The 144179-nt window shown below is 44.0% G+C and overlaps 1 protein-coding gene across 1 annotated transcript; it reads right to left on the reverse strand.

Annotated features, from left to right (window-relative positions):
* Positions 1–5785: 5785 nt before the first annotated feature.
* Positions 5786–92700, reverse strand: SLC12A3 (solute carrier family 12 member 3). Its single transcript, XM_078784456.1, has 25 exons — positions 92584–92700; positions 92330–92405; positions 91173–91268; positions 80210–80349; positions 79934–80044; positions 79718–79829; positions 75040–75170; positions 60898–60982; positions 60336–60487; positions 53919–54026; positions 53393–53516; positions 53206–53307; positions 40690–40845; positions 40378–40477; positions 36774–36885; positions 36560–36673; positions 34038–34144; positions 33738–33820; positions 20673–20750; positions 20283–20372; positions 16198–16309; positions 15890–15976; positions 13222–13357; positions 12993–13060; positions 5786–6361 (listed from the first exon to the last, which is right to left on the reverse strand). Exons 1-25 carry the CDS (start codon positions 92650–92652, stop codon positions 6220–6222), a joined length of 2691 nt encoding a protein of 896 aa, XP_078640582.1. The 5' UTR covers positions 92653–92700; the 3' UTR covers positions 5786–6219.
* Between the last annotated feature and the right edge of the window lie 51479 nt (positions 92701–144179).

Below are 144179 nucleotides of genomic sequence, written 5' to 3' on the forward strand. Positions count from 1 at the left end.
AGATAATACAAATGATACATTAAACCAAGATGGCAGACACCAGTCCATATACAGTGGAAGAAAGGCTGGTAGCAGTGGTGTCATCCCCCAAGAAGAGAAACACAAACAAGACGATAAAACAGGTGCAATAAGAATTTGAGGAGTGTTTTTGAATTTGAGCGTTCAAAATCAAATCTCCATCTTTGGGAAAAAAAACTTCCAAAAAAAATCAAATCTTCATCATTTTTAGACTGGAAGTGTACTCGATAGCAAGCGTCGTAGCGGACGACCAAAAATTCGAGATTTGGGAATTCAAAACATTAAAACATCCGTTCTCAGATTTCTGAAATGTTCTGCAGAGTTGGATGTTTTGTATTCGTCGTTACATCGTACAGTGAAAAAAGACCTTCACCTGAAACCATATAAACATTTGTGGTTTGTGAATTGTCAGATGCAGATCATGAAAACGGGTCGACAGCCTGTGACAGTCTTCTGCGGCATTTCAATACAATTCCTGAAAGATCAAATGTTATGTTTAGTGACGAGTGTGCCGTTTACGAGTTGGTCTCGATCCTTCGTCTGGCTCCCACTACTTATGACTAACCACGTAGTTCTTCACACTTCCAAATCCACATTATTTGATCTACAAGTTTATCATGAGAAGTAAGGATAAGGGAAAGTGTTATAGTTACTATGATAGGCTTCCTATTGAAAAAAAGATCACACAAAAGGTGAACAAATGCGACCGTCTCTTGCTTTAAATAACGCGCAAACGCATGCCGGAAATCGCTTTTGCCTCACTTCCTGTGATAACCAACATGGCGGCCAAGTGACGACACCGCGGGTATGTGCGTTGTAAATGGACATGCTCAATCGATATCTTTTCAAATTCGGTGGATACACCACAATTTACGTTTAAATGATTTTATTTCATACAAGGAGTCAAAGAGGGTTATTCACAAAAGACTTCACAAAAAGACAAAAGACAAAAGACAAAAGAAAAAAGATTTTCCGTTCTCAGGACAGAACTCTCTTATCTGTCTCCTTCTTCCAAATCCTGGTGGCGTCTGGTCAAATCTGTTTCTGGTGTTTGTTCCCCCTCCATCCCCTCCCTCACCTCAAACGGCCACATGGCTGACTCCGCACGTGAAAAAGCTGAATGCCTCAACTCTGTGTTTGCCTCTAAATCTTGTGTCCCAAACCCATCCCTCTCTGTACCCACCGTACCCAGTCGTGCCCAGCTGCTCCTGGACTCTGTGTCCTTTCCTCCTGACAAGGTGGAAAAGTTTCTGTCAGCCCTCGACTCTGATTCTGCAACTGGACCTGACGGCATCAGCCCACCGGTCCTAAAATCCTGTTCTTCCGCTCTTTCACTCCCTCTCTCTGTTCTCTTCACCCTCTCTTTTGCTCAAGGTCATCTGCCATCTGCTTGGAAATCTGCCAACATCACCGCTTTGCACAAAAAAGGTGCAAAAACAGATCCCAGCAACTACAGACCAATCAGCCTTCTCCCAATTATCAGCAAAGTCATGGAATCCATCATTGCTTCAGATATGAAATATTTCCTCTTCTCCAATGGCTTGATCTCTGATCATCAATTTGGTTTCAGACCTGGTCACTCTACTCTGGACATGCTGCTTCTGCTTTCTCAACAATGGATGGAGGTCCTCAATGCCAAACAGGAAATTAGAGCTGTCTCCCTTGACATTTCACGTGCTTTGATATGGTCTGGCACCCCGCTCTGCTCACCAAACTCTCCTCCTTTGGTATCCATGGAATTCTCCACGCATGGCTGGCGGACTTCCTCTCTAGTCGTAGTCGACGTGTGGCCCTGAATGGGTTTCTCTCATCTCCTCCTCCTGTTCAGGCTGGAGTTCCCCACGGCAGTGTTCTGGGCCCTGTGCTTTTTCTGGTCTTCATCAATGATCTCTCTGACTCTCTTGAAAATCCTCTCTATCTCTTTGCTGATGACTCTACTCTCTGTCGCTCCATTCTTCATCCCTCAGATCGGCAGTCTGCAGCCTCCTCACTCTCTGCAGACCTGAAAAAAATCACAGACTGGGCAAACAAGTGAAACATGTCTTTCAATCCTGACAAATCTCACACTCTTACGATGTCTCTCCGAAAAGACCGACTGGACAACCCTCCCATCCACTTTCTGAATAATCCTCTCCAATAAGTTCTGTCACTCAAGCTTTTGGGTCTCACTATCTGCCATGATCTTTCCTGGGAAAACCACATTTCAAATCTGGCCTCCAAAGCCAGTCGCCGACTGGGCATCCTCCGTCGTGCGAAGTCCTTCCTTGGCACACCTGAGCTCCTCACCACATACAAGGCTTTCATCCGCAGCTCAATGGAATACTGCTCTCCCCTCTGGGCTGGTGCTCCTGCCTCACACCTAGCTCGTCTTCACGCTGTTGAAACCAAAGCATTCAGAATCATTGGAATCTCCCGCGATGAAGCTAACTCCAAGGGCCTCTCACTCACTCACCGCAGGCAGGTTGGTGGTCTTTCCGTCTTCTACCGACTCCTCTCTGGCCTTGCCCCCCCCCCCCAGCTCTCTCTGGGCTCTGTCCCGCAAATATTCCTACAGGTCGCACAAGATCTGCCTGCAACCCTCTTATGGTTAAACTGCCAAAATCAAGACTCTCTGCTCACCTTCACTCCTCTTTTCTCCCGCCTCTGGAACAAACTCCCTCACTCTCTTCAATCCCACTCCACCCTCCAGGTCTTTAAAACAGCTGTTCACCACCATCTCTTATCTTCCCCCATCCAAAACCTTGATCTTTTCTATCCCCGCTAATTTCACCCCAATTCCACTTTTTTGAATTACCAACTTCTGTCCTGGAAGTCCGTGGTGTCCTTGTGTTTTATATTTCTCCCACCCCCACCCCCCTTCCCACGCCTCCTCCCCCCAAGCCCTCTCCCTCCCACACATCTCCCTGCTCTTAAATGTTGTGTGCTCTCAAGTGTTTGTGTGCTTCCCCTTCTCTTGTCTTCCGCTCCCTCTTTTTATATATTTTGTTTGTCTGGTTGATTTGTTTGTGGAGTAAATGTCAGCTCTTTCACGAGCCTCGAATCAGTATACAAAAAAAAAAGAAGAAATAAAAGACGCATTATGATCATTTACACAGACAGACTGACAAGAAACAAAGGTGGGTCCAGGAGGAGTACCTAACCCTCCTCGTTCACATTTTAGTATTTCTTATTTTCTTCCTGTGCTTCAACTTACCTGCATTCTCAGGTGTGACAATTCTTTTTATTCCTGTTATTTTGCAACTGAGCCTTAAAAGTATGGGATATAAATCTACTTAATTTTATTACCTGTGTGGTGCTTTAATTGTGCTGGTTGATAATGATGGTGTTTACACCAAGTGAAGATGTTTAAACCAGTACAAAAGAAATCTCACTTACATTTAGAGTGCAATGGTGTGTTGTAAATGAAGTCCGGTTGATGATTAATCCTTCACGTCTCCAGGTGTTGATGAAGTAAGAAGGATTTATTGGCGTCAAAGCCACCGCGGCCTCAAAATAATAGCCCCCTTGGGGCCTGACTGTCATTTCCCCATAGTTTCTCAGATTTTAAAATAAATTGCCTGAATTTGATGAGAAACTCCCCTTCCAGTCTCTTATGGGGGACACATCTGGATTGGGAGCACACCCCCATTTGTCCTTAATATTCTAATGTATCTTACCAAATTTGGGCCATATTGTTCAGGTAGTTGTGGAGAATATGTTTTAGTGAAAATGAAGGATTTGAGGAGGGGTCCTGTGTCCGCATTTCCATGGGAGATACGACCATGAGGAGCACAACTTAATGTTTGGGCATTGTCTCGATGCTTTGTGGCGAGTTTGGTTTGGATCTGTCTGGTGGTTTTTTAGAAGATTTTTAAATGAAATATCTATACTTGTGGCAAAATCCGCCTTTGCACCCATTATAGGGGCACATCCAGATGGATAGCACAACCCCATGAGATATTGCTGTCCTGATGCATCGTACCAAATTTGGTCCTTATTGGTCAGGTAATTTGTGAGAAGATGTTTTAGTCACATGTTGACGGACGTACACTGAGACCCACTCTGAGGTTATTTCAGAAGAAATGGTCTTGGTAGTGCAGAACAAAAGTCACTATTACACGTTGACGTGCTGAGTGACTCGTGAATAAAATGAGAAAGTCTTGAACTGAAAAGCACGCTTCGAGCTCCTAATCGTATAGTGGTGACGAGCTATCCGCGTGCCCCCTGGACCATGCCGTATCCGCCATGTCTATTGGCTCTCTGAAAGGACTCGACTGATTGGCTTATAATGTGCATGCGTTTGCTTTCTTACTGCTATTAGCAAAATGAAAAGGCAAAATATCAGAAATTGAAGGCCTTTTTGATTTTAAACGATTTATATAAACATCCGTTTAAATCATATCACACATAAATCATCAAAATCTAAACAGTATTTTTAGAATTTCAATAAAAGCCACTTCACTGTTCATATCGGTAAATATTATTCCATCATGTTTCAAATTTGGGCAATGGGCTCTCCAATATTCGATGTGTTCATGGTTTGAATTATGTAACGTAACGTTTGTGACGATGTTTTCATTGTGACGATGTTGTGACGATGTTTGTGTTCATGGTAGTGTTTGATGTGACGGTGTGAACGTAATTTCGCAGTTTTTCGTTTTTATTTTCGTAATCGTTTAATGAACATTTAATGTTTAATGAATGTTTAATGAGCGTAAGAATGAGCGTAATGATCATTAAATGAATGAATGAATAATTCGATGTGAAGCGAAAGACGCCTCAGAACTGTCACATTCACAATCGCTATGTCGTATGTACTCCCAATACGTGTTTCCTTCATTGTAAAAACTACCAAGTCAACAGTTAAAATGATTTTGAGCCGATAGGTGTTACGGCCTTGGCAAGATCGATGGAGACAGCGATCTGTTAGCGTATACACCGCCCAAATAGCTATGTGGAATTCTCTCATGTCGAGATTAAACTCACGTCGTTTGAACTTTGGCCGAGGTCATTATTTGCTTTTAATGATTATATACAAATAAAAAAAGAAGATAACTGGTTTTGGGTCGTCCTTTCCGCATATCTCGTGGGATTGTGAGTTGGAGAGACGACAGTGATGGTGGGGAGGGGGTTGGCATTCTCTCAAGCCGGGATTCAACCTATGTCCTTATAAAAGGTCTTTGTCCGAGGTCACCGAGTCCGATCGATGCAGCTGATCGGTGCAGCCATGCAGTGCAGCCGTGCAACGATCGGTGCAGCCGTTTGTGCGGTACCCGGGAAAATAACGTTATGTGGGAGTCCAAACCAGAAAATGCTGGAGGCCAAAGCTGAAATTGGAAAAACAATATATCCAATTTTACTCTAGGGGGTCCCAGGATTACCCACCCAAAATATTGTTGCGATCGGTTCAGCCGTTTTTGCGGTACCTTTGAACGGACGGACAGACAAACAGACAGACAGACAGACACAGATGGACGGACATTTGGTGAATTATAGTAGGATAAGTGCACCGGTTATCGTCACCACTACCCCAACCAAATTCCAAATTCTCACCCTACAAGTTCCATCAGAAGGTTTGTCAAAGACTTGGGCCAATCTTGCTTGCTTTAGGTAGGAGCTATGAACTCCTACTATGTGTGGGAGATGGTGTAAGAATGTTACCCCTATGGGTGTTTATGTATGGAAGATTTGGTACCCCATTATTAATAGGACTACGGTATTCCCTTAGATCTCTATTCTGCTGTTTTTTTTTAAAGAGATATGTATAAAGCTCAAAGGAGTAAAAGAATAAAGTTGTCACCATGTTTGTTTTAATGAAAGAAGGGAAATTTCTCAATTTACACATCTGCATGACAGTACAACATATATTATGGCAAAGCACGATATAATAATTGCAAAATTATCATCTTCTTTCTCTTGTCTAATCACAATCAATATGTACACTGTGTAAGAGAAATCAGGAATGTGAATTCGTTTTGTCTACATTTCAACAGGAGTATTGTTTAAGGCTCATTTTAACATTGTACAGGTCACTTTTCCCTGCAATCTTTGTAGAAGTAGTCATATGTTACTTACAACAATTACTGGTTTTGTAATCGGGTAGCACACTTCAACACTCTACCCCCTTATGAATGCTAAAGAATTGGGAGCACAAACCCCTAAATGAACAATATGGCTCCATCGGTTTGTTTTTCGCTGAACATTAGAGTAGGTGTGCGTATATCATTGACAGTAAAACGTGATCACGTTCTCTTGGTTTCCTCTCATAAGAAGCACAGGTGGCCGCAGGTCTCTAGAAAGCGTATCGAGCAGGGCCATGTACAGGCTGCTGGGGCAGGCACCACGCCGCGGTAGGGGCAGGCTCCTGCAGAGAGCACGCACGATCATCCGCATAGTACACCACAGGTTATGATGACATACAGATGTACGTCCTCCGTCGCACCTGCCATTTTTAATGTGCCTGTCACGTGTTATGTGCTGGTCACGTTTGCACCTGTCATTTGTGTTGTGCTGGTAATGTGGGATGCGCTGGTAACGTGTGAGGTGCTGGTCACATTTGTAACTGTCACCTGTAATGTGCTGGTTATGTGTGAGGCACTGGTTACGTGTGATGTGCTGGTAACGTGTGATGTGCTCGTCACGTTTGTATCTGTCACTTGTGTTGTGCTGGTAATGTGGGATACACTGCAAAGGTGTGAGGTGCTGGTCACGTTTGCACCTGTCACGTGGAATGTGCTGCTCACATTTGCACCTGCCACCTGTGATATATGCTGGTTACGTGTGATGTGCTGGTCACATTTGCACCTGTCACATGTGATGTGCTGGTCAAGTTTGCACCTGTCACGTGTGATATATGCTGGTCACGTGTGAGACGTTGGTCACGTGTGATGTCCTGGTCACATTTGCACCTGTCACATGTGATGTGCTGGTCACGTTTGCACCTGTCACGTGTAATGTGCTGCTCACATTTGCGCCTGCCACGTGTGATATGTGCTGGTTACGTGTGATGTGCTGGTCACATTTACACCTGTCACGTGTGATATGTGCTGGTTACGTGTGATGTGCTGGTCACATTTACACCTGTCACGTGTAATGTGCTGCTCACATTTGCACCTGCCACGTGTGACATGTGCTGGTCACGTGTGATGCGCTGGTCACGTTTGCGCCTGTCACGTGTGGTATGTGCTGGTCACGTGTGAGACGTTGGTCACGTGTGATGTCCTGGTCACGTGTGATGTCCTGGTCACGTGCGATGCTAAATGTAAACTCTGTACAAGAGACTGTTCTTTGTTCCAATCTAATTGACTTTCTACCAGTTAACTCCACATTGTACTCGAGTCGTGTAGTGAGTGCTTCAGTGTTTTTTACTGAGTGCCAGTTTGCACTTGATGAAAAAAGTCAACTAAATACAGTTTGTGTAAAAACATGGAGGAACATCAAGGTAAAGTCTCTTAGCTGGTAAAGCTGTAATTTTTATTAGATGGCCCATTGTCGATTTTATGTTTATTAGATGGCCCATTGTCGATTTTATGTATTTATTAGATGGCCCATTGTCGATTTTATGTGTTTATTAGATGGCCCATTGTCGATTTTATGTATTTATTAGATGGCCCATTGTCGATTTTATGTATTTATTAGATGGGCCCATTGTCGATTTTATGTATTTATTAGATGGCCCATTGTCGATTTTATGTGTTTATTAGATGGCCCATTGTCGATTTTATGTATTTATAAGATGGCCCATTGTCGATTTTATGTATTTATTAGATGGACACATTGTCGATTTTATGTGTTTATTAGATGGCCCATTGTCGATTTTATGTGTTTATTAGATGGCCCATTGTCGATTTTATGTGTTTATTAGATGGCCCAGACAAACAGGGTTGGCGGCAGGAAGGGCATCCGGCCGTAAAACATTGCTTCAAAAAGGGGACCAAAAAAACAACAACAACCACGGTCCCCGAAAAGGCCAACCCCCGCCTTGCGGGGGAAAATGGCCTCTAAACGGTGGTTTTTATTAGATGGCCCATTGTCGATTTTATGTATTTATTAGATGGGCACATTGTCGATTTTTTGTATTTATTAGATGGCCCATTGTCGATTTTATGTGTTTATTCGATGGCCCATTGTCCATTTTATGTATTTATTAGATGGCCCATTGTCGATTTTATGTATTTATTAGGTGATCCATTGTCGATTTTATGTATTTATTAGATGGCCCATTGTCGATTTTATGTGTTTATTAGATGACCCATTGTCGATTTTATGTGTTTATTAGATGGCCCATTGTCGATTTTATGTATTTATTAGATGGCCCATTGTCGATTTTATGTATTTATTAAATGGCCCATTGTCGATTTTATGTATTTATTAGATGGCCCATTGTCGATTTTATGTATTTATTAGATGGCCCATTGTCGATTTTATGTATTTATTAGATGGCCCATTGTCGATTTTATGTATTTATTAGATGGCCCATTGTCGATTTTATGTATTTATTAGATGGCCCATTGTCGATTTTATGTATTTATTAGATGGTCCATTGTCGATTTTATGTATTTATTAGATGGCCCATTGTCGATTTTATGTATTTATTAGATGGCCCATTGTCGATTTTATGTATTTATTAGATGGCCCATTGTCGATTTTATGTATTTATTAGATGGCCCATTGTCGATTTTATGTATTTATTAGATGGCCCATTGTCGATTTTATGTATTTATTAGATGGCCCATTGTCGATTTTATGTATTTATTAGATGGCCCATTGTCGATTTTATGTATTTATTAGATGGTCCATTGTCGATTTTATGTATTTATTAGATGGGCACATTGTCGATTTTATGTATGTGTCAAACACTCTATCTGTACACTACAATCATGCAGTGAGTGGCATCATTAACTGAGGGCATAGTTGTACCGCTGATGCAATGCCCTCTGTAGGTGAGGGCAGGAATTTGGAATTTGTTACAGGGTGCGGCGATAGCTCGCCTAATCTTTGCGGAGGAAGGACACCGTGGGATCTTTAACGTCCACTAATAGCAGAGCAGTTAAGAGGAAGCATCGTTCATTTTTTCAGGAAAGCACCAAATTTGGCACAGATGTAGTGTGGACCTATACAATTGTTTTCCTGAGGGGCGCTCAAAAATTCAGAACCCCTGGTGGCCGCCATATTGAATTTCAACATGACCGCCCTCTGTGACCTATTTCCCTCAATAACTTCTATACTATGAGTGGTCTTGGTCTTGTATTGTGGTCTTGGCAATAGCATACTACTTTACCTACCAGTCACACGGTGTGGAGGAACTCTGGATTGCCATTGGCACTGGTAAAAGCTACCGCTACCTTGCCATCCATAAAATTGCCACCGGCCTTGGCCGCAGGAAGTCCGAGTCTTTGCCATTATTTCATGCCTTCACTGGCTGCGACACAGTGTCATTTTTTGCCCAAATTGGGAAAAAGACAGCCTGGAAGGCTTGGGAGGCATACCCCAGCATCACGCAGACCTTTCATGCTCTCGCGTATAGGCCATCTGTGGACGCTATTACTATGGAACTACAGAGCATAGAAAGATATGTTGCCATCCTCTATGACCGGACTACCGAGATAAAGACAGTGAATGACATGCGCCGAACACTTGTTTACGAAGAAGGCAAGAACAATTGATCACATTCCCCCAACAGCAGACTCCTTCGAACAACACCTAAAACGTGCATGTTTTCAGGCTGGACACGTATGGAGTGAGGCACTTGTGCCCTACCCAGAACTTCCATCACCAGCTGATTGGGGCTGGATGAAAACAGGGACTTCTTGGACATCAATTTGGACCACAATACCACTGATACAGGAGGCATGTTCAGAGCTTACAAGCTGCCATTGTAAGGCGGCCTGTAAAGGCAACTGTAAATGCTCCAGGGGAAATCTGCCCTGCACATCACTGTGTGACTGCGATGGACAGTGCTTGTAGTACTACGCGTCTGTGCGAGAGCCTCCACCTTTCAAGTGCCCACAATATTTTAAGTTAAAACTGCAACTGTGTGTAACTTTGATTAATTAATACCATTCCATTGTTATCAGAGACCAATAAAACAATGTGTATCACTAGGAATTGAAATTTTACCTAAAATACTATGAGAGATTCAAGGAAAATGGAAACACCATGGCGGCCATCTTGAAATTAAAGATGATGGATGCCAATCTTTATGCAATTGATCCCATTGGATTCAGAGACCATGAAAACATGGGGTAAGACACTGGAACTGTGGTGTTATCGCTCATAGTATAGAAGTTATTGAGGGAAATAGGTCACAGAGGGCGGTCATGTTGAAATTCAATATGGCGGCCACCAGGGGTTCTGAATTTTTGGGCGCCCCTCAGGAAAACAATTGTATAGGTCCACACTACATCTGTGCCAAATTTGGTGCTTTCCTGAAAAAATGAACGATAGGCCCTATTTTTCGGTCTTAACTGCCTAAGTACAACGAATGTCAGTAGACGGAATGCCCAGTTTAACGTCCATCCGATGGATGGCATACACATTGACGAAGCACCTGTGAAACACGTGGATGACAGTTTATAGCTGGGCCGAGATTGGAACTCAGGATGGATAGCTTTGAGGCGAGTTTGCATACCTCTAAGCTATCCTGCCAGCCCACAGGTATACATAATTATCAGTAAAAATAGACAGCATCTACATTATTACCCTCGCCTGAGGAGAGGGTATTGCATTTGAGTCTGTTTGTTACTTGCCGGAATAGATTCGGGCAAGTATGTTGGTTGGTTGGTTTGTCTGTGCGCAATACTACGTCTACATCGTTGCACATAGTGTCGCCATACTTTACACACATATTTGCCTTGCCCTGGAATAGACTGTGTCCAATTTTTAACGCTCTAGGCCCAAGGTCAAGCTCAAGGTCACCCAAAAACGTGAAAATCGTTAGCTTTTAATTTTACAGCCGCCATGTTGTTGCTCGCCGTCACTGCGATGCGTAGCGAAAGATGCCTCAGAGCTGTCACATTCACAATCGCTATGTCGTATGTACTCCCGATACGTATTTCCTTCATTGTAAAAACTACCAACTCAACAGTTAAAAGGATTTTGAGCCGATAGGTGTTATGGCCTTGGCAAGATCGATGGAGACAGCGATCTGTTAGTTTATACACCGCCCAAATAGCTTTGCTGGCTATGCTGCTAGTTATACACCGCCGGCAAGAGTATACATGTATAGATTTCAAGAGTATACATGTATAGATTTCAAGAGTATACATTTATAGATTTCAAGAGTATACATGTATAGATATAGATTTCCCACCATTTTGATCCAAAATGGCCGATAAAAAAGTACATTCCGGGAAGTCCTCGGTCTCTGACCGATTTTTAATTTGCTTGTCTGTCTGTTTGTTTGTCCCCACAGAATAAATATGATTTTCTCTGCAACCGTTGGTCTGATTGACAGGAAATTTGCACCATAGGGGCAACTCCACCTGTAGAATTTTGTAATGATAATTATGACATCATAGATCACGTGGATGTTGGTTGTTGGCTTAGGTTTGTAGGCTTAGGTTGTTGGCTTATAGCCTGGTGTTGGCTTAGCGGTTAGGGTGCTGGCTTGGGATCTTAGGATCCTGGCTTTGAATTCTGGTCGATCGCTGAATTAACACCAGGGGGGTTGACTCAGCCTGTCATCCTTCCGAGGTCGGCAAATTGAGTACCAGCTTGCTGGGATGAATGATCCCAGTGTGTACCCTGGTTTAGAATAGGTACTCCGTATCCCTGCGCATCGTAAGAGGCGACGAAGGGTTGGCGCCAGGAAGGGCATCCGGCCATAAAAACATTGCCTCAAACAGGGAACCATGATTGTCAGGGGGCTCGCAAGGCTAACCCCTGCTCGAGCGGGGAAAATGGCCTTAAAACGATCATTCATTCATTCATATTCATAGGTCACGTTGGGTCGGCCACGATCTTGGAAAAACCGAAAAATTTTGCACCGCTATATCTCCGAAAGCGCCGAATAGAAAAAATTGAGACATGGCTCATTGTAAAGAACTCTCAATGGGAAATAACATCTGTTAATGATGATGTCATAGGTGCCTCCATTATGACGTCATAATTTGACAAGTACAAAACTTCATCCGATAAAGATGAAATTTCTTGAGCATAATCTCGGGCTAAATTGGTGGAGAAAAAATAATAATGATGACGTCATCGGTCACATGGTTCGGCCGCCATATTTGTTTTAACACAAAAGCCTTAAAAACCACCGACACCACATCCTGGCGAGGGTCTGCAATATCTGATTGCTCTTTCTTGTTTGTATTTGCATACAGTATATTCCTCGTTATACTATTTGTGTCTTGGAATATTGTGAGTACCGGTACTTGGATATCATAATCGTCACGTTTTTTGAATTGCCCAGCCCCATGCTGGTGCAAGGATGTCGATATTTGTTATAAATGACCTCTCTGAATGAAACATGTCAATCCAAATGAAAGTTCTGATTGTGCAAAAATGCTATTATTTATGTCACTAATATACAGTATTAAAAGCAATCAATTTATGAAATATGCACACTGCACATGGGTGTGGAAGGAGTTGGGAGAGGATGAGAAGAAAGGTTGGGAATCAGTAATATGCATCACAACTGGGAGCGTCTTACGTGCTGTTTCCTTACTTGACGCTCAGCATTTAAAAAGGATAGAGCATGTACAAACAACCATCAGTTGGCAAACATTGTGTAGGCTTGATGGGCCTAATGGCCTCCACCTGCATTGAAGTTCCTCATAAGGGACCTCAAATTTTTACCTGTGCACCATCTTGTCAGTACTCTCTGATAACTAACCAAATGTCTCAGGTGCACATGGATTTGATATCATGGATTTGATAGATGTATGGTTGTGATAGTTATGGATCAGGTGAATGCATTTCGTCAGGTTTTAATTTGACACAACATTCACTACTTTAATTGTAGTCTAGCACTACAGGCCTTGCGTCCTCACATGACAATCAGTGCTGCATCCGCTGACAATTCACGCATGATCTCATTCAACCGGACCTGACGCATGATCTGAAAGGCAATATGACAGCAGTGTGAGGAATGAATGCAAATTAATTAATGCGGACATCTGTCATGACGTTTACATAAAGCCCACAATGCTCAATACTCATCATGTACTACATTATATAGTGTATCGAGAGGGTGTGTGCTTCCTGTATTTTAACCATCACCTTGGCTCGGTGGCTTTCCAGATCTTTGTCAGAAATCTTCCAAGGAAGATGGTTCCACGACTCATCCGCAAAGTCTGCGGTCTGAGTGGCATCACCGAGTTGGAACTCTGAGATCAAATCTTCAAAATATTTTGCACTGCAAATAGAGACAAGATAGAGAGGCATCCATGATGGAAAACATTTTGAGCATGGTATACAACGACATCGGTCCTGAGAGCCTGGACTATAAATTTGAATCACCATTAAGTCCCAGTTTGCTAAAAACCTGTCATTTCAAAATCTTACCGAAAATGTGTACTCAAAGCTGGGTCAGGAAAACAAAGCGATGGCGAAGGTTTTCAGCGGAATAGACAATGACAAGTCCAGGGGCCACAATTACATCATCAATTAGAACGGCACTCAGTAGAGAGCATACCTCGACCTGGTTGGCCATATCACTCAATGAATCACTTTAAAAAATCATACTAGCTGGATCCGGATCTGGATCTTCACCGAAATTGAATAGATTCTTCCTCATCACACACACAAGCTGTCCAACAAGTTTCGTCCAAATCCATCCATAACTTTTTGAGATATCCTGCTATGTATCGTTTTTGGCCCTATCTCCCAATGGTGAAGAATCACTTAGAATATTAAATAATTCTCATATCCGAATCCATATTCAGATTTTCACCAAAATCGAATCGAATCGTCCTTGTCAGACACTCAACCAGTCCGCCAAGTTTCGTCCAAATCCGTCCACAACCTTTTGAGATATCCTGCTATGTATCGTTTTTGGCCCTATCTCCCAATGGTGAAGAATCACTTGAAAAATTATAGCAGCCGGTGGCAATCCGGATCTTCACCAAAATCTAATCATTTCGTCCTCGTCACATACGCTACATCTCTGCCAAAGTTCGTCCGAATCCGTCCACAACTTTTTGAGATATCTTGTTCACAACCAGACAGACAGACAAACGGACAAACAGCCAGGGGTGAAAACATAACCTCCATCCACCTTTGGTGGCGGAGGTAACTAGAAAGATATCCCGCTAATCAAAGATTGCATACCCTCACTCACACTTGTTTTGCGTGATTTTAAAGTACGTATTTTGTAGACGTACTCCCATTGTAATTGTAGCGTACATAAGTTATAGAAGTACTTGTATTCTAATTGTACATACTTTAAAGAGTAACTCGGTTGAAAAAAAAATGGTAGAAATTTTAGTCGACGTTGGCAAATGATGTGTGGACAGTCAGACAAAGACCGACAGACAAATGGACCCAAATGCAATACCCTCTCCTCTGGCAAGGGTAACTGTCACGACACTCAGTAGAGCGCATACCTCCGCCAGGTTGAACCGTTTACGTTTTTATATCCCACTGATAGGCCGGATCTGGATTCGGACCTGAACCAAAATCTAATCGACTTGTTCTTGTCACCGAACCAACTCGTCCACCAAGTTTTGTCATAATCCGTCCATGATGTTTTTGAGATATCGTGCTATTGCTATATATCGTTTTTGACACTATCCCTGAATAGTGAAGAATCATTTCAAAAAATTCTCAGATCAGGATCTTCACCAAAATGGAATCATTTTGGCCTTGTCACACACCCAACCTGTCCACCAAAATTTGTCGGAATCACCCATCTACCATATGAAACACAATGTCAGTTTGTGTGCTTGTCCAGATGTCTGTACCTTTTCATAAGGGTAGGTTTTAAAAGCCAATCTTTAAACACAATGGTCTATTTTTGAGGATAAAACAAACTCGAAAAACGTTTTCCATAAAAGAGTAATTATGTCTCTTCTATTGGAATTGCAGAGGGTGACTTGCAAACTGAGCCTCAAGTTCGGTGTACAGTTTTTTTAAATACCAATAAATGGAAGGTGCAGGGAGGTGAATTTCGCTGCACATGATGTGCAATGCCCGCAGAGTAAAAGGAGCGTTCCTTTAGATCCATAAGATATCTCATAAATAAAGAAGATAGAAGCACACCTGACACGAGGCAGAGACTTCAAACGCTCACGAGGCGATACCGTCGAATAAACTGCTCCGCCCGTGATTTTTGACGGGCTTTTTACGAGTTAGTTATAAACCGTCATCCCAGTGTTTCACAGGTGGGGTGATTCATCAATGTGTGTGCCATCCCTCAGATGGACTTTAAACTGGTGTTCCATCTGCCGGCAGTATTTGGTGGACTTTAAGCATCCCACGGTGTCCTTGGTGAAGAGTAGGCAATCTATCGCCGGCACCATGAACAAATTACAAATTCCCACCCCAACTACTTAGTCGCGCGTCAAACCTGGCCAGCCGGTTCGTGAAATACATGGTTCCAAAAACGTGCCCCGACTGACCCCACAAGAACATGTGAAAAATTGTGGCCATTAAAGAAGATATTATTCCTTCTTCCATTCATAGATACAAAATTATTGTTCTACATTTAAACAAGCCCCCCCACCTTTAACCATTCGTTTATGTACCTACTACTGTATATACGTATAGATAGGATAGTCCCTATATAAACAGGCAGTTGTGAGGCTTCAACCAAGAAGATCACATTCATTTTGATAGCAATATCCATTTCGAAAATTGTGAATAAATAAATAGTGGAAAAAATATATATTTAAGAAAAATTTGTTTACAAAATTTAGGAAATATAGTGAATGTAACCTGAAAGCCTTACTTCTGTGGTTGTGGTGGTTGATTGTAGTCTGGAAGAATGTGAATATCTGTAAATCCCAAACGAAATTTTTGCAGAAGAGAACCTATTCTGCAGACAGAGCAAGTAATTTGAACAGAACCATTTCAATGTGCCTCCAAAACCAAGGTTATTTTAACATCTATCATCATTAAAATTGCATTTGACACGTAGGTAGACATGTTCGAAAGTAGAAGTAAACAAGATTTAACAAATTCATTTTCTTTACAGTTGTCGCTCTAAATGAGAAATACTGTGCACAAGGAGCAACGCTTCCCACTTTGTTTACTTACGCGTCCCCTTCATTGGCTGATATATCACCATGTCCACCAATGAACACACGCACTTTGCAGTTTCTCCAGCATTTCTTCCTTGCCAGCAGATACGGGATGAGCAGTGTGAGACCTACAATGAGAAAACTTTCTCATCTCTTGCCAAAGATAACCTCATTCCTGAGCCACTGACGTTAATTCCCTAAATGGGAAGTGACAGGATTGATTCATGATGATTTCACGTACAACTCTTCAGGCGACAATTGAAAAGTTTACCTCCCGACTTTGCGTATGTGTACAAAATGCAGGAGGACAATTTTTCTCTCCTCTACAAGAGCGAGGCTTACGGAAGAGCAAGGCTTGTGCTTCGGCCTCACCATGGGAGATTCCAAATATTTTGAGAACTTTATATGCCACAGAATCCAGGAGAGACATATTTAATGCTGGGGTGCCAGCTCGTAGCAGAGAGCAGTACTCCATTGAGCTACAGACAAAGTAGTTCTAATTTTCTAAGGAAAGACTTGGATTTCTGTTTGGATGCTTAGTCTGGGGCTGGCTTGGGGGTAGTGGACTAGAGTCCCTGTATAAAGAGAGTTGCGCCATGCGCTGACCCGAGATTTCTGGTCACGTGATTTCATGGCGCCATTTTGTGTCTAACTTCACCGTGCGTGAACGTCAGCTTGGTACGGGAATGTTGTTTATTGCCAAACAAAATGATTGGTTGTTCTGCTTTTGGTTGTTCAAACCAATCTGGGAAATATAAGATGTATAGATTTCTAAGTGATAAAGTCAGAAGACAAATTTGGGAAGCGAAAGTCAGACGAAAGAGCTGGAAAGCGATCGACTCCTCGAGACTCTGCCAGGTAGGCCCACGCCGCTTGATGATCGATGTTCAAAAGCAATTCTATCTGCTCGGTTTTTTTTTGGTTGTCTGTCCGTTGAAAACCCTTTTAAAGGGAAGTGATTTGTGTTTGTTTATAATCTTCAAGGAGCTGACCAAAAATGCATTTCCGTGGGAAGAACCCTGCTCAATTTTTTTCGGGTAGTCCTAGCGGACCGCATATTGTCATTCATTGATGAAATGTCCCGGTACAGTGACATTGCCTGGTCTGCGGTTGGGTAGTCTGCGGGCAATGTCACTGTACTTTTTCAGAGGGAATTAATTTTGATTTTATAGGGGTGGGAAACCCATGGTCCGTTTTGTTTTCAGTTGTCTGTCCGTCCATTCAAAACTTATTCCGAGGCAAGTTATTTTTTTGGTTTAAAATCTTTAGCCTAATCGGCCTGCATAAAAGCAATTTTAGGGGGGGACCTGCTCAATTTTTTTGCGGGTTGTGCAGCCATCCATACGTCCAAAATTTGACGAGTTATTGTTTGCTTTGTACAGTGCTCATGCGTCTTGTGAGGGGGATGCTCACTTGTGAGGAGTGAACGGAGTAGTGATGAGTCTCACTTGTGAGGAGTGAACGGAGTAGTGATGAGTTTCACTTGTGAGGAGTGAACGTAGTGGGATGAAGTGTTGGTCTGGTCGGAGTGTTGTATTACGGGCAGAGTTTTCTTACGGTCTGAATGTATGAATCATGTTCTGTACTGAATGTATGAACCAAGTTTTGTACTGAATGTTTACTGTGTTGGGGTGTTGGCCTCATCGTGTTCCTGGTGAAATTAAACAAGTTATGGTGAATACGACGTCTTATCTGTGCTTTTCCATATCTGTTCGACTCGACGAACCGTGAACACTGCAGGTATTTTTTAAAGTTTTTTCTCTGTTTAATTACGGCTTGGCGCAGTCGAAAATTAAGTGTTAATTAAGTCGCCAGCTATGAAACATATTAATCGATCAGGCAATATCCATCAGAGTTCTGGGCAAGGGTGTAGTAATAAATGAACGTTTCAATCTTACTAGATGCCGATGACGTTTTCCTTATGTCAGAGACAGAAGCTGACTTGCAGCTTGTTAAATCATTACAATGGAAATTGAATATAAATGTCGATAAAACTAAAGTTGTACACTATAGAAATATGGCAATACAACGTACAGAATTTGTATTTTAAGTGTGTTAGACTATATGTCGGCTGGAAGTCCTACACCGGAATTGCTCTCGGCACCCTTTAAAAAATATTGGATATGCCCACACTCCTTTCTAAAAGTTATTAAAATTCAGAGAACGACAGCATTGGTTTGTCTTACTTATAATGTTAGCTCTTATATGCAGTGTTGGCTTGTAATATGCATTGCCATACCACTTTTAATATCACCACACAGCTCTTTTTCACGGCAATAGCTGAGTTTTTGACAAAACAAATATCACCTGTATGTAATAATAAGACTAAATATGTGTAGTAAAATTTTTTTTAGCAGGTTTAGAATATATCACCCCATATCGCGAATGTACATGTATATCTAATCCGACACACTTAGACACAAAATGGCGTCCAAATTTGAGTTGACACAACTCTCTATATACAGGGACTCTATAGTGGACGTCACGGAGAGGGCAGAGGTTGCAAGACCAGAAATGATGTGGAAGAGGACAGAGAGACCACCAATGTGACAGCGATGGCAAAGTGATAGGCCCATCGAATCAGCTTCATCGCAAGAGATTCCAATAATCTTGAAAGACTTGGTTTGGCAGGGAAGCTGTCACGTTGACAAAGACATGAGGCAGGAGAGCCAGCCCAGAGGGGAGAGCAGTACTCTATCAAGCTGCAGATGAAAGCCTCGTAGGTGGATAGGAGCTCAGGTGTGCCAAGGAAGGACTTTGCATGATGGAGGATGCCGAGTCGGCGTTTGGCTTTGGAGGCCAAATTTGAAATGTGGCTTGCCTAAGAGAGATAATGGCTGAGGGTGAGACCCAAGAGTATGAGAGACTGCACTTCTTCGAGAGGATTGTTGAGAAAGTAGATGGAAGGATTTGCGGTATGTTGTTTTCGAAGAGAGGGAGTGTGTGGGATTTCTCAGGATTGAAAGACATATTCCAAGTGTTTGACCAGTTTGTGATTTTGTCAAGGTATGAAGAGAGGGAAGAGGCTGCTACCTGTCTGTCAGAAGGATGAGGAATGACATGGCAGAGAGTTGAGTCATCAGCAAAGAGATAAAGAGGATTTTTCAGGGAGACAGTGAGATCATTGATGAATATTAGGAATAAGATAGGGCCCAGAACACTGTCTTGGCAGGGAGAGGAGAAAAAAGGGTTCCGTTGAGAGCCACATGTTGGCTACGAAGTCAGTCATCCAAGAGGGGAGTTGGCCTTGGATTCGATAGGCAGACAGTTTGGAGAGCAAGGCAGGATGATCTGAGATGAGGCAATACAAACTGTAATGAAAGCTCGAGATATGTTCAGAGAGACGGCTCTGATCTCATGTCTGATTTTGAGGGCCTCCATCCATTATTGGGAGAGTACAAACAGTATGGCAGATTTGTATCCAAATTGCTGATCTGAGATGAGGTCATTGGAGAAAAGGAATGATTTCATATCAACTGTGATGAAGGATTCCATGACCTTGCTGATGATTGGAAGTAAGCAAATTGATCTTTAGTTAAGGGGATCCGTTTTTACACCTTTTTATGTAGTGCTGTGATGTTGGCTGATTTCCATGCAAATGGAAGATGACCTGTGTTAAATGGCTTGTGGAAAGTGCATAGAGAGGCCGTGCAAGAGCAGCAGAGCAGGATTTTAGGACACATAAGCTGATGCTGTCCGGTCCAGTTGCAGAGTCAGATGCGAAGATTGTCAGTAATTAATTTTACTGCACAAGGTTTGAACCAACTTCTCTAGTCCAATCATAACTTGATAATAACATTTGTTTCCGTTTTGCAATAAAAGACTGAAAAGGTCCAACTCCCCTCCTCGCCCAATCTTCTTTTCCTTTTCTCTCCCTTATTCTTTACCTCCCTTCATCTCCCTTTTCCTCCTACCACTCACCTTCCCCCTTTTGCTTTTTTTATTTTTCCCATCAATTCCTACAACCCCCACATGCAAATGCAAATGTAATCCGAGCATGTTTTTCATGATAAGGTGGCATTCGTTGTGATTCCAAGTTTAAGGTTTAACATTCGTTCTGAAGTCTGAAGAATCGTAATACTGTACATAGAATTTGCGTACCACCATCATCAAAGAGCCAGTATATGTCGATTGTTTTATTATGTTGCTTGCCCAGGAAGACATCGGTTGCTGGGTTGCTGGCCATGCTCCCTGCAAAGTTGACAACAGGAAGAAAAAAACGTCACATCATACCGCGTTACATATTGATGTGGCCTCATGATGCGCGAATATGTAAGGTTTCTACAGTATATAACGAATATGTAAACGTCACTGAGATATTTTGTATTGAACTGCATTTGGTGCGCAGTGGGTAAAACACAAAGCCAGAGCAATGGAAAGGAGGGTCACCTCTTCCACTCAGAAATGATAGAATAGAACAATGTAAAGAGATGGAGTCGATGATTTGGGGAAGTCAATCACTCGTGAAATAAACAATAGAGTAATACTTACGTGTGCCCTGTACAGATTCCTTCTTCTTCTTCTTCTTCTTCTTCTTATTGCAGATTTCACTGTCTGAAAGTCCGTTACCTGCAACGTACATATATGTATGATGTAACGGACCGATTTGGTTCATACTTGGCACAAAGACAATGCATGACGGTATACATATGCACATCATTTTGTTTCGCGATGCGATCAAAGATGGCTGACTGGCGGCCATTTTAGTTGTAAAAACCCCGATATTGAACACGTTCTCGACCATTTCTTGGACATGCAATTACCGATCTTGTTCAAACTTTGCAAACAGATAATGAATGATGGCATACACATGCCCGTCATTTCTTTTCGAGATCAGATCCAAGATGGCTGACTGGCGGCCATTTGGTTACTTAAGCGTGTCCCCATCCATTTCTTGAACATACATGGTCCGATTTTGTTAAAATTTGGCACAAGCAGAGTACATGATGGCATACGCATGCACCTTACTTTATTTTGCTATCTCATCAAAGATGGCCCACTGGTAGACTGGCAGCCATTTTAGTTGTTAAAAAAAAACCTGATATTGACCATGTCCTCAACCATTTCTCGGACATGCATTTACCGATCCTGTTCAAACTTGGCAGACAGAAAAGGAATGGTGGGTTACATATTCACGTCACTTTTTTTCCCGAGATCAGATCCAAGATGGCCGACTTAAACGTGTCCCATCCATTTCTCGACATGCAAGGACCGATTTTGTTCAAACTTGGCACAAAGACAATACATGAGAGTATACATATGCAGCAGATTTTGTTTTGTAATCTGACCAAAGATGGCTGATTGACAGCCTTTAACTCTATACAGCACAATTACTAAAATCATTGGGCTCTGACATTTTATGTCTTTTTCCTCTTGGTATAAAGGACATGCAAACACTTGATGATACATAAATGGTTAGGTATGTAGAAGGGAACCTCTGGTCATTGGGACACAGGTTGAATTGGAACACCCCTTTTTGGTCAATGAGTTGAATTGCTAATGTGTTGTTTAAATTCAACCTGCTGCTGGGATTAAGCCACCTGAAGAAAACCTAATGGCTGCTGTTGAAGTCAGTCTCTGGTGTTTATACGCCCATCCTCTTTGCGGGCTCCACGGCAGACTCTGCACGTGACAAGGTAGAATGTTTGAACTATTTGCTTACAAAGCATCAACACATCTTGCCCTCTGCCACTTGGACGCGGTGGGTGTTGCGTCAGAGGAGGTCGATATATTTCTGGCTGGCCGGGAAATGCACTTAGATGCAGGAGATGAAGATATCGGTGCCTGTTTTTTCAAAACATGTTCCGCAGAACTGGCACCTCACCTGCCTGCACTTTTCCAGCAAGTCGTTCACCTTGGGCCACCTCTCATCTCATTGAAAGGTGGCAAACATTACCCCCATCCACAAGAACGGTTCAAACACAGATATACTTGACTTGTAGACAGGTCAGCCTGCTTTCCATAGTATATGCTGGACATGCTGGATAAGCAAAGAAACGCAATCCATAATTGCTGCTAACATAACTCATTATTTTTCTCCATGGTCTAATCACTGATCACCAGTTTTGTTTTCACGCAACACCAGACATGCTTTTCGTCAATTTTTTTAAAATTGAGAACACAAATCAAACAGGATGTCAGAGCTCTCGATATATGCCTTGAACGCAGTCTTGCACCTGGCCCTGATTGTTAAGCTCAGTACCCTTGTAATTCAAAATTGTTTTCATGCCTGGCCAGCTTGACTACGTCCATATACACAAACAACATTAGGTCTTGATGGCTAATTAACAACTGCTATTCCCATGGGGACTGGCATGCCCAAAGACAGCAACCCTGTTCTCTTTCTTTAGTGCTACTTCTTCAACATCTTCAATTAATCGCATCTCCTGTGGGGTCAGCCAAAGGGGAGGTTTGGCTCAAGTCTTTCACAAACCGAATGGTGACACCTGACGTTCGCCTGGAGCTGATTTGGCCAGGAATTTGGAATTTAGCCAGGGTGCCAGCAATCCATAACCGCTGTCAGCCATAACCCTCTCCTAAGGAGACCACATGTTACAGCTTGTCATTTAAACCAGAGGCCGACTGGACAGTCTACTGAGCAAAGCCCTTCCTTGGTTATGTCTAATCTATCATGGCCTATAAAACATTTGTGTGATGCATAAATAAAGATGATTGCTCTCGCTTATAGATGAGCCATCACATCAAGACTAGAATCAAGAGTCTATCACACATGGCAAATATGTTTTCACCCGATGGAATGACATTGGTTGGTGCTCTTTCGTTCTTATAATATTATGAGTTCCCCTACAAGCAACTACAGCACAGGAGAAGGCCACTAGTCCCATCAAGCCTGCACCAATGGTTGCTTGTCCATGCTCTATCTTTGTTAAATGCTGAGCACAAAACAAGGAAGTAGCACATACCATTTATAAAATGTTTGGTATTTATAAAATGTATGATCTCCTAGTGTCCAACCCCAACAGGTCTATGATCAATTATGTAAACTTGAATTACAAAAAGCAAGCATTTCTGGAGACCTACCTGTGTGAGTAATCCGTGAATTTGCTTATGAATTAAGTTTTCCCATGGCTAATGTTCTAAATGCATCATTTGAACAAGCGAAACTTCCGGATCGTTGGAAGTATGCAGAAGTGACGCCCATTCCAAAGTCACAACCACCGACTTTGTAGGAATTGAGAGCAATAGCACTGACAAGCTACTTCGCAAAAGTTGCGGAATAATATATTCCAAAATGGCTCCTCGAGGACATTGAAAAAAAATTGATCCTAATCAGTACCGCAATCAAAGAAAGCTATCAACTTGTCATTATCCAATCGGAATGCTTCATCAGCTATATGAAAATGCTGAAAATCCAAAATCAATATCCGAACTGGATAGTTCCCACAGATTTTTCAAAAGCCTTTTTTTTTTTTTTTTTTTTTTTTTAAATACTGAATCGAGGCTCGTGAAAGAGCTGACAACCGCGAGGGAAAGACAGTACAGGGGGACCGCGAGGGAAAGACAGCACAGGGGGCCCCGCGAGGGACGGACTTTGATCAAATTGATCATAATGTTCTGGTTTGTAAATTGAATCACCTTGGAGTATGCCCATATATTATCACCTGGATTATTGGCTTTTTGGAATCCTATCAGCAGTGCGTGAAATATAAGGGAACCATATCAGGTATGAAAAATGGTCATGCTGGAGTACCACAGGGTACAAAATTAGTTCCAATTTTGTTTTTGGTAATGATCAAGGATGCATTTGAGAAAAGTCCCATCCCGTATTCTAAATATGTGGATGATCTTACCCTTGTTGAAAGTTGTAAAGAGACTCAACAGTCACAGATGCAGCAATCCTTACTTTCTTTACAGAATTGGACATCTGATAATAACATGAAACTGAATGCATTAAAATGTTACACGATGACAGTTTCCTTCACAAAGCAGCGAGTGCAACACCTAACACTCTTTATAAATAACACTCAGTTACCCAGTGGGCAATCAATCAAAGTGCTTGGTGTGACAATACAGGAAAACTTGAAATGGGATGCTCATATAGGAGAAATTTAATACGAAACAATAGAAAGTAATAGAAAGTTATACGTAATTAAAAAAATAACGTAATAACGTAATAAAATTAACATAACGTAATAATAACGTAATAAAATAATTAAAAAAGGAATAGAAAGTTGTACATTTTACGTAATCTTAAATCGTATAATTTACCCCATCTGTGACCTTGTGACAATTTATATTGGCTACATAAGACCAGTGTTGGAGCATTGTGTACCTGTTTTCAATGCAGCCTTAACTAAAGCACAGGTGAACAATTTAGAATTGGTTCAAAAAAGAGCCTGAAAAATAATGTTAGGACAACGTTACACATCCTATCATCTTGCTTAGGAAACTTGTAAATTACAAACCCTGGAGGACGACGATATAAGTTGTGTAAAGATTTTGCAGTCGCTATTGAAACCCATCATTTGCGTACAAGTGGTTACCTGCTATGAGAGATATACCTTTTAATCTCAGGTAAGCACCTAAAGTACTCACAGTACAAATGCAGAACAAAAAGATTTCAAACAAGCACTTGACATTTTTAATTGGTATTCTTAATAGTTTGTAATACTTAGTCACAATTTTTTTTATTTTTTTTTCTGTTTTAAACATGCTTTTTTTATTTATAATTTTACATTTTTTTGTTAATTCACAATTAGAATTTTATATATTTTTTATCTTGTAATCTTTGCAAATTATGAATACCAGCAACCCACCCTACAGGAAGGGCTTCAATTGGGAGGCCCAAATGAAAAGGTAAATATCAGAAATTTAAGGCTTTTTTTTATTTTAAACGATTTGCATGAACATCTGTTAAATCATATCACACGCAAATCATCAAAATCTAAACTATTTGTAGCATTTCAATAAAAGCCACATCACTGTTCATATTGGTAAATATTATTCCATCGTGTTTGGAAAAACTGGAAAATTGGAAAAAAATTGGAAAACAATATACTGTTACGGATTCATCACTTCCGTTGTGGTGGTTTGCATCCACTGTAAATATTTCTGATTCCATGTACTATTATTGTTTTCAAAAGGTTTATTGTCCATGAACTGTTTTCAAAAGGTAAAAAAGTTAATGTTAAAAGAAACAGGAAACCGTATCGGGAACCGGCCGACGAAGAGGAAGAAGAGGGAAAAAGAGGGCAGAGCGAGGGAGTCGGACAAGAAGGAGCCGAGCTACTTGTGGTCTGGAGCGAACGTTGGCGAGCAAGAGTCACTAGTGAACTTTCGGGTTTCCGGGAAAGGGATTCCTGCGACAGAGTTGTCATCGCTGTGACCGATCAACCTGCGTGTCAGGTTTTTGGACGTGGATTCCGAGGAGAATTATCGCTGGGCCGTTACATCTCAAGAGCAGGTCGTCGGCCATTTTGACTCGTGCATGCCTTGTGCTTCGCTCGCGGTTTTGTCTCTTTTCGACCATTTTCACCGCATTCAGACGTCGATCTGGGGCGTGTGTGTGACGTGGCTTTTTGAAGGTTAATTCGTCCATACCTAAGGGTGTAATCTCTCAGTTGCCTGTAGGGCGCCTTTGGATTTCCCAGGCGCCTTTGTACAGCTTCGGCTGTCTGACTGTACTTGCCATCCGCACCGGATTCTGGTCTCGATTGGACATCGTTCTGGCGATCGCTGGAGCGAATCAACTTCGTCTTGAAGCCGGGAATAAGAGACATTGGGGAATGTTCTTGTTTCACTCACTTGGAGCACAGTGAGTTATATATTACAAAACTGATGGTACCATCATAGGACATATTGATTGTACTTTTGAATACTATTGTTGTTGTACTGTTATTCTTGTGTGATCTTAATACAATATTGGTTTGTGAGTAACAATTGGGGTGGCTTCTCCATTGATCTTTGACACACAGAATAACACATTTTTCTGCCGTGACTCCTCTCGGGGCCCGGAGGTACACCGTGACCAGGGGGTCGGGGAGGAGCACGTAACAATACCCTATTTTACTCCAGGGGGTCCCAGGATTACCCACCCAAAATATCGTTGCGATCGGTTTGGCCGTTTTTGCGGTACCTGGGAACGAACGGATGGACAGACGGACATTTGGTGAATTATAGTAAGATGTATGCATGTGTAATTCAGCCATTCGCTGCCAGACATGCTTTCAATAAACCATTTTGATTGATTGATTGGCATGACTAGGCCGGGGTTCGAACCTCCGACCTCCCAGACTCTGAGCAGATGCTCAACTATCACACCACCAAGGCTGTCATCTGCACTTGCTTCTCCTGCCATTTCAGCCTGTACCCCTCTACAGCTGTATCAGGATAAACATGTATGTGCAGCCAGCAATCCCTGTTCTGTCAACTTTTCAAAGTCCAGGTTCCTTGCTTACCTGCATTCCTTTGTCTTTTTCTCTCCCAACCTGTGGAATTGCCTACCTGTATCTGTAAAATCATGTTGCTCCCTACGCTGCTTCATTGTTGCAGCGCTTTTCGCAATCTCATTACGTGTCCCATTTCATGACCTTTTATAGTCATGATTCCTGCGAAACCCCTGCCATGTCCTATCTTTTCTTAAAGACCTCGACTTCGTACATGATGATTTCATAATATCATTAAATGGTTTATAAAATGAAATTGTCACTGGTTTTTGGATTAAAATGTTTACGCGAACTACCAATAATTAATTTTATTGGCAGTCTGGATTCTGATATGCCATATATAAAGCTAGATTTCTCAGCACACAAAGACACATTTGATTAATTTGCTTTGCTTCTTGATAACATCTATTTATTTTTGATTGATTTCATGACAAAAACATCATTAGAGTTGGTATGTGCCGAAGAAGATTCGGAGACGTAGACTATAAAGCTGCACCGCAAGTGCTACAGAGACATCTATTTTCCATTGAGAAATTATGCATCGTCTATCGAAGAAATACTCATCAGAAAGAAACCGTTGTTTCCTCATTGCAACTTGACACGTTGGAGGTTCTTGGTTCGTGCTAAACCCCCATGTGGGGCCCTCAAAATGAATTGACTATCTGTGCCTTGACAAAAATGGTATGCTGCACTACAAGGAAGTGAAAATTTGATTCACGTTATCATATTCAGAAATGTCAAGGTAGTATCCAATTAGTTACTACCTCCATCACCAAAGGTGGATGGAGGTCACGTCTTCACCACTGTCTGCTTGTCTGTGAGAAGGATATCTCAAAGAGGTGTGGACAGATTTGAACGAAATTTGGTGGACAAGGCTGTGCGACAAGGACGAATTGATTCGATCTTGGTGAAGATTCGGATCTGAGAATTAAAAGCTTTTAACGTGATTCTTCACCATTGAGAGATATGGTCAAAAACAACACAGTATGGACGAGATATGACAAAACATGGTGGATGAGTTGGGTAGATGATAAGAACAAGTCGATTAGATTTTGGTTCAGGTCCAAGTCCAGATCCACCTATCAGTGGATACAAAACGTAAACTGTTCACCATAGCGGAGGTATGCTCTCTACCGAGTACCGTTCTAGTTTCATGATGTGCCAACAACAATATTATGGTATGTCATGAACCTCAACTGTTATACGAGGAGCCCAAAAGGGATGACTACCCAAAAGGATTTTTCGCAGTACGAAAGGCATCATAATACTGGGATAAATGTATCCATTCAGGAGGAAAGTAGTTCAATTGGGACTGCTGCTAATCAGTAAATGGTGTAACTACTACTACCGGTACTTCGTTAATGGCACATATTATTGCAATAGCTGGCCATATCTAACGTTCGACTGAAAGTGGCAGGAATTTGTAATTTGTTCTGTTGATATATCAAAAATGAATTATTGGGAGGTTACTGCAACATAATTTGTCAAAAACTGTACAACAATTAGGATGCACATGACCAGTGAAAGCTGCCTTTCATCAACCAATGAAATTTATTATTTGTTTAAATCTATATGGCGGCTCACCCTTTGTACCTCAATTTTACCTTTGCCAGAGGAGAGGACATTTGGGTGTTTGTCCACACAGAACATGAGAAAGTGTATTGATTACACAAGACCCCTATATAACTTAAGACCCCTAAGATCTTTTAAACCCCCAAAACCCTTTATAACCCCAATACCCTTTAGAACCCTAAGACCTTTAAGACCCCTAGGACTCCTCAGAACCTTAAGATGCCTTATACCGCTAAGACCCAAAGAACCCAAATAAAGAACCCAAAGACCCTTGAAAACCCTAAGACCCTTTAGAACCCTAAGAACCTTTAGAACCTTAAGACCCTTTAGAACCGGCGAGGTCACGGCGAGGTCACGTCTTTTCGAAGTTGTTCCATGCGCTCACGCTTTCGAAGCTAAGTAATCTTTCACAATTGTGTTTTTGTCGAGACTGCATCTATCTTTCGGTGTGTGTACCTATAGCGTATCTTTAGGAAAATTTTCGGTGCTAATTTTTCGTACATGTATACACAATCGTCGGTTAATGCGTATCGAGTATTCTGAGGCCTAGTACTCGAAGGCTTAGGCTACCGTACCATCTCCGACCTTGTGGTTTTGGTTTTCTCTCAGCGGTTCGTCGAATGCGCTGCAATTATTTTCGTTCTCTGTTTCGTCCCAGTCGTTCACCCCATACCTCCTTGTTTAATATCTCTACTCAAAAAAAAAAAAACCCCAAAAAATATTTCCTGCTCAGGTCTTATTCGTTTATTTGTTGTTCTTATTTGTTCGTTCGTTCTTCGTTCACGTTGTTCGCGATCAGGTGGTTAGAAATGTATAATCTCTCCCCTGACCAACTATTTTCTCTCATATATTATAACACCTTTTTCTTCTTCTCCTACAAAAGGATGCTTTCGTCTTGCTCACCAAATCTATTCCTTCCAAAAAATAATAATAATACCATCTCTTACAGTTCCTCTTTTCTACATTCCCTAAACTCTCCAGAACTCCACCCCTCCTTCAGCGTCCTCAAACGTATTTTTGACTCGAAGGTCTCAAACTCATTTTGCAAAAAATGTTCCTTTCCCATGAATCGTACACTTTTCAAAATCCAATCTCACCCTTCCCCTCCAAATCTTCCCCATCCCCCCTTCCCTCCAAAACTTCCCCATCCCCCCTCCCCTCCAAAACTTCCCCATCACCCCTCCCCTCCAAATCCTCCCCATCACCCATCCCTTTCAAATCTCCCCCTTTGCCCCTTCCCTCCCCTCCCTCCTAAACTCCCCCCACACCCCTCCCCTCCGAGACTCTCCCTCGCTCCTCCCCTCCTAGACTCCCCTCTCACCCCTCCTCCTCAAAGCATCCTCCCTGCTTCTTCCCCCTTCCAACTTTCACCTTCATCTCCCCCAACCTTCTGCCTCGCTCTTCCCCCTCCTCAAATAACACCTCACTGTGCCTCACCCAATCTCCATCAAACCTTTTGTCCGCCCCATTCTTCCCATTCTTCCCTTTCTCCAAGCTATTCTGAAATCTCTGAAATCTCTGACACACCTTCAACAGCTCTCCCTACCTCTTCCTCCTCTTCCACATCTTACCCTACCCCTCCCCCCCCTGTTCTGTACCCGATGCTCCCCCTTCCTCTTCATTAACGGTATGGACCTCAAACATCCGGGGCCTTCGCTCAAACTTGACTGATCTCTCCATACAGGTTGCTTCTGACAAACCAGATGTGATCTGCTTAACAGAAACTTTCCTCCTTCATGATGTCTCTGATGCCTTGGTATCTCTCCCAGGTTACACCCTCCTCCGGTATGATAGACCTGAGCCTTGTCCTGGAGGTGGAGTTGCTATCTTTATTAAAAAAACTCTCTTCCTCACTCGCCCTCCACTGCCCTCTCTCCACCTCACCCCCAGGAATACCTTTGGCTACGGCTTCCCCTTCGCTCCCACCTTTTGTTCATATGTGTGTTGTACCGTCCACCAAACAGTGATGACTCCATCTACATCTCGCTGTCTGATAATATGGACCAACTTCTATCTACCCATCCCAACTCTCTCTTCCTCATATGTGGTGATTTCAATTGTCACCATGCCAGTTGGCTGGGTGTTGGTACCTATCTCACCAGCCATGGCTCTTCAGCAAAGGACTTCTGCGACTCACTGGGACTGACACAATCTGTCAATTTCCCGACCCAGATCTCAGTCAACGGAGCATCTTCTCTTCTGGACTTGGTTATGACTAACTTCCCTGAAAATGTCTGCTGCTCTTCTTCTGCTCCAATCGGCTCATCTGATCATGTGCTTGTCAAAGTGGACATCTCTCTGACCATTCTCAGAGAGCCTCCTCAGCGTCGACGAGTCTGGCATTTCACTCAGGCCAACTGGCACGGTCTTCAAGCAGCCATCAATCATCTGGACTGGTCTCCCATCTCTACTGCCTCTGACATCAACTCATCCTGGGAATTCTTTCAAAGTAAATTGCTCTCTCTCATGCACAGATTTATCCCATCTCGTCTTCAGTTGTTATACCCTTCCTCCCATCCATGGTACACGGAATCTTGTGGTGAGGCTGTTGCCCTGAAACAACTTGCTTTCGTCTCCTGGAAAGCAAATCCAATGGAAGGAAATCTCATTTCCTTTCACAAAGCCCGAAACAAGTGTGTCCACCCTCAGGAGAGCCAGGAAACAATATCTCACCGTTCTCAAGACCGAACTCTCTTATCTGTCTCCCTCTTCCAAATCCTGGTGGCATCTGGTCAAATCTGTTTCTGGTGTTTGTTCCCCCTCCATCCCCTCCCTCACCTCAAATGGCTTAACGGCTGACTCCGCACGTGAAAAAGCTGAATGCCTCAACTCTGTGTTTGCCTCTAAATCTTGTGTCCCAAACCCATCCCTCTCTGTACCCACCGTACCCAGTCGTACCCAGCTGCTCCTGGACTCTGTGTCCTTTCCTCCTGACAAGGTGGAAAAGTTTCTGTCAACCCTCGACTCTGATTCTGCAACTGGTCCTGACGGCATCAGCCCACGGGTCGTAAAATCATGTTCTTCCGCTCTTTCACTCCCTCTTTCTGTTCTCTTCACCCTCTCTTTTGCTCAAGGTCATCTGCCGTCTGCTTGGAAATCAGCCAACATCACCGCTTTGCACAAAAAGGTGTAAAAACAGATCCTGGCAACTACAGACCAATCAGCCTTCTCCCAATTATCAGCAAAGTCATGGAATCCATCATTGCTTCAGATATGAAATCTTTCCTCTTCTCCAATGGCTTGATCTCTGATCATCAATTTGGTTTCAGACCTGGTCACTCTACTCTGGACATGCTGCTTCTGCTTTCTCAACAATGGATGGAGGTCCTCAACGCCAAACAGGAAATTAGAGCCGTCTCCCTTGACATTTCACGTGCCTTCGATACGGTCTGGCACCCTGCTCTGCTCACCAAAATCTCCTCCTTTGGTATCCATGGAAATCTACACGCATGGCTGGCGGACTTCCTCTCTGGTCGTAGTCAACGTGTGGCCCTGAATGGGTTTCTCTCCTCTCCTCTTCCTGTTCAGGCTGGAGTTCCCCAAGGTAGTGTTCTGGGGCCTGTGCTTTTTCTGGTCTTCATCAATGATCTCTCTGACTCTCTTGAAAATCCTCTCTATCTCTTTGCTGACGAATCTACTCTCTGTCGCTCCATTCCTCATGCCTCAGATCGGCAGTCTGCAGCCTCCTCACTCTCTGCAGACCTGGACAAAATCACAGACTGGGCAAACAAATGGAACATGTCTTTCAATCCTGATAAATCTCACACTCTTACGATGTCTCTCCGAAAAGACCGACTGGACAACCCTCCCATCCACTTTCTGAATAATCCTCTCCAAGAAGTTCTGTCACTCAAGCTTTTGGGTCTCACTATTTGCCATGATCTTTCCTGGGAAAACCACATTTCAAATCTGGCCTCCAAAGCCAGTCGCCGACTGGGCATCCTCCGTCGTGCGAAGTCCTTCCTTGGCACACCTGAGCTCCTCACCACATACAAGGCTTTCATCCGCAGCTCTATGGAATACTGCTCTCCCCTCTGGGCTGGTGCTCCTGCCTCACACCTAGCTCGTCTTCACGCTGTTGAAACCAAAGCGTTCAGAATCATTGGAATCTCCCGCGATGAAGCTAACTCCAAGGGCCTTTCACTCACTCACCGCAGGCAGGTTGGTGGTCTTTCCGTCTTCTACCGACTCCTCTCTGGCCTTGCCCCCCCCCCCAGCTCTCTCTGGCCTTGCCCCCCCCCCCCCAGCTCTCTCTGGCCTCCGTCCCCCAAATATTCCTACAGGTCACACAAGATCTGCCTGCAACCCTCTTATGGTTAAACTGCCAAAATCCAGACTTTCTGCTCACCTTCACTCCTTCATCCCTCTTTTCTCCCACCTCTGGAACAAATTCCCTCACTCTCTTCAATCCCACTTCACCCTCCAGGTCTTTAAAACAGCTGTTCACCACCATCTCTTATCCTCCCCCCATCCAAAACCTTGATCTTTTCTACCCCCGCTAATTTCGGTCCCCTTGTGTTTTACACCTCTCCCCCCCCCCCCCTTCCCACGCCTCCTCCCCCCAGCCCTCTCCCTCCCACACTTCTCCCTGCTCTCGAATGTTGTGGTTGTGTGCTTCCCCTTCTCTCCCAATCTTGTCTTCCGCTCCCTCTTTTTGTATATTTTGTTTGTCTGGTTGATTTGTTTGTGAAATAAATGTTAGCTCTTTCACGAGCCTCGATTCAGTATACAAAAAACAAAACAAAAAAAAAACCCTAAGACCCTTTAGAACTCTAAGACCCTTTAAAACCCTAAGAGCCTTTAGAATCCTAAGACCCTGTAGAACCCGAAAACCCTTAAGACTCGTTTCTACCCTTTATATCCTGTTAACCTTTTGGCCTTCACACCTTTCAGACCTTTTAATAACCTTTAGACCTCTTTTAGACGTTTTAAGACCCTGTAGACCAGCGGTTCCCAAAATATATTGCCCACGACCCTAAATTTGAAATCACATTTGCCTCACGACCCAAATGGTTGGTACCGGTACCTACGCTTTCAATGTGAAACCGCCCCTCCCCCTCCCAAGCCCCCTCAAAAACCGGGGTTTCACGTTCTGGTTTTGGGAACCCCTGCTTCAGGCAATTTCGACCCTTTACACATTAATTTACACCCTTTAGACCCCTCAGACCTTTTAACCTTCAGACAATTACAACCCTTTCAAACCTTTTCACCTTTCGACCTTCAGACCATTTGATCATTCCAACTTTTCAGACCTTTGACCTTTACAACTTTACAACTTAGACTATTTTGACATTTCATTTGCAATCCATGACCTTTAATTTAATACATCTTTCCATTTATTTGCAGGAAAATGGCCTTAAAATGCATGTTGTTTCCATTTATTTGCCCCAAAAATACACCACACAAAACAAGTCCTCGTGAGGGTCTGCAATCTCTGATTGCTCTTCCTAGTTGAGTTTGTGATATGTGCTTGTGATGACCAAGTTATGGCCAAAAACATCATTCCAAGAACATTTTGATTGTACCTCGTAAAATAATGAAAAGGAACACTTTTGAACAAATGCACCTGCATACTCACCAAGATCCTCGGTCAGGTAGGATCGGTCAAGCCCATCTCTCATGCGCAAAATGCAAAGGCCAAAGTTCAAATCCAGTGCATCGCTGTAAAACAATAATATATTTTTTGCAGCTGGTATGATGATAGGTAGATATGTGCACAGCATTTTGTGAAATATAGGAAATGTTGTTACCATTGTAGAAAGCCTGTGTCACCATCAGCGACATACATCACTGTTAGTTTTGTCCTTGTCACAATCCAACCATTATGGTGGACCCATTGCAGTACTAAGGGAAAGTGTTGAAAAATGTAAGCACTTACTAAAGGACTCCAACGTAGGCTTCAAGATTTCCTGGAGTGTCCAGGGTCCAGTTCTGCTTGAAACCAATTACCAGCGTATTTGGCTGAAGTTTTCCCAGCCCACTTGCCTGCAGCAGCAAGAAAGGGTAGGCAACCGGTCAGCTCAACATCAATATCATGGCAGCACAAGCAAGAAGAAGAAGACATAAAATGTCGAGGCCCATGTGGTTTTAGTAATTTTGCTGTATGGAGTTGAAGGCAGTCAGTCGGCCATCTTTGATCAGATTACAAAACAAAATCTTCAGCATATGTACACCCTCATGTATTGTCTGTATGCCAAGTTTGAACAAAATCGGCCCATACGTCTCCGAGATATGGTTGTGGATGCATAGATGGATGGACAGACGAGACCCAATCCATAAGCCCCCGTTTCAAACTAAGCCCAACGAGGGCTAATAATGGACTCTTATACATGCAAGAAAGCACAAAAGTTCAATCACCCTGCTGCCCCACTGTCAGTGCATAACCTCCACCACCTTGATTTTCCATGAGCCTCGATCTTTTGGAGGAATGAAAAAGGTCACATGATCAGATGTTTCATGAACCAGGTGTTCAAAACATGAGATGTAAGAAAGGTGCTGTGAAAGCAAAACAAACAATTGAATACGAGGAAGTCTACCAGTTCTAATCGAGGGAAATTATTAGGATTAGCCCGAGGAAAGTTGGGAAAAGAAAGGATGAGTGTTGGGTACTTCCAAATACTTTCAATTTCATTTAGATGAGCTGTGTAGTCAAATTTACAACACGCTTTACCTGTTGAGTAACTCTTTTACAGAAATGTTTTTACGTCCTATTGTACAAGTTCAAACAGGGGAAGAAAGGGTTTACTGTCCATTTTTAATTGCTCAGGTTGGGCTGCAAGGATATAACTTCTGACAAGTTGCATACACACCTATGAGATGACTAGTCTAGTTTTGCTTTTGAACCCTGTAATAAACCGTCATTATGATGCTTCCCACACAGGGCGGTGCATCAATGAGTCTGCTGTCCTTGGGAAAAAATGTAGCTGGCTGTCCCATCCACTAGCAATTTTTGTGGAAATTAAAGATCTCTGCATTCTACTATTAAAAAAATAAGGGCAATGCCCCGTGGCGCTGACCTGGTAGAATAAAGCAGTATACTACACCGACTAAAGGTATTTTAAACAGTATAACGGTATTTTAAACCAATTTCAATGAAATGATGAAGATTGTAGTCTAGGAGACATGGCAGCATGGTGAATCATAATAACGTAATCATAAGACGAAACAAACAAACAAAAAAACTACCCAACACATTTTGGCCCGCCTTAGACCTCCTTACATCCCGATTTTTCTAATGCCGTGAACAAGCTTTGGTACATCAAGGGTGATGAAGGTTGTGGTCAAGTTTTATCCAAACCTTTTTCTGTAGTTTCTGAGAAGAGAGCAAATACCTATTTTAGGCCCCTCCCCTCCCCTAAAACACCTTAGACCTTATTTTCTTAATGCCGTGAACAAACGTTGGTACATTACGGGTGAAGAATGAAGGTTGTGGTCAAGTTTCATCGAAATAGTGTGTACAGTTTCAGAGAAGAGAGCAAACACATATTTTTGGGGTGGGGAGGGGAGGGAGGTAGGGGAGGGTGAAACATGAATCCACTTTGACCCCCGGTAAACCCCCTTAATCCCCAATTTTTGTCATGCCGTGAACAAACTTGAGTTGCAACATACCAAATATAATTTGTACCAAGTTCGGTCACAATCCCATCAGCAGTTTCGGAGAAGAGGTTCCAAGAGTTTACGGACTGAGAGACGGACGACACGCCATCGCATTAGCTCCCCAGAACTACGTTCCAGGTGTGCTTAAAAAAAAGTAGCCATTGTTTGCTGATAGCCTGGCCAACTCCAAATTCCTGTCTTAATTTATTGGGTTGGGAGAGGAGATGTAATTGCATCAATGGAATAGCCAAGCAACGAGAAAGGCTGTAAACCTAAGGCTGTGTGCTGCACAAGTGATGATAATAAGTAGAAGTGTAATAAGTAAATAAATTAATGTGTTCCCTTACAAGAAACTTTAATGCAAGAGGAGGCCATTCGACTCATCAAAGCCTGCACTTGTGTTTTGCTATTTCACGGTTGTTTGTTCTTTGCTTTGAAATGCTGAGATTCAAGCAAGGAAGCAGCAAATACCATTTTTACGGTCTTTCGTATGACTCGGCCTGGGGTTCGAACCACCGACCTCCCAGACTCAGAGCGGATACTCTATCACCGAGTCTGGTAACCCCCTCCTCCTAATTAAGTAAAATAAGAAAAGGTAAAACAAAGACAAGAAAATTTGTCAGATTAAACAGAGTGCTGAGCATGTTCCTCCAATCAAGATTTGGGAAAGTAAAATCAACCCTGCCTTTTGATTGAAGGAAATTATCTTGGGATAATCACGAGAAATGCAGCTCATCAATAGTTATAATTGTGCAATAGTGCGACAGCAGTTATGCCTGTCCTAAATGCAATGGATAGACAAACCTCCATGAGCATTTTGGCGCCGGTTCGTAGATCTTTGGTCGTGACTTCTGAGTAAAAGCTGTGCACCTGCTGTTGATTAATCCACTGAGAGTAGTCTCGTGTGTCATCTTCACCCTGCGTGAAAATTCAGTGAGAAATTGCACTTTCCTAAGAGTAAAAATGTTCATAATTATAGTTCTAGAACTCCAGTAAAGCTCAGTGGTGGCTGTCTTACCATGAGCACGTGACCACATATCATGAGGCTCTGCTTCTTCGTGAACGTGGCCACAAATGCCACAAGCTCAGGGCGACTGCTCGGAATTCCTGTCAGTACGAGGCACTGTGGTCTACACACAGATCAAACATAAAAAGCCATCACTTTCATTACTTCATGCTTATTATATCCCAGTGCTTTGTCAAATTTATTTGACGCAAATTATTTGAAATTACCAGCATCCTGACATCAAACTCTGCCACAACAACCCTCACCCCCCCCCCCCCCCACCCCCCTCTCCCCACCTAGCTCACCTCTTTCCAAATTTCCAATTTTTCTTCCAGAGTTTGCTTCTGTGCCCATCTTGTCCACCGCGTGTGTCCAACCCCACCCCTCATTCTTCCCTTTTTACTCCAAATCTCCCTCTACTTTTTCCCTCAACCCTGATGTGATGCCGCCCCCTCACCCCCATCCCCACTTTGTGCTGTTCTTTTTGTTCTGCTTCATCCTGATCAGTTAACGTACCGCTCTTCCACAAGCATTGACTTATGTATACAAAAATAGGGGCAATATCCCTGGCGCTCACCTGGGAGAATAAACAGTATACTGCACTGGCTAAAGGTATTTTAAACCAATTTCAATGGTTACTAGAAGACAGGGCAGCACGTAGAATCATACTAACATAATCATAAGACTTTAAACAAACAAAAAAAAATACCTATTTTGGGGGGCAACCAAACCCCCCACCACGTATACATCCTCAGACACCAATTTTTATAATGCTTTCAACAAACATTGGTACATCACGGGTGATTAAGGTGGTGGTGAAGTTTCATTGAAATTGTGTATGTAGTTTCAGAGAAAAGAGCAAATAACTACTTGGGGGAGGGGAGGCGGGGGGGGTAAGGCCCCCCTCCGCCCCCGTAGACCACCTTAGACACCGATTTTTTTTTAATGCCGGCAACGAACGTTGGTACATCACGGCTGATGAACGGAACGTTGTGGTCAAGTTTCATTGGAATTGTATGTGCAGTTTCTTAGAAGAAAGCAAATACCTATTTTGGGGGGAAACCCCCCAGTAGACCCATCACGGCCCGATTTTTTTAAATGCCGTGAACAAACTTTGGTACAACATGGGTGATGAAGGTTGTACTCAAGTTTCATTAGAATTGCTTGTGTAAATTTGGAGAAAAAAGCAAATACCTATTTTGGGGGGCAACACTCTCCCCCCCCCCCACCCCCCACCCTTTTTTTAATGCCGTGAAAAATCTTTGGTACATCACGGGTGATGAAGGTTGTGATGAAGTTTCATCGAAATTGTGTGTGTAGTTTCAGAGAAGAAAGCAAATACCTATTTTGGGGTGTCAAACCTGGACCCACTTTGACCCCCCCATAGATCCCCTTAAACCCGACTTTTTTAATGACGTGAACAAACTTTAGTCACAACATAAGAAATATAATGTGTGCCAAATTTGGTCGCAATTCAATCAGCGGTTTCGGAGAAGAGGTTTCAAGTGTTTACGGACGGACAACGCGCCATCGCGCTCCGCCACAATGGATAGACAACAATCTTTTTCCTTCCTGAGAGTTTGCTTCTGTACCCATCTTGTCCACCGCCCACTTTGGTACAACATGGGTGATGAAGGTTGTGATCAAGTTTCGTTTCGTGACTCCTAAAAAAGCAAGGTTTTCCTATACCAAAAACTGAGATACAACCCCAGACAGTCACAGAACAGCCCCGTGTTTAACAGTAGGCTGCAAAAACATTGTATGTCATAACGTTCTCAAGGCCTTCGGCGTACAAACTGGCATCTCTTGGATCCCTAAAGTTCAAACTTTGACTCATCAGACCAGAGTATCCGATTCCACTGTTCCTTCAGCCTGTCTTGGTGTTGCCTTGTGCATCTCAGTCCTTATTCTGTGGTCTCAGCAGTGGTTTATTTGCTGCAAGTCTGCCATGGAGATCTGCAGCAATCAGCCGACTGCACACAGTGCTAGATGATATGTTAATGTTATATCGAGGCCTGCTCTCATTTCATTTGTCAGCTGCTGACTTGATTTCTGTCTATCGTGTAAGCTGAGCAACTTTGTGCTTGTCTTGCCTTGAGGAGGTTCTTCTGGATCTTCCTGGCCTTTTCTCGTCTTGTATCAAGCCGGTTTCTTGCAGGTGTCCCAACATGTACCTCACACCATTGTAGGAGATCTTCAGCTTTTCTGCTATTTTTCTTCATAGTGTGCCCTTCTTCTCGCAGAGTTTGTATCTTCACACGTTCTGTTGAAAGTTGCTTCCTTGGCGCCATTCTGAACCAACCCGTATACTTTCAATCAAGCAACAAACTGATGAAAACTAATTTCACATATTCACTATTTATCCTCGCCAGAGGAGAGGGTATTGCATTTGAGCCCGTTTGTTTGTCTGTCTGTCCGTACAGAATAAATATGATTCTCACTGCAGCTGTTGGTCTGATTGACAGGAAATTTTCACCATAGTATAAATTTTCACCTCCTCCACCTGTAGAATTTTTAATGATAATTATGACGTCATAAGTCACGTGGTATGGGCGCCATCTTGGAAAAACCGAAAAACGTTGCACCACTATATCTCCAAAAACGCTGCATAGAAAAAATTGAGACATGGCTCATTGTAAAGAAAACCCATGGGGAATAACATATGTTAATGATGATGTCATAGGTGCCTTCATTATGACGTCATAATTCGACAAGTACCAAACTTCATCCGATCAAGATGAAATTTTTTGAGCGTCATCTACGGATAAATTGGTGGAGAAACAAAAATGATGCCCCTGTCAGCCGTTTGTTTGGTCATTTTTTGCACAAACTGTGCAAAAGTTTGGGTTATTTTCACTTTTGTGGGCCAATTAAACATTTGTGGGAAGTTAGAAGTGTGCAATATAGGTAGATAATAATTTAGATGTCTGTGAAAGTCAATTTAATATCACAGTTACCTTTAAGTACAATAAATAAATTAGGATATTGAAAAAGTTTAATTTATATTATAATGTGCTAGTAATATCCACTAACCACAAATAAATATATAGGAAACAGTTTGTGGATTTTTGTACGGTAAATAATTTAAAATGATTGAATTATCAACACCAGTTACATTAATGCGATTTTTAAGACACCACAAAAAAGGTTGCAAACAAGAAAGAGCAATCAGAGATTGCAGACCCTCACCAGGACATGTTTTTAAGGTTTTTGTGTTAAAACAAATATGGCGGCCGAACCACATGACTGATGACATCATCATTATTTTTTTTCTTCACCAATTTATTCCGAGATGACGCTCAACAAATTTCATCTTGATCGGATGAAGTTTTGTACTTGTCTAATTATGACATCATAATGGAGGAACCTATGACATCATCATTAACATGTTATTCCCCATGGTGAGTTCTTTACAATGAGCCATGTCTCCATTTTTTCTGTGCAGCACTTTCAGAGATATAGAGGTGCAAAGTTTTTCGGTTTTTCCTAGATGGCGGCCGAACCACGTGCCAGAATGTTTAATTGGAGAATAGCCCACAAAAGCGAAAATAACCCAAACTTTTGCACAGTAATGTAGTAAATGAGGTTGTAATTTACTTTTGGAGTTTGACTTCACCTAAAGTTCTTGATGTGGTCCTCCGTTGAGTCCAAACTGATGAGCTGGCTCAAAGCCATGTTGTAAGAAGCAGCCTGAATCGAAGATCCCCAGTTCACAGCTGGTGGTGGAAAATAAGAAAGAAACATTCCGTCCTTTCACTCAGCAATGAATAAAGATGATGAAATTCCAAATTCCTGTTTTAAATTTAGTCCTGCTTTGCTTTGTTAATACTAATGGTGCACTTTTTCATGTAAAAGATGGAAATAGAAAAATTCATATATGATCAGATTCACTACTTCTCCTTTTTGGAAACGACATATTAGTTCTCACAAGGCTTTTTGTAGTTGACGTAGGCGAGAAGAAACACAATAATTCCCACAGCAATTAGTGCTGCCCACCACATGAGCATGAACATGATGGCGATGGACACAATAGCACCAAAGAGTGAAGCCCACTTGTTGTAGTAGTGGAATGACGGGCGCCATCCTGTGGATAAAAGAATTGTCCAAATTAACAATTTTATCTTTTCCTGTACTCTTATTGCTTCAAGGCAAATACGGTACAAACGTTTTCCATGATGGCACAGATCCATTTTATCCTATTTGAGGAAACATGTTGTGGAATAATAAAATATTCACATATATTGACAGCTGTTATAGTTATTACAGAATGTGATATTGTGTGAAGAAGTATTTTTACCGTGCAACTGAGCAAAAGCCTTGGGGCTGGAGCCAAGATGATAAAGGAGCCTCTGTTAGAATAATCTTTGCCGATAAAAGGATAGCACCATGGCTAGAGTGTTTACTTGAGCCCTGGAAATAGGACAGGAATGCCTATCTGTAGGATGGCTTTTGTCATCTCTCTTCAAATCCAGGCAGCTGTCCCAAAGAGCCAAATAAGGCTCTGGACAGGAATCAGATGCCTCGGGGCGCGTCTCGATGTCTGGGAACTATGAGCCTCGTGCTGACCTCTGCATGCCAATGCTCTTAAGATCAAAGGAGTTTTTGCTTTATAACCAAGACGCTCTGAACTGAAAATTCAATTCAACTGATCGAGGAACTGAGAGAAGAACTGGACGGGGAATCCTCGGAGGAAGCAAGAGAGAGAGAGAGAGAGCTGAACGTCGTGTCATGTGGTTATTTGATTGTAATATATAACTATATATTCGTGAAACTGTTCATTGCAAGAGATTAATAAATTTATATTTAACTTGAGTGAGTCTTATAGAGTTTTTGGCTGAGTTGTGTCCAAGAGGTCAAACAAAGTTCTTTAACAATATGGAGGCACCGCTGACTGCAACAACTCGAAGAGGTCGGCTTTAGATACGGTAAGGTATGAAGTTTTTCCTGCATATTCTTTTGCTTACCTCAGACAGTGTCTGTACATAGAACCTGGTGTGAATGACTTTGGACGCAAATAGCATCGATATTGGTGTAGTTATTGTCTATTTATCATGAGTATTTTGTATGCGAACATGATTTTCCATTCAGCGGTCGAAAACGGGGCTAAATTGCACTGTTCACATGCGATTTGGCTCGTAAATTACATGCTGCGACGTTAATACCAAAGCCGTGCGGTTGTCTGCATGCGCGGGTTTGTATTTAGCGAGCGGATGCCGATTGCGCTCAAAATAAACCCGGTAAAGGACGTGTTCGTTACAATATCGAAGCATAGGATCACGTGACTGACACGTTCATCTTGATGCGAAGCACGTTCGCACGTACACGTACATGGTAATTACCACGAGACGGGATATTTTGTGCACATACATGCACATACATAACGCACGTACATAGTTCACCCGAGTGCGTGCAACGCGCGCTCGAGTTTTGCACTCGAGTTTTGCCTGTCCAACGTGTATGAGACGCGTGGCATTTAGAGATATATATATATATTTTTTTTTTTTGTCTTTCCCAACTTGGAAATGGCCGAGCAGTTAAATACGCTGGGACGAAATTATAGCGGTCTTGGTTCGAATCCCGTGGAAACATCCAATTATTTTTGTTTGGGAATTATTGATTGATTTTTCCCATATGACATTTTTTCCTGTTTCGATAACACTGTGGGTTGGTTTTAAGAGAGGATTGCAAACATTTGTGAACGATCGGTGTAGGTTGTAAGGTGTTTTGATTCACATTACGTCTTCTCCTGACGATGTGTGTGTAAAATCTAGACGGTGTTTGTCCACCGTGATAGCGTATTGATTGGTGTCTTTGGGTAATTGTGTGACGATACGACAATTTTTTTTTACTATAGTTGCGAAATATGGTTTCATAAGAACGTATTTGTTGTCTGAACATTGTGATATGTTTAAAAAAAACAATCTCTTTCTCGAGAGGACGCATAAATTCTCACGAGATAAAAGGGCGGTGTATAAGTTGGAAAAATAAACCCGGAAGTGTTGATCGCATTTTTACCACGAAATTATATTGTGGACGCTTAAATAATGTTGGAAATTGTGATTGATGTCGGCAATAATTGAAGAAGATATAAAATGCCTTCATCCGTTAGTATTTCTAATGGGTTAAAATGGCATAAAAAGTACGCGTTTTTTTTAATCAATACAAGTCAAGTGCGCATGCGTGTAGGTGAAAATGGACATTGCATGTGTGTGACGTCATCATTTTGAAATACGACCCGCTAAAGTAAGGGGGTCTGAGGCAGATAAAAGGCGGTGGTTTTATACTCGTATTAAAACCCATGGCAGCTTAATCTGTAAGATGAGTCGCCGTTGGTTACCTGACAGGAGTAATTTCCCTGTCAGTGGATCAAGGGGTCTTACTCCTATTGAAAGGAGTGGGCCCAATTGTATGACCATGCATTGTGGCCCTTCGGGGGCATGATGCATGTGTTTGAATGACCATGTGCTTCAGCCTTGGGGTTGAGGCGCATGTGTATTGTTATTGGGACAGCCTTGTTGACGTTGTGCTTTGGCCATGGGGTCAAGGCGCACGTCCGAGGCTGTTCAAATGTTTGACTTTTTACCTTTTTTAATTGTAAAAAAGGCAGGCCTTAGCTGTGGCCTCATAACAGTTGCAGTTGGTTACCTGACAGGAGTAATTTCCCTGTCAGTGGATCAAGAGGGTCTTACTCCTATTAAGAGGAGTGGTCCCAATTGTATGACCATGCATTGTGGCCCTTCGGGGGCATGATGCATGTGTTTGAATGATCATGTGCTTCAGCCTTGGGGTTGAGGCGCATGTGTAATGTTATTGGGACAGCCTTGTTGACGTTGTGCCTTGGCCATGGGGTCAAGGTGCACGTCCGAGGCTGTTCAAATGTTTGACTTTTTACCTTTTTTCATAGTAAAAAAGGCAGACCTTAACTGTGGCCTCATAACAGTTGCTTGTAGCCCCTCATGGCCAGGATGCATGTCTTTAAATGACCATGTACTTCAGTATTTGGGTTGACGCTCATACAAGAGCTGACAGATTGAGGTAGGTATGCTCTCCACTGAGTGCCGTTCTAGTTTTTTTTTTAAAGAAGTCACGTCATATCAATGATTGTATGAGGAACGAGACAGCATGCTTTTGGGATTGTGTAGGATCGTGAATCCCAAAAGCACGAGTAAGCATGCAATAAATATTGGATTAATTATTAATCTGGGTCAGGCCTGGAGGATTCCGTGCGCTGTTGGTACGATTGGCAAACAGTACAGTACCACGGTACGAATGCTCCCGGTAATCTCAGACCTAGCACCGATTGAAAACAGTGCAGGCAAAATGAGGAGCACCGGGAGTCTACATTAATTTTGCATTTTGCATCCCAGCTTGTCCGGCTTCTCTGCCTTGTCTTTGTCCCCGCTTTACACCACCGCTACCTATTATCTTCACTACCAAGATCTACTACCCTCATCCACCCCTCATTTTTCCCACCCCTTCTTTGCCCCCGCCCAACCCCCCTCCCTTCTTCCATTTCCCGCCCCCCCCCCTCATTCCTCTGTGCCCCCCTTACCCTCACCCTTCCCTCACCCTCACCCCATCCCACCATTATCTAACCCCCTCCCATCTCACCCCCCCCCCCCTTCCCTCCTGCGTCCCTTTCCCCCTCCCTCCCCACCACCCTCCCGCTCTGTAATATGACATTTTCACCTATAATCATCCCTATGAATCCCGATCAGGAAAATATACATTTTTTTAGGATTTTTATTTTTCGGCGGCCATCTTGGATGACAGCTAAATTTTATTCAATCAATATGAAAAATGATGAGGCAATCCCATGTCACGGGGATGTAGAATCTATAAGGCACACCCATTGAATGTAAATTTGAAAACTTATTTTGGATTCGAATGCTTCGTTTGTTCCAATTGATGGCATGGGGTGGAAATATGTCTTGCAGGTAAACGTTATTGTTTTTTCCTGAACTCCTTGCCATGAGATGTTATGTCTTCATTTTATTGGTTATTATAAATCAATATACATATGTTATGTAGGTAATATTATCATTGACACAGAAATAAGGATTGTGGATTTTTGCAAGGATTTTTTCTCAGTGATTTTAAGATTGCTGTGTTAAAACAATTATGATGCCTACACCATGTCATTAACGACATGATTATGATTTTACACACTTGCACGGGTGATGTTGCACCTGTGATGGAAGTTTTCTGTCATTCATATCAACAAATGTAGAGAAAATCAAAATTGTTCTGCGCAGACAGACAACCATACGGGTTTAAATGTAATATCCTCTTTTTGATGGAGGTCATAGGATGAGTGGGAAGCATATTCTCGCTCCTTGGAGGGCCCCCAAGAAGCGGCTTTGTGTTTCCTACTTGTAAAATGGGGAATCAGGCTGTATTGAGCTAAATGGTGGTCTATTGAATTGTATTAGGATTTTTTTTTGGCTGATTTTTTTTGTAGTTGTGGGTTTGGAACAACATATTATTGTTCCTTTGATAGAGCTTGTGATTTTCCATTCTCTTCCAGGCTCCTTTGTAGGATTAGATATGGAAATGGATTAGAGTGGACAAATACTTTTTCATCGGTTAGACCTTTTGGCCGAACTTTTGAGTTAGGTTTCAAAATTGAAGTTGGACCAAATTGGAAAAGGGATTATGCATGTTGTCTTTTAATTGGTTTAAAAGTAAATTCTTAAAAAGGGAGCATTGACGTACTTAAATTGAAATCAGAAGATTGTGATAATAAACTTGATTTTTAGAGGGAGATGATTTGTGATTTTAATTTCATTTTTTTCCATTTTTTTTGTTTTAATTTTTTTCATTTTTTTTTTCATTTTTTTTCATTTTCATTTTAATTTTTTTTTAAATTTTTTTTTTTCATTTTTCATTTCATTTTTGTTTCCCTTTTTTTTTTTCATTTTAATTTTTTTTTTTTTTTTTTTTTCTGTTTTCATTTTATGATTTGAATGGAAGATTAATTAAATGTGGTAGGTGGGAAACACCACAAGGGATACCTCTTTGAGGTGTGCGGAAAGCCCCGGAATAATTTCACGAGTCCAAAGAACCACTAATAGACCGTGTTGGTCATTAGAGAAAGGGTGATGTGCTCGTCCCTGTCATGTTTGCAATTTTTTTTTTCAGTAAATTTTACGAGTCCAAAGAACCACTAATAGACCGCGTTGGTCATTAGAGAAAGGGTGCTGTGCTCGTCCAATTTTTTTTTTTTTACGTTTAGCGTAACGTCCTGCGAAAACTGCTCGTTTTCTGGCCGAGTCGAAATTGCGTTGAGTTCCTATGGCGTGCGCCATTAAATGCACTGTGTTATGGTTGAGCTCCCTTTATTTCGTTTTGGTCATGGCGGATGAGCGGACAAAATGATGAATGCTGCGGCAGGAGCAGTAGAAGCGATTTTTTTCTTTTTTAATTTTTTAACGATTATTCGATATTGTTATGACTTCTTGTCAATAGGTATACTAAGTGGTCAGGATACTAAGTGTACAATAGTACATACTGTACATATGTACTATTGTACAGTACATACTGTACATATGTACTACATATGTATATACTGTACATATGTACATATGTACTAATGTACATACTGTACAATAGGTATACTAAGTGTCTTTACACAACGCAGAATTAACACTGGAAAGGGCCTACTGTTAAGGATTCGTCACTTCTGTTGTTGTGGTTTTCATCCACTGTAAACATTGTTGGTTCCATGTACTATTATTGTTATCGTTTAAGGGAAATAGAGATTATTATTTTCAAAAGGTAAAGACACTTAAAGTAAAGTAAAGACACTTAAAGGTAAAGACACTTAGTATGTACAGTTCTCATTTTTTTTCATTGTTCATTATACCACATGGATGTGGTGATATAGGAAATGTTTGTTTTTTTCTCAAATGGATGATTATGGTATGACTATGATTATGATAATAATGATAATCGTTATGATAATGATTTTAAAACCAAAAATCATGATGTTATGATTGACAGGAATGAGATCATGAGGGTTTCAGTGTAAAATGATTGCACGGGCTTAAAGGACAACTTTTGAGCCCTGTAGGATTAATGATGCATTACAAGTAATATAATTTAATAAAGTGTCAAAATTTGAGCATGATTGGATTAAAATTGGCTAATATTATGAATTAATTGTCATCTGTTGGTAGAACATTTCAGGAGTTTTACGAAATTTTAATTGTCAAGACGTTTGGGTACCATTCAAATTGAGATATTTTTCCCAATGAACTGTTCCATATCTGTCTGAACAATTTTGGCTGACTGTCTCGCGAATGAAGGATGAGTTGCCTTTAGTGGTTGCAAAAGTCGAATTTGTGATACAATGGCCAGACAAGATTGGAAAAATATGTCAGATATGACTTGAGGACAGAACAGTGATTCATCAATTGACATGAGGTGTGGGTCAGAGGTGACGACCAATGATCATAGGTCTCAGTCAACAGATAAAACTGTTCTGGCAACATTGGGAAAAGGCTTATGTAGGGAATCATCTAAAATGATTAATTTGATTTATTGAAATTGAATAATTGAATTGATTTAATTGAATAAATTGATTGATTGATTGATGAAAGTGCAGTTTCAAGAAAGAAGCCTTGATATATTTGTGAGATATTATCAATGTGAAGACAACCTTGGAAATTGAGCAAGGTGGTAAGTCTATATATATATATATATATATATATATATATATATATATATATATATATATATATATATATGCGGTTACCATTGTGTGATTCCCCCTTCAACAGAACGGGAGATCTGCGGATTCACCCATTTCATTCTGACCCATTTGGCTCATCTGCAATACCGATCTGTGAGATTGGGTTGTGCGAAAGCCACAGGTGAGAGAGATTCTCTGGAAATCACCATTTGCACAGGTGGAGAGATCCTTCCTGGAAGTACGAGTGGAACTTTATAGGAACAAGCTAGGCAACAACGCATCCAACGCTACTTTGATAAAAGGTGTAACAAACCCTAGTAGATTTTATTTATAGTACATATAGTACAGGTGTGTACAGGTGTATTCCAAAGCGCAGATCCTAGTAATTTACCTGGTACATTGAGTGAATACTGAGTGTTATTCACATACAGGCAGAATGGCAATTGGAGCCTGTAAGAATACACAAGGACAACCAGATATTCCACAAAAAGGTACTTGTGCATATTATATGTACGACCGTTATGGTGTAGAGGCTATTAGAGAGGTTGAGAATTGGTATTTGTGGACAAAGGGACATGCTAAGGAGTTTCCAAGAGATGGTACATTTGAGCGAAGTCGATTGGAGAGATTAGGACAAGAATTGAAAGCCAGGAAGCAACAGAATTTAACAGTAGACTGGCTTGCATTCCATTATTGGGATGTAGAATCCAGAAAATGGGAACAGCAAGAACGGACAACGGACCTAGACCTTAAAATAAAAAGAATACAGGATACATTGGAGGAGATAAATGCACAACTGCCCTCGAAAATAGGAATAAAAGTGACAGTTGTCCCATCTGATTCCCATTTGTCTCCCCAAAAAGAACAGTACAGATAAAAAATTTATGGTTCAGGAGATAACCAAAGATCGCAGTGGCAACCCAGGGATCCAGAGATGCAGCCCAGCAATACAAGTGAACAGGTGAGAAGATCAGGCAATGACAGAAACCGATGTTACAAGTGTAGAAATATGGGACACTGGAAACGACGGTGTCCATATTCAAATAGGAAGACTAGTTCATAGGACAAACCAAGATCAAGGGTACCAGTGTTTACCGGTACCTCCGATAACGATTAGGCCTTCATTGCTGCAGATCCCAAATGACGACTGGCCTCAACAGATTAAATCATTAGACCAACATGAATAACTGTTGATGCTTCTTGTGTCTGAAAAGTTTTCGGAGCAAGAATGATTTTTACTTTTTTGCTTGTTAGCGAATTAATAATTAATTGATCAAATGCCAAAATTGGATATTTTTGGAACATGAATTAAAAGATCCAGAATTAGAGTTCATTCTGGAAGCCTCATATTTGCCAATTATAAATGTGGCTTTAGGGAGCATTTTGGGCAAAACAAGTTTTAAATTTGCAGAGGGTGGAACGATTTCTTTGCAAATTTTTGGAAACCAAGTGACAAGCGTCACATGATCATCAGGTGGGAATTTTGGACTATTGTTTTGCATGATTGATAGGTCAGTGGTCGACTGACATGTTAAATGGATGTATTGTCAAATTTGGATAAATTATTGTGGGAACCGAAAGGGTAATTTCAATGTGACATTATAGGGGGTTTTCTAAGAATAAACTTTTTGTCTATTTGTGTATTAGCATTTCTAAAATTAAAGGATAAATTTTACGAAATTGAAATAAAATTGACACCCATCTTGATCTGTTAATAATGGTTCCAACGCAAACAAATATACATAATGCTTGGGTTTGTGTATTTTTGTGTGTAAAGGTTTGTGTTTTTGTTTTTTGTGTGTGAATCTTACAAGATTGTTGAAACCGACAATGTGCTTGTCTGGAAATAGATAGTTTCATGTGGATGGGATTGCGTATCCAGAGAATTCGTGAAATAAAATAGAAATATAATTTGATAATGAAAATTATCTCTTTTGTTAAGGGAGATGGAATATGACGATTTGATGTGCTGGGTTATGAGCAGCCATTAATTAATAGTAAAATTGTGAGTAGTTTTGGGATTCCATTTTTGATAGAATTTATATGAGAATAAAAGCTATTTATGGATATGAGCTTCATAAAAAAATGAAGGAGTACAAAATTAGCCAAATTTGGAAGAGGTCTTACACTGACTTCCCAGAGTACTCTGCTCATGGATTTTTGACATATATAAACTTGACTTTTATCAGCATATAAATTGTGCTGTATGTATGGATGTGTCTTAGGCATAGATGATATGGGAATATAGTAAAGAAAATTTTGCTGAATTGAACTATTGTGAGTTTTAAAACGGAATGCATTGTGAATCTTAAAACCAAGGGGCAGACATGAACACGCTGTTACATTATTTAACCTCAGAACGCGATGTTTCGTGTACCTGCAACATATTTGTTAATCTGGCACACCTATATTGGCATACTGGTGTCAGTAGTATTCACTAGTTGCATAGAAATGGATGAGCAACAGTTAAGGGGGGCATAAAACCACTTATTTGGATATTTTCTACAAAAGTAGGGGTTTCAATAAGTGGTAGCTGTACACATGGGATTCACCAAATTAAGTTAAGGAGTTTAAACAAAGTTACAGGTAAACAGAAGGGGAATGGATAGTAAATAAATTCTTCGATGCTGGGTAAATTAAGTGAGATATTACAAAGACTTATAAGAGCTATGTTCTTCCTTATAGTAGTAGGAGGAAAAAATTAGATCAAACGTAATGAATCTATAAATGAATGTGATAGGGATAATATCCTCAATTTGTGTTAATTATTTGATTGTGGGTAAAGGAATTAATTTATCGTAGTGGATTGTTAACAGCAGCCTGAAATGTCCTGAGTGTGTGCATCCATTTAATCAGAAATCCCAGATTTGTTTTTAAAACAACGTTTTGGTAGAGGTCTTATGTGGACGAGTACCTGCTTGGTAGATAACAAAAAGGTACTGCATGTTGGCAGCCACTTTTGCGGCCATTTAGGCCAAACAAATTGAGAGAAAATTGTAGTTAAATACGTAATTTACACATGGCTATTTGTAAAAGGGAATTTATTGAGATGGAAAACATTTTTTGAAGGTTTATTAAAGTGTTATAATATGACATTTGGCAAGGCAAACTATTGGATGGGGAAAATTAGATCTGGTTATAGAATGAATTTGTGGACCCCTTGAAGTTAATTCTTCGAATCATTGTTTCACTAGCATTTTGAGTTCCCATTGGAAATAGTTTGGTAGAGCTTTGGTTAAAACCTTTGATTGCGGTATTTTGGAATGAATTGATAAACCATGGGAGATTGATAAGAATAGAAACAAATATGGACCCAAAATAGAAAGATTTTATGATGATATGAATAATACCGAGATTAAATGATTGAATCAAGTAATGTTGCAAATGAGTACAGTAGAGTTAAGATGATGGCATAATGAAAATGTTATGAATTGCGTCAGTTTTATCAGATCAGTGAACTCATATCACCATAAGTTACACTGTTAAAAGAAAAAAAAAGTGGGGAGGACTATGATAATAATACATTATGCATAGTTTGGTTGTTTGCAAGATTTGTTGGGAATTAGATATTCCTGTTTGTGATTTTAATCATATACACTCATTAATTATCAATGCATTTATTTCCTTGCAGTAGTGTTAAAATAACTGCATGAGTTTAATTTTCAAACAATATTGATTTGAAAGCAATTTTAAATGCTATTCTTAGTTTAGTAGTCAAATATATACCTGATTTGAATATTATTTGTGTGACGCATATAAATGAATGTAACTTTTTGAATGTTTTAAGGACAACAACAAATGGTTGAATGTGAAACTGTTATAAGAAATATATGATTAGTTAAAATATGGTGATTTTATGATAAGATGTACCCTATCTGATTCAGTGTGTGTGGAAAGCAGATTCAGATATGGCTGAGTAAAAGGATAAGATCAGATCACATCCCAAAAGGAGTGCTAACGGAATTGGGAAGAAGTTCGAGAAAGAAAATTTGTGGCTAAAAATGAAGTTAATCTTGGCATACACCCTCCTTCTCAAAGAATGATGAAGACATTCTCCTTTGTAACTTGGAGATGGATGCTTACCTTCACCAAGGGAAATTTTTGTGACCATTTGTCTGGATCACACTGAAACATATGGAAGAAAAGGCGATCACTTACTTTTGTTTGAATGCCTCGAACATTCATCACGTCAGCAATTTTACCTGCAACCTGCAATTTTACCTGCACGTCAGCAAGGACGACGACATTTTACCTGCAACTTCTACGGGAGGCGGTGACGTGTGTCATTACTTCACCAACTTCCGGGGAGCCAGCATGGAGCTGCAAGCGAACGGCTGTGCCTTTTCCTCCATAACAGCTGTGCACGATTCTGCTGGTTGCTCCTGGTATGGACCATGGACAACTTGAACGCCATGGTCCCAACATAGTTGCGGATGCATCTGGCATCCCTGTTCCACAACTTGCTGGCCAATCAACATCACATCAACACTTGCTCCATACTCATGATGAGTGAGGAGGCAAGTCAACTACAACTGGATGGAGGCCTTGTTCAAATCTACTATGGCTCACAGCAAGAGTGGCAAAGATGCTACATGGAGAGCAGGGTCAGTTTATGACTCTGCCCAGCTATCACAACAGTGGAAAATCCTATGCAAAATGGTGTAGGTGCTATGAAGACATCAGAAGAAAATATTTTATACTTTAATTTCAAACATGAGTGATCAGCCTTTTCTCTTCTTTTCAAACAAAAAGTCAATATTTGTTTTGAAGCAAAACGTATTGCCAAACGTTGCAGATGCTTTATTATTTTAAATCGTGAATTAGAATCGTTGCGGTAAAGGTGAAGGGTCGTATGCTTTATGCAAATGGATGCATTATCAATATGGAAAGAGTCAATGAATAAAGAAATGTTTTCTGATTAGATTCTTCCAGGATGATGGTGTATGCCTTAGGGAATTGGATTACCAAGTTTGTGGTGTGAATATTTATTGTGGTGATGTTTAGATTAATGGTTAATATAAACAAAAAGAAAAAATCAGGGACTGTGGAATAATAAAATATTCACATATATTGAAAGCTGTTATAGTTATTACAGAATGTGATATTGTGTGAACAAGTGTTTTTACCGTGCAAATGAGCAAAAGCCTTGGGGCTGGAGCCAAGATGATAAAGGAGCCTCTGTTAGAATAATCTTTGCCCATAAAAGGATAGCACCATGGCTCGAATGTTTACTTGAGCCCTGGAAATAGGACAGGAATGCCTATCTGTAGGATGGCTTTTGTCATCTCTCTTCAAATCCATGCAGCTGTCCCAAAGAGCCAAATAAGGCTCTGGACAGGAATCAGATGCCTCGGGGCACGTCTCGATGTCTGGGAACTATGAGCCTTGTGCTGACCTCTGCATGCCAATGCTCTTAAGATCAAAGGAGTTTTTGCTTTATAACCAAGAGGCTCTGAACTGGAAATTCAATTCAACTGATCGAGGAACTGAGAGAAGAACTGGACGGGGAATCCTCGGAGGAAGCAAGAGAGAGAGAGAGAGCTGAACGTCGTGTCATGTGGTTATTTGATTGTAATGTATAACTATATATTCGTGAAACTGTTCGTTGCAAGAGATTAATAAATTTATATTTAACTTGAGTGAGTCTTATAGAGTTTTTGGCTGAGATGTGTCCAAGAGGTCAAACAAAGTTCTTTAACAATGTCCTCTTCACCTGGCATTATTTTGAACCCTGCTTAAGGAGAAACCAACCTGGAGAGTTGGTAATGGAGGCATGGAAGCAGCTAAAGTTGATGAGAGCATAGGAGGCCAGAAAGAAGTTTGAGATGATGGGAGCGATGGTGTTGAGATCACCTGGAAGATAATTATATCGATTAATAAGGCACTTCACCCTCACCAAGAGCAAACCTGAGGTTAGAAAGTAACAAAATAAGCTCACCAATCAGTATGAAAGCAAGAGCGATGATGAAAGCTAGGATGTAAGCCCGGAAGGGTTCGTTGTTCTTTCCATAGCCTTTGCCAAAGAATCCAATAAGAGGGTAGATGTTGTCATTGCACAGACACTGAGCAAAGTGGGGAGATACACACAGCAAAAAATCATGAGATGAAGACATGATGTGTTTCTCTCTCTTCCTATATGTCACATGAGTCCTGCCATGAAGGCTCATTGGCTAAATCAATAAAGGGGAGGAAATAACTCATATTCATATTGACTAATGACCTTTAATTCCACTCCTTTTAAATATTTTCCCTTCATATTATGAGTGACAGTGTTCACAATTCACACCACACTTATAATTTCAAGGTGTGCACAGAATGATGGCTCATTAATGGGATGTCCCACGCACAAGTGCACATACACACTCATAGTACCTGGCAACTTTATTGAAAGATGCAGCCACTAGCCACATACTTACAACTGAAATAACCCAAAGGCCACATAGTTAAATACAAAGACAGCATACCTGGAAAACCTTTGGAGCACTGACAAGGCATGCTAGAGCAGAGGAAAGTGTGGCACTGAATATGCCAGCTGTGATGAGAGGTGAAAAGGCTGAAACCATGCTGATGCTCTGCAGAATAAAACATTGCTTTTTTAATACTGGAGGTGTTTCAATCACAACTGCATCTCTGCCTGGTTAAAATCAACCAATTGTTGCCATGAGATTTAAATTATTCAGCGAAAAAGCAACAACAGTATATATATATATATATATATATATATATATATATATATATATATATATATAAACATGATGCATGAACATGAACTTTGACATGAAACATGTACATATATATATATATATATATATATATATATATATATATATATATATATATATATATATATATATATATATATATATACATACATATATATATATATATATATATATATATATATATATATATATATATATATATATATATATATATATAAAAAGTCACATGAAAAAGTAAGTACACCCCATGTAAAGTTTTGACTTTTTCAACATATTTCAACATACAGCTATTTGATCTTCATTTCAACAATATTGATAGATAAAGGTGATATAATATAAGAAATATCATGAAACATGTACATTTTGTAGTCCAATGTATAATTTAAATAAACATAAATGCAAATTTCGCATGTGGAAAAAGTAAGTACACCCGTGGCTCTAAAAGGTGGTATTGCCCCCTTTGGCAGAAACAACCTCAAGTAGGCGTTTCTTATAACTGTCTACCAGTCTCTGACATCGACTGGGAGAATTTTTTGCCCACTCCTCCATGCAGAATTCTTTCAGCTGTGCGATGTTTCAGGGGTTTCTTGCATGCACAGCTCGTTTCAAATCCCCCCACAACATCTCGATGGGATTTAGACCCGGGCTTTGACTTGTCCATTCCAGAACCCTCCATTTCTTTCTTTTCAGCCATTCCTTGGTGGATTTACTGGTATGTTTAGGGTCATTGTCATGTTGCAAGGTCCACCTTCGGTTGAGCTTCAACTTTCCGACAAATGGCCTCACATTATCCTCAAGCACCCTCTGGTACAAAGAAGAATTCATAGTGGATTCTATGATGGTGAGCTGCCCAGGCCCTGATGCAGCAAAGCTGCCCCAAACCATAATATTTCCACCACCATGCTTTACAGTTGGTATCAGGTTATTGTGGTCAAATGCTGTCTTTGGTTTTCGCAAAACATGTCTTCTGGTACTGTGGCCAAATAGCTCTACCTTTGACTCATCTGTCCAGAGCACATTGTTCCAGAAGTGCTGGTCTTTGCCTAGGTGTTCATTGGCAAACTTTAGTCTTGCCCTGATGTTCTTTCTGGACAGCAAAGGTTTACTCCTGGCACACCTCCCATGAAGATTAAATTTGTGCAGCCTCTTTCTAATGGGAGACTCGTGCACTTTGACATCAACAGTGGCAAGAGCTACCTGTAGGTCCCGTGATGACATTCTGGAGTTCTTAGAGACTTCTTTCAGCATCTTGCGGTCTGCTCTTGGGCTGAACTTGCTGGGGCGGCCTGGCCTGAACAAGTTGGCAGTTGTTTGGTATCTTCCCCACTTGTAGATGATCTTCCGGACAGTCGAATGATTGATTTCAAATTGTTTGGAGATCTTTTTAAATCCCTTCCCAGACTCATGGGCATCTATAACCTTCTTTCTGAAGGCCTCAGAGAGCTCTTTTGGTCTAGGCATGGTGACGCCGCACATTTCAACAACAAAGAGCAAACCAAACTAAATGTATGAGCTTTAAATAACACAGATTCCTCCAATATCCTCTCTAATGATGTTCTAATCATTTGCACCTGAGCTGGTGCACCTGATTCTAATTTTAGGTATTTGAAATAGTGACAAATGTAGGGGTGTACTTACTTTTTCCACATGCAAAATTTGCATTTATGTTTATTTAAATTATACAATGGACTACAGAATGTAAATAGATAGATTATATCACCTTTATCTATCAATATTGTTGAAATGAAGATCAAATAGCTGTATGTTGAAATATGTTGAAAAAGTCAAAACTTTACATGGGGTGTACTTACATTTTCACGTGACTGTATATGAATCAAGGCACCTCCTAGCTTAAATGGTGAGCACCAGCCACTGTTTATGTCTCATACGGTAAAACCGCATAACCCGCAAGGAACCAACAGCCTGTCTGCCACCCAGACCATTGTTCCTGCCAGTGCAAACCAAAACCAGGGGGTGCGGTGCGATGGGCGGAGATAATAATCAATGACATAACAGCGTGACGAGTGCTGTCCCGATCTCCTGTGGACCGAAGTCCGAGACCAAAGCGTCACCTCCGTCCCGCTGTCAACAGACAGATTTATTCTTTGGTCCCCATTGGCTAATCATCAAGCACCGCACCCCCTGGGTTTATATACATATTTATACATATATATATATATATATATATATATATATATATATATATATATATATATATATATTGTTACGGCCCACGGATAAGATGTTGTGTTTGCCGAGCGGAGGCCCCGCAGTCGTACAGTTTCCCCGATTCACCCGATCCCCGAACGTTGGCCAGATCGCGCCACAGATATTCAATATGGAAAACTCTAAAGCGACCAAATGTAAAGAGGAAGAAGAAGACGTACAGAAGAGTAACGGGATTTATTATTTACACACACAAGCAAAAGGAGCAGTCAAAGTTATTTACAGGGAACATGGAAAAAGCAGGTGACAGTGAAAATTACTAGCTTATACAAACTTAATTAAATACCCAGGACAGAACAAACAGAACAAACTCACACGAATGGGGAATGGAGGCAGGAATGATTGGCTGGACCGGGAGGAAGGTTCAGCTCAGACCACAAGCTGGAAGGCTTTGCAGGGCGCACAGCAAACCGGGCCTCGTCAGGCTGGGAGCGAGCAGGGTGACGTCGTGCACTTCTCTCAAGGCTTCCCCGCGCTTCTCTCGCGCACTTGTGTTAAAGGCTTCCTTCTCGCTTCTCTTCCCTCCTTGCGCACTTCTCTCTGAAGCTCGTTTCTTTGCAGAACTCAGAACTCATCTCCTCATCTCAGTAAAAGCTCATCTCCTGGACTCATCTCTTTTGGGGAGCGTCCCGCGGCGGGTTATATAGGCCCCGCCCCTCAACCTTCGCGAACCTCCTCGATCGCTCTTCCTCCGCCCTCTCAAACCAAACCCCTAGTGCTTGGTTGGTTGTTCGGGGCTGGCTCACTCCTCCCCTCTATGACGAGGTGGAGACACGCCCTTCTTCTCCGAGCCTACCTCGTGGCGAATGGAGTCGCGGAGGGAACAGTTGGCAATTGCGGTTTTTGGGAATGGGAATGAAAGGGGATCTATCTATTTCACTTGGTGCAATGGAGTGTCATTTTAAGGGAAGACAAAGCCTTAACCTAATACACAGAATAAGGAAATAAACTACTGAACAAGGGTATTATAGAGTCCTTCAATGTATGCTTTATGGAATTAACTACCGGAACGCCCTTTGACCTTTATACAACAGACTGGAGCAAGGAGGGCTCAGAATAAACAATAATTCATAACAATTTACAATACAATACAATACAATAAAAAAAACACAATCCTCATTGCCGCAACAATATATATATATACAGACTTGGCATTTAATATGGAATATTTTTTTTGTGGGGGTGAACTTACTTTTCAAGATGACTTGGAACCAAAAGTTCATTGGAATTATGTTGAAATTATTCCAGATTTTGTTAATGTGACCTTTAAAAGAAACAAAAACCACATTTGACATTTCGAAGCAAATAAATTGATCCTTGAAAGTGATGTAAACTGATATCGAACTCAATTCACGGACAGTACTGTGTTAAACTTCTGTACGTTTTCCAGAAGTATCTCTTTATTTTGCACATTAGCCAAAAAAAATTTCAACAAAAACAAAAGCTAAATTATGACTGGGATTACGGACAGTAAAATTACAGTTCAGTACTTCGTGTAACCCCCACGAGCATTCAGGAGAGCACGTACGCGTCGAGGCATGCTGTTCACGAGATTTGCCAAGGTTTGGACAGGAATCGCTTGCCATGCAGTGACAATAGCCTGCTGCAATTCACTCACAGGGGTGGGCTGCTGGACCAAGTTGTCGATTTGACGCGTTAATTCTGACCACAAGTTCTCTATCGGATTCATATCCAGGGACATGGCAGGCCACTCCATATGCTCTACACCACAGTCAGGAAGAAAGTGTTGGATCATGCGAGCACGATGAGGCCATGCATTGTCATCTTGGAAGACAAAGTTTCCTAGAAAGGCTGCACGAGCAAATGGAAGCAATGCTTCTTCCAGAATGACCCTGTACTTGAACTGGTTCAGGTTTCCATTCAGAACAACCAGGTCAATTTTGCCCCCTGCATGAAAAGCAGCCCAAACGGTCACCCCACCACCTCCAGCTTGGACTCTTGGCACTATACAATCTTCGTTGTGGGCTTCATGCACTTGTCTGCGCACTCGGACGCGGCCATCTTGACGATAGACCAGAAATCCAGACTCGTCACTGAAGGTCACGTGATTCCAGTGTCCTGGCTGCCATTGACGGTGCTCTCTGGCCCACTGCAATCGGCGCTGGCTGTGTTGTCTGGTCAGGCGTGGCTTTCTCAGGGGACGCCTGGCACGATAGCCTGCTTGAACCAGTCGTTGGTTGACTAGCCTTCTGGATACAGGCACATTTGTCAGATGCTGCCACTCAGCCCTAAGCCGATTAGCTGACTTGGTACGGCCATTGCAGACTAACCGGTGCAGCTGGCGATCATCTCTCCTTGTGGTTCTGCGTGGATGTCCTGGCCTCGGTATTGGAGTAGGGACACCCCTCTGAGCATTTCGTTTCAGGATCTTTGACACCTGACCTTGAGTGATGCCATACTGCCGAGCAATAGCATGCTGTTTCATGCCAGAATTTCGTAAAGCCACCACTCCATGACAAACAGCATTGTCAAGTTGACGGACCATCTCCAGAGGAAGCGGCAATAACTTTTGTAGACGTGCAGCAGTTGTTTTCCACTAATACAGAACGCAACAACCCTTATATACCCGATTGTGAAGCCAATCGTCAAATATACCTGTCATTACATTTTGTCACGCCACCTGTGATATAATCCTGTTATTGACTTCTTGCTGCGAAAGACAATCAGCGACATGGTTCTTTCAACAAAGACATCACCGAAGGGTAAAAGAAACTCACCAGATTGATATACTGAGTTCAGAAAGTAAACCCAAGTCAAGAAAAAAATATATATTCCATATTAAATGCCAAGTCTGTTTATATATGTATGTACATATGTATGTATGTATATATATATATATATATATATATATATATATATATATATATATATATATATATATATATATATATATATGTATAAATAAATAAATAAATAAATAAATATATATATATTTATATATATATATATATTGCGGTTTTGCGAAGCCCATTCCCTTACCAAGGGGAGATTAAGCCCCTGGTTCTCCTTGGGTCTTCGAACTGCGAGACTGAGTCGCCACATCCGAGCAGACGTGGAAAAGGGTCTCGGAACAAGTTCGCACGTACCTAAGTACCCATGCCGCCGCTGAAGTGGGGATCGAGTCTCGCACGAACCACGCGTAATTGAGTACACCCGAGTGGATGGCGTACCACGTGGTCTGTGCTGTTATCTTGCTATTGGAACCCGATCAGAGCGATATAATTCGTACCACGCTAAGTCAATGATGGAGAGACAAAAGCGGTCGAATCATCGGAAGAACAGGTTTAATTATTATTTACACAATGTACACTGATAGAAGAAGAAGAAGAAGAAGAAGAGGAAGAAGAAGAGACACAGGGCAGTCTTAAGCAGTCTTAACTTATTTTCCCAGACAATGGGCCCACTCACGCATACAGGAGCTGAAGGAAGAAATTTCATGCGCTGAATGCGCCGGCTTTGGTCGTCCAGGAACAGCTCACCCCGCGTGGCCCTCTGATTAATACTTTTGTGAAAAATATTAACAGTGAAATAAAGAATTGAGGAGACTAAATACTTTTGTCAATTTCAACTTCTTTTCAGAGAAAATTGTGAGCTATTTGAAAAAAGTGCAAGGGTCCCAATATTTTGGACAACGACTGTATATGAAAAATGGTTGTATTTAAATGTGTGTATATATGCAGCGCCTTCAGAAATGATTCACACCTCTTGACTTTTTCACATTTTCTTGTGTTACAGCTTGATTATAAAATGGATTAAATTGAGATTTTTTGTCACTGATCTACACATAATACCCCATAATGTCAAAGTGGGAAAAAAATTTCCACAAAGGTTCGAGCTAAGAATATTTCCCATCAATGCGCCCCTACTATGGACATGACCTAAAGTTATAGCCAGTCATGTGTAGAAGCATACCTGGTAGTAATTGTTAAGTCCAAAATGGCAATCATTATTGTCGATACAAGCTGTGAAGTTCCACCCAAAAGAACCGGCCAATCCCCAGGAGATATCATTCTTTTCCAGAGTGTCGTTCACATTTCCTGATGCATCATCCAGTACACATGCGCCTACACACGTAGAGAGAGATAAGATAGTCAATTCAACATGTTTCTAAAGGTTTAATTTATGGAAATATGCTCGATTTTGAATGCAAATGTACAACAAGATGTATTGAGGAACTACAGCAAGTAAACACAAAAACAGACCAACTGGATCATTACCTGGTGCTCTGTCGCACCATTAAAGCCTTAAATTGTCCAAACTCGTATTCCAGTTTCAAAATACGATGGAACACCAAAATTACCCCAACTAGCATCTATCACTCGCATCATCTTCCACCTTCAATCACACTGTATGATGAAGAACACCTCATTACCTGGCACTTATTGTTCACTGATATATATCACTGCGCCAGGTAAGCTCGGTGTTCACCTGATATGAAATGCCAAGTGAAAATCTGTAATCAGATTGAACGTACCAATCGATGCAGACATAAAGATGTAGGATAACGCAGTACAAAAAATTGCCAAAAGCGTTCCCTTCGGAATGGCGGTAGCTGGGTCCTGTGCAGGGCAGGGAAAGGCAGCATAGTTTATTTTACAACCAAAAAATATACCATGAGCATCAGTGGCGGATCATCATTGAGGCAATTGAGGCTGAAGCCTCAGGCCCCATATTTGAGGGGGCCCCAAATCAGTTCAGAAAACAAAATAACCTTCGGCTTCCCTCTTCAGCACTGATTAAGGCGACCCACAAATATATATATATGTATATGTATATATATATATATATATATATATATATATATATATATATATATATATATATATATATATATATATATATATATATATATATATATATATATATATATATATATATATGTATATATATGTAGTTACAACCCCCCATAGTTCGTTACACCACAACATGTAGCCTCGCATAGTTAGTTATTTCTTATTAAATGTGAAGTATAGTCTCCTTCCCAGTGTTAGTATGCGTCGAGGCAGGCAGGGTAATGGTAGGCCTCATTGCAGCCTAAAGGGCCTTGTCATGGGCCTAGGCCAGGCCTTGCAGGCCCGAGGGAGGAGCTGGAGGGCGTGGCCAGTGAGCAGCGAGCAGCCAATGGGAGCTGAAGGGAGTGGCCAAGGGTGACCAATAAGGGGCTGTCACGACACGTGACCCCAGGCGGCCAGTGGAGGCCCGTGGAACGTTCGAGTGGGGGTGTCGGGGGCTATAAAACCCGGCCCGGACCCCCACTCTCTCTCTCTCTGGCTCGGCACTCTGGACTCTCTGGCTCGGCACTCTGGACTCTCTCTGGCTCAGCACTCTGGACTCTCTCTGGCAGGCTGACGCTCTCTTGCAGACGCTCCGATCTCTCTCTGCCTTGCTGACCCTGAGATATGCTGCTCTTCTTGTCGGGTTCCTGCTACGTGCACATCATTGATCAACACCCCTGCTGCGAACATCCCCAGCTGTGGTGTCCCAGGTTGGAGCGATCCTTGGGGGGTTTCCATCCAACGAGCCCGTCCAGGCAAACGGCACGAAGCGGCCGTGCTTTGTGCGCATTACCCTCTTCCTTCCCTTCCCCAAACGAATCCGAGGGCCCTTGTCTGGGAACCTAGGTAAGGCCGCTAAGATTATTCGCTGTGTCCCTTTTTCTGTGAATACTGTACATTGTAAATAAATCCTGTGGTTTGGTTTCCAACCTGGTTGTCATCGTCCTTTCAACATTGGCCTAGCATTGCCTGAATTAAAACCGCTCGATCGGGTTCGATAGTGTTAACGGCACGAGCTACGCGACGCACAACCGCTCGGGCGTCCAGTACCAGCGTGACTCGTGCGAGGTTCAGTCCCCGTTCTCACAGCTGCGTATGTCGAAGGTACTCGGGTCGTGACCGTTAACCCTTCCACGCGTAGCTGCGAGCTTGGCGGCTGGAATTGCTTAGCAATCCGTCCACCACGAGTGTAGTGTGGGTGGCGGCCTCGTGGACTCAGAGTTCGAGGGGTAGCAGGGCTTAACCCCCCCCTTAGTACGTCGACGAACCCGAGATCCGCAACAATATATATATATATATATATATATATATATATATATATGTATATATATATATATATATATATATATATATATATTGTTACGGTCCGCGGATAAGGATGTTGTTTGCCGAGCGGATGGCACCGCGGCTGAACAGTTTTCCCCGACTAAACCCGATTCCCGAATGTTGGCCGGATCGCGCCACAGATATTCAATTTGGAAACCTCTAAAGCGACCGAATGTAAAGAGGAAGAAGAAGATGTACAGAAGAGTAACGGGATTTATTATTTACACACACAAGCAAAAGGAGCAGTCAAGGTTATATACAGGGAACATGGAAAAAAGCAGGTGACACAGTGAAAATACTAGCTTATCTAAACTGGCTTAATTAATACCCCAAGACAGAACAAACGAAGACGACTCACACGGGGAATGATGATAGGAATGGCGGAGGTGGATGGCTTGGAGGGGGGAGGCCGGTCCACGGATACCGCAGCACGATTGGCGCGTTTGGCAGCCGCCGTTCCTTTTCGGTCCTGCTCAAAACGTCCGTCCAGGCCCCAAGCTGCTGTGGCTGCAGTTTCGGTGGCTCAAGCTGCTGTTGATGCAGCCGCGGTGGCTCAAGCTGCTGTTGATGCAGCCGCGGTGGCTCAAGCTGCTCTCTTCAGGGATCCCTTACTCAACTCTCTTCTCGGTGATCTCTTCGCCGCAACTCTTGTCATGGACCTCTCTCACGGCTTCCGCGCGCGCTCTTTTATATCGCCGCGGGCAAATCAAGCCGCCGGCCTCCCGGACACGCCCATCAGTGAGCTCCTTCGGCCCTGATTGGTGGGCACAGCCCTCTGGCTCTGCCCTTGATGACGAGGCCCAGAACCGCCCTTCTTCCCCAACCTTGCCTCATGGCCAATGGTGGTTGAAGAAAACCACCCAAAATGCAGTTGGCCATTGAAATGAAATGAAAGGGGATCTATTCTTATTTCACTTGGCGCAATGGAGTATTTAAATTACTGGGAGCCACAGCCTTACCCTAACACACATAATAAGGATATAAGCTACTGAACAAGGGTATTATAGTGTCCTTCAATGTATGCTTTATGGAATTAACTACCGGAATGCCCTTTGACCTTTATACAACAGACTGGAGGCAGGAAGGCGATATTTTACAACAATTTACGATACAATAAAAACACAATAAAAAAAACACAATCCTCATTTCCACAACAATATATATATATATATATATATATATATATATATATATATATATATATATATATATATATATATATATATATATAATATATAATATATATATATATATATAATATATATATATATATATATAATATATATATATATATATATATATATATATATATATATATATATATATATATATATATATATATATATATATATATATTGTTGCGGAAATGAGGATTGTGTTTTTTTTATTGTGTTTTTATTGTATCGTAAATTGTTGTAAAATATCGTTGTAAATTATATATATATATATATTGTTGTGGTTTTTAGAACCCTCCACTTTGTAAATTTTTGTAAATGTTCCCTTATAAATAATTCCCTGTAAATACTTCCATTGTTGGTGTAACGGTCAAAGGTCGCACCCTAGTTAGGCCATGTACAACACGTAGGACACCATAGGACCTTCTTTAGTTATTTCATTAGTATGTGTTTCAGGTAAGGATCTGTTTCCAATAGTTGAATCTGCGTTGTATTAATCAAATAACCTAGGCCCCTTCAATTATCCCCAATCTCTCTCTCTCTCCAAAGTGCCAGTAGCCGTATTGCCGTCGTCGCTGCCTTTTGGTTTGTTCCTGCCCGCCGCCATTACGCACGCGGTCAGAGTCGGAGAAAAATGGAGGAGCGGCCAGGAACATAGGCGTGGCCCCATCAACGCGTCACGAAGGGAGGTACCAATGAACCCTCGTGACCAATCCGGGCCAAGGCGTGTTCACCGGTAGGCGGAGCAAAGCGGACGCGGCTTGATACGCGAGGCTTGCAATAAAAGCATGAGTGCAAAGCCTTTTCACGAAGAGCAGATGCGGGGGAGATCGGCAGATGCGAGGAGAGAAGATCGGCAAACTTGTGGGAACAGCGCAGAGGTGGCGAATATAAGAACATTGCGCGGAGGATCGTTTGGGACGATCGTTTTCGATATGAACTGCCGTGGTTTTGAGAGCGTTCGGCACGCTATACGTACGTGCATTCCAGCCCCTCGCATATGTAAGGTCCGGTCGCGCGTTAAGCTGCCAGCCGTTCTTCGCCCGCGGACCCGGAGCCTGGACCATCCCATCGCCTGTAACCATCTGCCTGGACCTTCCTCTCCTACCAGCTACCATTCCGTGTGAGTCTGTCTCTTTGTCCTGGGCGTGTTATATAAGTGTATAAGGTTGCCCTATGTCCTTTTATTTCCTCTTTCTTGTATATTCCCTTCTTTCGTTTCCTCTTGTAGTTAGTAAATAAACCATATTTGTTCTTCCTTCACCCTTCTTATTCTTTGGCTTCGTCTCGTCCGATCGTCTTTGTCTTTTCCCCATTGAATATCGGTGGCACGATATAGGAACCGCTCAGAATCGTGTTAGTCTTTTTGCTAATGGCTCGGATCGTGGATTGCTAAACCGCTCGGCAATTACCATCACATCCGCCGTTCGAGCAGGGACTCATCTCCCTGCTTTGCGGAGAGATTGGTGAAGGTATTTGGGAAACCTTTGACCAATCACCCTGGCCAATCTCATCCTGCAAAGGAGCGGGATAGTTCCAGGACCGGAGACGGCCAGCTTAACAAGACAAGGGGATTAACCCCCCCTTGCTAACGGGAGTGCCGTGCTCTGAGATCCGCAACAATTGGTGTCAGGAGTGGGATTTGAAGCCCAAACCAAATTTTAATCCATCGGAAAAAATTTGGTCGAATTTATGAGCGGCCGAAATTTTGTATAAAAACCAACTTATAATCATGCCATGGATGATCAAGGCGGTCGGATGCCGGTGGGGGAGATAGAAGAAGAGTTAGAGGCAACCCAGGACCCCAGAGAAGAGATGGGAGTAATGCAGGAGGAAAGCAAAGAAGGTGCGGTAGCGGGGGTTGCAGGTGCACAAGATGGCGGCGCCTCGCACGTGGCAGCGATTCGGCCATGCGGCGCCTCGCACGTCCTCACACGTGGAGGCCTTCATGACGCAATTCTTAGCGATGATGGGAGTGTCAAGATAGGAACTGAACAAAGAGATGGATCGAAGGGCCAGATTGAAAAAGGCGGGGGAGAACATTGACCGCGAGTTGGGCGAGAAGGTCCCAAGGGTACACGGCGAGGTAACGCGACTCGAGGAGCACGGATTGAGCGAGGCGGAGCAAGGCGCAGGTAACTGGCCCGGGGTAGAGATCGCGACACGGGGTGTGAAAAACCCGATGGCCGCCGAATTGGACAAGGCAAATTCATGTGAGCCCGCGGTCGTCGAGCTGAATAAAGAAAAATAAATAATCTAAATTGGGTTGGAAGAGACGCCGGACTTCGAGGTAAAGCACTCGTGGGGTGAAGAAATTGATAATGCACAAAGTCTGGATTCGCATCATGATGCTGTGCTTATTAACCCCAATAAAGATTTGCAGGTGGTGGAGGAACGAAGAAGAAGAAGCGCCCAGGCGAGTCGGGCTGTATATTGTGCGGGGAGGTTTTGCAGGAAAATGTTTGTCGCGAAAGGCATGTTCGCGCGCTTGGGATGCAGGCGTAACCCGGGCGCTCGTAAAAGGTCCGTGGTGTGCATTATGAATGGCAATGGCGCACGTGTACGAATGGCATCGGAGCGCGAGTGTGATACCGGGTGCGAGGGTGAGTGCACGACAGAGTATGGAAGTGAAACCGAGTGCGAGCGAGAATGCACGTCAGAGTGTATGTGTTATGAGAGTGACACGGAGAGTGAGTTGGTTGTGTCGGGTGTGCGAGAACGCACACCTGAGTTGGTTGTGGCGTGTGTGCGGGAGGGCACATCGGAGCGTGTGATGGGGAGTGTTACAGAGGATGTAACCGGAGAGTGTGCGCAAGAGTTGGCACGAGAGTGTGCGGTGATGATTGGGTGTGCAGAAGAGTGCACCCCCGTGGTGAGTGTTACAGAGGATGTAACCGGAGAGTGTGCGCAAGAGTTGGCGTGAGAGTGTGTGGTGATGATTGGGTGTGAAGAAGAGTGCACACCCGTGGTGAGTGTTACGGAGGATGTAACGGGGGAAGAAAGGTGTGGAACGGAGTGTGTGATGAGTGTGAGAGTGTGCGAATGGTGGAATGGATGCGCAAGAATGTGCGCGAGTAGAATGCATGGGATGTACGAGAGGCGTTGGAGCGCCGGGTTTGGTGAATGTAAAAAGGAAAGCGTGGTGTGAGCATGCGAGGGGAGCATCTTGGATTTGGTTATGACAAACTTCCCTGAAAATGTCTGCTGCTCTTCTTCTGCTCCAATCGGCTCATCTGATCATGTGCTTGTCAAAGTGGACATCTCTCTGACCATTCTCAGAGAGCCTCCTCAGCGTCGACGAGTCTGGCATTTCACTCAGGCCAACTGGCACGGTCTTCAAGCAGCCATCAATCATCTGGACTGGTCTCCCATCTCTACCGCCTCTGACATCAACTCATCCTGGGAATTCTTTCAAAGTAAATTGCTCTCTCTCATGCACAGATTTATCCCATCTCGTCTTCAGTTGTCATACCCTTCCTCCCGTCCATGGTACACGGAATCTTGTGGTGAGGCTGTTGCCCTGAAACAACTTGCTTTCGTCTCCTGGAAAGCAAATCCAACGGAAGGAAATCTCATTTCCTTTCACAAAGCCCGAAACAAGTGTGTGTCCACCCTCAGGAGAGCCAGGAAACAATATCTCACCGTTCTCAAGACTGAACTCTCTTATCTGTCTCCCTCTTCCAAATCCTGGTGGCGTCCGGTCAAATCTGTTTCTGGTGTTTGTTCCCCCTCCATCCCCTCCCTCACCTCAAATGGCTTAACGGCTGACTCCACACGTGAAAAACCTGAATGCCTCAACTCTGTGTTTGCCTCTAAATCTTGTGTCCCAAACCCATCCCTCTCTGTACCCACCGTACCCAGTCGTACCCAGCTGCTCCTGGACTCTGTGTCCTTTCCTCCTGACAAGGTGGAAAAGTTTCTGTCAACCCTCGACTCTGATTCTGCAACTGGTCCTGACGGCATCAGCCCACGGGTCCTAAAATCATTGTCTTCCGCTCTTTCACTCCCTCTTTCTGTTCTCTTCACCCTCTCTTTTGCTCAAGGTCATCTGCCATCTGCTTGGAAATCAGCCAACATCACCGCTTTGCACAAAAAAGGTGCAAAAACAGATCCCAGCAACTACAGACCAATCAGCCTTCTCCCAATTATCAGCAAAGTCATGGAATCCATCATTGCTTCAGATATGAAATCTTTCCTCTTCTCCAATGGCTTGATCTCTGATCATCAATTTGGTTTCAGACCTGGTCACTCTACTCTGGACATGCTGCTTCTGCTTTCTCAACAATGGATGGAGGTCCTCAACGCCAAACAGGAAATTAGAGCTGTCTCCCTTGACATTTCACATGCCTTCGATACGGTCTGGCACCCTGCTCTGCTCACCAAACTCTCCTCCTTTGGTATCCATGGAAATCTCCACGCATGGCTGGCGGACTTCCTCTCTGGTCGTAGTCAACGTGTGGCCCTGAATGGGTTTCTCTCATCTCCTCTTCCTGTTCAGGCTGGAGTTCCCCAAGGTAGTGTTCTGGGCCCTGTGCTTTTTCTGGTCTTCATCAATGATCTCTCTGACTCTCTTGAAAATCCTCTCTATCTCTTTGCTGACGACTCTACTCTCTGTCGCTCCATTCCTAATCCCTCAGATCGGCAGTCTGCAGCCTCCTCACTCTCTGCAGACCTGGACAAAATCACAGACTGGGCAAACAAATGGAACATGTCTTTCAATCCTGATAAATCTCACACTCTTACGATGTCTCTCCGAAAAGACCGACTGGAAAACCCTCCCATCCACTTTCTGAATAATCCTCTCCAAGAAGTTCTGTCACTCAAGCTTTTGGGTCTCACTATTTGCCATGATCTTTCCTGGGAAAACCACATTTCAAATCTGGCCTCCAAAGCCAGTCGCCGACTGGGCATCCTCCGTCGTGCAAAGACCTTCCTTGGCACACCAGAGCTCCTCACCACATACAAGGCATTCATCCGCAGCTCTATGGAATACTGCTCTCCCCTCTGGTCTGGTGCTCCTGCCTCACACCTAGCCCGTCTTCACGCTGTTGAAACCAAAGCGTTCAGAATCATTGGAATCTCCCGCGATGAAGCTAACTCCAAGGGCCTTTCACTCACTCACCGCAGTCAGGTTGGTGGTCTTTCCGTCTTCTACTGACTCCTCTCTGGCCTTGCCCCCCCAGCCCTCTCTGGGCTCTGTCCCCCAAATATTCCTACAGGTCGCACAAGATCTGCCTGCAACCCTCTTATGGTTAAACTGCCAAAATCAAGACTTTCTGCTCACCTTCACTCCTCTTTTCTCCCGCCTCTGGAACAAACTCCCCCACTCTCTTCAATCCCACTCCACCCTCCAGGTCTTTAAAACAGCTGTTCACCACCATCTCCTATCCTCCCCCATCCAAAACCTTGATCTTTTCTACGCCCGTTAATTTCGGTCCCCTTGTGTTTTATACCTCTCTCCCCTCTCCCCCCCCCCCCCCCCTCCCCTTCCCACGCCTCCTGCCCCCAAGCCCTCTTCCTCCCACACTTCTCCCTGCTCTCAAATGTTGTGGTTGTGTGCTTCCCCTTCTCTCCCCATCTTGTCTTCCGCTCCCTCTTTTTGTATATTTTGTTTGTCTGGTTGATTTGTTTGTGAAATAAATGTTAGCTCTTTCACGAGCCTCGATTCAGTATGCAAAAAAATATAAATAAAAATAAAAATAAATCGACGTTGACCGGGGCAGCGGTTAGACCGACGTTTAGCCGACGCGAGCTCCCGGTCCATGCCGGGCGGTGTGGGCTGCCTGAGCCGGCGGGGATCGGTGTCGCCCTGCACGGTCAAGTCCGCGCTTTGCCAGGCAAAGCGGGCGGCCCGGTTCGAGAGGAAGGAGGAGGGGTCAGAGCAGCGCCCCCTTGTGGTGGCGGCGCTCCACCCGGGCAAGGCTAGGCCATCGCGCTTGGGAGCGCAAGGCCCCACGCCGGGATGGTGCTTGGAGCCTTGGCCCGAGCAAACCTCCTCCCCTGAACCGAATGCCGGACGGACCCAACCTGCAGTAGACCAAACCACCCGTATGCATTGCGCGGCTTTGTGAAGCCGAGCTTTGAAAATGCATGGACGTATCGAGAGGCTCAGGTTTAATGGACTGGATTAGTGATAGTGATGATGGCAAATGGTATATGGTGTAGAGGGGTGGTAAATTTACCATCCCTCACATCGTATCACCTCATGGGGGCAAAGGAGCTATAGTTTTATGGGGTATGGCTGTGAAAACTAGCCCGGGAGGATTAGGTTATTGTTAGGGATCCAGAAATGACCATAGGTAACGTTAGATTTAAGTAGTGACTTTTGTACCGGTAGTAGTGGACGCAGAATAGCTTAGATGGATGATAACGACGAGGGAGCGCTTAGTATAAGGGAAGACGGGGAGCGCGAGTTTAAGAAGGGAGTAGTTAGATCAGATGATGCAGTGTGTGTGCAGGAGGTGATTGAGCAGAGTATTGTGAAAGGTGTGATTGTGCGTTGTATTGAATGAATGCGCCTGGAGGGAAGGAGGGTGCAAGTGCCACCAGGTGTGTGTGGGCACAAGGTGTGCAAGTGAAAGTACAGGTGAATGGAGAATGGTTGCAGGGAATAGATGGTCTGGAGTGAATGGAGCATGGAGTGAATGGAGTATGGAATAGATGGTATGGATTATGGAATGGATGGTGTGGAGTGAGTAGTGTGGAATATGTGGAGTGGAGTGGTTGGTGCGAAAGGAGTGGATGGGGAAGATGGACCCCTTCACGAGTACCCGGGGAGGGTAGTTTAAAAGTAGGTAGAGGGAGTCGGGAAATTGTGGTTGGATATTGGCATCTGTGGTGCGGGTAATTGCACGGAAGTGTTGTGTTGGGTGCATTAGTAGAGTAAATTGGCTGGGCGTGTGGCCTGTTAGTACGTATGGTTAAACGGGCACTCCGCCACTGTTAGTATGTCGGCCAGGTGAGGCCGCAGGTAGGCTCTGGGAGCCAGTAGAGTTGTTCAATGGGGCCCGAGGATCCGGAGGACGGACCCGGGTAGCCCGATGCCAGAAAGGGCGGTAGGGGGTGAGAGCGCCAGAGGGCCTTCCCCAGGTAGGTTAGGGTAAGGAGCAGGTAAGCTCGGAGACAACTGCAGTGGCGGAGGTGTGCAGGTGAGTGGACCTGCTGGGAGTGCCCAGCGACCCAGCCCGGAAATTGTGCGAGGGCACAGGTTGGTTGGAGCGATGAAGAGAAGGACAAGTTCTGGTGTGCGATAGAGAAGCTGATGGAAAACGTGAAAGATGAGGAAGTTGTTGTGGTAGGAGGAGACCTAAATGGACATGTGGGAAGGAGTATGGACGGTTTTGAGGGAGTTCATGGGGGTTACGGATATGGTGTGAGAAATGGAGAAGGTGAAAGGATTTTGGAGTTTGCTGATGGAGCTGATTTGTTGATTTGTAACACTCAGTTCCAGAAAGGGGATAATAAGCTTGTTACATACACGTCAGGTGGGTCGACGACAACCGTTGACTACCTGATGGTGCGTAGGCGAGATAGGAGGCACCTCCGGGACAAAAAGGTGATCCCGGGGGAGGAGGCTGTTTCACAGCACCACTTGGATGTCTGCGACATAAGGGTGAAAGGTGCGAGGAGAGCTCGGCGGGTGAAGTACCAACCGAGAATGAAGGTGTGGAGGTTGAAAGAGGTGACAGTAAGGGAGGCATTAAAAGAGAGGCTGAGTAGGGTAGAGGATGATGTGGTTGAACTTGAACGTGGTTGGATGTCAATGAAAGATAGTCTGTTGGGAGCCGTTGGTGAGGTATGTGGAGGGACAAAAGGACCACCGAGGCACTCGGAAACATGGTGGTGGGATGATGAAGTTGGAAAGAGGATTGACGAGAAGAGGAAGAAGTTCAAGGAGTGGCAGAAGGCGAAGGGTACGGGAGCAGAAAAAGCAGAGCATGAAGGTTATAAGGCAGCCAAGAAGGCTGCAAAGAAAGAGGTAGCAAAGGCGCAGGAGGCATGTAGGAAAATGTTCGGAGAACGCTTGGATTCGGAAGAGGGTCAGAGAGCGGTATTCAGGATTGCAAAGCAGATAGCGAAAGAGAGGTGTGATGTGATGGGGGTGAGTTGCTTGAAGGATGAAGTGGGACAAATCGTTGTGGACCCAGATGGAATTAAAGGAAGATGGAAAAGATATATGGAAATGCTGTTGAATACAGAGAATGAATGGGATGGCAACATAGAGAGTAACCCAGTTTTAGGACCGGCAGAGAAGATAACTGAGGAGGAAGTTGAGGAAGCGATAAAAGCAATGAAGAGTAGAAAAGCGGGAGGGCCGACGGGAGTTGTGGGAGATATGTTGAAGGCAGCAGGAAGTTGGGGTTTTTTTTGTTTGTTTGTTTGTTTTTTGTATACAAGATCGAGGCTCGTGAAAGAGCGAACATTAATCACACAGAAAGACAAACCGACACATAAAACATATAACATCGGGAGCGGTAGACAAGATGGGGAGTGAGGGGGAAGGACACAAACACAACATTTGAGAGCAGGGACCGAGAGACATGGAGACATCGAGAGATCTGAGAGAGGGCGAGGGCTTTGGGGAGGGGGGCATGGGAAGGGGGGGGGTGGGAGAGGTATAAAACATATGGACACTGCCAGGACTTCCAGGTAAGAAGTTGGAATTTCAAACAAGCTGGATCTGGGGTGAATTAGCGGGGGTAGAAAAGATCAAGGTTTTGGATGGGGGAAGATAAGAGATGGTGGTGAACAGCTGTTTTAAAGACCTGGAGGGAGGAGTGGGATTGAAGGGAGTGAGGGAGGTTGTTATGACAGAGATGACAGGGAGTTATGTTATGTCATAAGACATATGTTAGTTAGTAGTTAGTAGTAGTTAGTAGTAGACATATGTTAGTAGTAGACATAGTTAGTCATATGTTATGACAGGGAGTGTGAAGAGAATGACAGAGATCTGTAATCTGGTGGTGAAAGAAGGTCGCATTCTGGTAGATTGGGAACTGAGTACCCTCGTCCCTTTATACAAGGGGAAAGGTGACCCTCTGGAGTGTGGCTCGTATCGAGCGATAAAGTTATTGGAGCATGGAATTGAAGGTATTGGAAAGGGTGTTGGAGAGGAGGATTAGGAAGAAGGTGAAGATCGACGAAATGCAGTTTGGATTTATGCCAGGAAGAGGAATGACAGACGCGCTCTTTATTGTGAGGCAGTTGCAGAAGTACATGGAGAAGAGGAAGAAGTTGTTTCTTGGGTTTGTTGATCTGGAGAAAGCATTCGATAGGGTTCCACGTGAAGTATTGACATGGGCATTGAGGAAGTTAGAAGTGGAGGAATGGTTGATCAGAGCAGTGATGGCAATTTACAAAAGAGCACGCACAGCTGTAAGGACGAAGGACGGGAACAGTGGTGAGTTTGAGGTGAAGGTGGGAGTGCATCAGGGGTCGGTACTAAGTCCACTACTTTTTGTAGCTGTGATGGAGGTGCTGGCTCAGAACGTAAAGGAGGGTTCACCGTGGGAGTTGTTGTATGCAGATGATCTGGTGTTGATTGCGGAAAGTATGGATGGACTGAAGGAAAAGATGAACAAGTGGAAGGAATGTATGGAGACAAAAGGTCTGAAGGTGAATATAGGAAAGACGAAGGTGATGGCAAGTGGTAAAGCATGTGGTGAGGTGGAAAGAACTGGGAAGTGGGCATGTGCTGTGTGCAGGAAGGGTGTCGGAGTGAACTCCATTCAATGTACAATGTGCGCTGAGTGGGTTCATCGAAAATGTAGTGGTCTGAGAGGGTCATTAACCAGTGTGGCAGCTACATTCAAATGTAAGGTGTGCACAGAGGGAGCTGCAGATGGAGGAAATGTTGAGTTGGATCTTGGAGATGGCGTGAAGCTGGAAGGTGTGAAAACATTTTGCTACCTCGGAGACATGCTGAATAGAGAAGGTGGATCAGATACGGCAACGGGTGCTAGAGTGAGATGTGCATGGAAGAAGTTTCGGGAACTGAGTGGCGTGCTGATGAGGAGGGGAGTGTCGTTGAAGCTGAAGGGAAAGGTGTATGCTGCATGTGTGAGAAGTGTTATGATTTATGGGAGCGAGACATGGGTCATGAATGTCGAGCAGCAATGAAGGCTGGAAAGGGTGGAAATGCGAATGGTTCGGTGGATGTGCAGAGTATCGATGAGAGAGAGGAAGACAAATGATGAATTGCGAAAGATGATGGGAATAGAGCCTGTGATTGATGCTGTGAAGAGGAACAGGTTGAGATGGTTTGGTCATGTGTTGAGGAAGGATGAAAGTGACTGGTTGAGAAGAGTGACGGAAATGAATGTAGAAGGAAGTAGACGGGGAAGACCGAGAAAGACTTGGCCAAAGATGGTGGAAGAAGAAATGCGGGCAAGGGGGTTAACAAGGAGAGATGCAGAAAATAGGGCAAGATGGAGAAGATTGTCATGGGGACCGCAAGGCTAACCCCCGCTCTAGCAGGGAAAATGGCCTTAAAATGCATGCTGTTGTGTTGTTGTTGTTTGTCTGCACGCGCTAATCTCCTGAACAGTGAAAGATAGGAGGAAACCTCTAAAAAAAAAATGTCGGGACGGGCCCCGAGAAGGTTATAGGCTAGGTGGCGAGGCCGGTCGAGGCCACCTCGGCCGGGCTGGGCCCATTTCGCAATTAAAAGCTGAGCTGAATTATAGTAGTCAATCTTCTACGGCCGTGAGTAAAAGCTGAATTATAGTAGTCAATCTTCTACGGCAGCGAGTAAAAGCTGAATTATAGTAGTAAATTCATTCAAAAAGAACCCGGGCAACGCCAGGTGCATTTGACTAGTTGTTAATAAAAATAATAGAAAAGAGCCCCCAAAATAAAATGTTTTGTCTCAGCCCCTGTTAACTGTTACTATAGTTAATACGCTGCTGCCTGCTTGGCATCAATAACCAGAAATTAATTCCCTTTGCAATACGTACTGTAAATTGATGCAAAACTAGAAAACTACTTGAAATACACACATGAAAAATGTCAAATTGCTGTTCATATCTTGTGAATTACATGGTATTTCAATAATTAAACTAGTGTGAATTAATTTATATCTGATGATCAAAATTTCACATTGATTGTAATAAATGTGTGAAACCTTACAAGAAAATCTTTCCCTGTGTGTAAAAGCATGAAATTTGCCTTGATATAAGATCTAACCAATTCGATCTAACCACATTCCTATTGATCATCATTTAATTGGTCAAAGATAAATATAAAGTTGTCAGTCATTATTGTAACCTCTATTAAAAGTCCCACCAAAAGTACATAATCACATTTTAGGTAAATCAAATGATACGAAAACCAACGGTATACCTTGAGGTCACCTGAGATGTTTGCTCCAGCCAGAATTCCCGTCGCAGAAGGAAAGTAAATGGAAAACATGCTGAAGAATGATCCTTCACTGCCACGCCAGTTTGGATACAGACTCCCAAAGAAGATCTCACCTGGAGTCAGCGGGAAATGATCATACAAATGATTAATTTGATACTATATTCATGTCTAGAATCATCTCTTTATTAGATGTATAAAATGTTGGAATTTTGTCTCCCTCTATTTCCTAAGCTGCCTAAGCATGCTGCTTCTTCCTCCTCACCCCTTTTAATCAGATCTCAAAAACATATTTCCCTTCCATTCCCACCTCTCCCACACCCTCCATATTCCTTTCTCTCTCTTATCCCACTTCTTTACAGCATTTTCCCAAATTCCACTTTTTCGAATTTAATCACCCTCCCCTGGCCTCCTAGAGTATAAATAATCACCCTCTATCCTCCTAGAGTATAAATAATTGCTCTTGGTAATCATGATGTTAAATTGTCCGGAATATCATTTGTTGTGTGATATAATTGTCTCTGTGACTACTGTTTAATGGTGAAACCTATCTTCTTATATAGTGGGTGTAATTGGTAAGTGGGTAAGTGGTAAGTGGTAAGTAAAGTGGTAAGTTAAAGTGGTAAGTGGGGGTCCGAAAAGACCGACTGGAAAACCCTCCCATCTACTATCTCAACAATCCTCTCCAAGAAGTTTTGTCGCTCAAGCTTTTGGGTCTCACTATCTGCCATGATCTTTCTTGGGAAAACCACATTTCCAAGCTGGCCTCCAAAGCCAAAGCCAGTCGCCGACTGGGCATCCTCCGTCGTGCGAAGTCCTTCCTTGGCACACCTGAGCTCCTCACCACATACAAGGCTTTCACCCGCAGCTCAATGGAATACTGTTCCCCCCTCTGGGCCGGTGCTCCTGCCTCACACCTAGCTCGGCATCACGCTGTTGAAACCAAAGCTTTCAGAATCATTGGAATCTCCTGCGATGAAGCTAACTCCGAGGGCCTTTCACTCACTCACCGCAGGCAGGTTGGTGGTCTTTCTGTCTTCTACAGACTCCTCTCCGGTCTTGTTCCCCCCGCTCTCTCTCGGCTCTGTCCCCCAAATATTCCTACAGGTCGCACAAGATCTGCCTGCAACCCTCTTATGGTTAAACTGCCAAAATCTCGGCTCTCTGATCACCTTCACTCTTTCATTCCCCTTTTCTCCCGCCTCTGGAACAAACTCCCCCACTCCCTTCAATCCCACTCCTCCCTCCAGGTCTTTAAAACAGCTGTTCACCACCATCTCTTATCTTCCCCCATCCAAAACCTTGATCTTTTCTACCCCCGCTAATTCACCCCAGATACACTTTTTTGAAATTCCAACTTCTTTCCTGGAAGTCCTTGCAGTGTCCATATGTTTTATACCTCTCCCACCTCCCCCCAAGCCCTCTCCCTCCCACAGTTCTCTCGATGTCCCTGCTCTCAAATGTTGTGTTTGTGTCCTTCCCCCTCTCTCCCCATCTTGTCTACCACTCCCCTTATTTTGTATTTTATGTGTCGGTTTGACTTTTTGTGTGATTAATGTTAGCTCTTTCACGAGCCTCAATCTTGTATATAGAAAAAGAAAAAAAAATGGGATGTATTAGGATATCCCCTCGAGAAGCTATTCGTGGCCAAATTATATTAAGTGCCAATAAAATGGCTCCTACATCACAACGTTGAAAGTGCCATTGTGTTTCCATGTAATGTCATTAACAATTCAACCTCGCATTGCAGCAATTTATTGCTCAATTTGCTGCAATATTGCAATTTGCAGATGAGTGACATCACTTAGCTATGTTGAAAGTTCAGCATTAACTTTTATTGCTGAAATGGTTGTTGTTGTTGTTGTATAGCCCCAGACAGTTCTCTCGAACAAGCCCGCGGCACCGAGATTGGCGATCGATCTCGCAAGAGCGACCCAGATATCCCCCACATCCAGGATGGTGTACCCCCGCCTTCACAAATTTAGAGCCACGACAGAGTTAGTGTGTGTGTGTGTGTGTGTGTGTGTGTGTGTGTGTGTGTGTGTGTGTGTGTGTGTGTGTGTGTGAGCGAGAGAGAGAGAGAGAGAGAGAGAGAGAGAGAGAGAGAGAGAGAGAGTGTGAGAGAGAGAGAGAGAGAGTGTGTGAGAGAGAGTGAGAGGGAGTGAGAGAGAGAGAGTGAGAGAGAGTGAGAGAGAGAGAGAGAGAGAGAGTGAGAGTGAGAGACATACAAGAGGAAAAGGGCCGGTCCATGGGGAACGATCGTCACTCTGACCGTGACCACACTGCCCTGACAAGAATCCGGGCAGCAGAGAAGAATGGGGAAGAATTGGCCCCCGGCTTGTGTTGGGGGATACAACCACCACGAAGAGGCATCCCTGATAGTTGTCCTGAAATGATTGTCGAGATAAGTGGAGTCGCCGTTTCTTCTTCAGACGTGTATATCGTATTGCGTATTGTATATAAACTTGACGACTGAACTCATGGGAGGGAATCCACTCCATGCTGATGAAGGGCAGTGAGCAAGAGATGTGTCCACGGATTGATTCCATTCCCAAGGAGTGGGCAGGCATTTCTGAAAAATAATTGGCTGACTGATACTGCAGGTAGCAGTGAAGCAGCGAACACACTGCTAGTTTGCAGTGGGCAATTCTGACTTTCACAGACTGCATCTAAAAGCTGGAAGTAGCTATCATAAAAGTAAAAAAACATCATGCCTGTTGTACACCGCTCCTTTCCTATGCCATCTCCAGGCGCTGCATATCGTCATTGCTGGGCACCGAAGGGGGCTCGGCAATGACGCACGCTGAAAAGGAGTACTCAGTTTTCACTAAGGTTGTTTGTTTAGTTGTTTGTTTGTTTGTTCGTTGTACACCGCTCCTTTCCTATGCCATCTCCAGGCGCTGCATATCGGCATTGCTGGGCACCGAAGGGGGCTCGGCAATGACGCACGCTGAAAGGGAGTACTTAGTTTTCACTCTGGTTGTTTTCTTTCTTGCTTTCTTGTTTTCTTGTTTGTTTGTCCGGGCGATATCTCAGCCATCATTTGAGCGAGGAAGCTGAAATTTTGGCACAATAGTGAGCAAGTCCTTTGTTAAAAACAGTATTTTTTGTTTTTTGATTAATCAATTAATTGATGAGTTATTTAATTATTAGCGATTAATTAATTACTTATACATTTCCTTTCTCTTCTGGCCATTATTTCAGGCACCTTTTGAGTTAGGAAGCTGATATCTGGACATGCCAATGACCAAGTGATTTGGCTGCAAAGGCTATTTTTTATTTATTGATTAATAAATTAATCAATTAATCGATTAATTATTTAATTATTCGATTAATGACTAAAAAATTTTTTTTTTTTTAAGTTACATATTCTGATGAAATGGTGGTGGTTTATGCGTTATATTAGCGAATTGATTAATTATTTCATTTTTTTATGATTATCTTTTTCTTTTTTTTTATTATTAATTAATTATTTATTTCCTTTCTCATCTGGGCAATATCATGGGCACCTTTTGAGCTAGGAAGCTAATATTTGGACATGACAGTGACCAAGTGATATGGCTACATAGGATATTTTTGATTTATTGATTAATCACTTAATCGATTCATTATTTATTGATTAATCAATTAATTATTTAATTTTTTTATTAAGGCCTTATTTAATTAAATTGCTAAAAGATACATCTTCGGATGAAGCACTAGTGGTTTAGTTATGCTATTAGCCAATTGATTAAGAAAATATTTTATGATAATCTTTTCTTGATTTTAATTATGCAATTAATCAATCAATTATTGTGCACCTCTCCTTCCAAATACAGTCTCTATGAGCTGCACGGCGGTATTGCCGGGCGCCTCTGGCAGTGGCCTCAACTGGCCTCGCCAACTAGCCTATAACCTTCCCGGGGCCCAGCCCGACATTTTTTGTTTTAGAGGTTTCCTCCTATATTTCACCGTTCAGGAGATTAGCGCGTGCAGACAAACAAACAAACAAAAACTTTATTTTATGTATATAGATAGATATATGTACATGTACAGTACTTTGCATATATGGTACTGAAGCCAATTGAGAAACCAACATAATTGGCAGGTTATATTTTGGGGTCCTTTTTCTATAAAAATTGATTAACAATGCATATACATTTACACATATGGTACTTAGGCTAATTGAGAAAGGAACATTCAAGACATTTAACACATTTTATTTTGGTGTGTGCTGAAACAAAACAAACTTTACTTTAGGGTTGGGATACTTTAGGGCTGTTCGAAAAAAAGCCGTGTTCGGATGAATGGATCAACGTTCGAAAGAACGAAACATGGTTATGAAGTCTAATGTTCGTATGAGAGGATGTTAGGGTTAGTTAGGGTTGTTAGTTAGGGTTGTTTTGAATGCCCGGCAATGTCGCGCTGGATATTTAATTATTTGGGATGGGGGCGGTTTACTTTGAATGTATCTGCACTTGTTTTAGCTTTCTTTCTTGAAATATAGTCCTAAATAAACAAGTGGATAATGTGCTTTAGAAATAGTCCTAAAATATGAGATTTAATTTGTAGTAGTGGTCTTTGAATTGATTTATATATCTTTGTATAAATTGACTTTGAAGAGATTTATACATTTTCAGTTGATTTATATAATTTATAAGGGAGTTGAGATTTAAGAACTCACTTTGGTAATTGAAGAATCCTTTGGACTGTTTTTCTTGTGACGCTGGAATCAAAGTCCCCACAAAGTAGTTGATGAAAGAGATAATGATGATGATGAAAAATACCACTTGGGCCTAAAATCAACAACAGAGCAGGTCTCAGGGATTCTGATTGGTATTCGTCAATAATGTAACAATGGAGGTCAATGGTTTAAACAAACGATGGCAGGGTGATTTACCTTGGATTCCCACTCCATGCCCGCCAAGGATATTCCAAGAAGGACAATTATGGTGATCACCCCGATGATACGGATGTCATTAACTTCATCAGTCATCAGGGCATCAAATTCCTGCCAATAGTTAAACAACTTATAAAGGTCACAATAATATGTGCATGCTTTTTTTTTTTTTTTTAACATCATTGTCTCAAGATAATAGGGTGGAATAAAGTGGCATAAGTATTGAATTTTGAACGAATGGGACAATGACAAAGGGCAAAGGAGTGCATATCATACAATTAGCAGGTCTCGTACAGTCTCTGCAAAGCCAACTGTGTGCATGGCGACAGCCACAGCATTGGCAAATGAAAAGATTAGTCCAATTGACCCTCCAAGCTCTGGGCCAAGACTTCGGGAGATGAGGAAGTAGGTTCCACCTTTAGAGAGTTGGTGGGAAGGGGAGCGGGGGATCACACAACACAGTGGATTTGTTTAGGAGTAAATTCTTAGTTTTTTTTGTCTCGCCCTGAAGGGGACATGAGACTAATGCAATGCCCGAGTGTGTGTGTGTGTGTGTGTGTGTGTGTGTGTGTGTGTGTGTGTGTGTGTTTGTGTGTGTGTGTGCATGCGTGAGTGTGTGTGTGTGTGTGTGTGTGTGTGTGTGTGTGTGTGTGTGTGTGTGTTCATGGCTGGAGGGCAATAACACACAGCACTGAGCTTATCACCAGATTAAAACAACTAGTCAGACGTTTGCTAACACAGGGAGTTACAGTTAGCAGATTAAACAAAGTTTTCTTTAAGATCATAAAAGCACACCAAATACAATTCGTGAAATACAATATGAATAGTAAATATCACACCCATGTTCGAAGGAAGCGGTGCGGTTTGGCAGTATGTGTACAACCAATGCAAGTTACAGGAATTCCAGATGCTGACAACTTAGAATTACCCCCTTTAGAATTACCCTTTAGAACGCTTTAGAATTACCCTTTAGAACCCTCTAGATTTACACTTTAGAACCCTTTAGAATTACACTTTAGAACCCTCTAGAATTACACTTTACAACCTTTTAGAATTACACTTTAGAACCCTCTGGAATTACACTTTAGAAACCTCTAGAATTACACTTTACAACCTTTTAGAATTACACTTTAGAACCCTCTAGAATTACACTTTAGAAATCTCTAGAATTACACTTTAGAAACCTCCAGAATTACACTTTAGAACCCTCTAGAATTACACTTTACAACCTTTTAGAATTACACTTTAGAACCCTCTAGAATTACACTTTAGAAACCTCTAGAATTACACTTTAGAAACCTCTAGAATTACACTTTAGAACCCTCTAGAATTACACTTTAGAACCCTCTAGAATTACACTTTAGAACCCTCTAGAATTACACTTTAGAACCCTCTAGAATTACACTTTAGAACCCTCTAGAATTACACTTTAGAACCCTCTAGAATTACACATTAGAACCCTCTAGAATTACACTTTAGAACCCTCTAGAATTACACTTTAGAACCCTCTAGAATTACACTTTACAACCTTTTAGAATTACACTTTAGAACCCTCTAGAATTACACTTTAGAAACCTCTAGCATTACACTTTAGAAACTTCGAGAATTACACTTTAGAAACATCTAGCATTACACTTTAGAAACCTCTAGAATTACCCTTTTTTTTTTTCTTTTTTTTTTTCTTTTTTGTATACAAGATCGAGGCTCGTGAAAGAGCGAACATTAATCACACAGAAAGACAAACCGACACATAAAACATATAACATCGGGAGCGGTAGACAAGATGGGGAGAGAGGGGGAAGGACACAAACACAACATTTGAGAGCAGGGACCGAGAGACATGGAGACATCGAGAGATCTGAGAGAGGGCGAGGGCTTTGGGGGGGGGGGGGCATGGGATGGGGGCGGTGGGAGAGGTATAAAACATATGGACACTGCCAGGACTTCCAGGAAAGAAGTTGGAATTTCAAACAAGGTGGATCTGGGGTGAATTAGCGGGGGTAGAAAAGATCAAGGTTTTGGATGGGGGAAGATAAGAGATGGTGGTGAACAGCTGTTTTAAAGACCTGGAGGGAGGAGTGGGATTGAAGGGAGTGAGGGAGTTTGTTCCAGAGGCGGGAGAAAAGAGGAATGAAAGAGTGAAGGTGAGCAGAGAGCCGAGATTTCGGCAGTTTAACCATCAGAGGGTTGCTGGCAGATCTTGTGCGACCTGTAGGAATATTTGGGGGACAGAGCACAGAGAGAGCTGGGGGTGCAAGGCAGGAGAGGAGTCGGTAGAAGACAGAAAGACCACCTACCTGCCTGCGGTGAGTGAAAGGCCCTCAGAGATAGCTTCATCGCGGGAGATTCCAATAATTCTGAAAGCTTTGGTTTCAACAGCGTGAAGCCGAGCTAGGTGTGAGGCAGGAGCACCGGCCCATAGGGGAGAACAGTATTCCATTGAGCTGCGGATGAAAGCCTTGTATGTGGTGAGGAGCTCAGGTGTGCCGAGGAAGGACTTCGCACGACGGAGGATGCCCAGTCGGCGACTGGCTTTGGAGGCCAGTCGCCTCCAAAGTCTTAGAATCTTAGAATCTTAGAATCTTAGGAGTCTTAGAATTACCCTTTCGAACCCTCTAGAATTACACTTTAGAAACCTCTAGAATTACACTTTAGAACCCCCTCTAGAATTACACTTTAGAACCCTCTAGAATTACACTTTAGAACCCTCTAGAATTACACTTTAGAACCCTCTAGAATTACACTTTAGAACCCTCTAGAATTACACTTTAGAACCTTTTAGAATTACACTTTAGAACCCTCTAGAATTACACTTTAGAAACCTCTAGCATTACACTTTTGAAACCTCTAGCATTACACTTTTGAAACCTCTAGAATTACACTTTGGAACCCTCTAGAATTACACTTTAGAACCCTCTAGAATTACACTTTAGAACCCTCTAGAATTACACTTTAGAACCCTCTAGAATTACACTTTACAACCTTTTAGAATTACACATTAGAACCCTCTAGAATTACACTTTACAACCTTTTAGAATTACACTTTAGAACCCTCTAGAATTACACTTCAGAACCTTTTAGAATTACACTTTAGAACCCTCTAGAATTACACTTTACAACCTTTTAGAATTACACTTTAGAACCCTCCAGAATTACACTTTAGAAACCTCTAGCATTACACTTTAGAAACTTCGAGAATTACACTTTAGAAACATCTAGCATTACACTTTAGAAACCTCTAGAATTACCCTTTAGAACCCTCTAGAATTACACTTTAGAAACCTCGAGCATTACACTTTAGAAACCTCTAGAATTACCCTTTAGAACACTTTAGAATTACCCTTTAGAACCCTCTAGCATTACACTTTAGAAACCTCTAGCATTACACTTTATAAACCTCTAGAATTACCCTTTAGAACACTTTAGAATTACCCTTTCGAACCCTCTAGAATTACACTTTAGAAACCTCTAGAATTACACTTTAGAACCCCCTCTAGAATTACACTTTAGAACCCTCTAGAATTACACTTTAGAACCCTCTAGAATTACACTTTAGAACCCTCTAGAATTACACTTTAGAACCTTTTAGAATTACACTTTAGAACCCTCTAGAATTACACTTTAGAAACCTCTAGCATTACACTTTTGAAACCTCTAGCATTACACTTTTGAAACCTCTAGAATTACACTTTGGAACCCTCTAGAATTACACTTTAGAACCCTCTAGAATTACACTTTAGAACCCTCTAGAATTACACTTTAGAACCCTCTAGAATTACACTTTACAACCTTTTAGAATTACACTTTAGAACCCTCTAGAATTACACTTTAGAACCCTCTAGAATTACACTTTAGAACCCTCTAGAATTACACTTTAGAAACCTCTAGCATTACACTTCAGAACCTTTTAGAATTACACTTTAGAACCCTCTAGCATTACACTTTAGAAACCTCTAGAATTACCCTTTAGAACACTTTAGAATTACCCTTTAGAACCCTCTAGAATTACACTTTAGAAACCTCTAGCATTACACTTCAGAACCTTTTAGAATTACACTTTAGAACCCTCTAGAATTACACTTTAGAACCCTCTAGAATTACCCTTTAGAACCCTCTAGAATTACACTTTAGAAACCTCTAGCATTACACTTTTGAAACCTCTAGCATTACACTTTTGAAACCTCTAGAATTACACTTTGGAACCCTCTAGAATTACACTTTAGAACCCTCTAGAATTACACTTTAGAACCCTCTAGAATTACACTTTAGAACCCTCTAGAATTACACTTTACAACCTTTTAGAATTACACATTAGAACCCTCTAGAATTACACTTTACAACCTTTTAGAATTACACTTTAGAACCCTCTAGAATTACACTTCAGAACCTTTTAGAATTACACTTTAGAACCCTCTAGAATTACACTTTAGAAACCTCTAGATTTACACTTCAGAACCCTCTAGAATTACACTTTAGAACCCTCTAGAATTACACTTTAGAAACCTCTAGCATTACACTTCAGAACCTTTTAGAATTACACTTTAGAACCCTCTAGCATTACACTTTAGAAACCTCTAGAATTACCCTTTAGAACACTTTAGAATTACCCTTTAGAACCCTCTAGAATTACACTTTAGAAACCTCTAGCATTACACTTCAGAACCTTTTAGAATTACACTTTAGAACCCTCTAGAATTACACTTTAGAACCCTCTAGAATTACCCTTTAGAACCCTCTAGAATTACACTTTAGAAACCTCTAGCATTACACTTCAGAACCTTTTAGAATTACACTTTAGAACCCTCTAGCATTACACTTTAGAAACCTCTAGAATTACCCTTTAGAACACTTTAGAATTACACTTCAGAACCCTCTAGAATTACACTCCAGAACCTTTTAGAATTACACTTTAGAACCCTCTAGCATTACACTTTAGAAACCTCTAGAATTACCCTTTAGAACACTTTAGAATTACCCTTTAGAACCCTCTAGAATTACACTTTAGAAACCTCTAGCATTACACTTTAGAAACCTCTAGAATTACACTTTAGAACACTTTAGAATTACCCTTTAGAACCCTCTACAATTACACTTTAGAAACCTCTAGAATTACACTTTAGAAACCTCTAGCATTACACTTTAGAAACCTCTAGAATTACACTTTAGAACCCTCTAGAATTACACTTTAGAACCCTCTAGAATTACACTTTAGAACCCTCTAGAATTACACTTTAGAACCCTCTAAAATTACACTTTAGAACCCTCTAGAATTACACTTTGGAACCTTTTAGAATTACACTTTAGAACCCTCTAGCATTACACTTTAGAAACCTCTAGCATTACACTTTAGAAACCTCCAGCATTACACTTTATAAACCTCTAGAATTACCCTTTAGAACACTTTAGAATTACCCTTTCGAACCCTCTAGAATTACACTTTAGAAACCTCTAGAATTACACTTTAGAACCCCCTCTAGAATTACACTTTAGAACCCTCTAGAATTACACTTTAGAACCTTTTAGAATTAAACACGGTGGGTTACAAAGGTTCTTCTTCATTTTGACGGACAGTTGGAAGGTTTGTGTTCGTAAATATCCTGTGTTAGTGAAGCATCAACCAGTAGTATCTAGGCCGAAGTATAGGCCAAATAAAGAAAAGCTACCAGGGACAAATCGGAAGCAGATCTGACACCCAGGCCACCATATTTTGTTGGCAGCGAACATTGTGCCTGTCTTGATTGTGACAGCTCAGTGTTCAAAACACTTTCAAAAGCTATTTTTAGTTCCAAATCATAGGGAAAAAAGCACATTGCTAACAAAGCATGGAGCTGACCACAAGAAGAACAATTTCGGAATTGTGAAGCGGTTTTTTAACAAAAACAAAGCGTCGTGGGCATTCAAATAATTTAGCTTGCTCATCATACGTTGGAGAACGTTGGATTTCTTGAGCGTTGGAACGTTGGACTAAAGATCGTTGAATTTGCTTTCGAGGACTTCGTCTGTTGCACCACTCAACACAGGACAATCCAGGATTGTCTTTACCTTGCTATCAACAAGATTAATGTCAAGGGCGATTTCCCAGAACTTATTTGGTATGGTGATTTCATTGTTAATGTCCGAATCTAAAACAATAAACTCGCTTTTGAGTGTGTTGATTTTCAAGGCCAGAGATTGAAGTCGGCCAAAACGGTTGTACAATCCCTACCCAGTGTTCTATCATCCAAATACCAAGCGTTAAACTCGCTGGCACAGTTGTTGATAAGGTTTTGAATGCCCAATAATTAGAGAAAGGGGCCAATAGGATTGCCTTGCTGTATGCCTTCCATCAAACTTAAAAAGTAACCGAAGTGCAAAGTTTATGGTTTGGAGTATGCTTGCTAAGTAGATGGAAGGAGAGAAGGAGCGTGTGTCTTTGTTGTTTAAAAAAAAATAAAAAATGCCGGATCGTGTTGAAAGCATTCTTGAATTCGATCTTTAGGATGACTTTTCCTTTCGATTGGGAGTGGCTGATAAATCTTCTACATGGGTGTGTGGCCACTTCTGCCCCCGAAGGTAGACCGACACCCAACTGGTGAGGCACAAACTTTGTAGAGCAAATAGTGGGCAATTTGTGTTCATACACACTTTGGCCACTATGCTTCTCAGCAGTACATCAATTGCAATCGGCCTAATACCACCATCTGGTTTGGACAGCGCCAAATGAAAAGCCCCAAAGAAGAACACGTTCACATTTTCTGGGATGTTTCCACACAAAATAATATTGTTGCTGATCCTCATGATTGCATCCAATAAGTTAGTTGCCACATCACCGAGGGACTCAGTTGTCAGGTCTTTCTGGTGTTGGGGCAGTAAGTCGTCCGGGCCTCCCACCGAACAATTTTTGAAAGATAAAATTGCCCGTTTGACCTTGCTTGCAGATAAGGCCATGCTTGCCAAGATGTGTGCTCCTGAAAGTGGATGTGTCAATGAAGAATTAGCGTGAGGTTCCAGATGCTTATCTTGTAGTTTCTATACCACTTCCGGTGACGGTTCGATCATCGATTCATCTGATGAAACACTGTGCTCACCACCTCCCTAATGTCCCCCACCAAAATCTTAGAAGAAACTATTGATGAAATTGATCTATTAGACGCTGTCAACCAAGTATTCTTCTGCCTATATGGCGGAATTGTTTCAGAAGCGTGGGGTGAGAAGATAAATTATTGCAGATTTGTCAATTTACAATGGAGGCAACCTCTTGGGAAAAAGAAGAGTTTTTCCCAAGCCTCCGAGGAGTTTTCAAGGATGACATTGTGAAGTACATCTGTGAGAACCTTTGCTGCTTGGATTCTGGATGCTTTAGGTACCCGCTTCAGTAAAGAAACATGTAGGAAATTTTTTGGATGTGTACTGGTTTGATTTGTGGTGTTCACTGGGGAAACCTCCTCCCTGCAGGACGGGCCCGTCCATGCATCCAATAAATCCGCTTGCCTTTTGCTGAGTTTCACACAGTGAAGATGAAACTAATTCAAGCAAATGTCCCAACAAATTCGCTGACACCACCGTGACTCGCTGTCGTTGAGGCCACATCTTCGGCAAATTGATGTATTGTTGTTGTTAATGATAGGGGCAGCGTTATTGTGAGTATTGATACTGGTTGTTGTTATGCCATTTACAATAGCTCGCCATGCTGCATGGCAGCATGTCATGGATGTTGTTGTTGCCGTTGGAACTGCTGGCAGCCTCCACATTGGCCAACATAACGTTGTTGTTGCCGTTACCACTGCCGGCAGCCTCCAAGTTGGCCTACATGCCATTGTTGTTACCGTTACCACTGCCGGCAGCCTCCAAGTTGGCCTACATGCCATTGTTGTTACCGTTACCACTGAGCCTCCACGTTGGCGTTGTTTTTGCCGTTACCACTGCCGGCGGCCTCGATGCTCAATCCACCTTCTCTCTGGAACAAACTCTCTGGATCAAACTTTCTAACGTTTCCCGACTGCACAGATCATCAGCTGGGCGATCATCAGCTTTGATCCTTTTAGCCCAGGACCTCTCCAAACGGAGGATCCACAACCTTGGTGATAGATCCACATCGGTGGATGCCGTGTGTGTGTATATGTGTGTGTATGATAGAATTGTGAGGAACAGAAATGAAAAAACGAGATGTGTCTTTCTGTCTGTGTGTGTCCGCGTCTATGTATTTTCGGTTTAAAAAAATTTTTTTTCTCTGTAACCGCTTTCCCGATCGATGTGAAACATTAAACATAGGAGGGACTCCCCATATAATATTCCTATCTCTCACATCATAGGTCACATGGTATGGCAGCTATATTGGATTAAAGGAAAAAAATTGGACATCACTTTCTCTGAAACCACTCGGTGAAAAACAAAACCGATAGTCGAACAACGGCATAGCCGGGCTTGGATCTGCTGAGTGAAGGATCTGCTGTTTCCCTGTCATGTGGCCAGATCCTAGGCTCTGATTGGTGGACGCTTGTGAGGGATATACAGTCGTGGCCAAAATTATTGGCACCCTTGCAGTTTTTTTCAAATAATGCACCATTTCTTCCAGAAAATTGTTGAAATTAAAAAATCTGTTGGTATCCACAAATGTATTTTTTGGTTTGCAATGGAACAAAACAAAAAAACGCTGAAGAAATTACTAAATCTTAGCTTATTCCACACAGAAATCCTAAAATAACCCAGACATTATTAGCGCTGAGGAAGCGCCTCTAGCGAATGACTTCCAGCCAGTGTAACGCGAATTCCTGTCACAGGAATTCTGAGATCATATAAGTGTGACGTGGCAGTTCCTGATTGGTTCGTGTTGGGGAACCCCTTCTCGCTGCCGACGTGACGTAAATTCGCGCACGCGCACTGGTGAAGCGCGAGATTCGGCCCAAGGTTCTTATTATTATTATTATTATTTTTGTATACAAGATCGAGGCTCGAACCATGATCGAGGCTCGAAATTCCATGCCCGAACCTCAGCGCAATCCAAGAGGATTCACTTGTTATTGCCACCTTTTAGAAGTTGTTAGAAATAATTAGATTTCAAGCAGGTGATCTCCTTTACTTTGGAATTGAACTAATCTGTGGTGAGTTGCAGGTGCCTGCAATATAAAAATCACTCATTCAACCAGTTTGAATAGAGAAAAGGACTCATTCTGCTATTTTGTGTCACTGGTTGTACCACAATGAGCATGAAGAAAGGAAAGAAAACCAGAGAATTGTCTGAGGAGGTCAGACAGAAGATTGTAGCCAAGCATGGACAATCTCAAGGCTACAAGTCCATCTCCAGAGACATTGATGTGCCTGTGTCCACCATACGCAATGTTATCAGGAAGTTTAATGCACATGGTACTGTAGCCAACCTCCCTGGACGTGGCCGCAAGATAAAACTTGATCGAAGGATTGTTCGAATGGTGGAGAAAGAACCTCGATCAACCGCCAAACAGATTCAAGCTGACTTTCTGACACAAGGTACCACATTTTCAACATGCACCATCCATTGCCAACTCAATGAAAGGGGGTTATATGGTAGACCCAGGAAGACCCCGCTGCTGAGAAAGCCTGACTGGAGTTTCCAAAACACAACTGAACAAGCCAAAATCCTTCTGGGAGAATGTCCTGTGGACAGATGAGACCAAATTAGAGTTCTTGGTAAAGCACATCATCTCTATGTTTACAGAAAACAAAATGAAGCCTTCAAAGAAAAGAACACCTTCCCTGCAGTCGAACATGGAGGAGGTTCAGTGATGTTTTGGGATTGCTGTGCTGCCTCTGGCACTGGGTGCCTTGAATGTGTGCATGGCATCATGAAATCAGGAGATTACCAAGGCATTTTGGAGCGCAATGTTCAACCCAGTGTCAGAAAGCTGGGTCTCCGTCGAAGGTTATCGGTCTTGCAGCAGGACAATTGACCCCAAACACACATCAAAAAGCACCCAGGAATGGTTCAAGACAAAACGCTGGACTGTTCTGAAGTGGCCAGCAATGAGTTCAGATCGAAATCTCATTGAACACCTGTTGGGAGATCTGAAAACAGCAGTTTGGAGAAGGCACCCTTCAAATCTGGGAGAACTGGAGCAGTTTGCACAAGAAGAGTAGGCCAAACTGCCAGTACAGAGGTGGAGGAAGCTCATTCATGGCTATAGGAAGCACTTGACTGCAGTTATTTTGTCCAAAGGCTGTGTTTGCTACAAAATATTAAGTTGAGGGTGTCAATAATTTTTTCAATGCCATTTCTTTTTATTTTTTGATTTAAAAGGATATATTAAGTTCTGAATCAAAAACAAAGGTTCTGTAATATTAACAGTAAAATAAAGAATTGTGGAGACTAAATACTTTTGTCAATTTCAACATATTTTTCGAGGAAATGGTGAGTTATTTGAAAAAAAAGTGCAAGGGTGCCAATATTTTTGGCCACGACTGCACATACATACACAGGATGGACAGACAAACGTTGTTCCAGATGGCATTGCCATACAGGCTTCGCCGTAAAAATATGGCTGCCAAAACACGTGGCCGATAACGTCATCACTTTTTTTCTGGACCAATTTATCCCTAGATCAAGGTTATACCTTGCTCTAGTTCATGACATGTATCTGAAAGGAATTCCAGGATGTTGCTTCATGAAGTATAATGTACTGTAGCTTTCAGAAGGTTTATTCATATCACATCATTCTGCAGGTAGTCTCCTCTCGTGAAAACAGTTACAGTTCATCTACTTTAATATCATGACAGAACAAATACTTCTGATTGTGGCTCGTTATCATCGATCTCTCTTTCACCTTGGACCTCTGTCCTTATTTCGTAAGATTGTGCATGTCTGCTCCTCAATACACTCGTTTCGGTGACCTTGGCTTCTCCTTGGGGAAATTATTTAGGTTTAAATCTGGATAACTGACATGAGGTTAGCTCACGCTCAGAATAGGATCAGTCATCTCCACTTTGGCAACTGATTTCATCCAAATTGGAATTAGGTTGGCAGTCCGCGAAGTGACTGCTTCGGTGTTTTACAGCTCCTTACCCAATTAGTTATGAACAGTCGTTGCGAGGGTATAAACGTGACAATACTATTAGTACTCATACAGACGAATTGCATAAACAGTTGTGTATGGCAGAAAACAAGACTTACTACTCTTGCCAGGGTTTTAAAAAGTACTGGCTTTGGATTTAGGTTTTCAACGCCAAAATATATAATAAATCTATACATTAGAAATGTGAGCACCAGCAAAACGCTTTTCGATCTCACCAGCTTTGACCTTGCCATTGGTTGAGATTGCCGAAATTGACAAGCCTGTGATGGTGGTCACCAACACCGCCAGGAGAATGATAAGCCATGTTAGCACTGAGAAGTGAAGAAGGGAAGGAGACATAGCCTCATGTGAATGCATTTGACAGAGTTTGCATTGTAAGTGGCAATTGATTTCCGAGAAGCCACGGTCGAGATTTCTCAATTACGCCGCTTAAATGCAGTATTCAAACCATAACAACAATTAACTAGAATGGCTCCTCCACGTCGACCGATAGATATGCCTCCACCCACATTATTACATCACTATACATCTCGTACCAAGTTTGAATGAAATCCCTTCAGTTGTTCTCAAGTATCACATTTAACCTGACATGACCTCTGACCTTTGACCCTTGATGTCAAAATGTAATCGCTTCATCTTTGCATCATAATATATACTTACACCAAGTTTGGTGAAAATACCATACTGGTTCACATGTTAGCACAGTAACAGAAGTTTTACCTAATGGGACCTCTGACCTCTTGACCTCATAATCGAATCCGTTTATATGACTCCATAATATAATCCTTCAGCTGTTCTTAGATTAAAATATCATTATATAAGTAGCTTGTATATCGTGTGACATTAAATTGCCGACTGAGAAAGGGTTATTTTGTTACCAGTACTTCAATTTACCAGAAAAGCAAATGAAGGTAACGTTCAGGTTTCAAGCAATGTCATTTAACCGTATATACACCAACTGCTGACGGTAATGTACAGGTGCTCTATGTCTTTGCCGTGAAGTCAACCCTTTGGAATGGCGTAAAGCCTGGGGTTTGTTGTTCGCTCGGGTTGTCGCGATTTTAACTTCGGGGTGTTGGCCACGCTATAATACAAACCAAGGACAAATGGCTTCAAAGTCAGCCATGCACTGCCATCCCCAATTCTGTTCCATAATCTTTATTATCCCCATTAACCTATTTCCTAACCCAACCATGTATTACTTCCTAGTTTCAATGTTTACTCCCCTCATCCCTCTCCTATTTTCCTGTTCGTTCATACCCTTAATGTTTGTCCCAATGTCATTTATACCTTGCCCTTCCATGAGCCCCTCTCCTGCAAAGAAGAAGAAGGGCTCGGAGGAAAAGTTTACCAAATGGGAATGTTTGCTTACAGATTCCAGCCTGAGCAGTGATCCACGGAAGGCGTAAGAAGAGAATTACACCCCAGATATTGAGCATGCACCGAATCTGCAGAGGAAATGGTAATGGGATTGATGGTGAGGGCAAGTGAGAGTCTAAAATAACATTCATTTACATGTCCATGATTTGGAAGAGGGAGCATGCTGGTATCTTAACAAAACTTTTCTGTCAAGGTCGCCAAAAATCCATTTCATCTTTAGGTTCTTAGTGCAGTGCGTCTTATTACCATGACGCCGCTGACCCAGCCAAAACGAACCACTTTGCCCTCTGGTTTCGCAGTCTCGATTTCTGGCATGACATTTCCATCTTCCTTTGACTCATTGTCTTCTGACCGTGGGACTTGCTCCACCTGGAAGGGAAAAGGACAGTGATTACTGTAATGAAATTGTACCTAAGTTGAACCAGGTGTTATACTCTCTCTAACCACTGAGAGGCATCTATAAGAACTCGGACGGCCATCGCTCCGAAACATCCCTGTGACATTTAATCTGTGACACGTAGACTCGAATGGTGCGTATATGTAGATGATCCAGGCTTGCTTGCATTGATCGATAATTGCTGAACTTCTCCTTGATTCCATAATCTTGATATATTGCATGATTGTATTTCTACAGGATGTTGCCAGGGATCGAATAGTCATTAAACCGACTATTAGGACAATGTTGTGGATCTGACTTTCATTACAATTAATGACAATTCGTCTCGTCGTCCAAACGAGAACAAGAGGCGAACGAGAGTGACATGGCGGGACACAAAATGATCCATGTGCCACTCTTCGCAGCCGACCCTCAAGTGGCGAACGCGGCCACGGAATTGACACATTGGCTGAAAACCTTGGATAACCGATCCACCGATCTGCAACACTCCACCGATCTGGGCTTGATGGCAGAGTGGCCATACAGAAGCCAAACAGTTCAATCTTGGTTTCATCAGACCACAGAATCTTGTTTCTCACAGTCTGAGAGTCCTTTAGTAGTCTGGCAGCTAAGCTAAATATAGCATAACAAGTGTGCATTTTGTGAGGAAAGCACCAAATTTGGCACACTAGTAGACTATCATATTATGAAAAGATCTGGATATTGGGCCATCTCAGATTCAGAGATTTGATTTTTGCAATATTATATATAATTATATACACACAGACTTGGCATTTAATATGGAATATTTTTTTGTGGGGGTGAACTTACTTTTCAAGTTGACTTAGAACCAAAAGTTCATTGGAATTATGTTGAAATTATTCTAGATTTTGTTAATGTGACCTTTAAAAGAAACAAAAACCACATTTGACATTTCAAAGCAAATAAATTGATCCTTGAAAGTGATGTAAACTGATATTGAACTCAATTCACGGACAGTACTGTGTTAAACTTCTGTACGTTTTCCAGACGTATTTCTTTATTTTGCACATTAGCCAAAATTTTTTTTAACAAAAACAAAAGTGAAATTACGACTGGGATTACGGACAGTAAAATTACAGGTCAGTACGTCATGCAACCCCCACGAGCATTCAGGAGAGCACGTACACGTTGAGGAATGCTGTTCACGAGATTTGCCAAGGTTTGGACAGGAATCGCTTGCCATGCAGTGACAACAGTCTGCTGCAATTCACGCACAGAGGTAGGCTGCTGGTCCAAGTTGTCGATTTGACGCGTTAATTCTGCCCACAAGTTCTCTATTGGATTCATATCCGGGGACATGGCAGGCCACTCCATATGCTCTACACCACGGTCAGCAAGAAAGTGTTGGATCATGCGAGCACGATGAGGCCATGCATTGTCATCTTGGAAGACAAAGTTTCCTCGAAAGGCTGCACGAGCAAATGGAAGCAATGTTTCTTCCAGAATGGCCCTGTACTTGAACTGGTTCAGGTTTCCATTCAGAACAACCAGGTCAGTTTTGCCCCCTGCATGAAAAGCAGCCCAAACGGCCACCCAACCACCTCCAGCTTGGACTCTTGGCACTATACAATCTTCGTTGTAGGCTTCATGCACTTGTCTGTGCACTCGGACATGGCCATCTTGACGATAGACCAGAAATCAAGACTCGTCACTGAAGATCACGTGATTCCAGTGTCCTGGCTGCCATTGACGGTGCTCTCTGGCCCACTGCAATCGGCGCTGGCAGTGTTGTCTTGTCAGGCGTGGCTTTCTCATGGGATACCTGGCACGATAGCCTGCTTGAACCAGTCGGTGGTTGACTCGCCTTCTGGATACAGGCACATTTGTCAGTTGCTGCCACTCAGCCCTAAGCCGATTAGCTAACTTGGTACGGCCATTGCGGACTAACCGGTGCAGCTGGCGATCATCCCTCCTTGTGCTTCTGCGGGGACGTCCTGGCCTCGATATTGGAGTCGGGACACCCCTCTGGGAAATTTCGTTTCGGGATCTTTGACACCTGCCCTTGAGTGATGCCATACTGCCGAGCAATAGCACGCTGTTTCATGCCGGAATTTCGTAAAGCCACCACTCCATGACAAACAGCATTGTCGAGTTGACGGACCATCTCCAGAGGAAGCGGCAATAACTTTTGTAGACGTGCAGCAGTTGTTTTCCACTAATAGAGAACGCAACCACCCTTATATACCCGATTGTGAGGCCAATCGTCAAATGTACCTGTCCGTACATTTTGTCACGCCACCTGTGATATAATCCTATTATTGACTTCTTGCTGCGACAGACAATCAGTGACATGGTTCTTTTAACAAAGAAATCACTGAAGCGTAAAAGAAACTCACCAGATTGATATACCGAGTTCAGAAAGGAAACCCAAGTCAAGAAAAAAAAAAAATTCCATATTAAATGCCAAGTCTGTATATTGTCGTGTCGCCGGTGATTAATATCACGGACGGCAGATAGCCGAACAGTTTGCTTTAACTCCAAAGTGATCAAGCCAAAAATTGGTGGTTCTTTTTGGCGTGCGCGGGTCGGGACCAAAGTTCTTGCCTTTACGGACAGCCACCACACGGGTTTATTCCTCGAAACCCACCAACACAGAAACGAGACAAGGAAAAAATCAACATTACAACAAATGAAATGCAACAAATAATAGTTGAATGAAATAAAGCATTGAAATAAAATGAATGGTGAGGTAAATCTATAATCTTACTTGAGACGTCTCCACTCAGACATGAAAACAGACAGGATAATGATCAAAGCAAATAAAAAGAAAACCCCCCCTTTTATTCGCCGGCACTCAGGTCTGGTCTTCACAAAGTCGTTGAATAACGTCGGCAGTCCAAAGTGGCCTGCATCCGCCCGCGCGGGAAATGCACAAGATGGCGCAAAGTTCCTCCTCACTGCACCACGAACGTGAGGAAATTCTTGCGGCTGGTCCTGCCTCGCTCTCCACTCCCTCCGAAACACAACGCAGCTCCAGCTCCCACGAGAAACACCACAGTTCACCAACACCCCTTCCTTCACGATGAGAGAGTTCCCAAAACTCCGCAGAGTTCTCCTCACGAGCCACCCGAGAGACAAAGGACAAAGCGTGACCGCCCCATCCAACCGCCAGCACCAGAGAGAAAGATAGATTCTTATTTTCTTGAACCTTCGCTCTGACGACACACCGACGTCACGCCGACCAATCGCCAAGTTCCACCCAATCGCTCCATGGTCGGGCTCGACGAATGACGAAGCTCGGGGCATGGTCTGCCAGCCACGATAGTTTCCACGCCCCTCGTCCCACTCTGGGGGTGTGGCCTTGTTACGTAGTCAGTTGGTGGGACGGGGTTAGTTGCCTGTCAGTTATGAACCTTTATAGACGGGGTTTAATAATCCGATCGGGAATGTTCGGCACTATGTTGGTTATTGTGGTCAATGGAGCTGATTGCATGGCTGGCCGAGTGAATGTAAAAAAACAAAAGGAAAATCGCAGGAGGCAACTCGAATGGCACTCAGTTAATCCGCCTAGTTGGCCGTATCACTCAATGGTGAAGAATCACTTCAAAAATTCTACGAGCTGGATCCGGATCCGGATCTTCACCAAAATTGAATCGATTCTTCCTCGTCACACACACAACCTGTCCAACAAGTTTCGTCCAAATCCATCCATAACCTTTTGAGATATCCTGCTGTGTATCGTTTTTGGCCCTATCTCCCAATGGTGAGGAATCACTTTGAACATTAAATAATTATCATATCCGAATTCATAATCAGATCTTCACCAAAATCGAATCGAATCGTCCTTGTCAGACACTCAACCATCCCGCCAAGTTTCATCCAAATCCATCCACAACTTTTTGAGATATCCTGCTATGTATCGTTTTTGGCCCTATCTCCCAATGGTGAAGAATCACTTAAAAAATTATACGAGCCGGATCCGACTCCGGATCTTCACCAAAATCCAATAATTTTGTCGGTGTCACATATGCTACTTCTCTGCCAAATTTCGTCCGAATCCGTCCACAACCTTTTGAGACATTTTGTTCACAAACGGACAAACAAACAGACAGCTAAGACAGACGGGTGAAAACATAACCTCCATCCACCTTTGGTGGCGGAGGTAAATACACACTGGGAATTATCCTTAAGCCCTATTTAACTAACACAAAACCACCCTCCGTGTGGTGACACATAAACACTCTTAAGCTTACAGTTTCCCTGTTATGGACATCAAAATGTCTCCTACACGTCACACGGTCCATGCTATGTTACACCATTCTATCTCCACTGTGGTATTTCATCCCTACCCCCACAAACGTAACTATATATATATGTATATATATATATATATATATATATATATATATATATATATATATATATATAATTATATATATATATATATATATATATATATATATATAATTATATATATATATATATATATATAATTATATATATATATATATATATATATATAATTATATATATATATATATATATATAATTATATATATATATATATATATATATAATTATATATATATATATATATATATATATATATATATATATATATATATATATATATATAGATATAGATATATATAGATATATATATATATATGTATATATATATATATACGTAGTGTGTTCAAAAAGTATCCGACCTTTATTTTTCGTGCGTAAAAAAAAAGAAGCTAGGGAGGCGTTGATTGGTGCACGTATGTAGGCGATCCTAAAGCGCACGCGTGAATTTTTTCCCACCTGCAGAAGCTGTCATTCGACGGCAGACCGCCGATGAGTGAGGACATGTAAGTGAGCGCCGTCGGATTTTCGTTTTTGACAAAATGACGGAAAAACTTGAACAACGCTACTGCATCAAATTTTGTGTTTCATCAAACTTGCATCAAAACTGCAACTTGGTTTCTGGGTCGTACCCATAAACCCAGGACTCATCGCCAGTGATCACTGTGTTGAGGAAGCTGGGATCGCTGTTCACAGTCTCCAGCATGTCCTGTGCGATCTCCAAACGGAGTTGCTTCTGCTCAATCGTTAGCAGCTTTGGTACGATCTTCGCTGAGATTCTCCTGAAGCCCAAATCCTCCTTCATAATGGAATGAACGGTGTTGAATCTTGCGGATCGTTTCCACTTGGGAATCGCCAAGCTTTACACAAAATTTGATGCAGTAGCGTTGTTCAAGTTTTTCCGTCATTTTGTCAAAAACGAAAATCCGACGGTATATATAGTATATATTTTTGTATATTGTTACGTTTGTGGGGGTTAGTAATGAAATGCCTTCGTCCAGGTAGAAGTGTATGGATAACCATGCTCCGAATGTCGTGTAAGATCACCTTGATGTAAATAAGTCAGCTCTGTGCATTCGGACAAAGTGTGACGTGTGGCCATACGGAGGGTGGCTCTTGTGCTATGTAGCTTAGGGGTTAAGGGTAAATCCCCTGAATGTAAATGACCTCTATGATGTTTCCCTTGTTCCTTATGACACTACACTACACTACACACACTACCAGCCAAGCGAACGGCACGTAATTATATACATTAAATAAACTGACCGGATTCAGACATTTCAACACTGCCAATGGCGGCGCCAGCCGAGTCATCACAAGAGCACAGGAGGGGCATGAGGCCCTGCCCTGAGGGGTGATGATTGGTCGGTACCATGGAGCGATGAGATGGACTCTTTGATTGGAGCACGTGCGGACGTCATCGGATGACGTTCACGACCGGGGAACAAAAAAGCTGAGGACGGCCATTTTCACAACTCTTGCGCTGGGTTCTGGTTGCGTGCGGTCACAGTTCGTGCTCGCTCTTGGCGGTGGCATTCGCGCGCTCGCTCTGTTCCTGGCTGCGTGGAGGAGCGGACGCATCTTTTCCCTGATTCGTTGGTCCTGGCTATCGTGGCGGCTGTGTGCGCCTGAGAGACCTTGGTGCTTTGTGGAGCATGGGATGAGGATGGAACGAGGGCCTACTCGCTTCGCTGTCGGCGGCTGGCGGGGAATGGACTTCGCGCCAAGGCATGTATTTTCCCGCGCACAGACTAGGGGACCTGTTCAAGGACCGACAGAGGTTGAGGGCTGTTCATAGCTGAGTACACACAAACACATTTATTTTTCATTTAATAATCCCATTGTGCTGTTTTACGAGTCCGTGTGGGGGTGCCCCAATTTAGGAATTCGTTTTACTGTGCATTTCTGTTCCCTAACATTTCTTTAATTAAACCCTTTATTTATTGCATTTAATTCTGTGCCTGTCTTGTTTAATCATTCGTGGTTCGAGGACGCTCCAGTGGAATCCATGCGGGTAAGAGCCTTGCTTCCCTCCACTTCTGCGCGTGTAAATAAGAGCCGCCATTGTTTGAGTGAACGCATCGGAGTTAAAGCTCGATCGGCCACCCGTCACCTTGGGGGATCTTAATCCCCTGGTGAACGCGACAATGGACTGTTGTGAGTACTGTATCTAGTTTGTAAAAGCTTTTGAACTCCCCTTGTACAAAAGTTCCTCCCTAAGCATGTGTAAAAATATAAATGAATAATAATAATAATAATCTGAGCATTGGTGTAAAAAAAAGAAAAACCTGTAGCTATTGTCTAAAAACAAGATAGATTGTAGGAGATAACTACAAAAACAGTACTACATACTTCTTCATAGTTCAACTCACCCAATCGAGGCCTTGCAACATGGCGAGAGAAGGGCGCGACTTTCGAAGGCGGCCCACATTGGAGTTGCAGTAATGCTCAAAGCAAGGTGGTGTGTCCAATGTGTCATACCCAAAGTTGGTTGAATAAATGCTGTCTTTGGCATTCCATGGATAAACATGGCCATTACCTGGCAGAAACACAATCCAAGACAACGGCAAAGGTAGCTTTAATAGTCATGAATGGCATACTTGGTGTACATTGGTCGTACATTTTTTATCCACTTTAAAGTTCAAAACTGAGAGAAAGTAGAACTGAGAAGGATTTCAAGTTTTGGTTTGATTTGTCCATCATTGTATTTCATTAGATTGTCACCTATGCTGTCTATGTATATTATTTTTGGAATATGGGATGTTGCAATGTGGGATGTCGTGGCCTTGCAACGGCTTGATCTGGGCTGTTACCTGTTCATGAGTCATGAAGAATTGAAGACTTGTGTTTCAAGTACCTGTAGTCTTCAGAGATATACACATACTTTGTCTTCGACAATGTGAAGACAAGTCATTAAAAGGTAAAACAGAAAGAAACAAGCATTCTGAGTATTGCGCTGCAATACATGTCCCCTACCGGCAGTCTGTCGTCCGGAAAACTGTTGGGGAAATTACCAAAGTTCAAAGTGCCATAACTTTGTCAAAGATGATCGAAACGTCGTGAAGTTCGACCTTGATCTGTAACTTATCATGAGGAAACCATGTACCAAGTTTGAAATCATTAGCATTAAGAAGAGTTTAGAAAAAAAAGTCCGGAAAACTGTTTTGCGTGACGGACTGACAGACGGAGGGACGGAGGGCAAACCTCTAGTCCCCTCCTGTGTACACCGGTAGGGGACTAACTAGAGCGGGACTCGGTACGCATTCCTCCGCCAGGCTGTGCAGTTTACGTTTTGTATCCACTGATAGGCCAGATCTGGATTCAGACCTCAACCAAAATCTAATCGGCTTGTTCTTGTCGTCTAACCTACTCACCCACCAAGTTTCGTCGACCGAAGACGCATATGCCGCCGCCCACATTATTACATCGATTATTACATACTTGTACCAAGTTTGATATAAATCCCTTCAGCTATTCTCAAGTATCACATTTTTACCTGACATGACCTCTGACCTTTGACCTATTGATGCCGATACCTAATCAGTTCATCTTTGCATCATAATAAATACTTATAGGTACAAAGTTTGGTCAAAATCCCATCACTGGTTCACAAGTTAGCTCAGTAACAGGATTTCTACCTAACGGGACCTTTGACCTCTTGACCCCATAATCTTAGCAGTGTATCATTACATCATTATAATACTTGTACCAAGTTTGACTTAAATCCTTTCAGCCATTCTTAAGTTATCGCGGTAATGAAAACCCATGATGGACGCACGACCAGACAATCTGAAAACAAAATGCCTCCAGCGACTTTGTCGCGGAGGAATAAAAAATCACTTTAAAAATAAGTCCTTACATAATAACCACCTTTAGAGGCCATTTTTCCCCGCAAAGCAGGGGTTGGCCTTTTTCGGGAACCGTGGTTGTTGTTGTTTTTTTGGTCCCCTTTTTGAAGCAATGTTTTACGGCCGGATGCCCTTCCTGACGCCAACCCTTTTTGCCGCCTTTAACGACAAACAGGGAATTACCAGTGAACTGGTACTCAATCCTTACATGCTATAAATATTTCAGCTCATCCTCTGTAAGATACAATGCATTAGGGATAAAGATTCAAGTAAAAAAAACTAAGAACTTGGTCCCACTGCAATACTAACTTAATACACTGCAATACAATAATACAATTTGTGAGGTACGTAGAAGAACATGAGAAAGGAAGAGAAAGTCCATGAGAACACAATGCCAGGAATTTTAGGCAATTGCTGACAAAGTGAGTAATTCGGAAGAGTTATAATCCCTATAAGCCATTCCCTGAAAGGACATAATATTGTTGCGGAAATGACTTCAACAGGTTAAAATGCATAGATTAGAGTAGTTATCTCCTTCATTTATGTTTTAGAATAAGTGTTGACGTAAAACCATTCCATGACCAGAAATGTGTTGATTTTAATTGTTTAAATCGTATGCCGTCTCTCCTCACAATGTTTGTGTCTAAAACCACTTTTCCTTTTTATTACAAAAAATCTTTTTTTCCCCTTGCTTTGCCCCTTGCACTCTCTGTCTATGTTATTTTGAAAGATCGCGGCCTTGCAAGAGGATCGCGACCGAGAGACGCCTGAAAGACCAAGGAGCGCCGAGTGGGCAAGGCTTATTGACGTCCTTGGGCAGCGCCTAAGAATAGCTGATACAAAGACCAGAGGGCACTTGGACACCAGAAAAAGACAAGGACCCACACCAGACGAGGACCGGCACAAGAGAGAACGTGCGAACGCCACATCCTCATGACCATTCTCTCATTTCACCGCTAACCACAATTCACCCTGTACCTCGCCAACCCGCATGACCACGCTTCTCTGCCCGCCTCCTACATTGATCCACCACAGAAGTCCACCAGTGGACATGCGGCACCAGAATAAAGCACTGTATTCTATTTTGATTGAGGCCTTAATTTAGATAATTAAAGTTCTCGTCCGTTCTATCCCCCAGGTAGATATTTCATTTGTACAAACGTGTACCTCGGTATTATAATTGTTTACATCCCTTTTCCTATTCCCTCCCATTCTATTTTAATATATATATATGCACTTTTCATTCACAGGGTCGCTGTGCATTTGTTTGGAACCCCATTGATTGCTGATGTCAGAATAGCCGATTCGGTTATAAACTCTTCAGAGGACCTTCGGATTGAGCGTGTAACACCCTGTTAAATTCACTCTTCCACTGAGCGAGGTTACCACTCACGCCTCCGTTTTGAATTGGGACCTCGGTGTGTAGAGGAGTCCGGTGTGCTGCCCGATCGTCCGCAGGAGTTCCAAATTGACCGAGATATGGAGCGAATAGACCCTTAATCCTGCTCAGAACACCTCAGCTGTTTGGCCAGCGTGCCCTCACAATATAGACTTTGCAAAATAGCAGAATTTTTATTACCCCAACCCCACCCCTCATCTTACAAACCCAACCAAAAATATTGTCTTTCACTTCGTCTTTCACTTCCCTCTCCTACCTTTTATCCATCTTCTCCCCACACATTTGTCCTATAATTCTCCCCTCACTTCCTTTTATCATTTTCATTCTCGACTTGTACCCTCCCAGTAATTTTCCAGTGCATTTAATATGTACATAACCCAAATGGCATCAAAGGAGAATTCCCAGAAAAAGGGGTTGTTACAGGGTATTTTTTGTTGGTTTTTTTGTATACAAGATCAAGGCTCATGTAAGAGCTAACATTAATGACAAAAAAAACATAAACGGACACATAAAACATATAATAAAGGGAGCGGGAGACAAGATGGGGAGAGAGAGAGGGAAGCACACAAGTACAACAGTAGAGAACAGAGACATCGGCAGATCTGTGGGAGGGAGAGGGCTTGGGGGGTGGCATGGGATTGGGGTGGGGGGGGGGTGGGGGAAGGTATACAACAAATGGACACTGCAACGACTTCCAGGAAAGAAGTCGGTATTTCAAAAAAGTGGATCTGGGGTGAATTAACGGGGATAGAAAAGATCAAGGTTTTGGATGGTGGAAGATAAGAGATGGTGGTGAACAGCTGTTTTAAAGACCTGGAGGTCTTTTCCTTCGGAGAGGATCCTTCAGAGAGGGATTGAAGAGAGTGAGGGAGTTTGTTCCAGAGACGGGAGAAAAGAGGAATGAAAGAGTGAAGGTGAGTAGAGAGTCTTGATTTTGGCAGTTTCATCAGAAGAGGGTTGTTGGCAGATCATGTGCGACCTGAAGGAATATTTGGGTGACAGAGCAAAGACAGAGCTTGGGGAGCTAGCAACTGGAGTGGAAATCCAAACAATAAATTGCTTACTAGCTATGTTAACATCTTCATCTGATGTGGAGCCGATGTAGAAGCATCGAGGTTGTTCTTCTTTTTCTCCACTCGGGAAACCCTCCTCGATCGATGACAGAACAGTGGAAGTCGTTTCAACACTGGATAGAAAAAAGAGTTAGTGCAATCAAAAAGCCCAATTCTCTGCAAATATGTTTTAGTAACAAAATATTTATTATCTTACCACCAGTATAAAGTGGTATTATAAAACATATTGCTTATCATAATGCACACACTTCAAATCCGCATGGTATCGGGGCTTTAGATGTGAAGATCCAACAAGAGGTTCTTGAAGTGGGTGACTGTCATGGTCGTTTTGACATGATTCTCCAGATTCAAACCGGGAAACTGTAACGGTCTGGTGGCTGTGACTAGGCCTATACATGTACATATTGTCATGTTCGGGGCGATTAACATCTCCACCGAAAGGATGGACCGAACTGGCTGTATTCCCCTCAGACTGTTCCATTTGTGGTGGTATTATGCTCAAGCGTGGGACTGAGAAGAATCATGAGGATCCTTATCTCTTTTAAAACCAAATGTATTTGTTCCCAAACAAATAACCAGGGAAAAGTGACCCGACAGGGAATTCAACGACGGGATTGGTGGAGGGGAAAACACGTAACAAGTAATCAATCAGTAACTATTTACAATGAAGTAAAACAAGCGTTACGCCTAGGTCCCCCGTCGGTGAAGTGATGTGAGTTGACAAAGTGGAAGACGCAAGGCGGCCATCTTGGATTTTGACGTGGCGACCCAATTTTCAATAACGTTCTCCCTTATGCATAGTTACACCCACACACCAGATTTGAAGTTAGTAGATCGTTTATTTTTCAAGATATTTCGCTCACAAGGTTCAGACATATATATGGTGGCAGCCATCTTGGATTTTGACGTGGCGACCCAATTTTCAATAGCGTTCTTCCTTATGCCTAGATACACCCACACACCAGAATAGAACTTGATACTTCGCTTGTTTTTCAAGATATTCCGCTCACAAGGTTCAGACATATATATGGTGGCGGCCATCTTGGATTATGACATGGCGACCCAATTTTCTATAGCGTTCTCCCTTATGCGTAGATACACCCACACACCAGATTAGAAGTTGCTACTTCACTTATTTTTCAAGATATTCCGCTCACAAGGTTCAGACATATATATGGTGGCGGTCATCTTGGATTTTGACGTGGCGACCCAATGTTCAATGGCGTTCTTCCTCATGCCTAGATACACCCACACACCAGATTAGAAGTTGGTACTTCGCTTATTTTTCAAGATATTCATCTCACAAGGTTCAGACATACATGGCGGCGGCCATCTTGGATTTTGACGTGGGTTGCACCCACACACCAAATTAGAATTCGGTCCTTCGCTTACGCACGCACGTACGCATGTACAGACGTACGCCTGTACACCCACACACACACAGACGGATGCACGCACACACGGACGGACGCACACACGGACGGAGGGGAAAACCATAGTCCCCCTTTCGCTCCGCGGTGCGACGGGGGACAATAAATCCTATAAACATGTAAGGAGCCTCATTCCAGTCACAATCACATCTATCTATAATTCCACTAATCTCTGTCTGTGTGTGTGTGTGTATGCGACCGCTGTTTCTCGACAACTACCGGTCCGATATACTTGAAACTTGCCAGGTATATTGCTGGGGACCCGAGGATGTGCCTTTTCAAGGTTTCATATTAATCGGACAAGTAGTTACCGAGCTATGTCCAAAAAACGATTCAACCAATCAGAGAGCAGCGAGCTATCACGTGTGCCGAACGTGCCGAACAGACTCTGCCTCGGACGGCACATTTGAGAGCGTATTCATTTATTTCACGTTGGCAAACTATGTTGGCGTTAAACTATGTTTTAAAACTAATTAAAACTACTTTGCGATTCATCGTAACTGCGATTCGTAACTGCCGTTCGCTTTGGCTTTGTGAATGGACCAAACCATTTCATGTAAATAGAGGGGGGGGATTGTCACCGTACTCGCAAGCCGTTCGCTTTGGACCAAACCATTTCATGTAAATAGAGGGGGGGGATATAATTTTAGATATAGATATAGTACGGGCATGCCCTAGTATGGGGAAAGGAAATAAAAACCGGGTGGCTTCTCTCTCTCTCTCTCTGGTGTTATCGGAGAAGGATGGGGGCACTGAGCAGTCATGAACAGGCCGTGAGGTGACGAGGAGACGAGCCGGACGACGAAGAGTGATGAGATGATCAGGATGATGAACAGGTGGCAGGCAGACCAACAGGCACAGGGCGAAGGCAGGCAGGCAGGACGACCTCCTTAAAACTCTCCTCTAAGTGCAACACTCTCCCTTGCAGCCTTCAATCTACTCAGATCTCTTCATCTCTGGCAATCCTCTTCAGTTCTCACGCAATGCTCCTCAGTTAAACCTAGAACTCTAGCGATCCTTCCCCACGCGTCACAGGCTCCTTCTTCTTCTCCACAGAACTCACGCAAGCCTCTTGCGCCATTTTCAGTTCCTCCCTAGTCTCTCTTGATAACCCTCAACCCTTGGAGGCATTCATAGCTCTGCCTCTCCTCTGGTGGTATTCTTAGCTCCGCCCTCTCTCTCTCTTCGCTATCTCCCAGTGCCACTGATAGATGGTTACAGGAGGTTTTACACACGTTTCCTTCACTTAATCCCTCGCTATCTATAAAAAGTACCATCTTTGGAATGATACACGGTCAAAGAGACAATCCTTAAGTGGACGTGTCCCTATTTTATTAGTCCCCTACCAGTGTACACCGGAGGGGACTATAGGTTTGCACGCCGTCCCTCCGTCTGTCCATCCGTACATCAGTCCGTCACACAAAGAAGTTTTCCGGACTTTTTTTCTAAACTCTTAATGCTGATGATTTCAAACTTGGTACATGGTTTCCTCATGATAAGTTACAGATCAAGTTCGAACATCACGACGTTTCGATCATTTTTGACAAAGTTATGGCACTCTGTTTATTCTAGAGTTCTCCTCAAGCCGCACCGTGCGCCCTCAGCCTCGTCTCGCGAACGTCAAAAGCGCGACACAGCGCGCGCTTTCAGGAGGGGCGGAGCCAAGCCGAGCAACATATATATCTACACATCGATCACTGATCGTGAACCGGAAAATATAATAAATTACTGATATTTAGCGACTCGAAAGGTTCTTTATCAACAACTTATTTTCTCGTGCTTCTACTGACCTGTCTGCAAGGTGCATAAATCGAAGTCCCGAGTGCGAATCACAGGTGAGCCCGTCCTGAGGTAATTAGCGATTGGGAACGATTCAGAACCTGTGGGTAAATAACCCTTGGTAATTTCCCCAACAGTTTTCCGGACGACAGACTGCCGGTAGGGGACATGTATTGCAGCGCAATACTCAGAATGCTTGTTACATTGAGGTTGGCTACCTACTCGCACGTGGACCATGCTACTCTATGCAGTTCTATCCAGGTAATCTCTAATTCCAACCGCCCCCCCCCCCCCCACTCCCACCCCATCCCCCCATCTGATTGACAATGTCCTCCAGTGTATGTCACCTGCTCCAGTTGTTAGCCGAGGCCAATTACCCAATTTAAAAACTACCTATAAAATTTCACAGGCTACCTGCCCTCCACAGCACATATCAGGTCACATGGGAAATCCTCAATTTTCATCCAATTGACTTGAAATTTGAATAAGATTTTCATATCGGCTTACTGAATTCAACCACCAATTATATTTGAGGTCAACATTGGCCAAAAGGTCAACTTAGGCCAAATTTCTAAAATTGTCAATTTTCATCCGATTGACTTGAAATTTGAATAAGATTTTCATATCGGCTTACTGAATTCAACCACCAATTATATTTGAAGTCAACATTGGCCAAAAGGTCAACTTAGGCCAAATTTCTAAAATTGTCAATTTTCATCCGATTAACTTAAAATTTAAAGACGATTTGCACATCAGGTCACTGAATTCAACCACCAATTACTTTTGAGGTCAAAAGTATGCTCTACTGAGCGCCAAATCTACTTTGTTCTCTTTTGCCAAGTGTCGCTCTACGAGTGATTTTTCATTCTGTCTGTCTGTCTGTCAATCGCCTACAGGTCACAATTTTAAACCGATCTTCATGAAAGATCAGATGGTATAGTTGGTCCAAGGAAGAAGCCTATTGATGTTGAGGTCAAAGGTCCTCAAAACCAAACGAGTCATGATCATCTTGAGGTAAAAATTTTGAAATTGTCCTTTTTCATCCGATTGACTTGAAAGTTGAACAGCATTTACATATCGAGTCACTAAATTGGGAAACTAACTATTTTTGAGGTCAAAAGGTCAAAGGTCGACTCAAGATCCAGCTTCTAAAATCATCAATTTTCATCCGATTGACTTGGAAATGAAACAACAAATTGCACAGTGCCTCATTGAATTGGGAAACCCACTATTTTTAAGGTCAAAAGGTCAACTCAAGGTGAAAGTTCTAAAATCATCAATTTTCATCTGAAAAATGGTCAATTTTCATTCGATTAACCTGAAGATGAAAGATTTTTGTATTTTCTTGTCTTTTTGTCGTTTTCCCAGTTGTTGGTGTATGTTTCTTGATATTTATTTTTATATTTTTCTTTTGTAATGTGTGCGTGTGCATGCGTATGTGTGTATGTCCAGGGCATAACGTTTTTAGCATTTGAGCTTTTGTCATCAAATTTTCAATAAACCTTTATTATTAAAATATGGAGAAGACTAATTGATAATTGGGTCAAAATGTCAAAGGGTAAAGTCACAGTGAGTAGAAATAGGACTCAGCAACCCGTCCACAGCAGGTCAGTGCATGATGGTCGAGTTTTTTTGTAAATCACCTCCATGCAGATGATCTGATTATTGTGGTGGAGAGTAGGTGGGAAATGCAGGAAGTACTGGGGGGAGTGGAAGGAGGCATTTGGGGAGCATGGGGTGAAAATGAGTATGGAGGAAACTGAGTTGATATGGTTCAGGCAGCAGAGAAAAGAAATAAATATCAGGTTAGAGGGGAGGGAGCTCAGGGAGGGAAATAGGTTTGTGTATAGGGGGGAACAGCGACTGGGGATGGTAAGTCAGAGGTAGAGGCGTGGAGGAGGATTCAGGTGGGTATGAATGTATGGAGGAGGGTAGGGGTGTAATAGCAGACAGAAAGATGTCAAGGAAATTGAAAGGGAAAGTTTTGGTGACTTGTGTGATGCCGGCCTATCTTTACAGTCTCGAAACGGTGGCACTGGCAGAGATACAACAACAGAGTTTGCAGGTCTGCGAGAACAAGTGGCTCAGGAAGATTGTGGGAGGGAAGAGAGTGGATATAAGAAGGATGGATGAACTGAGGGAGGAGATTGGTGTGCAGATGAGCTTGATGGGGAGATTGGTGAAATGCTGGCTGAAGTTGGCTGGACACTTGGTGCGGATGGAGGAAGAGAGAATGGCAAAAAGAGTGGATAGGTTGAGGGAGCAAGGTAGAAGGAAAAGAGGTAGACCACGCTTGAGATGGGAGGATTGTGTGAAGAGGGATATCAATAATGTGGGGGTGGTTGGAGAGTGGAGAGAGATCGCTAAGGACAGAGGGAAGTGGTGGAGTACTATATTGTGGTTGAATTAAGGCAGAAGCTTGGTACTGCTGCACCTCTCCTCTTATAAAGGGAAGAGAAGGAGAAGGACAGTTACTTTATATATTGTCCAATAAGCTTCAGTCCATAACCTTTTTTTTAACCATTTGCTCTTTTGTTTTCAAATTTTCAACAAATCTTTATCATAAGAATATGGAGAAATCTGGTTAATAAAATTTACAAAATTTTTTAGCAGTTGTTTTCGTCAAATTTCGTTCAAGTACAAATCGGATGTGGACGGGGCTTTGCATTTTGGAATGCTTTCTAGTTCGGTGGCGAGGTTATGTTTTCGCTCCTGTCTGTCTGTGAACAGGATATCTCAAAAAGTTATGAAAGAATTTCGACGAAATTTTGTGGACGAGTTGGGTGTGTGACACGGACGAATTGATTCGATTTTGGTGAAGATCCGGATGCGGATACGAGAACTTTTTAAGTGATTCTTCACCATTAAGTGGCTGGGCAGTGGGCAGGTTTGTTGTAATTGTGTATCATAAAATCCTTTTTGCACCTTTCACCATCTTTGAACAGGCCTTAAAAGCGTTCCATTTTTCTTGAAGATAATGATCATAATAACTTGCAAAATGCATAACTTTAATTCGAATTGACAAGATGAGTGAAAGTCCTCCATCTCCCCCCGATACAAATTGACTCCTGCACCTTTTGTTGCGTATCCTCATTGGAGTGGTGACCCATCCAGGATTGGTTCTTGCCTCGAAACGTTTCTCAACTAGTGTTACAACCCAGACGTCTGTAAAGAGTGTGGGCCTCTAATTACTTATACTATTAAATATAATGGTGTACATAACCTAAATTAGAATCGGCCAAATGTGGACCGATGTCTCATCATGAGACATCGGTCCTCAATTGCCCCAATGTAATTAAAGATGAAACAATGTCGATATATATATATATATATATATATATATATATATATATATATATATATATATATATCAGTTACATTTTACATACATTTTTTGAAGGAAAGCTTAACTCCCTAATCCGTGCACCCATGGGTTTCAAACACTGACCTTGCTTTCCAAGACTCATGTTGGCTCAGCCCCGCCTGATGTTTGACTTTATTCTCAAAAGAATAGGAGTCCTTCATTGTTGTTAGTCTGACTCCCATGTGGACAACCAAAATCTGCAGATATCACACATTTTCAAAATCGATGCAATGACATAATTTCGAGCATGTGCTGTGATCACATCATATGAGATTGTTTTTTTTTTGTTGTTTTTTGTATACAAGATCGAGGCTCGTGAAAGAGCTAAAGATGTACAGTAATGATTTACATTTTCACCCACGTTATAGGCAAGTGATTAATTAAATGAGTGAATAAACTGTTTATTGTTTAATGTAGGTTAGAGAATGCTTGATAAATGTGTGTACATCGTGTATGTGTGTGTACGTGTACATGGTTGTACGTGTGCATGTGTGTGTACGTGTGAGTGTGTGTGTGTATGTGTATGTGTGTATACATGTGTGTACGTGTGTGCATGTGTGCACGTACATGTGTATGTGTGTACATGTGTATGTGTGTGTACATGTGTGTACGTGTGTATGTGTGTATGTGTGTTTGTGCGTGTGTGTGTATGTACATGTTTACAATTTGGGTCACCCATCAACATCATGATATTTAGACTTTAGTAACACATCAAACAAAAAAAATATTTTCAAGCTATAGCAAAAATTAACTCGGGAGTGCAACACGGCAACGATAGGCCAAATGTCCTCATTTCCTTGTTTTCGGTCATACAGGATGATAGCATCACTCCTTCTTCCTCTTTATTTGCAGCACCTGGTGCGAGATGGCATCATTTGCCTGGGGAACAGCTGTGCTGCTGATGCAGTGCCTCCTATAGAGCAGGAATTTGAAAATTGGCCAGAGTGCCAGTGATAGCTTGCCTCCTCTTCAAGAATAACTACACCACGTGTGATCTTTCACATCCACCAAGTATTGTCAGCAGATGGGACACCCAGTGTAACGTCCAACCGAGGAACAGCACACACAATGCTCGATCGCCCTGACTGTTCCTTATAATGTTATATATTTCCCAACCCCTGGGACAATTTCCCCAAAATATGCATTTTTTCGCACGTCAGTTGCCTCCCTCAGTGGGAAGAGGGCAAAGTTGAGGTCGATGATATGTCAAGAATGCAACCTATTGCATTTCAATATTTCCTTTCCATATGTAGAATGGAAATTAATACACAAAAGGTCCATAGTCACCACTGGACAACATTGAGCCTAACGAGTGATCGCAACATCCTGTACGACTGTAAAAAAGTAAATGAAGCAACATAGCCCAACCATTGCGGAGTTGCACTCCTGAGTTTGCTTTAGGTGTAAGGCGCCTATTTGGGGCTCAGACGTTTTGGGGTTTTTTTCCTCTAGTGCCCCCCTTTCCCTTCGGGCACGAAGGCGGGCCACTGTATTAATCGCTACCCTAATTTACAACTTAACCTGAGCTAATAACAATCTTCCTCATGCTTTACTAAAGTCTAGCAACTCAATCATGATTGGGTGTCTCATCTCATCCATAATTGGAGGGAACAACCAATCAGCTCTCACTTAATAAATTACCCCCAGGTGGCTAGGATCTTTATAAATTAATCCCGATGCTGATCTAGCCAAAGAAAGCTGCATAAAGAAGCCAAATATAGTGCCACAAGCCAATAAAAACTCTTTACAGTTTGAAACCCTACCTGGGTTCCTCTACAGCTGCAGACATTCCCAAGTAGCACATGCATGAGAATTCCAATGCTGCACGCACCCCATCCCTTCCAGCCATTAGACCGATTTCAATACTAGTTGCGAGTCGTCAACGACAGCGTAGACAGAAAGGCGCACTACCGAGGCTCGCAAACATGTACGACGTGTAATGTCAATGCCATTCATCATATAAATAACAATTGCCTAACCACTCTTTTCGCTTCACACGGAAGGGCAACAAGACAAATCAGCTCTCGCCTAATCAATTACCACCTAGGTGGCTAGGATCTTTATAATTAACCCTCCTGCTCTTCTCGGCAAAGAAAGCCAGTAAATCAGTTTCATGATGTTGAATCAGAACGAAAGCAACACTCGCGGCAATGGAACCATACACAGAGCAGTAACGCTTTTACTTATTTCAGGAAATATGTCGGGAAACCAAAAACACTCTCGGGGGTAGAGGGTAAGGGGGAATGCAACACTGACTGTAAAATATCGAGAAGAGGACTAACATCTGTGCAGTTTTACTGGAGCAAGACCATCCCTTGATGTTTTGGTGGAAGCACTTTTTTGTGAAGGGCGTTTAATAAGTTTTACAAACAAGGTACTTGCAATAGAGCACAAGAAGCACTGTTTTGTTTTATCCTTTTTGAATGTTTAATGTGGAGGAATCTTTTCCTTCACTATACATTGAAACGTAAAATAAAACCGCATTTGTCAAACCGCAAGTTGCGAGTATCTCAATTGTATATAAAACATTTTGAAAACCCCATGTATGCTGCAGTCCTCAGAGTCAGAAAAGGCTTTTCAGCTGGAAATGTATAGATAATTTTCGACCAATTCCAATATTCATAGTATTTGAAGCATAAGATGAAGGTATTTGGGATTTCAGTATGGACTTTCCATTCCATTCTCTCCTAAACATCATTCATTCTACAAGTACATATTATGTCTAAAATATGGCAGAAGAATCCTATAGCGAAAGATCCATTTGTTACGACAGCAATAAGACAGCTAGCGATAAATGTCGGCGATGGTTCCGAAGATTAAATATTGATTTACAAACAAGACGGGTACTTACCTTCAACGAATAATTCGGGAGTACAGGTAATAACTAACGCCTTTTATATACAGATAGTGAGGAGGTCAATCCCGTCAGCAGAGGCGTCATTACGCTGTCAATTCGTCATTTCCACTAACCAGCCCACCTGCAACCTGCGCAGAACAAACATCCCTTAAAACGCCAATTTGTTTTGAGAAAATAGATTTCATTTTTCGGTGTACGGAGTCGAGTCAGACTCTGGACTCACTCGAATAAACACGAGGGCTGGCAAAATATCAGCTTATAGAGGTATGCACACTTGCCTTTGAGCTGCCTGGCCTGCTAGCTGGAAATCTCGACCCAGCTAGAAACTGTCATCATGGTGTTTCACCTGCAAGACGTTGCATATTGGAGTGAGTGTGTGTCATCCACCAGAGAGTCATTAAGCTTGAGACCGTCCGCCACCATTCAGTATGGACTTTCAGAGGTCAGTTGGATAGTTGTTCAGTTGATATTCATAAGTTGCTGTTCAGTTGTAGTTGTTCAGATTCATAAGTTGTTCAGTTTGATAGTTGAGGTTCATAATTCAGTTGGTCAGAGTTGGATTCAGTATGGATATTCGGTATGCAGACGTGTACGTTAAAGAGTACAGGTGAGTCGTCACCGACATACCCCAACATCATTTCAAATTCGTCACCTTCAGTCGAACATCAGGTCAGACTAGCCGGTTTTGAAAGACTCGGAACTGCAAACGTTCCCCGGCTGACCCCATAATAAGATGGGAATTGCTGGTCAAAGAAGAAGTAGTTGTAGTAGAATAGTCACTGGAATAAGAGACTTGAAGTTGGAGTTTCGATGAGAACTCAAACTTCAGACACAAATTCTTAGGCAGAACATTTTTCCAAGATGGCCTCCGAACTCGGCCACTGACTAGGCATCCTTCATCAAGCAAGGTCTTTCCTAACCAGTCTGAATTTTTGACAACCTACAAAGTAGTCATTCACAGCTTGATGGACTACTGCTCTCTCTTCTGGGCTGGCTCCCCTGCCTGACATATTGCTCAACTTGACTGTGAAAACTAAGGCCTTCAAGATCAATGGAATCTCCCACGTGAAGCTGTCTATACGCCTATCGCTTTGCCATCGCCGACAGATGGTCTCTCTGTCTTCTACCGCCTCCATTCTGGTCTTGCACCCAGTGCTCCTTCAGTGCTTTGTCCCCCCCCCCCCCCCCCATGTTTCTGCAGGGCTACACACAGTCCACCATCAACCCCTTTTGGTGAAACTACCTAAACCCAGGATCACTGCTCACCTCCACTCATTTGTTCTTTTTTCACACTTGTGGAACCAAATTCCACATCATCTTCAATCTCACTCTTCCCACCAGGTCTTCAAGACAGAGCTGTTCACCATCATCTCAGATCGTCCCCAATCCAAAACCACATTTTCTGCACCCGATAACCCCCAATCTATTCTCCTTCCAAATTTGAAGTTTCCCCCTCCTGAGAATTGGCTTCTGTATCCATCTTGTCCTCCCCATGGATCCTCTCCTGCCCCCCCCCCCTCCCCATTCCTCCCCAAACCCATTGTTTGTCCAAGTCTCCCTCTATCTTGGCCTTCAACTCTGCTGTTGGTGTTTCCCCACTCTCTCCCCTGTTCCTTTTGTCCTGTTGCATCCTGTCTTCCACGAGCCTCGACTGTCTACAAAAACAACAAACCAACTTGGCATGAGCAATAAGAGAACTTGACTCAAACCCGTCAAACTCTAAGAGACTCGATTGGACAAAGTCACACGCGGAATTTGACCTTCAAATCTCAACTCCCGTGAAGTGCAGACCGAACTACATGCAATTATTGACATTTCACGGAAGTCGTCGGTTATCTCTATTGTCCTGAATTCCTCGGTCACTATATTCCTGTTAAAATTCCTTCTTGGCTGCCTTTTCATGGTTCATCTCGGTAACAACCAACGACATTTTTCCCTTCAAATTCCCTCGTGCAATAATCGGATAAATGATTAAGCTCACCCCACCAAGACACCCTTCCAGGAGAATGTGTGACACCTTGCTGGAAACGACATAGAAAAGGACGACCATCTTTGCCGAGTTTCACTGTAGCAGGAAGCATGTTGTTGGTTTAACGGTTAAGGTAACTGGCTTAAGATATTCGGTTCTTGAGTTTGAACCCATGTCTTGCCATTGAATTAACACCAGGTGGGTTGATTCAATCTGTCATCCTTCTGAGGTTGGCGAAATGAGTACCAGCTTGCTGGGGTAACATAGGCACTGGGGTAACATGGGCACAGCCTTCATAAGACACAACGACAACTGCAGCAGGAACTTCCTTCATGGTATCGGGTAAAAACCAAAAAAAAAAAAACTTTATATGCCCTGTTGTATATTAATAACATATGTATATCGAACGTCTACAAATCCCGATGATCATACATCCATAATATTCCATAACAATTTGGTCCAATAGCTATTCCAAAGCTACAACGAAAAACGTTTGAAGGAGACTGACAAACATCCACATTGTACCTACTAGCATGGATTGGCTCTCTACGCTCGCCTCACCACATGTCGCTGCAGAGGCACAGGCTTGTTTTAACTGAAGATAATAACCTGACTGAACTTGACTTGCTGTGTTGTCATGATTTACACCAATCATAATACAAACATTTCCTTTGTACAAATTTATTTGTAATATTGGTGGTATTATTTATTTGTAATATTGGTGGTATTATTTATTTGTAATATTGGTGGTATTATTTATTTTTACAAATATATTACAAATATTTATATATTACAAATATTTATTTGTAATATTGGTGGTATTATTTATTTGTAATATTGGTGGTATTATTTATTTGTAATATTGGTGGTATTATTTATTTGTAATTTATTTGTAATCTAAGAAGTTCCAAGTGGTCTAAAACTGAAGTGGCTTGTAAACTGTAAACTGAAGTGGCTTGTTTTAACTGAAGATAATAACCTGACAACTTGACTTGCTGTGTTGTCATGATTTACACCAATCATAATACAAACATTTCCTTTGTACAAATTTATTTGTAATGTTGGTGGTATTATTTATTTGTAATTTATTTGTAATATTGGTGGTATTATTTATTTGTAATATTGGTGGTATTATATTTTTACAAATATATTACAAATATTTATAAACTACAAATATTTATTTGTAATATTGGTGGTATTATTTATTTGTAATATTGGTGGTATTATTTATTTGTAATATTGGTGGTATTATTTATTTGTAATTTATTTGTAATCTAAGAAGTTCCAAGTGGTCTAAAACTCTAAATGGCCAAGGGTCAAAGCTGGTCTAAAGCATCTTACAGGTCTTTTGGGTCTTAAGGGTCTTTAAAGGTCTTCAGGTTGTTTTGTGTCCGCTGGGGATTTTGGGCCTTTAAGGGTCTTTTTGGTCTTTGGGTTCTTTTGCATCTTTGGGTTCTTCTGGGTCTTGGTCGTCTTAAGCGTATTGAGCCGACTTATAAGGTCTCAGCAGTTAAAGGGACAAAAGGTATATGCCAATAGTACCAAATTAATAGACGCACGTAATTAATAGCCAGGATGCAACCAATGTTCAAACAGTACGTAATTAATAGATATATAGTCATACGGCTTCACCACTTCACTGTCTCACGACATCACTGAACGTTTTTCGGTTTCATAAATATTTGAGGAAGACGTTTTGGTCACAAATATACATACATCACATACATAAGCACATACATTTGCTCCATTATAAAGACTTAAATGAATCAACCATCATTGTTTCATCAGACCTCATTTTCGTGAAGTTGAATGGAGATTCAGCCCGATGGTTGCACCATCACTGAGGGTGGTGCGTGCGTAATTAATTAATTAGTGAAGAGCCGGGGGAAATTCCAGAGGGAAATTTTTTCGTTCTCGTTTTAGATTTACTAATTGATCATTTTAGATTTACTCATGATTTTGGAAATTTGTCCAGGGCGCCGGCACACAGTGGCCTACTCCTACTAAAAGCTATGGTGCGCTACCAGACGGGATGACCGGCTTAAAGTGCATCCGATGGACGGTTCACTTTGTGATGAGACAAACATCGTGCCTGCGAGGTCGGGAATCGAACCCACACGAAACAACTCAAAGGTCAGTATGCCACATCTGCACTATCATGTCTCAGGTGTTCCAACTTGTACAAAGTATCTTTTGTCCTTAATCCAAATGTAAACGCTCTACATTATCAGAGATGGATGAAACTCCCTTCTTTACTATCCACCTTGTGTATATATGAATTTTTTGTGCGTGCAAAGTACACATTAGTGTCATTTAAATATGACCCAAGCTTTTCCTATTATTTGTTTGATTTGAGAGAAACACCACAATCTCCTGCGCGTCACAATGCTTGGACCTGCTTGGTAAAGGTGACCCTCAAATACATAATACAATGGACACTATTCAACAGGTGATCAACGGATGAGCATCGGAGGCTATAAGAGGTTTCTAGTAGGTGAGTTAGCTTGACATCCTCGGGTCTTGAGTTTGAGCACCTGTCGTGCCGTTGAAATAACACCAGGTGGGTTGATTCAGGCTGTCATTATTCCGAGGTCGGCAAAATGAGGACCGGTTTACCGGTTACATGGGGCACTGCTGCATCAACGGCACAGCGGTGCTTCCAGATAATGGTGCAACCAGCAGCCACAGGCTGCATACGAAACAACAAGAAGTAGGCGAGCTATCACCGGCACCCGGGCCAAATTCGTGCCCGAACCTACAACCGGCATTGCATCAGCGCCACAGCCACACCCTCAACCAATGATGCCAACCCACAGCCTTGTGCTACATACAAAAGAAGATATTTCTGTTAAATTCCCTAACTTACAGCATGGTGGGTATTTTGTTGAGCTCTCTCTTGTTAACATCCACAAGTGTCGTGAAGTTTTGTCCTTCACACTGCTTCTATGGTACTCATACTTATATACATACTATCGTCTATGGGTCATGATTATGGAGTTTACTGGAGATTCTTCGCTCGGATCAAGCTTCACTTGCCTCGATATTGACATATGACAAACAATATAGTAGAGGTTGAAATGATAGCCGATAGACACTTAGCGATATGTGCATACAACCTGTGGCAGGACAGTCTATAGAGGAATCTCCCGCGATGAAGCTATCTCAGAGGGCCTTTCACTCACTCACCGTGGGCAGGTTGGTGGTCTTTCCGTCTTCTACCGACTCCTCTCCGGCTTTGCTGCCCCAGCTCTCTCTGGGCTCTGTCCCCCAAATATTCCTTCCGGTCGCACAAGATTTATGCCTGCAACCCTCTTATGGTTAAACTGCCAAATCAAGACTCTCTGCTCACCTTCACTCCTTCATTCCTCTTTTCTCCCGCCTCTGGAACAAACTCCCTCACTCTCTTCAATCCCACTCCACCCTCCAGGTCTTTAAAACAGCTGTTCACCACCATCTCTTATCTTCCCCCATCCAAAACCTTGATCTTTTCTACCCCCGCTAATTTCACACCAAATCCACTTTTTTGAAGTACCAACTTCTTTCCTGGAAGTCCTTGGTGTCCTTGTCTTTTATACTTCTCCCACCCCCCTCCCCCTTCACACGCCTCCTCCCCCCCCCCCCCCCCCAAGCCCTCTCTCTCCCACACATCTCCCGATGTCCCTGCTCTCAAATGTTGTGTTTGTGTGCTCCCCCTTCTCTCCCCATCTTGTATACCGCTCCCTCTTTTTATTTATATTGTTTGTCTGTTTGATTTTTTATTTGTGATAAATGTGAGCGCTTTCACGAGCCTCGATTCTGTATACAAAAAAAAAAAAAAAAAAAAAAAAAAAAAAAAAAAGATGTCCATACAGCTTGTGGCAGGATAGTCTATGGAGGTATGTCCATACAGCTTGTGGCAGGATAGTCTATGGAGGTATGTCCATAGCTTGTGGCAGGATAGTCTATAGAGGTATGCCCATAGCTTGTGGCAGGATAGTCTATAGAGGTATGTCCCTAGCTTGTGGCAGGATAGTCTATAGAGGTATGTCCCTAGCTTGTGGCAGGATAGTCTATAGAGGTATGTCCATAGCTTGTGGCAGGATAGTCTATAGAGGTATGCCCATAGCTTGTGGCAGGATAGTCTATAGAGGTATGTCCCTAGCTTGTGGCAGGATAGTCTATAGAGGTATGCCCATAGCTTGTGGCAGGATAGTCTATAGAGGTATGTCCATAGCTTGTGGCAGGATAGTCTATAGAGGTATGCCCATAGCTTGTGGCAGGATAGTCTATAGAGGTATGTCCATAGCTTGTGGCAGGATAGTCTATAGAGGTATGTCCATACAGCTTGTGGCGGGATAGTCTATGGAGGTATGTCCACATTGCTTGTGGCAGGATAGTCTATAGAGGTATGTCCATAGCTTGTGGCAGGATAGTCTATAGAGGTATGCCCATAGCTTGTGGCAGGATAGACTATAGAGGTATGTCCATAGCTTGTGGCAGGATAGTCTATGGAGGTATGTCCACATTGCTTGTGGCAGGATAGTCTATAGAGGTATGCCCATAGCTTGTGGCAGGATAGTCTATAGAGGTATGTCCACACAGCTTGTAGCAGGATAGTCTATTGAGGTATGTCCACACAGCTTGTGGCAGGATAGTCTATAGAGGTATGTCCATAGTTTGTGGCAGGATAGTCTATGGAGGTATGCCCATACAGCTTGTGGCAGGATAGTCTCTGGAGGAATGCCCATAGCTTGTGGCAGGATAGTCTATGGAGGTATGTCCATAGCTTGTGGCAGGATAGTCTTTAGAGGTATGTCCATAGCTTGTGGCAGGATAGTCTAAGGAGGTATGTCCATAGCTTGTGGCAGGATAGTCTATAGAGGTATGCCCATAGCTTGTGGCAGGATAGTCTATAGAGGCATGTCCATAGCTTGTGGCAGGATAGTCTATGGAGGAATGCCCATAGCTTGTGGCAGGATAGTCTCTAGAGGTATGTACATAGCTTGTGGCAGGATAGTCTATAGAGGTATGTCCATAGCTTGTGGCAGGATAGACTATGGAGGTATGTCCATAGCTTGTGGCAGGATAGTCTATAGAGGTATGCCCATAGCTTGTGGCAGGATAGTCTATGGAGGTATGCCCATAGCTTGTGGCAGGATAGTCTATAGAGGTATACCCATAGCTTGTGGCAGGATAGTCTATGGAGGTATGTCCATAGCTTGTGGCAGGATAGTCTATGGAGGTATGTCCATAGCTTGTGGCAGGATAGTCTATGGAGGTATGCCCATAGCTTGTGGCAGGATAGTCTATGAAGGTATTGTTGTGGAAAACCATTCAGGTCCACACAACTTTAGTCCAACGGTTTGGTTTAATTGCATTTAGATCATCACATCATTCCTGTAAAGTAGAAATACACAATAAGCATACGATGCGACATCTCATGAAGCCATTCATCATTCAATGCAAGCAAGCTAGATATTCTATAAGGCGTACCATTAACGAGGCTACCGATGTAACATGTCACAAGGGAGAAGTCTCGGAGCACCGACACAGCAACGGGTCTTATAGTCACGCCCCTAGCGGTGACAACGATGACAGCGAGCAGCGAGCATCCCCCCCCCCCGGGTTCAGTACAGATACGATTTCACTACATTCTCCCCCCGTCAGAATTATACGGCCGCGTGGCTAAAAGCGAGTGAGCGTCAGCATGAATAGGGTGCGGAGTATCAGTCGGCCCAACCGTATCGGGCCGGGCGGCGAATTTCTCTGCCAGCACGCGTTCGAAATTCCCCGGGTACGGCATCTCGTAACCCTGTATCCCCGGTGTCAGAGGCGCCAACAGGGTCGGGTGATGAAGGGGGTAACGCCAAGTCGTCGGACCCGGACAGTCTCGACGAGGGGAGGGTCGGTGGACTGTCGGCGATGGGAGCGTCGGGAGAGGCCATAGACTCATAGATGGGTTCGACCGGTTCGTCCGATTCCCTGCTAAGGTCGTCGACCCCGCAAGGGGCAAGATGACGAACGGAGACAGTAGTCTCATGACCATCAGACGTCATCACACGAGCATGCTCAGGATTAGCCTGGAGAATCTGCACTTTGTCCACTAGGGGGTCGTACTTGCTCGCGCGAATCGCCCGTTTAAGGTAGGCCGGCCCGGGCCCAGCGAGCCAACTGGGCAAAGACCGTATACACCCCGAGCTCCTGGGGTGGTGGAAAAGACGCTCGTGGGGAGTTTGGTTGGTTGCCGTACTCAGGAGAGCCCGGATTGAGTTCAACGCCGCGGGTAGCGACCAAGCCCATTTATCGAGGCCCCGGCCGAGGGTCCGGAGATGGAGCATGACGGCCCTCCAGATAATCCCGTTGAAGCGTTCGATCTGCCCATTAGCCTGGGGTCTGTACGGCGTGGTGTAACTAGACGCAATGTTGTTTTGGAGCAGATAGCTGCGCACCTCCTGGGACAAGAAGACTGCACCCCGGTCGGTATGGATATAGGCCGGGTAACCGAACATTGAGAACAAGTTCTGTAAGCAACGCATCACCGTGGCAGCAGTCATGTCCGCGCACGTATAAGCAAAGGGGAATCGTGAGTACTCGTCAACGATAGTGAGCAGATAGCGAGAGCCACTCGACACCGGCAAAGGGCCCTTGAAATCCATCGCCAAGCGTTCCCACGGGCGTGTAGCCTTCACCAGAGTCCCCATAGGAGGGTTATAGAAACGCGGTTTGATTTCCGCGCAGACAGCGCAGTCGCGACAGATACGGCGGATATCGTCAATCGAGTAAGGGAGATTCCCACTCCGCACGAAATGAGCGAAACGCGTTACGCCGGGATGGCCCGCAGTGGCATGCAGCACCCGTAGGCCCTCCAAAGAGGTGATACCAGCACATGTAGACGGGCGCGATAAGGCATCGGCGGCCTGGTTATCCTTCCCTGGGCGATATTTGATGGTGTAACAGAAGTCGGCGAGTTCGATACGCCAGCGAGTGATTTTCTCGTTCTTAACGCGCTGGGCGTGTAAGGTGTCGTACATGAATGCAACGCTTTGCTGGTCCGTGATGATTTGGAAGCTCCGCCCGAGTAGGTACGGGCGCCATCGCCGAATAGACTCGACGATCGCATACGCTTCCTTTTCAACGGACGAGTGCCTCCGCTCAGCGGAGGTAAGAGTCCGTGAAAAGAAAGCCACGGGACGTCCCCCTTGGGAGAGGGTCGCCGCGATGGCCTGATCCGAGGCGTCACTTTCGAGGACGAACGAGCCGTTCTCGTCGATGGTCGCTACGGCGGCTCGGGCGATGTCGGTCTTAAGACCTTCAAAGGCCGTCAATGCGGCCGAACTCAGGGGAAAGGTGTCGCAGGCCACAAGGGGGCGAAGTTTCGCGGAGAAATTTTGCACCCATTTGGAGTAATGGGCGAACAGCCCAAGGGCGCGTTTCAGGGACGCCCGATCGCAGGGAGGGGCCATGTCGAGCAAAGGTCGCAGACGCTCCTTATTAGCATCAGATTAGCATCATGGTGCCCTTGGTCATATCCACAAACCGTAAGGTTATCGAGGTAGACGAAAACATCGGTTAAGTGCTCCCGCGCAACGAGGTCATCCATGGCCCTCTGGAAACAAGCGACCCCGTTCGTCACCCCAAAAGGCAATCGTGTAAATTGGTACAACCGCTGCCCCGACTCGAAAGCGGTATAGATACGATCCGCCCTAGAGATAGGGATCTGGTGGTACGCACTACGGAGATCGAGAGTACTATAGACCGAATACTGGGACACCTGTTGCACTAGCGCGTCCATCCCCTGAAGGGGGTAGGCATCCAGCTGTGTAAAGCGGTTAATCGTTTGGGAATAGTCGATTACCATGCGTTTGCGATGGGCCTCGCTGCGCACCACTAAGACCTGAGCGCGCCACGGCGACCTACTAGGTTCTATGATGCCGTCTTTCAAGAGCTGAGCCGTTTCGTCCGCAATGAATTGCATGTCCGCGCGAGAGTAGCGTCGCGATTTTACCACGACAGGGGTACAGTCGGAGGTTAGATTGGGGAACAGCGAAAGCGGCCGGACGTCCATTTGCGCTAGGGCGCACACCGTTAGCGCGTCGTCCGCCCCCACAACAAGAGTGTCAGGCCCACCGAACTCCATTACCAGACGTCCATGCAGCTTAAGAAAATCGTGTCCTAGCAGAATATCAGCACATAATGCGGGTAAAACCATAAGGTGTACATCAGGGAAAACCCGTCCCTTTAGCACGAGTTTCAATCGGCATTCCCCTTTCGTGCTGAGCCGCAGTCCCTGGGAAGCCATGAAGATCCGTCTCGTAGACCGCCCGATCCGCCATCCATGCCTGAGCACAAGTCGCTGGTCGATAAAACTATCCGTAGATCCGGTATCCACCAAGGCCTGAACACAATGGCCCTCAACCATAAGAGGAATAAGGGCTTGAGCCAGGCCAGACGAGGCAGCTGGGAGCGGGACTGAGCCCCCCGAATGGGTCGGACCAGCCTCGCGGGTGGATCCTACACCAGCAGCAGTTTTGCGAGCGTGGCCGGAGTCTGTGTTGACCATGGGGAATCCATTATCGTCATCAGAGGGCTTTCCCCGGCATTCCGGTGTTTCGCGATTCAAAATCCGACGAGAAAAGGCCTCCGTAGTATTTGACATCGCCTTTTGACACTCCTGGCAGATAAAGGCTTCCGTAGTATCCGAAATCGCCTTTTTACATTTTTGGTCGCTTTGACAAAAGGCTTCCGTAGTATTCGAAATCGCCTTTTTACGTTTTTGGTCGCTTTGGCAAAAGGCTTCCGTAGTATTCGAAAGTTGCCTTAACTCTTTTGACGGGGCGGGGGCCGCCGTTAGCTCGTGGGCGACTCGAGGAGTACGAGGGGCTAGGCGAAGTGTGGCCCGTGGTTTGGCCAAGGACACGGCCTTTGTCCCCGATGGAGAATGAGACGGTGGTGGCTGTCCGGTGGCGCCAGTCAAGGTCGTCTGAGCGCCCAGCGGGCCGCAGAGAGCGGCCCTCCCCTTCGAAGTCGGGTAAGGCGCTGGGCTCGTGGGTTCTGCTATGAGCCCGTTCAAGGTTGCTGCGCCCGCGCGGCCGCGGCTGCGCGAGTCGAAGGGCCGCGAGCCGCGTGCCGTTTTCTTGCACACTTTCGCGTAATGTCCCTTTAGCGAGCACAAATGGCAAATAGCGTCACGTGCCGGACACACGACTCGGGCATGACGAGGCCCTCCACAAAAAAAACATGCGGCCCCGCGCAAGGCCTTGGGTCTGCTGGTCGTAACGGCAGCTGTCAGGGCAGGGTCATCCTCCGGAGCATCCCGGAGTTCAGCAGGCAGATCCACGTCCTCGTCAGTAGCACTCTCCGGCCGAGCGTGTAGTGAGGTGCCCGCCAAAAGGCGCGTGCGATCATAGGCGTTCGATTGCATCCGCGCTTCGGTATACACTGTCGCTTGCTCAACCGCCGTAGCGAAGGTCAGGTCGGTCTTCTCCAAGAGTTTGAGTCGTAGTTCCTGGGAGGAGACCCCTGCTATGAAGGCATCTAAAAGACGATCATCCTTAGCCTGCTCGGGAGTCCGTGGCTCCCTGACGCTGTCCAGCAAGAGCTGCCGGAGCTCCTGGGCATAATGGTCCATAGGCTCGTTGGGCTGCTGCCGTCGCGTTTGCAGCAAATAACGCGCGTACACAGGGCTTTTCTTTTTTATGTAAAGCCGCTTGAGCTCCGCGATGGTAAGATCATACGTCGTGCATTGAGCGATCGCGTGGTAGACCCGGTAGTCGATTTTTGAGTGTAATATCGCCAGCTTCGCGGCAGGCGTCGGAGCGGTCTCAGGCTCATCAAAGAGATGCTCCAGTTGTCGGAGCCAGTGCTTGAGTTGCAAGCCTCCGTCCGTGGCTTGTGGGTCGGCGCTGAAAATGGACACCGTCAACGTCTTGTTGCCAGCCATGTCTGCAGATCTTAAATGCAATTAAGTGTTGTGGAAAACCATTCAGGTCCACACAACTTTAGTCCAACGGTTTGGTTTAATTGCATTTAGATCATCACATCATTCCTGTAAAGTAGAAATACACAATAAGCATACGATGCGACATCTCATGAAGCCATTCATCATTCAATGCAAGCAAGCTAGATATTCTATAAGGCGTACCATTAACGAGGCTACCGATGTAACATGTCAAAAGGGAGAAGTCTCGGAGCACCGACACAGCAACGGGTCTTATAGTCACGCCCCTAGCGGTGACAACGATGACAGCGAGCAGCGAGCATCCCCCCCCCCGGGTTCAGTACAGATACGATTTCACTACAGGTATGTCCATACAGCTTGTGGCAGGATAGTCTATGGAGGTATGTCCATACAGCTTGTGGCAGGATAGTCTATAGAGGTATGTCCAGGATAGTCTATAGAGGTATGTCCTAGTCTATGGAGGTATGTCTATACAGCATGTGGCAGGATAGTCCATAGAGGTATGTCCATACAGCTTGTGGCAGGATAGTCTATAGAGGTATATGCTTACAGCCTGTGGCAGGATAGTCTGTAAAGGTATGTGCTTACAGCCTGTGCCAGGATAGTCTGTAGAGGTATGTGCTTACAGCCTGTGCCAGGATAGTTTGTAGAGGTATGTGTATACAGCCTGTGCCAGGATAGTCTGTCGAGGTATGTGCTTACAGCCTGTGCCAGGATAGTCTGTCGAGGTATGTGCATACAGCCTGTGGCAGGATAGTCTGTGGAGGTATGTGCTTACAGCCTGTGCCAGGATAGTCTGTAGCGGTATGTGCATACCGCCTGTGGCAGGATAGTCTGTAGAGATATGTGCATACAGCCTGTGCCAGGATAGTCTGTAAAGGTATGTGCTTACAGCCTGTGCCAGGATAGTCTGTAAAGGTATGTGCTTTCTGTTACGGGGTCCCCCCCTTACCTCTGGTCTCGGTGGACCTCCGAACCCCGAGAGGGTCCCCGGCAGAAAGATGTGTTATCCTTGGTTGAAATCCAGCAAATAATGAAACCCTCAATGGAACCAGCAAATGAAACAGTCAAATCAATAATGCAACCACACCAGGTTATAAACAAACAATAATATATTATAAATCACACACAAAGAGCCATACAACAATGGGGGCAATTACCCCTACTTTCAAATCTTACGATGATATCCTTGTCAAGCCCCTTAATCCCACACTCACGGCACCTCCCCCAATGTCTCTGCACCCCTCCAAGGCGAAGTCCCAATATCTCTGTGCGCTCCCGCGATCGGGGAGTCAAGGCCCGATGGTCAATTGAGGCGTAGGCGAGCGAGACAACCCCAAGATAACGTGCTCAGCAAGCACCCAGCAACACAGCGGTGGAAAGGAACCTCACAAAGACGCGCTCCGATGTACACGTTGCGGTTCAATCCGCGAGCCTCCGTATAATTCTCCCGTGCCCCTTTCGGGCACAGCCGTCCCCGGCAAACCACTGGGGAATAATGCCCAGCTGACACGACAAAAACCTGTGCACTGGTTTAACCACCTTTCCCTTAGGTCACAATAAGCATAATATCTAGAACCAACAATGATAACAACAACCATAACGAGGGCCGAATCTGTCACATTACAGCATGTGGCAGGATAGTCTGTAGAGGTATGTGCTTACAGCCTGTGCCAGGATAGTCTGTAAAGGTATGTGCATACAGCCTGTGGCAGGATAGTCTGTAGATGGATGTGCATACAGCCTGTGCCCGGATAGTCTGTAGAGGTATGTGCATACAGCCTGTGCCAGGATAGTCTGTAGAGGTATGTGCTTACAGCCTGTGGCAGGATAGTCTGTAGAGGTACAGTCACATGAAAAAGTAAGTACACCCCAAGTAAAGTTTTGACTTTTTCCAACATATTTCAACATACAGCTATTTGATCTTCATTTCAACAATATTGATAGATAAAGGTGATATAATATAACAAATATCATGAAACATTTACATTTTGTAGTCCATTGTATAATTTAAATAAACATAAATGCAAATTTCGCATGTGGAAAAAGTAAGTACACCCCATGAAATGTTTTTTTAAATCTTAACATATGTGGACATATCAATATTTGATCTTCATTTAAACAGTATCTACAGATAAAGGTGATCTAATTGAACAAAAAACAATGACAAATTGACTTTGCAATAATTTATTCAACAAAAAATTAACAGAGATGCCATTTCCTTCTGTGGAAAAAGTAAGTACACCCTTGGCTCTAATAGGTGGTATTGCCCCCTTTGGTAGAAACAACCTCAAGTAGGCGTTTCTTATAACTGTCTACCAGTCTCTGACATCGAGTGGGAGAATTTTTTGCCCACTCCTCCATGCAGAATTCTTTCAGCTGTGCGATGTTTGAGGGGTTTCTTGCATGCACAGCTCGTTTCAAATCCCCCACAACATCTCGATGGGATTAGATCCGGGCTTTGACTTGGCCATTCCAGAACCTTCCATTTCCTTCTTTTCAGCCATTCCTTCGTGGATTTACTGGTATGTTTAGGGTCATTGTCATGTTGCAAGGTCCACCTTCGGTTGAGCTTCAACTTTCCAACAGATGGCTTCACATTATCCTCAAGCACCTTCCGGTACAATGAAGAATTCATAGTGGATTCTATGATGTTGAGCTGCCCAGGCACTGATGCAGCAAAGCTGCCCCAAACCATAATATTTCCACCACCATGCTTTACAGTTGGTATCAGGTTCTTGTGGTCAAATGCTGTCTTTGGTTTTCACCAAACATGTTTTCTGGTACTGTGGCCAAATAGCTCTACCTTTGACTCATCTGTCCAGAGCACATTGCTCCAGAAGTGCTTGTCTTTGCCTCGGTGTTCATTGGCAAACTTTAGTCTTGCCCTGATGTTCATTCTGGACAGCAAAGGTTTCCTCCTGGCACACCTCCCATGTAGATCAAATTTGTGCAGCCTCTTTCTAATGGTAGATGTGATGAAATCGTCATCCAAGTTACGACACTGATGTTATTCTCCTCATGGCCGCTACGCGACCTCTCCGCGGCTTCTATATAAAAGAGACTGCCTTTCGGCGCAGACAGGGGATGTACATCCATCATAGCAATGTAACTCTATAGCTCCTCTGGGCTTCCAGTTCCATAGAAAGGTAACGATTCTGCTATATATATCATAAGCTCATCTATATTTATACCACCTGTACGCACCTGTATTCACCTGTAATATTAATGCAATGTATATTGGTTTCTCTCTAGATGCTGTCGAGAACGAATTTCGATTAAACCTACTTTTGGTCGAAGTTGTGTTTTGATTTCACAACACTTAATCGAAATTCTTCTCCTGACATCGCTCGGAATCGAGATGATGCCCACGCTCCTGCAATGCTCGCCTCGGAGAAGAATGCCCAGCGGAGGACCCGTCGAGCTGGCGAAAGCCACGGAGAAGGGACCGGATGCATCGGAACCACGCAAGCATTTTGTTTCGGAACTACGTCGCCAAAGCAATGTCCTGCCGCTGAAAACCCGCCGGGTCGGCGGACGTGCTTGGAGCCGAAGGTACGAGTCTAGCCGCAGTTGCGGGAAACGCTAACGGCATTCCGATCGTCAATCGCCTCAACGGAACCTCCTCGACTTGCGTGCCTCGGCACGAGATGAGATGTCCACGCGAGTGTTCACGACTCCCTTGACTGTCATGCCACACTCGGCCGGCCTACCTGACCGATCGCTGCTCGGAGGCACCTCCATGCACGAATCGCGCGAGCTGCACCCGTGGTGTGCACTACTCTGTGAGGCCTACGATTCCGATCGCTGCTCGGAATCACCTCCTCCTACGCGACGCCGCACGTTGCACCCATCGCGGGCACTCTCTGCGAGGCCGGCAATTCCTATCGCTGCTCGTCGGAATCACCTCCTACGCGCGAATCGTGCGCGCTGCACCCATCGCGTGCACTACTCTGTAAACCACCGTTTAGAGGCCATTTTTCCCCGCAAAGCGGGGGTTGGCCTTTTCGGGGACCGTGGTAGTTGTTGTTTTTTGGTCCCCTTTTTGAAGCAATGTTTTACGGCCGGATGCCCTTCCTGACGCCAACCCTTTTTGCCGCCTTTAACGACAAACAGGGAATTACCAGTGAACTGGTACTCAATTAGCCGACCTCGGAAGGATGACAGGCTGAGTCAACCCCCCTGGCATTAATTCGGCGATCGACCGAGATTCGAACCCAGGATCCTAGGTATCCTAAGCCGGCACCCTAGCCGCTAGCCCAACACCAACACCAACGTAGTAGCCTCCGCTGAACACGTAGCCGCTAGCGTGCACTACTCTGTGAGGCCGACAATTCCGATCGCTGCTCGGAATCACCTCCTACGCAAAGCCACACGTTGCACCCATCGCAGGCACTCTCTGTGAGGCCGGCGATTCCTATCGCTGCTCGTCGGAACCCCTCTTACGCACGAATCACACGCTGCACCATCGCTGGATGGAATCCCTACTATGCACGACGCGCCAGTTGCGCGCGCCGCATCTTCGCTGGATGGACCCCATCTTCACGCGAATCGCATGCGATTCCCCTTGCAGGCCCTACTCTGTGAGGCCGGCAGCCCCAATTGCTGCCGGTCGGAATCCCACCTACGCATGGCTACTCAGCGAGGCCGGCGAACACCGCTGCCCGGAATCGCCTCAACGCGTGAGGCTCGTTTGGCTCCACTCGGGGACTCGCCACAGCACGGATGTCCGGCTGACGGCGCCGTCATCTCTGTCCCAATTAGCGGACCGGCAGCGAGCCTTGTCTGGCGGCGGCTTCTAAGGAAGTCGAGCGCGGTCTTCATAAACTTTCATCTTCATAAACAATTTTTGAAAGGGTTCTAAGGGGTACACGGCACTCGGGCACTACAGGGGAATGGGAATGTGTAGTATCAAGCTTAGATGAACATATTCCATATTCTTATCGGTTCTGATGCCGGTTCTTATTGATAGATACTACCGCACTGTTGCCGCTCCCTGGCCCGAAAGCCATCGAACGAGACGCTACTTCAGGACGTGCAAATTACCGCTGCCTAGCGTGCTCGCCCACTCGCCTCGGCGTGCCGCGCCGGTTCGACAGGCCAAGTTCGACTTTCGGTTTCCCCCCCGACAGGACGCGAGACTATAGTGTCAGTGCGCCACTTAACTCCGCTCGGGGAATCCGAGGACGGGGCGAATTGCCATCGAACCCGCCCGAACCAATTGATGACGTCACCGACTAATCACGCGTTTGCCCTACGGCGTCATTAACGTGATTGCGTGCTTCACGCGCTGTACCTGCGCTGTACCTCTTGGTGCTTCACGCGCTGTACCTGCGCTGTACCTCTTGGTACCTGCACCAAATCACACGTTTGCCCTACGGCGTCATTAACGTGATTGCGTGCTTCACGCGCTGTGCCTCTTGGTGCTTCATGCGCTGTACCTGCGCTGTACCTCTTGGTACCTGCACCAATTGCGTGCTTCACGCGATCTCATCATCGGGGATTCGTTTACTCAAATTTCCATGTACCTTGGTAAAACTCCACAGAACGCGGAAATACTCAACCTGACCGCCCCAGCACATGCGTGCGTGACATAACGCGGCGCTACCTCGAGGTCGCACGCCCTCGAGTACACGGTGACCTCGTGAGATGGTAGCATTGAGCGTAGTGCCCGACTCCCTCGTCTCCTGCGCAAGTCACGGGGGCACCGTCCCGCCTGATCGCCCTTGACTCTGGGCTTGTTGTTTCTAGGACAGAGCTCTTGGCTCGTTTCCACCCCACGTTTTGAAACTGCGAGACGCCTCGCCCAGCCATTGCCTGATTCCATTTCCCTCTGACCCAGACTGTGAAGGTCGTCCGCCTCTCGGTCTCGGGTTTGTCGATAGGACATCCGTGGATGGACAATCCATCCGGGACATCTATGGATGGTCTCGGGTTTGTCGATAGGACATCCTTGGATGGACAATCCATCCGGGACATCTATGGATGGACAATCCATCCGGGACTTCTATGGATGGGCACTCCATCCGGGGCATTGCGGTACTACATGGCGTCGGTGCATGGAGCGATCCGGCTGGATCCGTGCCATTCGAATGGAGGTGTTGAATGGATGGATGGTTGGCGGATCCGGTTTAGCCACTCTTCTTCGACCGGCAGAACAATCCGGTTTAGCCGCTCTTCTTCGACCGGCAGAACAATCCGGTTTAGTCGATCTTCTTCGTTCCGCCGAGCTTTACCTCTACGTGAGGTACCGGCAGCACGATTTAGGTTCGGGTACACGTGACATCGCGTGCCGTGCGTGTCCGTCCAGGGTGATTACCGCTCCACAGTGCGCGCCCTGGATTAGTGTCGACCGTTCGCCGGGGCTGTATGTGCGGAACTCAAACCACGTTTTACTTGACTGGAATCCGAACGCCCTCCGAAGGCGACTCATACAATCGACAAGCTACTGCTTTGACTCGGCAAACAATGCACGTGACACGGGCGCCCTCTGACGGCAGCTCGTACGGGCTACAAGCTCCTGACGCTCCTGCTAACCACGTTTTACAACCGATGGGCGAATAGATGTAAAAAGGGGGGCCTCTGCGAATGTCGGGTAACTCTCGTTATGGCTCCGAATGGCTCTCATCGATTCTCTCTCTCCCTCGATGTGTACCCCTGACCTCGCTATTATTCGATGACGACCTGGACCTAGCATGGATCGACCATGACCCCTTGGGAGCCTAGTCAGGGACAGGCCGACGTGGAGGCGTACTGTAAGCGTACTGTAATGCGCTGTGCGACCAGGTACCGTCTGCAGGGCGTATCTAATCTAGCTACTGCGCCGACTACCCCACTGTAAGACTACTGCTACCCGCGGGCTCATCGACCTCTCCCTGGGATGAACACTGCTTGCTCGGTTCGATATCTTCTTGATTGGGATTTCCTCCTCGATACATCTATATCTACATCTACATCTATATCTGGGGATTGATTGCTAACCAGGCTAACAGGTTGAAATGCGGTAACCCTGCCATCGGGATTGATGGCCCCTGGACGTTCGACTGGCAGTAACATCCTTCCGATGTATTTGGTTCTTTGCATTCCTATGTATCCCTCTGCTGAATTATCAATATGTGTCTGCTGTTCATTACCGCCTAGTTAAATTCTAAGCGCGGGGAGAATGTGATGAAATCGTCATCCAAGTTACGACACTGATGTTATTCTCCTCATGGCCGCTACGCGACCTCTCCGCGGCTTCTATATAAAAGAGACTGCCTTTCGGTGCAGACAGGGGATGTACATCCATCATAGCAATGTAACTCTATAGCTCCTCTGGGCTTCCAGTTCCATAGAAAGGTAACGATTCTGCTATATATATTGTTACAGACGCGGCTTTTAGATGTTATATTGACCGAGCGGTGGTGTATTTAACCGCGTCCGAACAGTTACTCCCCGATTAAAACCCGATTTCACCCGACGTTGACCAGATCGCCCCACGGATATTCAATCGGGAAATCTCTAAAGCGATCGCAAGAGAATGAAAAAGAAGAAGAAGAATACGGAGGAAGAACAGATTTATTATACACACACAAGCAAAGGATGGAAGAAACAGTGACACAGCGAATCCTTAACTTACACTATTCGTTTTTACTTAGCCCCAAGACAACGAGCAGGACAGGACGTTCACACTTACACAGGGGTGGTTCAGGCAGGTAAGGCTTGAGATGGAGGCAAGGTCGGGAGGCCGCCGGTCGCAATTCCTCGCGGTTTTGGCGGGAAACCCTCCGTCGCGTATCCACTGCGGGAGACGCCACGCGCTGGTTCGGCACACCTGCTCCTCTTCTTGGGGCGGGGCCGTCTCCCTCCTTTCAGCGCGTCTCTCCAAAGCTGGTCTCCTTGCCGAGTACCTCTCCTCTTTGGCTTGGAGCGTTTCGCATCTCACCGCCTCTCTTTGGTGCAGCCTCGTTGCTCCTCTCCAGCTCATCTCATCTGGACTTCTCTCTCATCTCTCATCTGGACTCCTCTCCAGTCAACCGGTAAAGCAGTCCCCTGCAGTCGCTTTTATCACCTCCAGCGAAATCAAGCCGCCGACTCCGAGGGCCCGCCTACCGGGTCACTCACCGCGGTGTTGATTGGCTGTTAGGGCTGGTTCACTCCTTCCCTCTTACGACGAGGTGGAGACACGCCTTTCTTCCCCAACCTTACCTCGTGGCCAATGGTGGTTTGAAGAAAACCAGCCAAAATGCAGAAGGCAATTGGAAGGGAGGTTTTGGGGAAACTGGAAGGGCCTATGCTTATTTTGTTTGATACAATGCAAAGTCAATCTAGTGGGAAAACACATACTTAGCCTACATGGAATAAGGAAATACACTATTTAAAAGATATATCGTGACCTGCGTGTATATTCCATGCAATTAATTAGGAGGACGGCTGCGACCATTATTTACATTACCAGGATGCTACCATACCAAAACCATACTCTTCACATCCGTTACCCTTCCTCCAAAATTGTTACACTCCTCAAAACCCGTTACACTTCTCAAAACCCGTTACACTTCTCAAAACCCGTTACACTTCTCAAAATCGTTACACTGCACCCTCCTTTCTTCAGGCACGTCCTCGGGCCTACTAGACTTAACTGAGTGTGACATGTAGGTGTAATTCCCTCTACAATTAACCTGACCCTGAGTGTGACAATTTTAAAACACAAATAAGTATGTCCCCCTATTGCATTGCATCCTGTCTAACAGACTCAAGCCCACAGCTAACCGAATTACGGAATTATTCTGAAACTATACATTTACGGTGGGGAGCATTATTTACAATGACGTGATTTCTTATTTACAACGCAACCCAGGACCTGTGTGTTTTTTTTTTTTTCTTTTTAGGGAACAAGAGAAAGAAATTCCTGTTGGGAGGGAGGAGACAGCACGCATTGCATCGATGCACCAGTACCAATACCACCAAAGCACCCAAAAGCACCCAAACACCACAAAGCACCCAAAAACACCATCCGGTGCGGTTACCATGGTTCATAATAAACGCAACAAAACAACTGGTGGTGGTCTTCTCTTTCTCTGCTGGGCCGATGTTCTTCCCGACGTCTTCAGGCTTCATGCGGCCTATTTGGACATAATAAAAAGCACAACTTGTGTTCGTTTTTTATTATTATTTAGGGCCTCAGGGGCCAACTAAGGGTGGTCCACCTGTTTGGCATAGGTGCCACCTTACCGAGGTCCGCAAGCAAGATTCCCTGGCCACTATGGCCGGTCTCCAACAGAGGTGCTCTGCCCCAGAACCTGGGGTCCATCAAGTGGTACTTGGCCACCGAACAGCGGTCCATAAAGTGGTACATCAACGCAATGCGTGCTGGTTCTGGGAATCTCGGGCGCACAATGGCCACCTCACGCACGCTCCCCTCGGCACCCAATGGCGCACAGGTCATGTGGGAGACAAAAGAAAGACAATTGAGCGAGGGGTAAGGTCACAAGGGTACACGTCAAACAAGGCAATGCAAGGTGAAATGCGTACGGAGGGCGAAGTGAGAAAGCTCGTCCCTACCGTACGTCACCCCCCCTGTCACCTACACTACCCTTGCTCTTACCCCATATTTACAAAATCTACCCATTTACAAATTCGTCACTACTGTCACGTCTTCCCCATATTTCCCTTATACCAAATTCGTCACCACAATCCCTCTACTTCAAAATTTGCCATCACCAAATTCATCATCAATCCTCATAAGGAGGCAGAGATGGAACATCAAAGCACAATGTCACACCCACGTCATGATGCGTCTCACAATCCAAACATTTGCATCATAAAAAATAATCAAAACATGGCATGGTGTGGAGTACCTGTCACCTCAGGTGAGTGGATGCAGATGGTGCGAGGAGATCCTTCATCCTAACTATCCTCTAAATGACTTTAACACACTTTACACTACCCGGGGTCTTTCCCTGCCAATCCATTGGCTAACTTACACTATGGGTTCTAATAACCAATTCCCATTGGCCAAACTGTGGTGCTCCTCAATTTGGGGTCTCACTCCCCCGATTCATCTCCCGGTGCTCTAGCACAATTTCTGGGCTGCGACGTGTACCTCTCCCAACAGGTCTACCCACCTGCACACCTCCACCACTGTAGTTGCCACCCGAGCTTACCTAGCTCCTCACCCTAACCTAACTAACTGGGGACAGCCCCTCTCCTGGCTCTGTCACCCCTTGGTGCCCTCTGGCACTGGGCTACCCGGGTCCGTCCTCCGGATCCTCGGGCCCCATCCACACAACTACTACCGGCTCCCAGAGCCCACCTGCGGCCTCACCTGGCCGACATCCTTACAGTGGTGGAGTGCCCAAACCAACTACACACACTAACAGGCTACACGCCCAGCCATTTCCACAACACCAACGCACCCATCCACATACCATTCTGTCACCCGCACCACAGATGCCAATATCCAACTACAATTTACCTATACCCTCTACCTAACACTTACACTACCCGCCCCGGGTATCCGTGATGGGGGTCCACTCTTCCCCCATTCACACCTTCGCACCATCCACTCCGTACCACTCACTCCAACTCTCTCCACACACCTGTACCTGCACACCTGTGCTCTCACACCTGGTGCCACCTGCACCCTTCTCTCCCCAAGCGCATTCGCGCTGATCCACACACTCACTACTCATACACTGCTCCACACACCTGTCCAGTTGCACACCTGTGCAATCACACCTGTTCAATTCTCACAAACACGGCATCATCTCAGCTAACTACTCCCTTCTGAAACTTGCGCTTCCCAGTCGTCCCTTTAAACTATTGCGCTCCCTCGTCATTATAATCCACACTAATCTACCTGCGTCCCCACTACAGGTATCAGTCACTAACTAAACTTAACGTCACCTAAGGTCATCTTCTCTAGATCCCTACACACAATATCCTAACCCACCCGGGCTAGTTTTCACTGCCATACACCCCATAAGCTATTGCTCCTTTGCCCCACTGGGAAGGATGGTGGATTTGCCATCCCCCCACATCGGGGGTCTCTCACTACCAATTTTGCACGTCAAATTTCAACAAATTAAAAATTTGCCAATCACTGCCCATCATCTGCCAATCACTACTGCCAATCCTTTGCCAATCATCAAATTTTGTTTTTCTCTAATTTTGGGTCCAAAACACTAACCTCATCACCCAGTCTACTCACTACTGCCTCTCGGTGCGCCAATTCCTGTCCAAAGCCCGGCTTCGTAAAGCCAAGCAATGGATGCTGGTTGTTTTGTGCCAGCGGCTGGCTGCATCCTGCCTTCGGTGCAGGGAAGGAGGTTTACCCGGCCCGAGATCCCACGCATCACCTCGGCGTGGAGCCATCCAATGTCCCGATCTCGACCTGCCGGCACGTCTCAACAAAACGTGGTCGCCATAACGACCCTTTCTATCGGGCTGCCAGCTCCGCCTAGTGGAGCCTGGACGCGACCGTTCAAAGCGAGGCCCGGCACGCACCGAGGGCCTGCTTCGGCTAAAAGTCGCTCTAACCTCTAACCCGTGTAACGTCGATGCTTCACCTGGACGCTTACACCCCGCAGCCCGTTCCTTGCTCACACATCCAGCTGTGCCCATGCTCCTCGTACCCTTCCTTACACACCCAGGTACACCCATTCCACTCACAGCCTTGGTCACACACCTGACCACCGAACACTTTGGCACACATTCGTTGGTCGCACACCTCACCAAAACACCTCTTCGCGCCCCCTCCTCTGTGACAATCACAGGTGTGCCCTCATTCGCACACCCATCCACGTGCCTCACCACCAACTCCAGCGTGCATTCCCACTCACGCTCTACCATTCCAGGTGTGCATCCTTCCATCCCAGGTGTACATCCTCGCTCACCTGTCACAACCAACTCACGCTCCTTGTCACTCTCACTACTCTCACTACTCTCACCTCCACTCGTGACAACGCACTCACCCTTACTCTTGACAGCACACTCTTTCTCCATGCACCTGTCCGTCACACACCTTTCTCGCGCACACTCTCCCGTTACACCCTCTGTAACACTCACCACAGGTGGACACTCTTCCTTACTTCTGACAGCGCACTCTTTCCTCATGCACCTGTCGGTCACACACCTTTCTCGCGCACACTCTCCCGTTACACCCTCTGTAACACTCACCACAGGTGGACACTCTTCCTTACTTCTGACAGCGCACTCTTTCCTCATGCACCTGTCCGTCACACACCTTTCTCGCGCACACTCCTGCGCACACTCTCCCGTCACACCCTCTGTAACACTCACCACACCGCGCTCCCATGTGCTCCCTCGCACACACGCTACGACTGACTCACTCTCGCCAGCACACTCACTCCTTGGTACACACTTTTTCCTCACACACCCCAGAGTCGGACTTTCTTGCACACCTCCATTTTCGCACACCAGACCTGTCGCACACTTCACCAACGGCCTCTCACGAACATCCGGGTCTATCTCGACCCCCAAGCTTATTAAATCACCTGGCGCATCATACGCACGACCATATTGGTCACCACTTACACCGGGTCCTCTTTCTTTTCGCTTCTCCTCCATCACCTGCGAATCCCTCATCCGGTTAATGAGCACATCATCACGATTCGAACACAGACTTTGGACCAATTCTTTTACTTCCTCCTTTATCTCTTTCTTATCCTCTCTCCGTCGCTTTTTAATTTCGCTCACCCCCTCTTCCACTTCTTTCTGTGTCGCTTTCAACCCTCCTAATACCGCAGTGTTCCTTTGAACCTGCTCCACTAACTCCGTCTGTCCCACCGTCAGCTGCTCCACCTCCTGCGTCAGGTCCTCTATGCCCCCTTGTAACTTTACAGTCCCCTTTCTCACCTCCTTCTCCATGTGCTCCTTACAGTGCCTCACCTCCTCGCGCACTCCTCCGACCTCCTCACTCACACCTCTTCTAATCTCCTCTCCCTCTACCCCATTTTTCACTCCCTCTATCTGATTCTCCTGGGCAGCCATTCTATTTTCTACCCCCATTAACCCATTTTTCACCTCCTTTATCCCGTTGTCTAACCCCTCAAAATTTTTGTCTACCTTCTCACCAGTACCCCTCGCTTCGTCCCTCATTACCCCCATCTGGCTTCCCATTACCCCCAATCGCTCACTCCGAGCCCTCGCTTCGTCCCTCATTACCCCCATTTGGTTTCCCATCCCTTTGAAATTATCGTCTGTTTTTACCATAAAGGCCATCATCTGTTTCATAAACAGGTTCCAATTCATTGGCATCTCGGGTTCGGCTACCGCGACCACGGCCGCGGCTAAATTTGGTGCCGCTACACCCACGTGCGCGACCACGCTATTTTGCGACCCTGCCGCCCTCACTGCTTCGCTCTCCTCGCGTCCCTCAATTTGGTCCTGGACCGACCCTGCTTCACTCTCCCCTACCGGACCCCAGCCGTCTTGATCCGCCATAGCGCGACTTGCAAAATTCGAGTTTCGTAAAACAAACAAATTTCGGCCGCTCCAAATTTTGACCAAATTTTTTTTTTTTTTTTCCTCTATTCGTTTTTTTTTCAAAATTTGGTCGGGCCTCGAATCTCACTCCCGACACCAATTGTTACGGTAATAACACAATTGGTGTTCCAAAATTTGGGCCTAACAAATTTAGTCCCAGGTCCGAATCCCATCTCCTGACTACCAATTGTTACAGACGCGGCTTTTAGATGTTATATTGACCGAGCGGTGGTGTATTTAACCGCGTCCGAACAGTTACTCCCCGATTAAAACCCGATTTCACCCGACGTTGACCAGATCGCCCCACGGATATTCAATCGGGAAATCTCTAAAGCGATCGCAAGAGAATGAAAAAGAAGAAGAAGAATACGGAGGAAGAACAGATTTATTATACACACACAAGCAAAGGATGGAAGAAACAGTGACACAGCGAATCCTTAACTTACACTATTCGTTTTTACTTAGCCCCAAGACAACGAGCAGGACAGGACGTTCACACTTACACAGGGGTGGTTCAGGCAGGTAAGGCTTGAGATGGAGGCAAGGTCGGGAGGCCGCCGGTCGCAATTCCTCGCGGTTTTGGCGGGAAACCCTCCGTCGCGTATCCACTGCGGGAGACGCCACGCGCTGGTTCGGCACACCTGCTCCTCTTCTTGGGGCGGGGCCGTCTCCCTCCTTTCAGCGCGTCTCTCCAAAGCTGGTCTCCTTGCCGAGTACCTCTCCTCTTTGGCTTGGAGCGTTTCGCATCTCACCGCCTCTCTTTGGTGCAGCCTCGTTGCTCCTCTCCAGCTCATCTCATCTGGACTTCTCTCTCATCTCTCATCTGGACTCCTCTCCAGTCAACCGGTAAAGCAGTCCCCTGCAGTCGCTTTTATCACCTCCAGCGAAATCAAGCCGCCGACTCCGAGGGCCCGCCTACCGGGTCACTCACCGCGGTGTTGATTGGCTGTTAGGGCTGGTTCACTCCTTCCCTCTTACGACGAGGTGGAGACACGCCTTTCTTCCCCAACCTTACCTCGTGGCCAATGGTGGTTTGAAGAAAACCAGCCAAAATGCAGAAGGCAATTGGAAGGGAGGTTTTGGGGAAACTGGAAGGGCCTATGCTTATTTTGTTTGATACAATGCAAAGTCAATCTAGTGGGAAAACACATACTTAGCCTACATGGAATAAGGAAATACACTATTTAAAAGATATATCGTGACCTGCGTGTATATTCCATGCAATTAATTAGGAGGACGGCTGCGACCATTATTTACATTACCAGGATGCTACCATACCAAAACCATACTCTTCACATCCGTTACCCTTCCTCCAAAATTGTTACACTCCTCAAAACCCGTTACACTTCTCAAAACCCGTTACACTTCTCAAAACCCGTTACACTTCTCAAAATCGTTACAATATCATAAGCTCATCTATATTTATACCACCTGTACGCACCTGTATTCACCTGTAATATTAATGCAATGTATATTGGTTTCTCTCTAGATGCTGTCGAGAACGAATTTCGATTAAACCTACTTTTGGTCGAAGTTGTGTTTTGATTTCACAACAGTAGACTCGTGCACTTTGACATCAACAGTGGCAATAGCTTCCTGTAGGTCCCGTGATGACATTCTGGGGTTCTTAGAGACTTCTTTCAGCATCTTGCGGTCTACTCTCGGGCTGAACTTGCTGGGGCGGCCTGGCCTGAACAGGTTGGCAGTTGTTTGGAATCTTCTCCACTTGTAGATGATCTTCCGGACAGTCGAATGATTGATTTCAAATCGTTTGGAGATCTTTTTAAATCCCTTCCCAGACTCGTAGGCATCTATAACCTTCTTTCTGAAGGCCTCAGAGAGCTCTTTTAATCTAGGCATGGTGACGCCGCACACTTCAACAACAAAGAGCAAACCAAACTAAATGTCTGAGGTTTAAATAAGACGGGTTCCTCCAAGATCCTCTCTAACGATGTTCTTATCATTTGCACCTAAGCTGGTGCACCTGATTCTAATTTTAGGTATTTGAAGTAGTGATAAATGTCGGGGTGTACTTACTTTTTCAACATGCGAAATTTGCATTTATGTTTATTTAAATTATACAATGGACTACTAAATGTAAATGTTTCATGATATTTGCTATATTATGTCACCTTTATCTATCAATATTGTTGAAATGAAGATCAAATAGCTGTATGTTGAAATATGGTGAAAAAGTCAAAACTTTACAAGAGGTGTACTTACTTTTTCAGGTGACTGTATGTGCATGCAGGCTGTGGCATGATATCCAGAGGTTAGTCCATACAGCTTGTGACAGGATAGTCTATCGAGGTATGTGCATACTGTTACGTGCTCCTCCCCAGCCCCCGGTCACGGTGTACCTCGGAGCCCCGAGAGGAGTCACGGCAGAAAGATGTGTTATTCTGTATGTCAAAGATCAATGGTGAAACCACACCAATTATTACCAACAAACAAGTATTGTATTAAGATCACACAAGAATAACAGTCCAACAACAATAGTAATCAATTGTACAACCAATATATGTTTTATATGATGGTACAATCAGGTTCGTACAATAAAACTCACTGTGCTCCAAGTGAGCGAAAAGAAGAACATTCCCAATGTCTCTATTCCCGCATCACGCCAAAGTCGTATTCCGGCATCAAGCCAAAGTCATATTCCAGCATCAAGCCAAATTCGATCCACTCCAGTGATCGTCCGTACGATGTCGTATCGAGACCAGAATCCCGTTGGATTGACAGTTACACTGCCAAAGATAACCGCAGATTTCACTCAAAAGCCACGTTGCGCACACGCGCGCGCGCACACACACACACACACACACACACACACACACACACACACACACACACACACACACACACACACACACACACACACACACACACACACACACACACACACCAGATTAACGTCTGAATACGGTGAAAATGGTTTGAAACGAAGTGAAAAACCTTGAGCGAGGCGCAAAGCAATTAAAATTAAAATCGCAATTAAAATCCAATCTCACCCCTCACCTCCAAATCTTCCGCATCACCCCTCCCCTCCAAATCTTCCCTATCACCCCTCCCCTCCTAATCCTCCCCTTCACCCATCCCTTTCAAATTTCCCCCCTTGCCCCTTCTCTCCTAAACTCCCCCCTCACCCCTCCCCTCCAAATCTCCCCCATATCCCATCCCTTTCAAATCCCTCCCCTTGTCCCTTCCCTCCTAAACTCCCACCTCGCCCCTCCCCTTCAAATCTCCCCACCCTCATTTCTTCTCAATTTCCCCCCTCTCGCTCCCCCTCCTCAAAGCGTCCTCCCCGCTTCTTCCCCCTTCCAACTCTCACCTCCATCTCCCCCAACCTTCTGCCTCGCTCTTCCCCCTCCTCAAATAACACCTCATCGTGCCTCACCCAATCACCATCAAACCTTTTGTCCGCCCCATCCTTCTCTTTCTCCGAGCTATTCTGAAATCTCTGACACACCTTCAACAGCTCCCCCTACCTCTTCCACATCTTACCCTACCCCATATCCCCCCTGTTCTGTATCCGATGCTCCCCCTGCCTCTTCATTAACGGTATGGACCTCAAACATCCGGGGCCTTCGTTCAAACTCAACTGATCTCGCCATACAGGTTGCTTCTGTCAAACCAGACGTGATCTGCTGAACAGAAACTTTCCTCCTTCATGATGTCTCTGATTCCTTAGTATCTCTCCCGGGTTACTCCCTCCTCCGGTATGATAGACCTGAGCCTCGTCCTGGAGGTGGGGTTGCTGTCTTTATCAAAAACTCTCTTCCTCACTCGCCCTGCACTGCACTCTCTCCACTTCACCCCCAGGAATACCTCTGGCTACGGCTTCCCCTTCGCTCCCACCTCTTGTTCATATGTGTGTTGTACCGTCCACCAAACAGTGATGACTCCATCTACATCTCGCTGTCTGATAATATGGACCAACTTCTGTCTACTCATCCGAACTCTCTCTTCCTCATATGTGGTGATTTCAATTGTCACCATGCCAGTTGGCTGGGTGTGGGTACCTCTCACCAGCCATGGCTCCTCAGCAAAAGACTTCTGCGACTCACTGGGACTGACACAATCTGTCAATTTCCCGACCCGGATCTCAGTCAACGGAGCATCTTCTCTTCTGGACTTGGTTATGACTAACTTCCCTGAAAATGTCTGCTGCTCTTCTTCTGCTCTAATCGGCTCATCTGATCATGTGCTTGTTAAAGTGGACATCTCTCTGACCATTCTCAGGGAGCCTGCTCAGCGTCGACGTGTCTGGCATTTCACTCAGGCCAACTGGCACGGTCTTCAAGCAGCCATCAATCATCTGGACTGGTCTCCCATCTTTACCACCTCTGACATCAACTCATCCTGGGAATTCTTCCAAAGTAAATTGCTCTCTCATGCACAGATTTATCCCATCTCGTCTTCAGTTGTCATACCCTTTCTCCCGTCCATGGTACACGGAATCTTGTGGTGAGGCTGTTGCCCAGAAACAACTTGCCTTCGTCTCCTGGAAAGCAAATCCAACGGAAGGAAATCTCATTTCCTTTCACAAAGCCCGAAACAAGTGCGTGTCTACCCTCAGGAGAGCCAGGAAACAATATCTCTCCGTTCTCAAGACCAAACTCTTATCGGTCTCCCTCTTCCAAATCCTGATGGCGTCTGGTCAAATCTGTTTCTGGTGTTTGTTCCCCCTCCATCCCCTCCCTTACCTCAAACGGCTACACAGCTGACTCCGCACGTGAAAAAGCTGAATGCCTCAACTCTGTGTTTGCCTCTAAATCTTGTGTCCCAAAGCCATCCCTCTCTGTACCCACCGTACCCAGCTGCTCCTGGACTCCGTGTCCTTTCCTCCTGACAAGGTGGAAAGGTTTCTGTCAACCCTCGACTCTGATTCTGCAACTGGACCTGACGGCATCAGCCCACGGGCCCTAAAAGCCTGTTCTTCCACTCTTTCACTCCCTCTCTCTGTTCTCTTCACCCTCTCTTTTGCTCAAGGTCAACTGCCATCTGCTTGGAAATCAGCCAACATCACCGCTTTGCACAAAAAAGGTGCAAAAACAGATCCTAGCAACTACAGACCAATCAGCCTTCTCCCAATTATCAGCAAAGTCATGGAATCCATCATTGCTTTGGATGTGAAATCTTTCCTCTTCTCCAATGGCTTGATCTCTGATCATCAATTTGGTTTCAGACCAGGTCACTCTACTCTGGACATGCTGCATCTGCTGTCTCAACAATGGATGGAGGTCCTCAATGCCAAACAGGAAATTAGAGCTGTCTCCCTCGACGTATCACGTGCGTTCGATACGGTCTGGCACCCCGCTCTGCTCACCAAACTCTCCTCCTTTGGTATCCATGGAAATCTCCACGCATGGCTGGCGGACTTCCTCTCTCGTCGTAGTCAACGTGTGGCCCTGAATGGGTTCCTCTCATCTCCTCCTCCTGTTCAGGCTGGAGTTCCCCAAGGCAGTGTTCTGGGCCCTGTGCTTTTCTGGTCTTCACCAATGATCTCTCTGACTCTCTTGAAAATCCTCTCTATCTCTTTGCTGATGACTCCACTCTCTGCCGCTCCATTCCACATTCCTCAGATCGACAGTCTGCAGCCTTCTCACTCTCTGCAGACCTGGACAAAATCACAGACTGGGCAAACAAGTGGAACATGTCTTTCAATCCTGACAAATCTCACACTCTTACGATGTCTCTCCGAAAAGACCGACTGGACAACCCTCCCATCTACTTTCTGAATAATCCTCTCCAAGAAGTTCTGTCACTCAAGCTTTTGGGTCTCACTATCTGCCATGATCTTTCCTGGGAAAACCACATTTCCAAGCTGGCCTTCAAAGCCAGTCGCCGACTGGGCATCCACCGTCGTGCGAAGTCCTTCCTTGGCACACCTGAGCTCCTCACCACATACAAGGCTTTCATCCGCAGCTCAATGAATACTGCTCTCCCCTCTGGGCTGGTGCTCCTGCCTCACACCTAGCTCGCCTTCA

This window comes from Myxine glutinosa, chromosome 9, assembly GCF_964187855.1.
Source record: "Myxine glutinosa chromosome 9, kmMyxGlut1.1, whole genome shotgun sequence".
NCBI lineage: Eukaryota > Metazoa > Chordata > Myxini > Myxiniformes > Myxinidae > Myxine > Myxine glutinosa.

Coding starts and splice junctions, on each gene's coding strand:
- SLC12A3 (XM_078784456.1), bottom strand. CDS start 92,652: ATGCCAGAAATCGAGACTGCGAAACCAGAGGGCAAAGTGGTTCGTTTT. Junction 13,358..15,889: donor CAACCACCACAACCACAGAA/GTAAGGCTTTCA, acceptor CTCTATTTGCAG/TGCAAAATATTTTGAAGATT. Junction 6,362..12,992: donor GATGCAGCACTGATTGTCAT/GTGAGGACGCAA, acceptor TGCTCTCTGCAG/GAGCCTGCCCCTACCGCGGC.